General features: G+C 45.8%; 2 protein-coding genes across 2 annotated transcripts; both read left to right on the top strand.

Moving 5' to 3' along the window:
- The first annotated feature begins 11,941 nt into the window (after nt 1-11,941).
- HMGB3 (high mobility group box 3) lies at nt 11,942-18,209 on the top strand. Its single transcript, XM_082289670.1, has 5 exons — nt 11,942-12,032; nt 14,748-14,904; nt 15,432-15,571; nt 16,064-16,238; nt 16,733-18,209. Exons 2-5 carry the CDS (start codon nt 14,755-14,757, stop codon nt 16,874-16,876), a joined length of 609 nt encoding a protein of 202 aa, XP_082145796.1. The 5' UTR covers nt 11,942-12,032; nt 14,748-14,754; the 3' UTR covers nt 16,877-18,209.
- A 23,633-nt stretch (nt 18,210-41,842) lies between these two features.
- On the top strand, nt 41,843-81,168 carry GPR50 (G protein-coupled receptor 50; the record flags this gene model as incomplete). Its single annotated transcript, XM_082289527.1, has 2 exons — nt 41,843-42,017; nt 79,875-81,168. 2 exons carry the CDS (start codon nt 41,843-41,845, stop codon nt 80,741-80,743), a joined length of 1,044 nt encoding a protein of 347 aa, XP_082145653.1. The 3' UTR covers nt 80,744-81,168.
- Nucleotides 81,169-143,164: the final 61,996 nt, after the last annotated feature.

Here is a 143,164-nt window from a genome sequence, read left to right on the forward strand (position 1 = left end):
GCTGTACCACAAAGCTGTGGTGTGGGGTCTGGTGGTGAGGGCAGAGGGGGACCTCCAGGCTGCCAGGGTGGCCTCAGACAGAAGGAGCACGGAGGAGCAGGTACCTTGGTGTTTTCACATCGGAGTGATGTATTTTGCAGCAGGATAGGGTTGAGTATCCCCGAGATAGTTGGCTTTGTGTAGCAGAATCACACCTTTCTTCCAATTAACTTGCACGGGATCTTGTGCAAGTTAATTGTAAGAGTCAGGGTCAGACCCAAATTGCGTTTTCTAAAGGTACTAGTGCAGGTACTGAAATTAAATTCTCATGAGTGAAGATCTGTTTTCCTTGCAGTCTTAACTCAGAACAACAGAGGAGCCTGTAGTCTCTGGAGAAGGTATAAAAACCTCCTCCAGGTCTGTGTTCCTCGTAAAAAAAAAAATTTAGACAGCGCTTGCCACATCGGACAGTTGCCAGCCCTTGTTCAGTGTGATCAGGGCACTGTGTACTGAATTAATCAGGGATTTGACTCCATTCTGCCTCGTACCTGGGAAACGGTGCATCACTAAACCCTGGAAAGATGCTGGGGTGTCTGCAGGACAACACAGGTGATTTCTGCCTTAGTCCTCCCAGCCTGGGCTTGCAGAGAAGGTTTTCTTGGGACCAGCAGTCTGACTTCCTCAGGCTTTTGCTGCAGCCACACTGCTGGCGGAGCAGAGCCGTTTATCACCCGGCATTTTATGTGTGCCTAGGAGAGGGAGCCTGAATCCCCTTCCTGCACAGAGAGCTGCCAGGCTGGAGGCCAACACACAAACCTCGGCATTTTTTTTATTTACTATAAACCTCTTAAATGAAGGCTGGGGGATGTTTTTCATTTACCATGTTACTGTATGGAACCAATCACTATAAATTTAAATGGAGAGCTGGTGGGAGCACACTTACCTTTTATATCATAATTGTGCGAGTGCCGCTGCCTAACAGCTATTAGGATTATTCAGAGCTTCTCAGATTTCGTTGTAAAACATTAGGCTGTGAGAGGTACTGTAAGGGTGTGATTATCCAAAGAGGGTAAGTAGTAGTGAGGGTTGTTGGCCAGAATTACTACAAGAGGGAAGAAATGCTGAGTAGCTGGAAGTAGAGGAACTTGAGGAGCACAATCTGCCATTCAGAAATACAGTGCTCCGTGCATGGAGAAATCCCACCTGATTTCTATCTGGATCTACACCAGCTTGACAAGTTTGATTTGAATTGTCACCAGGCATGACTCAAATCATTGGCTGAGCATGGGTGTCAGCCCCGTGCTCCCCTGCAGAAACCCTGACCCAGCGCACGAGTCCCCCTGGCACTCGGGATGTGCTGCAGAATCCCACCTGTGTGGCCACGCTGGCTTGGGGCATCTGGAAGTCACCTCTTCCCTTGATGGGGTGGACAGGTAAGGCCCTGTCACAGGTTCTGGCCGTGCTGGCAGAGCTCTGCTCTGAGCTGGTGCTGGAAGGGGCTGTCAGCTTGGGGGAAGGGGTGACCTGTCCCGCTTGCTGCCCCTGCTGTGGGCACAACCTCCCCTCCTGAGCAGCACCAGGAGCTGGGAGGCAAGCAGAGGGTCAGATGCGACATAGCTTGGCTAGAGAGGAGCAGGACCCAGGCTGGGGGGAACTCAGGGCACTGGAGCTGACTGGTGACTGGGAAGTCACTGTTCTGAGCAGAGCCAAGGAAGGACACAGTGCTGGGAGGGTGCTTCGCTTCACTTGGGCATTGAACACCTCCCAGCATCACCCCTGCAGGGATAAGGCATTGCCAACTTTTTCTAGGAGGCAGGGAGAAAAGAGCAGTTCTGTGTATACACTCCTCTGCTGCCTTGATTCTTCACCTGTGATTGAGATTTTAATTTTGCATCCCATATGATTTTCCTGTTGTAACACACGCCTCTGGGCTGTCACTGTAACAATGCCTTTTCTTGGCAGGGAAGGCAAATCTGAAAGGAAGCCCTTGAGCACTCTAGTGTGCGAGTTTCTCAAATGATGGCTGTGTTTCTCCCCCTCGTTCCACCCATTTTCAAATAATTTTCATGCTGGGAATAAATCTGAGTGCAAAACAATCTTGTTCAGCATATGATAACCAGAGACAATTGTTAGTACACAAGCAGCCACATGGAAAACAAATGAGCTGATGGAAGGACAGAAAGAGCACAAGACAACCCAGAGACCACAGTTACTATGTTCACAGTAACATCAAATAATTCTGCCATTTATATGTAATTACATTTTTTTTCCCCTCAGGAAAATGGGATTCTGGAAAACATTTTTAGTTACTAAATTTTTATCTTCCCAGTTTGTGCAGTGGTGGGAAAAAACCATCTCCCAACAACAAATGTACTCTGGGCCAATTAAAATTAAGCAACTCAAAGTTGAATTCTGTCCTGAACTTCATCTGTGAAATTCTAGTGAATGCAGTGGGGTTTTGTAACTGGAGGTCAGGATTTGGACACTAGTTTATAAATCAAAGAACAGCAGGGGCTGTGCAGGGTCTAAGAAATTTGGATATTCTTAAATGCCACACTACGCTGCTGCTGCTATCCTGAAAGTGTTGTCACTGATGATACTGGGAAGGAAGTTTGGCAGATTTTTTTATTTTTATTTTGCTTTAATATTTTCAGTATGTTTGTCTTTCTTCTGTCATTGAAGCTGTTCTTCTTTGAAAAGCATCTACTTTTAGTTGGGGAAAAGCATAAAGCTGAGACATTTGGAGGAATTTTATCAAACACTTGTCTTGACATGAGACGTTGTATAATAAAAAAGTTAATTACAGATATACAACACACCCCCCAATCTCAATAGACACGGTCTTTTAAATCTGAAATGGGTTAACAAACCTAAAAAAAAATTTTAATAGCACAATTTTGGGGGGAAGTTCATCTTCCTTTAAAGCAATTCTTAACGTATCTCATATACTTATGTATGTGTCTATAAAGATTATGCATAGATGAAACAATTTAAAAATCATTTTCACTGAAAATGTATTTTCTATTCATTCATTGTAATATTCCTACAACACAGGAGTTAAATATGTTAACAAAACATGATGTCCAATGAATGTAAAGCAAGAAGAATTCAGGAGCACTTGGCAGAAACTTACACCCTTTATTATTAAATATCTTCTCAAAACAATTGTTCCTTCAACATAATCAAGGATCAATGTAAGCACTTGTTGGTAGCAACCTGAGTTAGATACCTTGTCACAGTTTATGACTCTCCTGTGCTTTTCAGTGATGTAAAGATATTAGTGTAAGTCCCAACTGTGCATTGCAAAACTTCCCTTCCTCTGCTTCATTGCTTCATTGTCCTGTTGACCTCTTTATCTTCCTGCTGGTCTGCCAAAACACCTGCATGGTCCAGTATCAAGTTTGAGCCTTATGTTCTTTGGTTTTTGCTCTGGTGTCTTAGCTCAGATCCATCCTCACTGCTGGGCACTGCTTGGGAGGCACCTGGACTTTTGATCTTTCACAGAATCCCACCCCCAGGCTCTGGTACCTCAGGCCTTGGTGGCAGTTTGGCCCGTGCCAGCACAGAGGTGAACTCAGGGGAACTGCCCAGGATGGACCCAGCTGCCCTTGGGGGGTTTGTGGCCCATGTCTGTGTCCAGGACTCAAGGCAGTCGCTCTAAAATCAGCCTGGTGTGCTGAGGGAGCTGCTGTCATTACAGCGTAGCTGGATACCAGTGCAGTACTGAAAATATTCCTGCTTTATTGATAGTTTAATTGGTGGCATTTAGTTAATTGTGTATGTTCTCTTTCAGTGGAAATAAACCTAGAATTATATAACTATCATTTTTCCAGAAGCAGGGAGTCACTCAAGGCTGCCGCAGCAGGCGAGCCTACCTGAGTAAGCCAACAACTTCCAGTTGTTCAAGCTGCTGTTTTGCTGTCTGTTGCTATGGTGAAGTGATGGCACAAAACTGATACCAAAAAGGAAACAATGTTTTCTGAACAGATTTATAAGAAGAAAAATAATGTATAGGGGACAGAGAGGTCATGGGGAAGAGTGGGGGAAGCTTAAGGGGCTTTGAGCGCTTTCCTGAGCCAGTTTTTCTCCTTCCTTTTCTAACTGAAGGTCCACTCTGCTCTTTGAAGGCAATCCAGGAATCATCCTGTGCAGTGTCACCCCAAAGTTTTTTTACAACCAGTTAAATATTCCCCTAAAGTGTAAATACTTATAACTTCAATTCACTTTTTTTCCTTTGCTTTTCCTGCATCTAAATGCATATGGGCAATGTATTCATTTCCCAGTTTTACAGTCAGTTTTGGAGATCTTAAGTCCCAGCAGTGTAGTGCAGGTCATAGATCAAGAATAGCTGGTTTACTCTCCACCTTTGCAACACCTGTGCTGTTTATGTCATTTCTGACAGTTAGATTTTTAACCCCTCCTAAAGCCCTGTTGTGCTAGCAGTGTGTTTCCTCACCCAGCTGGAATCACCCAGTGTTCTCTGTGTTTTCCTACACCCAGACCTTCAGCCTACTTTAGATGCCAGCTGGAGCAGCTGGGCTGTGCAAAGCCACCCTGCAGCTGATTGCCCAGCAGCCTGACCAGTCAGGGAAGAGACCAAGCACTCAGTTCACAGTTCCTGTGGAGGGAACTCATCTTTCCTTCTCTCTAGCCAAGGATTTTGCACGTCACTCCCTGTATCGATGTGACACCGGAGACAGGCAGCCTATCTTGGTAAGTTACAAACTGCAGCCGGACTCAAAGCTTCATTCAGACACGTGCTGTGAGATAGAGGAGCACCCAGATTATGCTTATTGCAGAACATTCCCCTCTTTCATTCATCTGAATGTGAGTGGTTTTAGTGCATCATCTCTGTATGCTGTGTGCTGCCATGGTCCTGTTTAAGTGTGGACAGTGGCAGGATGGCCAAAGAGGAAAGGATGCACACTGCAGTTCAGATACTGCTGAGTACAGGGGCTGGGTGTGGGGAGAGGGTAGGTATTCATGGCTTTGGGAACAGTTGTTTGGTGATCTGAAAGCAACTCTCCTTCTAGCAATGTTTCAGGACTGTGAAATAAGTATCCAGTGCAGCTTTCTTGTTCCAGTGCCAGGCGTTCTGATTGCTTCGTTTAGTGTCACATCAGTGGTGTCTGAACTACACCTTAGCTGTATCATCACCGACTTCTTTCTAATGTGGGGTCATGCCTCCCTTTATATCCAGCCCTTTGCTGGACTGCTGTTGGGTTGTAATTGCATTGGATTCTTAATAGAGTTTCTTGGTCTGCTGTCACAGCGTGATTGCAAGAACTTGTGTTGCATTGAATGTGGTCTTGATTACTTGCCAATTACAGTGCAAGGGAAACACTTGCAATCTTCTCCTTTAAAATTGCACCTAGATTCCACCTCCTCTGAAGGCTATGGGAAACTTGCAGAGGTTGTTTCCAATTGTCCTATCTTCCCACTTTTAGTCTTTGACTTGGTGGGGTAGGTAGATAAATGTGCTTTTTTTTAATCATTATTTCTTGCATTCATTAAATGCCTTTTTTTTTTGTGTGTGTAGTTCTGTGCATGTGAAGCAGATGCAGAAAGGCCCTCCGGAAGCTGAGTGTTGCTCTTCACTCTCATGCCAGGTTGCTTGGGGTTTACAAGGTTTGGGATAGTGCATCTTTAAAAAGAAGATACATGAAAGCAGATGGCCCTGTGGTAGCTGAGCATGGAAGGAGACGCCTGAAGAAAGTGTGTTGTGGCAGGAGGGATGTGTTAGATGAGGGAGCAGAGACGAGCCAGGAATGTAAGGAGGCAGTATGCAGGGGGCACGCAATTTCCAGGAGTCTGGAAGCGTGGGAGGTGCTGTACTGCAGTGGCAAATCTCATGGAGCAGGTGTGCAGGGGCAAATTGCCTGCCTGCCACCCCCTGGGCATCCTGGCAGCATGTGCTGGGAAAGAGCCAGGGCCGAGGTGTGAAGAGAAGCAAAAACAGGGAGAGGAGAAAGAAAAGGAAAGAAAAAGCCCCAAGAGGAATGTGGACAATATGACAAGACACAGGGGGGAGCCCACCTGTGAAGGTAACTGTTTATCTTGCCTGTGGTTATACTGCAAGAAGGTTTTGAACTGCTGCCTGGTATGACTGTCAATTATTTTAACTTGTATTTCTCACCTCAGTCCCCATGAAGTGCATTTGACAATAATTAATTTTGTGTGTGCAACTGAGAGTGTATCCTACTCCTGCAGAGGTGTCAGCTTAATGGGATATGGCTACAGGGGATAATAGGCTGTGCCACCCCATTAGGGAATTTGGGGGGTCACCTGTTCATTTAGACTAATATTTTAATTGTTGGAGCATCAGGTTTTTCATAGCTGAATTTGGAACAGATTAACCTCTGTCTCTCTGAACTTGCATGCTGCCAAGCTCCTTAAACACCATTGATAATTTTATTTTCTACTTTCAGCATGTATTTAAGATCACTCTTTTTGTTTCATAGGTTAAAGAGGAAATATTCTAACTGGCTGAGATCCCAGTTAGCAATTACAAATATTTTATTAGTTACGGGACTTGGAATTCAGGCATCAGAAAATCCATGTGTGGAAATCCCAAGTGTTGTAAGACAGGGGGGGGGTTGTATGAAGGGATTCCTTCTCATTTTACTAAAGTTAAACTCTTGATTTAAAAATAAAATAAAAAACTTGGACTTGTAAATGAAACCTTTGCAATCAGCTTTTGACTATACCAGTTAGAGAAGGGTTAATTGAGCCTCTTAGTCTCCGTTGCATGTTAACACAGAAGGTCAGTGGTGGGAGAAGCCAGGTCCACACTGAAGGCTTTTCAAACAGCCCCCTAACTAGCCTAATGAATATGCTGGTGAGATGAACAGGTCATTTAACGCTTTTCATGTAGCTATTGTCCATCCAACCTTAAATGTCAACTCTGTCACTCTGATAGGCTGGTTCTGCTTAAAAAGGTTTCCTGGCTTTGTTAGATTCCTAGGAGGGATTTCCCCCCATCCTTACTCCTAATTGCTGGCAGAACCCTACGGATGTATTTATATCAGCCTTTTCATTCGGGTCAAGTCTTCACTAGAGAATTTTACCAGTGGGTACGGGTTGTGAAGAGAAGCAACGCAGATAGAAGTGGAAGCGCCAAATGCAGTTATAATTATCCTGCTGGAACTGCAGCTCAGTGACCACAATGGAATGACTGGCTGAGGGCACGATGGTTTGATACCTCTGATGATGTGCTGGGATTGCTGTGCCCATGCTGGGACCGTTTCACAGGGCTGCTGAGAGGGAGCTCAGCTGTCTGTGAACCATCCAAGTCCGCTGTGGTCCCAGCCTTGGGAAGGGCTGTGAGTGGGGCTGGTGGAGGGTGCCTGTGCTGGCACCTGCCTTGTAGCTAAACCCTCATGACAGAGAGGATGTCCCTGCTCTGGTGTTTCTGCCAGGGCTGTAAGCACATCTTTAGTGTGATGTTGGATGTCCAGGTTGCTTGAAGCAACATCTCATGGGAACCAAGTTGCATACCTGAGAGAGATTAATATTTTTCACAAATGTTTTCCAGAACTTCCTCGCCCTGTGAACTGCAAGCATGTTTCTTCTTGGGAGACTTCTATTTTTTTTGTGACCTATGGCATTCTGTAGCCTAGGAGGCCTCGGAAAATTACTTCTTATCTCAGGAGGACTGCAGAAAGCTTTCCTGTGAGATTTCTTGAAGGCACCTCTACTCCTTGCCTTGAATAAGCTCCGCAGTGCCATGGTCAGGAGCACAACAGCATGGGTGCTTCTGATTTAATGCCACAGTCATGGGCTCAACATATTCCGAAGGTGGGCAAAGAGCAAATGGACTGATGCTGTATTGGTATCCAATTACAGCTATTTGCCCCTGCAGACTTTCTTGGCTTTCTAGTACTTGCATCAGCTGATAGATAAAAAAGGTGGAAATTCAGGTATCAGCATTGAAAAATGAAGGCTGATGGGGTGAAATAGCACATATCCAAGCACGTCTGCCACAGACCAGAGGAGCTTATGTGGCTATTCCCAGTAATGCTGCCAAATCTAAGTCCAAGAAACCCCTCAGTAAGGGAACTGCTTTGACAATGCACTGTATATTTGAACTGCCCCTCCAAAATAGGAACCAGGTAAATTTTATTCCTTCTGGAAATTATGGTGTATGTTTGGGAAGCTTTTCAGCACAATGGCTCATTTTGGGGATATCACTGTATCAAAGGCCCAAGTAATTTTTCTGTGACCGGTGTACTTCCAATTCGCTGAGACGCTTTACAATTTCAGTGTGTGAGTTCACACCAGCCTCTTCCTAGCTGCTAGCAGGCAGTGCTGCCCATGATGAAGATACCCAACACAACAAGCACAACATGTTCTGACCAATATCACACAAACCCAGTAAGGACATCATATCACTTCAACTCTTCGGCTGAAATCATCCCAGGTGCTGAGCAGTGTAAGCAGCAAAAGCTTGAGCAGAAGTTAATGTCAGGCTAACTTCCTAATCAAGACAATCTGGATTCATACTGGGATGGTATTGTGGACTGATCTTTGACACACAGTCGTTGTCCTCCATGATCCTTCCAAGGCATTCGTGGTCTCACCGGTGGGAATGAGATGGTGGAGGAACATTGTGAGAATGGCCACATGAGCTGTGGAGCTGATGAGTAGTGATCAGTGTTCCACAACGCTCAGTTATGGCTCTGGTCCTTTTCAGCCCTTTATTTCTGAACCACTTAAGTATGCAGTGGGCCTTAATTTGCTGGCCCTCTGGCACAAGAGGAGAAGGACAGAGCCGTCAGAAGGCCAGTCCCACCAAGCTGTCACTTGCTCAGATGAGATGCAGCTGTTGGGTGAAGAATATGTGAACTTACTCTAGACTTCAGGCAATTACTTCAGGGAGCAGAAGAAGGCAATTTCATTTGTGGATGACTTTCCTGAATTTAAAGTATATTTATGTAGTCCATTGATTTGTTGGAGAAGTCCTCAGTGACTCCATATTTTTTCACAGCCACCTCCCTGTTCCATCATGTCCAGTGGAAGAGAAGATACTATTCCATCTTGGCAGGTAACAGCATGGGCTCAGCTGTTTGTATCTCTGCTGTTTCTTGGACAGCACCAACATCATGTCCATGGGCCAGAAGCCTTCAGTGTTTGGTGACTCCGCCTGGGAAAGGTCTTTGCCATCCATCTTCTCAGCAACAAGCTACTGCAAGTACTGGGAGCTGTCTGCTTCCTATGGGACCATGGCCAACATTTTAAGCCTCAGTCCTTATATTCAAGATACTGCCTGACCTGGGTCCCTGCTGTAGGATGTAGGGTATGGCTGACAGTTGCTTAAAAATGTGGCATGTGTTGTCAAAATAAATCCTGCCTGGTGGGGATCAGGTCAGGACTTTCTGAAGGGAAGGTACAGAACTATGTATTGAGCTCCCCTAGCATCAGTGCAAACATTGCTGCCTGCTGTGCCAAAAGCCAGGCATCCTAATGTTTCTTCTAGTTGTGGTTTTCTTCTCATGCTTCCTATAGCTAAATATGTGGTAATATGTAATATTAAAAAAAAACCCCAACCCTAAACCTCCCAAAATTTACCAAACCCACACTTGGGAGTGTTCCTGCTCCTGGCTGTATCCTTCTGCACACTCCTTTCTTTGCCTTGGCTCTGGTACTCACCTGACTCCTTGGTACACCGGTTCAGTCCACTAATCCAGCAGAAAACTAACCCAGCATAAAAGGAGGTAGAATTTTGGGCTTTGTTTACTTTTTGTTGGGTCAGTGAGCTGCCTTGTCTCCAAGAGGGGCCAGGAGAGGACAGGTGTGCTGCATGAGGAAGGGGGACTGCAGGGCCTGGAAGAGGTTGCAGCAAAGGATTAGATTTGCTCCGCCAACTTTCTGGGTTGCTTTCTTGGTGCATGGCAGGAAAGGGCCCAGACTCAGGGGCCAGGTGCAATGTGTGGGGCTGAGGGCACTGCAGGAGAATTGCAGCAGTGGCAGTTCTGGGGGTGAGTAGAAGCTTTCCCTCTGGGGGTTATGTTCACCCATTTGCTACTCAGCCCTCCTCTGCTTTCAAAAGCATGCTGCGAGTGCTAGGATAAAACCTCCAACCCAGCTGTCTCTCAGCTACCAAAATATCTCCTTTGCCCCTTGGCCAGCTGTCAAAACTTTCCTGGCCTTCCTAGAACAAGTGTCTTAGGGAATGTTTCCCTTGGCTGATGAGAAATCGGGGGGATGCTCTGGAGATGACTACAGGACTGCGTGTTCGATGCCAACTGCCACTCCTAAGCCAGCTCCCGAACAGCCTGTCCATCCCCTTAGTAATGGTCTCTGCTTGGTGTGCTCTGGAGGGTGACATTGTGGTTTGAGGAAGAAAGTGCTCCAGAATAAAAAATTGTGCAACTCAGGAGCCAAGAAAAAAAAGCCTTAATTATTCAACTAGTTTGGAACACTTGAAAGTATCCCTAAAAATAGGTGAGAGGGATGTTTGTCAGCTACAAAGAGATTATCCTGCAGTAATATTGCTTGTCTTATTTTATGATGATGCTACAGAATACAGTCCCTCAGGTAACCTCATTAATGTTTATGAATGAACCCCTTGTTTTATACTTTTGGTTTTAGAAGGTAGAAATAGGGCAAGAGGCTAGTAAGACTGATTTTATCATATATGCTTTGAAAAGCTCAGGGACACAGCTGTAAGATCTCTATAAGCATATGGATAACAATTGGATTTGGGTGCTTGCTAGACTGCCTGAGATGTACCCTAAGGGAGAAATCCAGGCAGGACTTTGGCTAAAATCCTGGGTGAAATTCTGCATGCTTCCCAGTGGATCTGTCAGCAGGAGGTTGGCACTCTTCTGTGTCTCATCAGTCGTTTTGTTTTGATCTCTTCCGGCAAAGGCAACCTGTGACCATATGTTGTTATAGCCATAAGCGTTTCCACAGGGCAGTATCTGGTAAACCCTGCTGCCTGACAGCGGCTCAGCCCAGGGTGGAGGCTTCTTTTCACTATCTGTTCCTTGAAGAGGGCAACTGTTTCTTCTGGCTATCATGGTAGGATGGCAGTTACGACCAGCCCATAACAGTGTGGGGTGGTTTCTGAGTCTTACCGCTCCATCCTTAAAAATAACAGCTCTTTTTTCCAAGCCAACCAGCAATTGTGGGCAGCCACGAATACCAGTTTAACCATTTGGCAGCTGCCCTATAGGAAACAGCTCTTTCCAGAGAGCCAAAGGAGCCTGTGGCCCTAGAGCCACACTGGTCTGGTTTCAGTCAGCAGAGCACACTTACAGATTTCCTTGTACACAACCAGCCTTTTAATAACAAGCAAATCCTGGAAAACTTAATACCAAACAAATTGTAGAAGTGTGTTAGAACTAGTTATTTTTTGATGAACGAGTGAGTAAAACTCTGTTCCTTCCCCCACAAACACGCAGTTTCTTGCTCTGTAGTTCCTTCTCCACCCGTCGTGTGTTGGGACTGTCAGCAGAGTTTATTTTGGGCTCGGTTCCACTACGCGCAGTAGTAGCCGGCTCCGCAAACAGTGCGCTGCAACTGGAACCGCCCCTTACGGCTTTAGGGCAGAAAGCAGCAATAACGGGCTATTGTCGGCCGGGGGATCCCGCCCGGCCCCCGGGATGCTGCCGGGGCTGCCCCTCGCCCCCGTGGCTCGGCGGAGCTGGCGGCGGGGCGGGTGGTGCCGAAGCCCCCCGGTCCCCGCTCGGTGCCGGAGCCCCGCGGTCCCCGCTCGGTGCCGGGGGTCCCCCGGGGGTCCCGCGACCCCCGCGCGCCAACTTTCCCCTCGCCCCCCGCCTCCCGGCGCGCGCTCGCCGCGCTCCCCGGTCCCCCCGGCGGGCGCTCTTTTTGAATGAATGACCTCACCCGCGCCGGCCAACCGCCGCGCGGCCGCGCTTAATATTCATGAGGCGCCGCGCCAATGAGCGGGCGAGGAGGTTGTTTTAAACGGCAGAGCCCCGCAGCCAATCAGGCCGCTCTCGTAGGCAGCCAACGCGAGGCTGAGCCGCGCCGAGCCCCGCGTCGTGCCCTGCGCTCCGCTCCTGTCCACACTACCGCGAACAATACAGGTACGTGCAGCCCCGCCGCAACTTTTCGGGGGGCGGCTGCCCCCTGCCCGCCCCGCCCTGCCCCCGCGCCTTCGCCCCTCTGTCCTGCCTGCCCTAGCGTGCTTTTTTTTTTTTCTCCCTTTTTTTTTGTAATCTTGCGTTCCGTTTCTTCCTTTCTCCGAGTTTTTAATTTTTTTTTTTTTTAATTAGAAAAAAATCGGGAAATTCACCCAAAACTTTGTTTCCCTCCTCTCGCGGGGATCGGTGGTGCTGGGGCAGATGCTGCGCGCAGCTGGCGGGGCGGTGGGCAGCGGGCGAGGCGCAGCATTTGCCCCCCGTCCTCCTGCCCTGCCCCGCCGGGAGCTCCCCCCGCCGCCGAGGGGCCACCTGCCCCCGGTGCAGCCCCGCAGCTCCGCGCTGGGCTCCCGTGCCGCTGAGAGTAATATGGCTGGTGCAGCAACTACACCGGGACTAACTCCTCTTCTCCCCCGCATGGGCAGGGATTTTTCTCTGCCGCCTCCTAATGTTGCACGGCAAAACGCGCGGCGCCTTCGGCTTTTATGTGCCCCCTTCCCTGAGTGGGCTCGGTGGGGCTGGCGGTGGTGGGAAAGTTGTCGGCCGTGCGCAGTGCCGTGCCCGCTGTTTATTCTGCATTAATATGGCTGTCGCTTTAGCATCTGACAGGGATAAACCCTGCGCGCTGCGCCCGGCGGTCCCGGCCAAGCAGTTTTTTTCTCGCCGCCGCCGCCTCCAAACTCCCCCGATCCCTTCGCTTCTGCCTCCGCTGCTCTTCCCCTGCCCGGGAAGGTGTCTCTGGTGGGGCTGCGCCCGCGGCGGGGCCCCGCATCGCCTTTTCCCCGCGCCGCGCTGCCCGTGCTGTGGGCATTAATATGGCTGGCGCTGGAGAGCCCCGGCGAAGGGAAGAAAGACGTGTGAGCGGCACAGGGATGGGGAGGGGGGTCGCGGCGAGGAAAATCTCCTTCCCGGCGCCCCGCCGGGGGCTCAAACCTTTCGCTTTCGCCCCGGTTCCTCTCCCCCCACCTTCCCGTGCCCTCGGACGGGCGCCGGGGGGCCGCCCCGGGGCTCCCCGCACTCTTTTTCTGGCAGCGCGGAGGAGCGTAGCGGCGGCGGTAATGGCTGCACGGGAGCCTTTGTTAGAGAGCGCTGCGCTAGGCAGGGGCCGGGGGGGGGGGCTCCCGCCCGCGCCCCGGCCCCGCCGCCCCCGCCACCCGCCGGGGGGCCAGCGGGGAGCCCCTTCGCGGCGGGGGCGGCGTTTTGGCGGGGCCGGCGGCCGGGGGCGGCGGGCGTGGGGGGCCGAGCGCGGCGGAGAGGGAGCGCGGCTTTGTTCGGCGGCGCGGCGGCGGCGGCGCCGGGAGAAGCCATCTTAGCGAGCGGGGCCGGCCCTGGGCGCGGAGCGCGGTCGCCGCCGCTCCCGTTGCCGCTCGCCCCGGCCGCCCGGGGCCGGCCCGGCGCCCCGCGCCCCCGGCCGCCGCCCGGCCCCCCGGCGCCCCCCGCCCGCCGCCCCGCCGCATTTCAGGGGCACTTTCTTTCATCAGGAGGCGTTTCACAAAATGGAAGATGAATTATTGGCGTCTGGCGGAGCCGCCGCTGCCCCCGCCGGCCCCGGCCCCGCCGCAGGTGCCCGCGCCCCGCGCCGCGGAGAGCGGCCGCCGCCGTGACCTTGGGGGGGCGCAGGTGCGGGAGGGGCGCGCAGCGGGGCCGGGCTGGGCCGGACCGGCCGCCGCGGGCCGCTCGCCCCCAACTTCGGAGCGGGGCCGGCTCCGCGCCCCGGCCCCTGGTACCGCGGGTTTTTCGCCCCCGCGGAGGCAGCGGCGTCCCGGCAGCGGCCGGGCCGGGCAGGGCGGCTCACGGCCACTTCTGCTGCACCTGGCGCGTTAATGGGCGCAATTAAATATTAACGTTGTGCTAATAAAAATTAAATTTTCAGGCGACTGAGACTCTGTAAATAGAAAATACTGTTGTGGGCTTATGTGTTTTGATTTTTTTTTTTTTTAATTAAGCGGGGAAAATTTAATGAGGAAGCAGGAAAAGAAATAGAGCCCAAAAGTTAGCACCATCCTTTCGGTGACTTGCTGATTGCATCTTTGCACTGACCACTATGCCTCAAACATGTGTCACTTGGTGGAGCAAGAGCAAGCACAACTCACCTCGTAGGGCTCCACGGGTCCTATTGTGGTTAAAGTCAGCCTTTATTTGTGCCCTTTTTATATATAAAAGGTTATTGCAGTTTTTTGAGGCAACTAATTTGTCTTGCCTTCTTACCTGGGCAGCAGCTGCTAACATGTGAGCTCCAGCTCCTGAAGGGATAAGTCACTCCCTGGCAGTCTGCATGCCACTCCAGCTCCAGTGTGGTAGCCAACTAAAATAGATATTTTATATTAGTTCATGTATAATTCTTAATAGACAGAAGTATGTATATTTAATGGGCTGTCTCCAGTCTTTGGACATTATGTAAACATATATTAATGTAACACTTAAATCCAGTGACTGGTTTCTCTTGGCTTGTCTGCAACCCAAGTATCAAGGGAGAATAAGTCTCTATTGGGGATGGTAAGAGCTGTTGAGGGAAAGAAGGGGATGTGTTACTGATGGGACATCTCGTCAGAAGATGGTGAGGTGTGTATATAAATATATGCACACCATATATGTGTACATCCATAGGTGTATACATTCATCTATATCATTCACTCGTTATTTTTTCCCCCTTCCCTACAGAGGCAACATGGCTAAAGGTGATCCGAAGAAGCCCAAGGGCAAGATGTCTGCCTATGCCTTCTTTGTGCAGACGTGCCGTGAGGAACATAAGAAAAAGAACCCAGAGGTTCCAGTCAACTTTGCAGAGTTTTCCAAGAAGTGCTCAGAGAGGTGGAAGGTACCTTAATTTGTGACTTCCTGAAGGGATAACTTCTTATAGTATCTGCTAGGATGGTGTCTGTGTGTGTGTGTGTGTCTGAACATGAAGGGAGCCAGTGCTGTTTTGGGGTGTGTGCTGTTCTTGGCAAGCTGTCCTAGCCATTGGTGAGGTGCTGCTGAAGCCTGTAGCAATACTGAATGTTTTAGCCTTGCATATCTGCCCATTTAGGTGCTTCCACTATAGTCTGGCCTTTTTTACTGTTCCCAGGCAATGCCCCTCAGCAGCTACTTTCTTCCAGGTGTATGTCCTGGGGAGGACTCTGGCTGTGCTTGTCTCATTGCTGTTGTTTCCCTGTTGCTGAGTATGCCAGTGCTGGCTGTGATTTCCCGTACAGGACCTTCGTCCCCAAGGTGGTCCAGTTAGAAAACAAACAAAAACTGAAACTCCCATATCAAGTTGATGTGTTGGCTTGTTTACATAAAGTTTGTCAGCTATTGAACAGTTGGGTAATCACAAGTTTGGTGTCTCATGTTTTGATTTTTTAGACCATGTCAAGCAAGGAAAAGGCTAAATTTGATGAAATGGCAAAGGCTGATAAGGTACGATATGATAGAGAAATGAAGGACTATGGACCAGCTAAGGGTGGCAAGAAGAAGAAGGACCCCAATGCCCCAAAACGACCACCGTAAGTGACTCCGAGGCATTAAATGCACAAGTGTTTTGGTTCATATTCATACCCTGTATGTAACAGGGGTTTCCAGGAAAGAGGTGGATGGGGGACACAGTGTTCGTATAGCAGGATTGGTAGTGATACTGTCTTGTAAACCTCCTAGGCAGCTTGCACTGACATGAATTGTCAATACTTGGTACCCTTAAACTCGTAATGTTGGAAGACACTGAAGTGACTGAGTCACAGTGAGACTTGTGTGTCTAAGATGAAATTGGGTGAAGGGATAGAGAGCACTTAATTTAAAAAGCATTGAGTGAAGGCTGCAGGTCTGGGCCTCAGTAAAATCAAAACACATTTAAATTTGTGCTTGATTTTAGAAGTTAAAAAAATAGTTTCTACTCTGCGTGCTCATGCATGTGGGAATGTTGTGGGTGAGGAATGGAGGAAGGGGTGCTCCCTGGGTGTGCTGCTGCAAATGCTGACTGTCTTCTGGTCTTTCTCCCCAAGGTCTGGCTTCTTCCTGTTCTGTTCAGAGTTTCGCCCCAAGATCAAGTCCACAAACCCTGGCATATCCATTGGGGATGTAGCGAAGAAACTGGGTGAAATGTGGAACAACCTCAGTGATGGTGAAAAGCAGCCTTACAATAATAAGGCAGCTAAACTGAAGGAGAAGTACGAGAAGGTAAGGAGAGTTGTCGCTTGTGCCTCCTCTGTACCAGCTCTTGCGTTGATGTATTTTTGTAACATAGGCCCAGCTCAGGTGGCCCCAGCATAGTTACAGCCGAGCTTTGCACAGGTTGGGGCAGAGCAGGATAGAGATCCACAGGCAGATTCCAGTGAGGAGGGAGAGCTTTCCCCAGTGATGTGCAGCAAGGCTGCTGGTGTTGCTTCACAAAGGGTTTGCTGTGCTGTTACAGGAGCTTTGTCCCATTATCAGGAAACTTTGAGAGGCTGGGTTCTCTTCTCCTCCTCAAAGAAATAGCCATGAATGCAGGGTTCAAGGCCTCCATGATCATGCTCAGGTGTCTGCATACCTGTGTTCTCCTGTGCTGGCTGTGTCTCCTTGGGGGGTGCAGCCAGGCAAGGCCAGTCCCTTTACCTTAATGCCCGCTGCTGTACAAATGCTGTGTGTGTTTGCTGCTTAGAGCAAATTAAGACATCCCCTTGACTTTGCAGGATGTTGCAGACTACAAGTCTAAAGGAAAGTTTGATGGCGCAAAGGGAGCAGCAACCAAAGCTGCTCGGAAAAAGGTAGAGGAAGAAGACGAAGAGGAGGAGGAGGATGAAGAAGAGGAGGATGAAGATGATGATGATGAATAAAACTGTACAATACTTGTCTCCATGTGAATACCATAGAGTAGGGGAAACACCATAAATGAAGCACCTCTTATTTGAGATGGTGTCTCTTGCCCTTATTAGGCTTAATTAAAAAAAATTGGATTCCGATCGCGTTGTAGTTTCTAAAAGTGCTCTAGAAATTGTAACTGGTTTACATGAAGTGGCCATGGGTGTAGTGAGCACCCTGAAACTGTATCAAAGTTGTACATATTTCCAAACATTTTTAAAATGAAAAGGCGCTCTAGTGTTCTCCTAACTCTGTGCACTTTGCTGTTGGTGTAACAAAGCATTTAAAAATGTTTCAAGCATTTTTTTAATTTGTAAGGTGGTGTTACTATATGGTTATTGGCTAGAAAATCCTGGGTTATAAACTGTACATATCTATAGTTTGTAAAAACTAGACAGATTCTTGTGGTACATGCTTAGAGTTATGATGCCTTAGAGGAGCAGTGATTACTTGGAAAGGCTGTACGTTCCCCGGGGTGCCATGGCCCAAAGCATGCACTGTGAGGGTAGATCTATTTACACTACAGTGGGCGTCCATTTAGCTTAAAGTTGTCTTTCTGTATATAGTGAAATAGCATTCTGCTGCCATTCTTAGTTGTGGAAGGGGGTTCAGCTGGCATGAGAAGTGTATGGATTTTTTTAGTTAAGTGCGGTAGTTTTTAAACTGAAACTGTAGACATCTCTTCATCGTCAACTAAGTGAAGAGCCAGTGCAGCAACTGAAGTTCAAAAACACTCTGTACTTAAACGAATTTGCAACGTTCTGTTTTTTTTGTATGTTTAGAATGCTGAAATGTTTTTGAAGCAAAATAAACAGTATTACATTTTTAAAACTGTTCTTGACAACACTCTAAATTTCTGGTTTAAGAGGATCTTAACAACAGCAAGAGGTTCATTTTGAAGTCTGTGGCATCCCTCAGGGCTGGTGACTTAGGAAACATTCTGACTCAAGGATTAAAAAAAAAAAAAAAAATTAAAAAAATGGTGGCCAGCCAAAACTGGCTGAATTGAAAGAGATGGCTGCTCCAGCTAATATGCAATCGTAACTGTTTATGGCTGAGTGGCATAAGATGCTATGCAAGTTTGAACTTTATTACTTGAACTTGGGAGCCTAAATGAACATTCATGACGTAATTGTTTGTTTGTGTGTGTATATAGCAGCATTCAGAGATGCAGAGAAAGGTAGGTGGCTAGGAATGAGGCTGACACCATGGAATAAGTATAAAAGCATAGTTTGGATTTTTTTCAGTTGTGTTGGGTGAATTTATAGCCCAAATGCATTGCTGTACATATTAAAATGTGCCTTTTTTGTCCTGTGTTAAACTGTTTGAGACTTGTGGTTTTTTCTAGCCTCTTGTTTCATGGCAGGAGCCAGGCGCCTAAGTCTAACTCCCTGCTGAAGTAGGAGCGTGGCGCAGGTACTTGGTCTTTGTCCTTTCTCCAATGACACAAGTTTCAGTAGGAATTGGGGGCTGTGAGCTGGGGTGGGGGGAGCGACAGGTCTCTTTCCCCTCTGGTCACCACCTGGCTGTGTCGAAGTCTTGCCTTCTTTCCAAATCCAAGCTGGGGATGTTTTGTGGCACTTGAAAGAGAAAGATAATACCTGGTCTCTAACTGGTGGCTATCACCTTGTTTTTTTCTTAGCATGGAAACAGCATTAACTGGGAAAACTATAGCACTCCCTTGCTATCCCTGAATTCCTTCCTTATGCTGGCTCTAGCAGTTGATGTTTGCTTGGTGGAGAGGAGATGGGGGTGTGAGGATCCTTGCATTAATAGCAAGTCAAAGCTGTGGGCTGTTGTGTTCAGCTTGTTTCAGAAGACACAGTAACACAGGTGCAAACACTGGGTATGGGCTGCTGCCACCTCTGCTTTTGAGCTAAGTTTGAGATTAATGGGGTCCAGGCTTACAGGCAGTAACTTTAGAATGTGGTAAAAACTACTTAGTTGCCTAATGGGGTAGCAATTCTGGTTTCTTCTATCTTCTCAACAACCATGACAACTTCTCACCAACAGCAGCTTGACAAAACAGTCTGATTTAGGGTTGAGATGGACAAAAACCTGAAAGCAAAATTCTTCAGAATGGAGCAAGCTAAAAAACTTTCATGAAACAGCAACGTGTAGCAATTTTTGTTTTTAAGGCTGAGTGGCAGTTGGATCACTCAGAAATACTTTTATAGTTGCGTAATTCTGGTAATTTTTAGTATCTTTAATGCACAAAAAAAAGTGTGATAGTTGCCCCTATTTTATGGGCAGTTGCATTTTAAAAGCCTCAATAAAGCTGCATCTGGAAAAGAAATAGGTACTTCTGTAGTTGCTACCCTTTCCACATGTCTTCTGATGCAAGGGAGAAGGCAACTGGAGATTCCTCCTTGTGGAGATTTGATGGGGAAGTGGTGGAGCAGAAAAAAAAGTGATGGCATCAGTTCAGGAGCTCTAAGACTGTTTCTATTGTCTAGTTGGCAAAATCTCCCCTTAGCCACATATGGGACTTAGTGTAGATCACTGCGATGCAAATCGAGCTTGGCTTTGAATTAACTGCTAGTGAGCTGAGCCTCTATTGATAGTATCAGCAAATGAGGACTAGAGCTGACACCTCTTTGTCTTCATTATATTGGAAATCTATTTAAGTTGCAGAACTTGATTAAGGTCTTGGACCTTACAGTGCACTACCTCTTGCTGCTCTGCACACACCTAAAATATGGCATTCCTTGGGGATGCTGTTCAATACAGCACTAGTGCAGGACTCCAGGGACTCAGATTTGGATACTGCAGATGTAGTGATGATGTTTCTTCCCTGAATACTCTGCTGTTGATAAATGCCATAGTGTGAATGCATATAAATAACATATAATTTTTCCCCGCACTGTTTTGTGTTCTGAGATGTCATCTCAAGTATTGGGAACTGCTTAATTTCACCCAGCTCCATTATTTTCATAGAACACCTTCCAGATGCTCTTTTTCTCTGTTTTGGAATGCTTGTGGTGTTTCAGAGAAGCTATTTCTGCTTTGCACTGCTGCACAACTCAAACTTCTAGTTCAACTTTATTCCCAAGCCAGGCAAAGTAAATATGTCTCTTATTAACTCCATGATATGTAGAGAAGGGTAAGGATAAAATAGACTAGGGAGAGGGAGGGGAGGGATGAAGAGACTCTTCCTTGCATGAATTTGATTTGACAGAGCTGACTGTGAGACTGCTTATGTTTCCAACATGTAATGTGTTAATGCCTCTGTCCCTGCTCAAGTCAGGCTGAGGGACCAGGGCTCAGCTAAGAATAAGGGATGGTGCTGGCTCTGCAGCTGTTAAAACCCAGTTGCTGCTGGGGGGAGGCAGAGGATGGCTTGGCTGGGTGGGATGGTCCCTCTGGATGCCTAAAAGGGTGTCAGAGTGCGAGAACCTTTGCTCAAGAGAAAGTATCTGACAGTGATGTGGGGCAGAGACAGCCCTGGCCCACGTCATGTAGTTTTATGCTGTTTGATTTGCACTCAGGATTGTCCATACTCTTGAGAACACAGTTGCTACCAAAATGCATCACATCCCTCTGAAATCAAATCATGTGGGGGGTAAAGGCATGAACAAGGCTGCTGAGCTGCTCTGTGTAGAGCAGCATCTGCCTCTGCTGAAAATGAGCCTGGGAGTCTTAGCATGAGCCAGAGAGTCAGAGGCTACAGCCCCGCTGCTCTGTAGCCTGTATATTCCAAAATTCAGTTGGGATATGGTAAATATTTGGTGTGAGCCAAATCTGAGCACTTAGACTGGGGGGAAGGGGCTGCAGCAGGAGAGTCCCACCGTGGGTATGGCGGGGGTTACTCCTCACTAGCAGTCACAAGGAAAACTATGTTGCAGGATTGTTTCCTACTGCTGTGTCAGGAACCTAACACAGCTGTGGGGAAGGAGCATGTTAATTTTTCTATAATAAAATTAATTTAAAATCCTAGTACAAATGCATATTAAATCAATTAGCAGCAAAGTGCTGCAGCTCTAATGGAGGTCCATAGGACAGGGAGAGTCTGCTTTGGGGCTGGGACTGAGGATACAAGCACAGTCAAAGCACCTCTCATACCTTCTCCCTTTGAACAGCTGATTTTTAGGTAGTTTTACTCACTCCTAATAAACCCTGCAGGAGCAGCAGCAAGGTGCAAGGGCTGCTGTTGGTTCTGGCTCAGTGGTGGCAGGTGAATGGCTTTTTATTTCCAGCCTCCAGCACAATTCTGGCAGCCACCTTGAGTTTTTGTTTTCCCTCGGCTCACTCAGGCTGTTGTTCCACAAGCAGAGGAACATCTCTCAAGCAAGCCCTCTTCTGCTGCAGGCTTTGGGGAGCTTGGACGAGGAGATGGGATGTTTCCAGTGGGGTGAGAGCAGGATGCTGCGTTTCTGGCCATGCTTTCTGACAAGCCCCAGACTCCCCTCTAGGAATGTTCACCCAAGCTTGCTTTCCTCTAAAAGATAACGGGAGGAACTGTGACAAGTGGCATGTTTATTTCTTTCTGCTAGGGCTGCACCACATTTTAATGCAATAAGCTGAATTGCAAATCACAGCAGGGCTGCAAACAAAGTGTGCTGGGGACCCTGTTACCAAGCAGTTGCTCTCTAAATGTGTCAGCTTGCAGTGGGGAAGGGGCTGAATTACCAGCATGCCTGACAGGGGCTTTCGTGCCCTACAAGGTGTCTTCATCCCCTTTTGGCAGGCTGGGGTCTGGTGTGTGCCTGCCCCTGCTTGGACAGCATTTGGTAACCTGTGTTTAAAGCACTCTGGAAACATTTCATCCTTCCAGTAGGTCTGATCTGTACATGCTAAAGCAGTATGTGAGTGGGGGGGATGTCTCCTAGCCTGTGCTAATGCTCTTGATTGGAGTTGTCTGCTGCTAAGAGCTCTTCCCTGAGTGCCCTCCTGCACCTGGATCCCTAAATTAGGCAGGAGGAAGCAGCACAGCCATAGTGGAGCTGGCAGCTCTGTATCCTGGGTGGTAACTCCTCCTCTTATTCCTGGATGTGGCATGGCCTCACAGAAACACCTGTGAAGTGGCTAAGCCAGGGCTTTATGTTAAGCTAGAGTAGGGGTGGCAGGTGGCCTCCCCAGGAGTGGGGAGCCTGAATGTTGTGTGGAGCAGCAAACTGGAGCTGTGGTGGGGCTGAGACCTTCAGAGGCTGGGATGCACAAAAGCAAACATTTGTCTTGCTGAGATGAAAATGCATTAACCGTGGTAAAGAGATGCGTGTCCTGTAACTGTCCCCTGACACAATTGACTTCATGTCTCTGGGTAACTCAGCAGCCAGGCAAACCACAGCAGGGGACCCAGCCTTGATGTGGGGCTGGGTGTTTTGATGGTGCTTGTGGTTGACTTTTGAGCCTGTGAGTGAGAGTGCTGCTGCTCTGCCTCCATACCTGCCACCTCATCCGGCTCAGTGCTCCCCGTGGGACACCCGGCGAGCCAGAGCAGCCTCTCTGCATGAGTGTCACACACCACTGTAGCCAAACCTGTGTGAGGAGAGGGGCAGGTAGGATGCTGTGAGTGATAGAGTTGCTTTTTCTTCCCAGCCCTTCCACTTGTAAAACTCTGTCAGGTATTTCAAGTCAGAAAAATGCTCTTTTTAAAAATATTAATTGAACGTGGCCTGGCTTTGTTGTTGTAAGAGCTTATAGCTTGTAAGTGTTTTTAACTGCTTCTTTGTGAAGCTTAAAATTTGCTTTATTTAGTTTAGAAAATTAATACCTCTAGCAGGATGAAGTGGTTTGAGGGATTGCTTGAGACAAATGCCTCTTGTCTGCTGCTAATGACTGTGTGATTGCTCTTTACTGTGTGTTACCTGACTGTGCCAGCAGTAATACACGGTCCTGTACAAGAAGCTTGAGAAATGTGTAAGCAGGGTCAATTTGGTTTCCAGTTTTCTTGCAAAAGATGTTGGTTGAGTTTTGTTCTCTTTAGCTTTAGAGCTCAGATGGGGGATCTTCCTTGGGCTTAGCTTCTGCAGTTTTGTAAGGCATTACTACCTGTAGGTCCTGGCCAAGATTTCTCCCCAGTAGCAGGGAGAGCAGAAGGAAACATGCTGGGTCTTCCGTTGCTTTATTTTGTTGCTTCATATAATAACTTAAGTTTTGCAAGCTGCTGGGAGGTTTTTGAAACCAAGCTCAAAGATCAAAATGTCAGTAAAACTCTTTTTAAAGAGAGCCCTTTCTTCAAAGGAGTTGTCTGAAAGTGGAATAAAACCTGACCAAATAGAATCACAGAATCTTTGAATTGTTTGGGTAGGAAGGGAGCATAAAGATCATCTCATTCAAACCCCCCTGCCACAGGTAGGGGCACCTTCCACTAGATGAGGTTAGTGTTAGACTAATTACTCACTGTCACTCGTGTTCCATGTGTGGGTGATTCCCACCAGAGCTGTCTGAAAAAATCCACTAGACCAGGTATTTTGAACCTTGAGGGTGACTTGAAAAATGCTGTCAGTGGTTTTGAACAGAGAAGGATTTGGCCTTGTTTGTTTTCTACTCTTCCCTATGCATCTCTGCTAAGAGGAGACAGATGTGCCTGTCCCCTTTTAGTGCTCTGCTTGGGGAGAACGTAAAGCTCAGCCCTTTGACTTTTCCATTACCCAGACCTAAAGGGGGCTTATGGAATAGAGGGAGAGGGACATTTTACATGGGCAGGTAGTGATAGGACAAGGAAGAAATGGTTTTAAACTAAAGAGAGTAGATTTAGATTAGAAGTTAGGAAGAAGCGGTGAGGCACTGGCTGCCCATGAGAAACTGTGAATGCCCCACCCTCTCCTCCTGGTCCCTCTTGCTCTCTCTCAGTCCAGCACAGCAGCTGTGGTCGGCACACCAAAGGCTTGCTTGAGGTGCTGTGATTTGCACTTAAGTTTTGGGAGCAGCCTGGACTGTGTTTTCCCAGTAGTTGGGTGCTTTAGGGAAGACCTTCAGCTCTCATGGGCTGTTGCTCTGTGCCAGCTCAGACACTCACTGGTGCTATTCCCCTGAGATTTTTGTGCTCACAGCAGCATCAGGGTGAGGGTGGAGGTTATGGGGATACAGGAGCTGCTGGTGACTGGGAGCGTGCTCTCCCAGCCAGCCCATGTGGGGCCGAACAGTTGTGCTGGAGGTGGGAAACAGGAGCTAGGAGGCAGCTGAGGGATGCGGGTCTCCAGGTCCTGAGCAGACGGCATCCAGCCCACAGGGTCTCTCCCCGTGCCGGGGACCATATGGTGTTGTATTTCACAGCCGGCCCTGTGCGATGAGGTTCGGCAGCGGCTGTGGATGAAAGGGAAGGGGTGGTCTCAGAAATGTTTGCTGCTGTTTGTGCTCGGGTCTCTCACGGAGGTGGTTATTGTCAGTGAAACACGTAGGGCTGTGCTGGGCACACTTCTCGTGGCAGGGACAGGAATAGGCTGCTATGGGGGGAGGTAAGGTGTTGGTGAACATCTAGGTGGGAAGCACTTTCGTATGTATTCTCGTCCTGCCAAACAAGAGGTTCCTGCCCAGTGGAGGTGCTCTGGTAGGGTCTCTTTTCCATTTACCCCCCTCCAGGCAGTGCTTGGTTGGTGGGGCTGTGCCAGGGCAGGTGGCAGAGTCCTGTAGCGAGAGCCTCTCCCAGAGCAGAGCTGCAGATCCCTGTGATCTGGAGCAGGATTGCCTGCAGCCCCACAGCCCCAGGGGAGCAAGAGCCTCTTGCCATGGTGCTTGGGCAGCTCACCCTGACAAGGGCTTAGGGTGCCCATGGTGGGAGAGGGGATCCTGCTGGAGGAACTGTTGGTTTGCTAGAAGCCTTCTCCTAAATATGGACGTGATTATTTTTATTTTTTTATTTGCTTGCTCTGGAATCCTTTGCATTTTTCTCTTAATCCTGGAGAAGAATCAGCGGTGCCCTGTGTGCATGTGACATGGCTGCGCACAAACTCCCTTTGTGACTTCTTTCTTTCACGGGAGAGAAACACATTCAGGAAAAGCAGGGCCCTGACAACAGGAATCAAGTGTTTCTAAATATGGACATCCCTTTTTGGACTAAAAAGTCTTTTTGTACCATGCATATTTCCCCTGTTAATCATTTCCTTTTGTTCCTTGCAAACTTGGGTCCTCCAATGTTATAGAAGGAATTATAGCCGCTCTGTTTGTAAACTTTTCTTTATGATCCATGAACTGCCTTGTATGTTGGACACATTTGCTGGCTTTTCTTTTTAACGTGGTTGGAAAGGCCAGCACTTTGGTTTACTCACCCTAGGCTTTCCCCTTTTTTAAAAAAACCAGTCATATTTGGCCTCAGCCCATCTCGAAATATTGGGGATTTTACAGGCCATTGAGCTTTGCCTGGTCCTATTCAGTGCTTTTGTGCTGCACTAATTGGCTTGATAAAGAAGGGCCTGGGCTCTGTGGAGTGCTTCTCCTCCAAGGTGAAATGTGAGATGGATGGGGAAATATTCAGATGTTCACTAGCAGTTATGCTCGCTGGATAATCTGAATGCATCAGAAATGAGCTAGAGCTCAGACAAAGTAGGGGATTAGGAGTCTGAGATGGGCGAGCGGGTGGACATCTGGAAGCCTGCTGTTTAGCTCGTCTGCTGGGGTGGGTTGTGTCTTCATAATGTGGGTTATAGGCGCCGAAAACGAACGGCACGCTGGGATCACGGTGGCTCTCTGTGGATATATTCCAAAATAACAATTACTGTTGTTATTTGCGGAGGACCCCACCCTCCCCAGCAGAGCTCTGTGCATTCAAGCTCCCCCTCTGACGCTGGAGGGACACGCTCTGGTCTGATGGCACTGTTTGTGTGCCCCACCTCTGCCTGCTGCTCCGAAGTTTTGGGGGGAAACCTCACGCATCCCCATGGCTGGTGATACACAGCAGATGCTCAGGCCCCTGCTTGCACAGTGCCCCCGGTGATTCTGGTCAGGGGCAGCTCTGCAGAGCCCAACAGAAAAGCAAATGCATGGGAGAGGGGGAGAAAACTCAGCTCGGGGCTTCTGAGCCCTTCCCATATGCAGAGCCCAGTTCTCCCGAAGTTGAGCCCATTGTTACTGTGCAGGGCTGCTTCTGCCACCAGCAGCATCTGCTCTGGAGCACTGTCTGCCCAGGGCCGGCTCCACTCGCCCCACCCCTCCGTCAGCTCCCAGCCCCTCACCCTCATCCCTGCAGGCACGAGGTTCGTGGCTCGGTCCTCAGAGTGGGGTGGAGCAGAGTCCTTTCCTTTGATGATGAAATAGGAGTTGAAAAATCCTTCTGCTTTTTCGAAGACACGGTGTTGGAGAAGGAATTACAAATATGTTGTGAACAGAAACAGCTGAATAGTGGTTTGGTTTGTTTTTTCCCAAGAAGTAATTTCATTCCCAGCCTCTCCCTATGCGCTGCCTTTCTGCTCCTCCATCTCCAGCACTTTGCTCATGCTTCCATCCTTTTCTTGGATACCCTGCCTTGGCAGCTTCAGTTTTGGCCACAGCTGTAAGGTACCCAGACGTGGCTGGCCACAGCTGGAGCCCCGCTGCTGCTGGAGCAGCGTTCCGCCCGCCGCAGGTGGGAGGCATCGCCCTGAGCCAGCCGGGAGGGTCCTGGGGAGCTGGGAGGTTCCTCGTTCGGGGGAGCAGTGTAATTCCCACCCTACTCTGTTTCTGGCAAAGCCGTCGCTGCTGGACACGGTGTCCCAGGGAATCAAAGCAGGGCTGAGGAGCGAGCCCGATGCAGCCGCGCGGCAGCGTCGCCGAAAGTGCTGACTCAGCAATATGTGGCCAGGTTGCGTGAAGGACCTGCAAAATTCGGAATTTGTGGGGGATGTTCTTGTTTTACCCGTCAGCTAGGCACACACTAATCTGACCATGGGGCTCTGGGTACAGCACCAATGGCCAGTGGCTCCTGCTGTGCTGCCTTGTTTTCTTGTCTTTTTCTGGCAAAACTGCTTTTTGTTTTGTTTTGTTTTGTTTGGGGGAGCAGAGCTGAGTCCCAGTAGGCGATGGCAGCGTTTTTACTTTTTGTGTACTTCTGTGTCCTACGTGGGCTGAAACGTTGTTGTATGTTTTCTCTGGGTAGAAGCTTAGGGAGCTGCTACTGAGGGCGATTTCTTGGCACTGGGTGGAGTGTGGGCACACAGGTAAACCAGCTCCTTTGCTAGGGCCAGTGTGCCAGGGATCCTGCCTCTTCGTCTGTGCCAGCAGCACCTTTTGGTAGGGGAAATAGAAGTCTGGAGAAGTGGAACAACACTGCTGTGGTCACCCATGGGCACCCTGGAAGCCAAACCTCTGGAAAGCTGGATTCAAAATACTTCTTTTTGTCCCAGGGTGGGAGGAGGCATGTATTTCGCCTGAAAAGCAGGGCCAGAAAGGATTTTTGTGTGCTGGAGGGGGGGGGGGGCGGGGAGGAGGCGAGCAGGGGCTCTAAGTTAGGAGACCTGCCTGATTTTACACAGGCTAAAAGCAGTTAAGCACCACAGTCCCGATTCTTCCTCCACTTTAATGTAACTTTTCAGATGCGCTGGCAGCACAAAGCATTTAAACTGCTCCATACCAGGGGCAGAGCCTAAGGGGGCTGCCCAGGGGCTTTGGGAGCCCCCAGGGCAGGGACAGGACACCCTGCAGCTCCCTGATACTTTTCTGGGCTCTCAAAGCCTTTGCTGTGAGGTGGAGTTCAGGTTTGGGGGAGGCAGCCCCGCGCCCCGTGTCAGTTCCCCGGGTTCAGTGGGGGATGCTCCTGCAAACGAGTGCTGAGAGTTTGCATTCCCCTCGGCCTCAGCCCTGAAGGAAGCCTAAAGCCTCGGTCAATAATAAGCTTATAAGACAGTAAATCTTGGTAATGAGAAAAACAGAAGACGGCATCTGCTCAACACAATGGCGCTGTGTATGGTCTGGTAAACAGCTATTGAAAGGAGATGCCTGTTATTGGAGGGGTTACAGCTGAACAGCCCAATTTCCATGTAGGGTTGGTGGGTTTCACTGCCCCCAGCCCTTCAGAGTGGCTGCTGGAATCCTGTTGGGGCCAGGCATGGGCAGAGGTGACCTGTTGCCCATGAGGCTGGGTGCTTGCCACAGGTGCAGCAGCCCCTGCCACAAAACCAGAGCCAAGCTACCATTGTCCTGCATGTGTGGAACTGGAGATGGGCATGAGATGGGACTGCCACTGTGGTTGTCTTCTCCTCCCATGCCCACTCCAACTCCTCCTTGCAATGGCTGCACTGGGAGATGTACGTACTTCAGAGGGTACTCTGCTGCAAACAGGTTGGGGTAAAAATGGGAAACAGCTTCTTCTCTTGTCTTTGGAGGTGCCAAAATGAGAGGAGCTGATGGGTAACAGGTGCCTGGGGATGAATGAGTCGTGCAGGGGCAGCAGGAAAAGGAAGAGGCTGAGTCTTCACCTGACACCCACTTCACCTGATGAACCTAGTGCCCGAGAGGTGGGAGATGGCAGTGGTCCTGCTCCTGCCCCAGCTGTGTGAAGCCAGGTCTACAAAATGGGGAGGAGGAGAAGGGGAGAGTTAAGGGGAAGGAATCTGCATATGGTGTGTAATGCGTTTATGAATTGGGTCTTTAATAATTTACATTACCAGTTTAATACTTTGAATACAAATTATCTTGCCCATATGCTGTGCTGACAAACATAAAAATGGAGTAATCAAAGCTGTAATAGCACTACAGCAAAAAGACATAAAATGCCACTAGAAGGCTTAGGATAAATTATTGCATGCACACACCAGCTCTATGGCTCCCTGGTGCCAAAGGATGCATTGCAATTTCTTCCTCAGACTTTGCATTTGGGCTGGAGGACTGATGCAGTACCAGGAGTACTGCTCAAAATTCTGCAAGATGGGCAGCATTTAACAAAGAAGAGGAAAGAAAAAAAGGCTCAGACTTGTTTGATAAACACCGCAATTTAAATTCTGCTCTGGCATTACATGGGCTGCCAAGGAAATATAGCCCTCTTATTTGTAGGGAGCCCCCTTCTTCCTCCAGCAGGGTTATTTGCATGTATTATAAACTGCAGTGCTGGCTTGCCATCTTCAGGCAGCTGCCACACACTGCACAGCATCCCTGTGCATCCTTGTCCATCCCTGTGCTGCTTGGAGGTGGTGGGTCCAGCCTGGTTCCACAAGGGCTACCCAGGGGAGGATGCACCACGTGACCCAGGCAAAGGGCAGCATCAGTCCAGGCAAAACACAAGTTTCGCCTCATCTCTCTTCACACCTGAACTTGTTCCCCTCTAATGCCTGAGCTCTGAGGGGCTGGAGGAGGTGGGAGAGGATGAAACAGCCCTAGGCCCTTGGTGCTGCCTCTTGGCCACTCTTGGGCTGCAATTTAGGTATAAGGGAACAGTATGGATGGCCTTGGGAGCTTGTGGATGCTGCAAGATCACTTAGTGGTTTGTTTTTAGCAGTCTTTTGGTGCACATGTGCGTGTGTACCGGTATCCTGAAGGGCACAGGGTTCTGCAGCAAAAGGAGCAGGTTTGCAGAGCAGAGATGCAAATTCTGCTCACAGGGAGCAGCTGCATTTGTAGGTTTCAGTAGACCTTGTGTTGTACGTTGTGGCAGAGCCCCTGCTTTTAAATACCAGCCCATTCATCGGTGCCACATCTCCAGCGCATCCCAGCTACAGGCAATCTTTCACAGAAAGAGCTGTTTAAGTCTCACATTTGCATACACTGAATTTCTCAGCTATCAGGGTTACTCCACGCTGTAATCCATTCTGTGCTTCTAATATGATCAGTGAAAAATGAGGCTTCTTCCCAAATAAATCATCACCAATGAAGGAAATGGTGGTTTTTCTGCAAGGCCTGAGGCTCCTGCAGTAGCAATGTCTTTTTCCAAAAGGCAGAGGACTCTGGGCAGGCTTATTCTGTGCTGTATGAGCTCACTGCCAGTCTCCCCAAGATCTAAACCCTTTGCATATGAATGAGTTTTTCCTGCCTTTGCCTCTCCCAGGATCTGCTGCTCTCTGTCTCCCTGGGATGCGGTGCCAGCAGCTCAGGAACAGTGCACCCATAGGCTGGGGTTGCCCCTCTTTGTCTCATCCATTATTCCATGCATTGATGCACACACACCTCCCTCTCACATGCTACGGGAAGAGGAGTGGATGCCAGTGTTTGGCATCCTGTGTCCTGGCAAGGTGGATGCTCAGGGCTGCAAGAAACGAGAGAGAGAGCAAGAGAGAGAGCACCCTCCTCCTGCCTAGCCTGCCTGTTCCTGTGTTCCTCCAAAGCCTGGTTTTGGAGGAGCCCCACTCTGTCCCCTGGCCCTGGGGAGCAACCACATGACAGACCAGACCTGTTATTGCAGCCAAAACCCCTCAGTGCAAAGAGGCAACTGGAGCCTCTCCTGCCAGGGGCAATGGGACCTGTCTGGGTGGGGAAAGGTACCCGTGTGAGTCAGCATGGGGAGAAACAGGTGGGCATCCACCCCCACTGGAAGAACTTTTCCCATTGCCAGATCTTCTGGAGAATAAGGCCCTCACTGATCCTTTTGATCCACAAATAAATTGGATGGATCAAGATCACAATGAGAAATATCCCCATTCTCATCCAGAAGGGATTTTCAGCATAAAAAGGCTTTATGTGACTCATAAACTTTAACATTTATTTCCGCACGCGAGGTAAATATTTCCCCCTCTGAACGTCTAAGCAATGCAATTTTGTTTGAAGTCTCCATTTGTTTAAGTCTGGAGGTGACAATAATTCACCTGTTTTCCCTTCCTGTATTTCCCCAAGCAATGGCGTAAGCCAAAATAGAGCGAACTCAGCTCTGGCCGTTTGTCACTTGTCAGCTCTGTCCCTCAAGTACACCCAGATGAGCTTTGTCCTGGAGTTTACATTTGGGCACCTTCTGATCTCTAGCTGCTGGTAAATGGCCCTGTGTTCTCCTGTTTAGAGGAAGAAATACAGCATACCTGTATGCAGCCACTGCCAGAACAGGCAGGAAAGAAAGACATAACTTAATCTAACTCCAGATAAATCATGATTTCACAGCGATCTGCCTGCCACAGGCAGTTGAGAGTCCCATCTCCTTGGCACTGTAACAACACTTGTCACTCAACGTCCCAAAGAGACCCGCTCACGGCCAGAGATCACAGATGACTGAGAAGATGCCTGGAGTTGTAAACACCATCAATCTGGAGAAAACAAACACTCCCGGGAGCTGATGTCAGATGGGGATGTTGGAAGTCAGTGCTTGTCTCTGCAGAGCACAGGATGTGCCCGTGGGCTGCATGGATCCCCATCCTTACACCTCCCCAGGTCTGGTATCGCCTGAAGCTCCAGCAAATCCAGGGAGGCTAAGTGCTGTCTGACCTCTTCCCCAGGAGGGCTTGGGCCCCCAGATTTTGGAGGCTGTAGCCCCCTGTGCAGCCTCCAGCACCTCACAGAAAGGGACCAAGGTAGGGGTTAGCTTCTGTGGGGCAGAGGCATTGGGGGGTGGCCTTGAGGGTGGCAATGTGGCTGTGTGCAGCTGCTGGGGGTGCAGCCCCATTCCTACTGAGTGCCCCTTGCCACCCTCCAACCCACAGGGCTCCTACCAGAGAAGGAGGCTGGTTTGGGAGAGGTGTTTGAGTTTTGTTTTAGTTCCCCACTTACAGGCAGAGACCCTCAGTGTGGGCAGAGAGCCCCTGTCCCATGCTGACACACCAGTTTTTGGAGAAGCTCCCCAACTCGTCACGAGCAGTGTGTTTGCAGCACAGGTACCTCACTTTGTTTTCTATCCTTTTTGGTACCCCTTTGGTGCCTTTCCTGGCTTTGGTGGAGTCACTTCTGATTTACAGCTGGTGTCACATGAAGTCTGAAGCAGGTGTTCTCCTCGTGCCCCACTCCCACCCAGGACTCCCCTGTTACCCCTGCAGCTCCCAGTGTGGCTCCCTGGGTCCCTGCCTGTCCTCAAGGACATGTCCATGTCCAAGCTAAATTCAAATCTAACATGCACAGGCTGTTTCTTTATCTGTCAGCCTCTGTTTCTTCTTTCCCCTACTTTTTAAAGGAAACTGAATCCAAGGCTGCCATGTAATGATGATGACATTATTGTTAGTAGTTATTTCTATTTCCATAGTTCCAAGAGGTAGAGAACAGAGTCCCACTGGGTTAAATGCAGCACATGCTATAACAAAAAGACAGTCTGAGTGCCAAACAACTTGCAGTCTTCTTTTTAATGTAAGGAATGTAAAATTAAGATTACTATAGCAACATCTTGCCCACGTTGAACACAGATAGGATTTGCTGGTCTTTATAAATACATATGCGTGTGTGTATGTGTATATATATGTAGTGTACATATACAAATCCTAAATATCTCTGGCAACTTTTTCTGTAGTTGAATTTATATTTAATTTCAAGCTCTCTGTATCACAGATCTTACTTGCATCCAGCTTTCCTTCAGCAGCCTTACCTTTTCCTTCAGGCTCTTTTGTGCACACTGCATGCCAGGCTCAAGTGCCCTCTGCCTGGGGAGAGCACTTAGTCCCTGGTTGGGAGCAGGGACAAACCCTGACTGGGAGAGGTAATCCCCTCTACTGGGGGTTTCATTTTAAGTGCATACAACCCTGTTAAATCTTATAACTGATTAAACATCTCCAAATTTGCTTCCTTCAATCAGATTTTAGGAAAGTGGGGTGAACTTGAGACATGCAAATCCTTCATTTTTCTTCCCATCTCTCTTCTCTCAAGTTATTAGTTGAACTTTTAATGAAATTTCCTGTGAGGTATGAACCGCAGTTGTCATTTCTTCTCCATGACAGAATAAAACCTGGGCCCAGAAATGCCTGCGGGAAGGGCAGAGCACAACCAGGAGTGGGGAGCTGAGGGAAAGGCAGCAGGAGGATGGATGCTCCTACAGCTCAGTGTCACTTAAATTCTCTAGGAAAGCAGCAGAAATTCAAGCACTGTTTTCACCTTGTGGCACAGGTAAGTGGAGTTACTGATAAAGAAGAGTTTTAACATCACCAGATCTGAAGAGAGCTGTCTTTGCTTATGAGCCTACAATCACGGAGGAGGGGAAAACCAGGCACCAAACTGTGCTAAGGAGATCTGAAGGGTACCGCTCTCTGCCAAAGAAAGACGAACTGGAGGGATAACCTCTTATCTCGAGGAGCAGGAGGAATTAACAGCTCGTTTGTAGCAGCTTTAAGGCTGTGGAGTTGAACGTGCGCAGTTGGAGGGCTGGTGGATCCGCTGTTTTGAGACCAGACTGTAATGGAGATCTGAGAACCAAAACTGAAAACGTCTGCTGGCAGGTCTGGATGGAGAAGCTGGAAAGCAGCCTGGAGTTGCCAGCTGCAGATTTCTGGTGCCTATGACTTAGCAGAATCAAATACAACGAAATAAATCACAGGCAGCTCTGCCTGCAGGGTCTAGAAGGAAAGAAAAGGGGCCGGGATGAGGCAGGTGAGCAACCCCAGTGGGTCTGTGCGGATGGCAGGAGTGGAAAGGTGAAGAACGGCTCTTCAGGGCACAGAGAGGCCCACTTTCAAAGCCCACCCAGGCAAATGCAATAGCTTTTCTTCAGTCAGAACTGGTCTATGAGCAGGAATCAATACCCTCCTGCAGAGCCTGTGAAAACACTGACGGGTATAAGTGAGCAGAGCTGATGCCCAGAGGAGATTTCTGGATGGAGCTATTGAAGAGATGGACAGGACAGACCAAACACAAGTGATACTTCACACTTACATTGGGTGTTGGTGTGGACCTTACAGTGGCAGACTGAAGGTACAGAGGCAGCTGAAGATCAGACCAGGCAATGGGGAGTGGGTTGAAGACCAGTGGAAGTTCATGAGCAATGATGTATTCTAGGGCAGAGCAAAGTGACCTTTGTAAGACGGGCACTCAGCTCTTTGCTGCAGGCAGGTTGTTCCTTTGCTGAATTGTCCCTGACCCTGGGCCGACCCATAGGCAGAGGAGACTTTGCCACCTCTTTGCCCAAAGGGAGGAGTAAAGGAAGGCTCCCGGGGGTCCAGCAGGGCAGCAGGGCAGCAGGGCAGCAGGGCAGCAGGGCAGCAGGGCTGGGAAGCAGGCCCAGGAGCAGTCAGCAAGGTCTGTAGGGTTGAACAAGCCATCTCCAAGGCCGCTGGTTAAAATACACACACACACTTTCTCATCCTCTTCTCTGGAATGGGCACCCAGCAGGACATGAGTCTGTTTATGATGGAAGGTAACCCTGGGCTTCCTCAGGTAAGAGCAGCTGCTGTGGGCAGTGTGAGCACCAGTACTGTGCACTGGGTAAAGGTTTACATGGAACCTCAGCCCAGAGACCTGGTTGCTTGCCCCTTGGAAATGCTGCAGAGCTTTGCAGATGTGCTGGAGTGTCCAGTGAAATCGGAGCTTTTGGTGGGGGTACAGCAAGAGAAGGGAATCATTTCTGTTTCCCCAAAGGATATGGAGTTTCCCATCTGTGGACTGCACATTGCTGATACGTACCAAAGTGATAGCCTGAGGAAAGGGAATCTTTTCACTGGGGAAAAAACTTTGATTTGGAGTCAACTGACTGCAGCCCCTCTGTTAATTCCTGCCACACTGCCCCTGTGGATGGCTGCACTTCTGCAGGGGCAGGTAGGTACCACACGTCCCCCTTGGCTCCACAGCACTGCTGTACAAGCCACCATCACCATCACCTCTCTGCTTTTTATTACTCTCGACCTCCCTGTTCCCATCAGGTGTTTTAAGCAAGCCTGCCACCGAGGCTGTAATCGGTTCTCATGTCCTCCTATTTATGCTCTCACCCAGCAATTTGCACAGGGCTGTCGAGCTCTCCACTGGTAATTGACAGGGGAAGGCAATCTACTTCACGAGAGGAAACATCTCCACGGCTGCTGGATCCGAGCAGGCTATTTCCCATAATGAGGATGAAGTAAAACAGGATCTCGCTAACAGCCGTGGATGTGGCTGAGCCCTCATTACTGCAGGCGCAGAGGTGCTGCTTGGGACATAATTAAGAGCTCAATATTTGGAGTTCAATGTGTCACACTGTCCTTCCTATGCCGCTGCCTCATAGCAAGGTGCTTAGTGCCGAGTGCTCCTGAAGTTTGCGCAAGTCAAAATCCAGGCTGCAGGAGGGGCTGCTCAGGGAAAAGGAAAAGCTCCTTGTCTTCTTTCTTAAGACAGCTGTTTCTCTCCTTGCACAGGACAACCATGGGAATTTCAGCCTTATCGTTGAAAAGCAACTGCCAGTGGCAATAGCTTGTACCAGCCCTGGCTGGAAAAGCAGCTTGGACGTGGTGTGGGCAGAATGTTTGCAGGTGGGGGTGCATCCGAATCCAAATGGGGGCTGGGGAGGCACGGAATGTGGAGAGGAGAGTCCCCAGAGCATCTCAGCAGTTTCCATCTCACACTGTGCCTCCTGCACAGTCAGAGAATAAACTTAGGTCCCTTCTCCACATAGAGGTGGTGGTGAATTGGGTAATACCTCGACATTTCCAAAAGTTTGGCCTGATTCCTCCAGCTGATCTCTATCTGAGATGAACCCCAGGCTGGAGGAGGGGAAAGTAAGGGGAGAGAAAGTGAGGTGAGAGAGGCTGCGAGAGCTGCACTGGGAAAACTGAGAGCAACCCAGCCAGCATCCCTGCAGGTGCTGATGTGGGAAACTGTGACAACAGTGAGATTTTTGTGTGCACAGCACGTTGGGGCAAAAGGGATGGGCTGAAAAGGGAATGGTGAAAGGAGACCTGTAAGGAGCAGGAATGGGTTTGGTTTTGGTTTCTACTGGTAGAAGAAGGGACTGGGTGAGGAATCTCAGTGAGAAAAATATAAAGTGCTCCTTTTTTCCCCCCCTCTTCCTCTCCTGCCATCCCAAGAGGTCTCTGTGGAAGGGAAAAGCCTGCCCCAGCCTCCCAGGAGCACACGCATCGTGGGGATGGTGTGAGGAGGATGAGTGGTCCTTCTTCTGCTTGAGTCAAAGGCAGATCTTGACCACAAATGGGGTGGGGGTACTGGTCTGTCATGAACCAGCTTTCCTCTCTTTGCATTGCTTTTATTTGCAGAAGTATCTTACTTGGATACTAAACCACTTAATTCTTCAGGTTTTGTTAGCTATTAAATACATAAATTCTTCCCTGAGGGTTTTTTTCCCACAACAAACCCCACCAGCTGGATCATTTCCATACCTTTCCTTCAGCCATGATTGTCACCTGGGCAGAGTCCCATGCTACCCCTCAATTGTCATCTGAACATCCTCTCTGAGCAGCCTGCACAGCAACCAGGCTGTCTTTGCTGGGAGCAGGCCCTCTAATTTGGCTTTTGCTTTGGGTGGGATTCAGTTAAGTCACTGAAAAATTTCACATTCTATCCTAGCACCTTGAGACCTGCAGCAAGACTGGTTCCAGCCTGGCCCACCATGGGATGCTGCCTGATGTAGCTGGTGGTGAGAGCTACCACAAAACCCAGCACATGTCCCCAGGGAGGCAGAGCTGGGTTCGAGGCACTGATGATGCTGCAGGGAAGAGCCTGAGTTTCTTCACACGTATTGGAAGGGCTGGAGTTATTTGCAAGCAGAGACTGTGCAAATCCCATGCATAATTCAGCCGCTGCCATACAAATCATCCCACCAGTAAAAGCCTTTTCAGAAAGTGTGATTTGATCGCAACAAACTTTGACCTAAATGTGCTGCAGCCGACAGCCCTGTATGACAGGTTTTAAACTTTTGCCATCACTTCCTTCTGAGAGGCAGAGTGAATCTAGGTCAGCCCCCTCCCCTTGCTTGTTTGTAATGAGGCTAATTCTGATTTCATTCATGTTGCATCCTCGAGTTTGAGATGGGGGGAAAAAATGGGAGATTTGAAAAGGCAAGTCAGCCTCAAAGTCATTCTTCTTAAATCCCATCTTGGAGCAAAGGAAGTGGTTTGATGTTGCATCCCAAGGCAACATTGATGGTGTCATTTAATATTCAGGGTGCGAAAGGAATACAAAGTTTTCCTTCTTTCCCTTTTTATTTGGCTTGCAGCATTAAGCAGTTGGGCTGAATGAACAGGCCTGTGTCGGCGGCTTTCGCAGCGATTAACAAAAAGGCCCATTCTGGGCGAGCGGGCTGCGCGCTGCGTCAGGCTGCTGCTCCGGGGACAAAGGGGGAAGTGGCTGAACACGAGGTTAGTAGTTTGTCTGGAGCTTCTAGGCAAGCATGACGGCATAAATAGAGCCGCTTGTTTGTTGATCTCCTCTGCGATGGCAGCTCAGGGCAAGCTGCTGCATTCATCTGTTTATTGCTGAAGCAGCCAGTGCTGTTTTTCCCAGGACTGGGATTCTCTGATGCTGTGCACAGTACAGCTGTGCTGCTTCTGCATAAATAGCTGCACAGTCCAAATGGACGAGAGAAAAGTTTGGGAAAGAGTAACTACTGCTCTGTGTGTTTGGCTAGAGAACTGCAGGTGAATAACAGTGATTCCCCCTTTGGTAATGGTTTGGAAATAACTGCCTCCTGGCCACATGCTGGATTTAAGGGCAGAATTGAGATAAGGGGAGGGGAAAAGGTGTTTGCCCTTATGTTTATGCTAATAGTCATGATGCATGGCAGGACTAAATGACTTATTTTAACAGTGTTTGTCAGCTCAGTGAGTCTTAGACTGTGCCAAGGAATGAACCTCCACTATCTGGGGTCTAGATCAGAATCTTAAACAAATAAAACAGACTGTGCTGGAAAGGCACATGCTGAAGCTCTCCACTGGCTGAGCAGTGCATCCTTGTGGCATTCAACGCCTGTAGGCTGCTGGTATCAATATGGGAGGCAGCAGAGACCTCTATACCCTCACCCAGTCTGTTCAGGGGTGGAGGAAACCTGCTCTGCCCATCACCAGGAGCAGCCATGCAGAGGCTAAAGAGTCTGGAAGTAGCCCATGTGGCAAAGGATTTATCAGCCTCATTTCTGCTTCTGCTTATGTGTGTCTCCCAAAGGCCATTGCTAGAGTCAAAATGCCCATGTGTTGAGAAATTGTAACTTTTGTCTTCTGTTGTTCTTGCTGGAAATAAACATGAGTACTTGGCTAGGTTGGTGTGGTGGGAGAAGAGGGGTTCAGCTCCATTCAGCATCTTTGCCCTGCGTGTGTGGATCTGGGGAACAGAGCAGGTGTTTGGTGGGACATGGGCAAGGGAGAAAACTGAGTGTTACTGCTTGGGGACCTCTGTGTCAGGAATGACTATAAAATTGCCTTTGCAGCTCACTAGGAATTATTTTCAGGGAGGAAACCACTAACCTGTCCCATGGTCCTGGTGGTCCCTGTGGTCCTGGTGCCTGCTTTTGCAAGGAGGGAGTTACAGATCAAAGATGGCTTGCCTGCACCCTGTCTGCAACTGAGACAGGCAGCATGGAAGCTGGTACCTCTCTCCTCTCTTTTCATGTCTCCTCCCTCCTTCGAAGTGGGACACCAAGACACCTTCAAATGAGCTCATGTTGGAATTCTGAAATTTCCAACATGGTATTCCTGATCCAGTGCTAACCTACCTGTTCCAGGGGGTGCCCAAGGGGCCACTAATTATTTTGGTAAGCATGAGGAGTTCCCCAGGTCTGACTAAAGGGAATGGGCATATCACTGTCACCAAGCATGCTCAGTCAAAACAGCAAGAAAAATTGGCCTTAAATACACCAAATTAAGTATAGTAGTATTTGTAGAGAACAGCCATTATCTTTGTATATTTGACAAAAGTTAATTGTCTCCGTGACAAAATCAGTGTAGTAGTCAGCCTGTCCCTGTATAGGAGGGGAAAAAATTCTTCATTTATAAGCGATTCATTAAGTAGCATTAAAGCTGTCTCTGAAGACAAAATAATCTTTTTAAAGAGGACTCAAGGTAGCGAGAAGGAAGATTAATGCCTCAGCTATTTTTCAATTATGTAAGCCTCCATTTTTTACAGTATACCTGGATTAACTCTTACTGAGCTGTGTGCCCTGGTAGGTAGGGTTGGGAAACGGGTGTTTTGTGCCACTGGACACGCTCAGCAAGGGATGAGGGATGCTCTGCACGGGGCTGCTGTGACGGGCACGGCAGGAGGGTGCCAGGCACTGCCCCTCTCAGCCTTGCTGTTAGCAAAGCTATGACATTTTTGCACAAGGAGTGTGTGTTTATGGTGCTTGAATATTTTGCACTGATTACATTCTGCTTGGTCTTCCTGTTTGCATACATGTATGTACTCTCCCTGGTGTAGTTCAGGTACTGAAGTGTTCTTGTTTCTGACCCTAATTTAGGTGCCTTCTCCTGCGATCACGTTCATGATCCTCGCACAATCAAATGAGCCTAAATTCTTCTAACACACCGGGGATACTCTTATTTCAATGGGATTTATGTCAGCAGTTCTGGTAAAGTGTAATTAAAAAGGTCTCATTGATACCTCTACCTTCATTTTTTTCCCTTGCCACGGCTTCCTAGAGTGCTCTCCTTGTCTTAATTGAAGCAGTGAAGAGTCCATTTAGCAGGAAGGTGGGAGGAAGCAGCCTGAATATCATTCATCTAAATCACTCCACTGATGAAAACAGTTGCTCACTACATCTATCATAATTTCTTCTAAGTTTCTTACAGGAGATTAGTTGCTGCAACTATGCAGATGCACACATGCCTGGTAGAGCTCTGCAGACCTTCCCATCTAGGGCAGTCACTCCAGGCTGTGGAAAAAGACTGCTTTTTGCAGGTATAAACTATCCACAAAAAAAAACGGAGAGAGAAAAAGCCATTTTTATGTTTCTCCAGTTGCATTAGTTTCATGAAACATTACACCCCCTTTACCTCACACTGCTGTGTGAGCAAGGCTTTTTTAAGTGTGAGGCCAAAATCTTTTTTGGGCAGCTTCGGTGCTCTTGCCAAGACATTTGTATGTAAGGTTCAGTCCTTTGAAGTCACATTCCGGTTCTCCACAGCTGAAACACACCTGAGAGCATCTTAAAAATAGTGCAAAAGCTTCCAGAGAAGAGCAGAGTGAAGGTGAAAGGTGCTGAAAGGATATATCCGTGAAAGCTGACCTCGCTCCTGTCTGCAGGTAGGTCCTGAACACAGAGCAGCTGGAAGTCCGTGAACAAAATTATTTGGTTTACACAGAGAAAATATTTGCAAAACTATGCAGAATTCAGTGCAGAGTGTCAAAAGGAGGCCAAAAGAAGCGACATATTAAGCCAAAATGCTGTCTTTAACAATTCAAGAATGCAGGATTTTGATAATTTTCTTTAAAACCCTCTCTTTTTTTTTTTTTCAAAATTGAGTGCTCTCCAGTCATGGGGGAAAGGTAAAAAGACATTTAAAGCAGGTTGGCTCAGCAAGGCTCTGAATGCAGATAAAGGGCTGGCTCTTACCCTGGGCCACCAGGCCAGGGCAAACCCTGATGGCTGCTGATCTCAGCTGTGCCTTGCTGCTGCTTGTACTCCACTGGCAGGGAATGAGCCATCAAAGCCTTTGCGTTTAGCTTTGTTATTGACTCACTTGACCAGGCAGTTGTAAAACCCCCATGAGGGATTGTGACACAACCTTAATGTTTGCTTGGGCACTTTGACCTGCACACAGAGGGGTGGCTTTGGGCAGAAGCCAGAGGAGGTGGTGCTGGATAGCCTCAGCATGCCCCTGCCCTCTGTCCTGCCCATGGATGGTGCTGACCACCTGTGCTGTGAACACAGGCTGAGAGAGCTGGGGTTGTTCGCCCTGGAGAAGAGAAAGTTCCAGGGACACCTTAAAGCACCTTCCAGTCCCCAAAGGGGCTACAAGAGAGCTGGAGAGGGACTTTAGACAAGCGCATGGAGTGATAGAACCAAGAGGGAATGGCTTTAAACTGACAGAGGGCAGGTTTAGATTAGACATAAGGAAGAAATTTTTGGCTGTTGAGGATGGTGAGGCCCTGGCACAGGTTGCCCAGAGCAGCTGTGGATGCCCCATCACTTGAAATGTTCCAGGCCAGGTTGGATGGGGCTCTGAGCAACCTGGTGTTCCTGAAGGTGTCCCTGCCCACGGCACGGGGAATTGGAACTGAGTGATCTTTACAGTCCTCTCCAGCACAAACCATTCTACGGTTCTACAGTATCCCTATTTTCTCTTTTCTGATTTTGTTTTCTAAACAAAGCTGAGAGCTCATGTGGTTGTGGTATTGCAGCCACAGTCTGACCACAGTACTTTGGTCTCTTCTTGCTCGTGCTGGTGTGGAATAAAGCACGGAAGCCCCAGCCACGGGGCTGGGCTGCAGGACGTGTGTATCCCGACTCAGTGAGCTGGGTATCCCGACTCAGTGAGCTGGGTATCCCGGCTGAGGGAGCTGGGTATCCCGGCTGAGGGAGCTGGGTATCCCGACTCAGTGAGCTGTGTATCCCGACTCAGTGAGCTGTGTATCCCGACTCAGTGAGCTGCGTATCCCGACTCAGTGAGCTGGGTATTCCGGCCGAGCGCTGTTTTCCTGCGGCTGAGAAGCGTGCGAGGGGGCTGCTGAAGCTTACATTACTGCTGGGGCTTCTGCAGCGCACACGTTAAAATCGGTTAAAAGTATTAAACCGAAAGTGAATGGTCTTATTCTGCCGTAATTGGTTGAAAAAGTCCCTGTGGGGATGGGTTTGCCTGAGTGGTGGCTGGCTGGGAGCGGAGCCGCGGGGCAGTGGGAAGCAACGGCACCGGGAAAGGCTTCAGCGACTCGAGGTGCGAAACTTCACCTCGAAATCGCTACCTGCCGGCACCTCTGCCCGAGGGCGGGAGCCGGGCGAGGGTCCGGCGGCAGCGGAGGCCGGAGGGGCGCAGGGGCTGCGGGGCGATGGCCCCGAGCGGGGACCCCCGCCCGCCCCCGCCCGCGCTGCCCGGCGCCGCCGCGCGGTGGCGCCATCGGCCCGGAGAGCGCCTCAGTGCCCCCGCCGCGCACCGGGCACCCCCGCCCGGCCCCCCCGCTCCGCCCCGGGCAGGGCGGCGGCACCGCCGGGGAGGGGGCGGCGGGCTCGCCCCGGGACGGGCCGGGACGGGGCCCGGGGCGCGCTCCTCCCCGCGGCGGCCCGGGGGTGAGAGCTGCCGTCGGGGCGGGAGGAGGAGGAGGGGCCCCGGCGGCGGCGGGCAGAGGCGCGTATGGAGCGGCCGGGGAGCAACGGGAGCTGCCCGGGCTGCCGGCTGGAGGGGGGCCCGGCGGCGGGAGCCGCCACCGGCCTGGCGGCCGTGCTTATCTTCACCATCGTGGTGGACGTGCTGGGCAACGCGCTGGTCATCCTCTCCGTACTGCGGAACAAGAAGCTCCGCAACGCCGGTGAGCGCGAGGCGGGCGCGGGGCGGGCGCGAGGGGCGGGCGGAGCGGCCCCGCACCGCGCCCCGGGCTCCGCCGCCCCGGCCCCGCATGGCCCCGCTCGTGGCGGGGCGGGAGCCCGCGGGGGGCGGCGGGGGCACAACCGCAGCCCCGCACCGGGGCGGTGAGGGCATCTCCGCTGGGGAGCCCCGGGTGCGATCTGCCCCGGCCAAGGGCTCCGAGCTGCCGCTGAGCCGGAGCAGTGCCCGCCCGTCGCTTCTCTCGGTGACCGGGCTGCCGCCGGGTTCCCGGCTCACTTTCTGCCCGTCCCGTCCTGTCCCGTCCCGCTGCTGCTGCTGTCCTCCGACTTTTCGAAACTTTTGTCCCCCAGAGGCAGCTGCAAACGGAGGAGCCAGCTCAGGTAAAACCCACGTCCCTTCAGCCGACCCGCGCTGGGAGGAGCGGGGCAGAGGCGCAGGTGAGGACGACTCCGAGTGCCGCGTCAGGTGCTGAGCGAGAGCGCTCGGGTTTTTAAGTCGAGTCCATTACAACGCTGTACAGTAGCTTTTGTGTTCCAGCCTTTCAGTGTTTCAGTATTTTCATCGTAAAGCTGCTATGCTGAAAGCAGAGTGAAGAATTTGCATGTTTTTTCCCCGGGTAATTTGGAAGTCTGCTTTGTAGCCTTATGTACTGACCTCTCAAATGAATTTATCTAGGAAAATTTTTAAGCTGATATTATTAAATATTTTTAAGAAGGATATGTATTATTTGAGGGTGTAAATTTCTTTCCTTCAAAGTCTTGTTATTTTAGCAAAGGAATAGTACTGGACATCAGTCTTAACAGAGAAGTAATACTGGATATAAGTTGCTCTGTAAGGAGTTTCAAGTAGTCTCTGCAGTGCTGCTTAAATTGTACCATAGAGTATGAGGACTATATCACTGTCTGCTTTTATAGAGAGACATAAAATGACCTTCAGTTTTATAGCTTGTAAAAAGGCTTTAATTAAATATCTCTAGTGTTTATGATGTGCAAGTTACAAGTATTTTGGGATGCTGATTTGTCACTGTCTCTCTCTCAGTCTCCTGTAAATATGCAGTAACTCAACAGAGTTCAGTAAAAGTACCTGATAGATAAGGCTGACGGGACAATTTCACTCCAGTGCCTCTAACATTTGATTGATTTATTAATGATAGAAAGCAGAGAAATGGCCATTGGCTTGGGCAGGCACTGGATGCAGTGACCTCAAATAGTGAGTTGCTTTTTAACTGGTACATAAAATGCTGCCCGTAGCACCCACAGTACACAGACAGGCTGTACTGGGTTTATGAGAACTGCAGTATAGCTGGAAAAGGTATTTGCTGTTCTCTTCAGCTTTGCTTTAAAATGTGGGTGCTGTGAGCTTGTAATCAGTGGTTCTGGGGAAGAAAAAGAAGCGCCCTACCCTTGTCCCCAAGATAACTAGCTGTTTATCTGGCTGCAAGCAGATTTGAAGCTATTAACTGCTTTTATTACCTTTCAAGTCGTTGATCACTTGAATGCATTTCATGTTTTAAGGCTGCCTCCACTGTGAGTTGAGTTAAATCTCCCGTGAAAGTGAAAAAGAACAGCTTTGTGTTAAAGTGATTATGGAGATATTTTCCAGATCTTAGTCCCTGTCAGTAGCCTGTTGTCTGCTCTCTGTACAAGCTGTTGGCATGTAAGAATAAAGTGAACACAAGTGCAAATAGTGCTAACCTTCCTGATTTGAGGGGATATGGCTCTTGTTGCACACAGAACTTGAGTGCAACTAGTGGGGAATTCAGTGTGGCAGACTTTGAAGCAGTGGTAGGTCCCAAGACCCATCCTGCTTTGTTCACCTGAGCACTGTTCTTCCTTCAGTCACAGCCTAAACTGGGAATGCCTGTGCTAAATCAAGGGGTTCAGCAGCAGGAGGGTGAGGCGGTCAGGCCAGTGGTGGTGCTCTGAAGTTCAGTAAAGTAAAAGTCTAACCTGCATCTAAGTGTTGTCCTCTTGTTTTGCTGAAAAGATCATACGTGCTTAGGGTGTTCAGACAGTACTGCATCTCTCGTGTTGGGAAGTAAGCAGTCTGTCAGGCTCCCTGGACGCAGGACAAAAAGTCGGGGATCTCAGCTCAGTTCATGCTCCTCCTGACATGTGAGCAGCCACGTGAATGAGAGGGGCTCATGTGGAGCCCAGCAGCCAGATTAAAGTCCTTTGGACAAAGAGTTTATCTGCTCATGTGCAAATATACCCTAAGCCAGTTCAATAAATGAAAAGGGCACCTGTGATGGCTGTGTCAGCTCTTGCCAAATCCTGGAAGCACCAAGCTCTCCGTTTCTGGAGCAAGCTCACACCAGCTCATCCAGCTGGAGCTAAAACTTTATTGTCAGGTTAAGCTGCATTCAGGCTGGGATGGGTAACTGGCACTGCTTCAGTAGCTGTGGTGGGTGATCGCTCTTGTGAGGGTGTGGCTTTTGGTCCATTCCCCTGGACCTTCCTGAAGTACTTGTCACTTCAGCACTGCCCACAGCTACAATGGCACATGCCTACAAGAGTGTGACTGCTGGCCAGGATCTCACATCACTATTTGCCTGGAACTGAACAAGGGGAAGGAGGTGGGTGGTGCCTGTGGGCAGAGGAAACTGGGATTCACTGAAAGCCCCAGGTGTCCTTTGTGGTAGACAGTTCACATCCAGAGCTGACTGTTCAGCCAGTCATGCTGGAGAACTTCTGGTGTTAGGCTTTCCTACATCCAGCTGCCTGGACAGTTGGAGATATCTGTATGGTCAGAGAGGTTCAAACAAAGCTCCAGGCTTTGGTCTGTGTGTCCACGGTGCGGGGCAATTACATGATTGAGGGTGAAGGGTGTGAGGAATAACCCTGCTTCTCTCACAGGAGAGAAGTCTGTATATCTTTATGGGAGGGATGAAATTTTTTGGCAGCTGAAAACTTTAACAAACCTGACCATCCTGCTATTGCCCTGGGCATTCGGGGAGTTGGGAAGAACAAGAAGTTGCCTCTAAAACTTTCCAAGAGAAAAGTTTTCTACTTTTCTTACTTTACACTACTTCTCTTTCCATCTGGGAAGGTATAATGTATGTAGATGTGTCCACTGTTGTTACTGGAAGGTGCTCAGAGTGCTGAGCACAGATCAGGACCCAAGTAAGAAACAATGATATTGAGCCGTTTGTAAAGTGGCACGTGCGGGATCAGGACCAGCCAAAGGCTGCTGGCATGGCTGAGTTTACAGCTTTCCATCCTGGCTCTGGCCAGCTTTACAAGTGTGAAAATCAGCTCTAAAACCAGCCAATATTTTTCAATGAGTTAGCCTGCTCCCTAGGCAGAGGCTCTGGCAATACCCTTCTCTAGTTCTTCTGAACTCGCTGCAAACTCAGGCACACAGCCCAAACATGCATTCCCCGTGGAAACCCACGCCTCCCAGCAGTGCTGCCTGGAGCTTTGTGTGCAGAGAGCAATTTCTGCTGCCTCACAGGCCCTTTTTCTTCTTGGGAACATCATCTCTGGGGATCCAAAACCTCTGTAGGGGCAGGCAGTGCAGGTACAACTCCAATGAGGTCACTGGGCTCAACCAGCTTTTAATCCTCTGGATATACACTACGCGGCTGTTTGCATAGCGTGGGGGATTTTGTTCTTGAACTGTCACCCCAGCCAAAGCTGGGCGTCACACAGAAGTCTGTATGTGTTATGTCAACACAGTTACTTTTGTCAGCCAAATGCAAACTCTCAGAAGAAATACTGGATCTGTTTGACAAGCCCTCCAGCCATAAAACTGTGTTGACTAACGGGAGTTGTGTTTCCATCCCTGAGCACTGGCCGCTCCCTGCCCTGCCGGGAGCACGGGCAGGGTGACCAGCCTGCACTTCCCGGGTCAGCCGTTTGCCCTCTGGTAATACTGGCACCGTGCTAAGTTTTTGTTTGCTTGAGCAGGGTTTTTTATTTATTATTCCAAGACCTCTGGAACTTCCTGGCTGGCCTGGGACATGCTTCTGATTTGATTTTTTTTTTTAAGTCAACGTTAGAAATTTGGGTGAGCTCCTTTACAGGCTCTGAGTGCAGGTTTTCTTACAGATGTGAAGCATGGTTAGCAGATGGTGTTGGGGATCTTCCTAACTCACTTCTCAGAGAATTTGGCTATAGCTGAGATTTAAGTCATCCTTATTTGCAAAGATAAAAAGTAATGCTTATACTTTCTACATCCTCTATATCAGGGTACTTTCACTGTCCTTTTTTAGCATCAAGCCTAATGTATTGATAGATTGTTGCTTTTTTCCTGATATACCTATTGCCTCTAGGTTTTTAAAATATCTTTTAGCTTTATTTATAAAATGTGTTGATTTCTAGCTCTAATTTTGTAGTGGATTTTTGATTTGTTGCATACTTAATTTTTTAAAAATTTGGCTCTTAAAAAATTCCTATTTTAAACCACATAATTTTTTAAAAATATACTGTTGCTTTTCTTGGTGGGAAGGAGGGTTCTACTAAGGCATCTTTAAACATCCTCCAATAAGCATTGTCACACTTACTTATATTTAGGTGTTTTCTCTCAGTTATTTTTGTGTCTGGTTCTTTCTAGTTTTGTGAGATTGACCTTTAGGAGATGTTGTTTTGGACCATGTTCTGTTTCCTTACCTCAAATGTAGTTGAGAACTGTGATTGGTTTTCTTCCAGCTACTGCAGGATTTCCTTGTCCTAGAAAGCTATCTAGTGTATGTAGGTGTTGAGATTTTTTTTTTTTTAAATTTTTTTTAGGACCACAAACCCTCCAGCATCTGCCACAAGACTGAAATTACATCTCTTCTTGCTGTACTTTGTGGGTAGATGCTTCAGGAGCTGCTCATCTGTTCCACTGATTCACTTGTCTACAGCAAACTCCCACCAGTGCTGCTGATGTACCCAGCCCATGGCCCTCTGAAATTAGGGGGGCCCTGCTGCAGGTGGCTGGGCTTTCGGGGGGGCTCTGCTGAGGGAAACAGGCTGTGTGTTGGTTAACAGTAGGAGGTTGCTGGCACTACAGGGTCTCCCCTTCCCCACCTGCTGGGTGCTCTGATGTGGAAGGGTGGCACCCAGCCCCCCCTTGCCCTTCAGCAGGGATGGGCACCTTGACATCACAGGGGTGAGCTGCTGACAAATGTCTCTGCTCTTGAGGGGGGATAATCCATGCCAGTGGTTACTTTTAGCTTTGTTACTGACTCACCAACTAGCTGGTGATGAGTTTGCAATATCAAGCTGACTGCCAGTGCTCCTCCCTGTGGCACCAGCCATGGGAATGGTACCTGCAGCATTAGGGCTGCTCTGGAGAATCCTGGCTGGGGCTGGGGCTCAGCACAGTGAGGGCATGGGCTGTAGGGCTGGTGCAGAGAAGTTGTTGGAAGTGGTCTCTTGTGGGGGTGTACCTGAGTGCAGCTGGTGGGCTCTGGGAGCAGCAGAGCAGGAGTGCAGGTGGGGATGGATCTGTCCCTCTGCTGCAGCCCCCTGCTCCTGTGGCTCTTGCAGGGGGGTGCTGGAGTGGGGTCGCTGGCTGTGGGAGGTGGGAGAAGCGGGAGTGACAGGGGATGAAACTTTTGAGAAAATCAGTTTGGATTAAGGTGAGTGTGAACTTTAAGTGTAATAGGAGTGTAAAGTGGAGAACAGTCTTGACCTATCTTTTCCTAGAAGATGTCTTGCACTGTGAGACACGGAGACATGGCATTTGTTTGGGCTCTGTTGGAGCCACAGGCACAGCCCCATGGCCAAGCTGATTTGGAGAGGTCTCTGATGGCATCACCTTCACCTGCTCCTGCTTTGGTGAGGGTTCAGGTTGGATTCCCATCCAGGCCCTGGCATATCCCACCTTCCAGCAGTGCTGCTCTGGGCTCCTCCTGGGCTGTGTCCGGAGTGCCAAGGAGGAGGCTCAGCCACTGTCTTGCTCTGAGTGGCGTTTGTGGCCCCATGCTGTGCTGCTCCCATGCTGTGCTCCCAGAGCGCCGGAGGAAGCGGCAGCTCACTCAGGCATGAGCAGCTCCTAAGTTGTAGCGCAGTAGCTTCAGAAATATTTCTAAATTGGTCCTTCATGCAGCTCTGTTTGGGTTCCCAAGGGGATTCCATCCCATCAACTCTGTGAGGTCAAAGCTACTGGTATTTGGGTTTGCTTTTTTTCCTTTTCTATTTTTTTTGGGGGGGGGGGGGGGAATAAACTCTTTATGTAGATGAGAGTATTTTTAGGAGTGCTGGATCTCAGGAGCCCCTTTGTGAAACTCTGTAACTCCCAGCAGAAATTTTTGCTCCTCCCACTCCCAAACCCCAGTTTGGAGTAGGACTTAAACACAGCACTGTAAGTCATGGATGTGTGGTTAGGGAATGGAGTTGCACTGTTAGTCACTCAGTAAGTCAGCAGTGCTCAGCATGCACTTCAGGTGTACCAGTAGTTTGGGAGCCAGATGGTATGTGGTCAAGTGATAAATACATGATTTGAGAGGAATGAATCAGGTTTCCACTAGAAACAGTAATTTTGGCATTTCTGAACTGAAGAATATTTGTCTTTGCAGTGTTTGACAAAAGTTCTGTTACACACGTAGGTCTCTATAAAGTTACCCACAAATTAGTTGAAACAAAAATACTGTTATTAGGCAGATTTATGTCTTGTATCACGTAAAGTAACACCCTGCGTCCCCAGAGGGCCACCCTATGGACCTTGCAACAAGAGAGAAAGCCATGTTCAGCACAGTGCTGAGCTCCTGTTCTCCCTTTCTTAATCCCTCCAAGCCCTTTGCCCTTCCCTGTCTCTAGCAAAGGCTTTTCTTCTTTTCAGCCCCAAAGAACATTGCTGCCCCAGGACTTGATGTTCCTGAAAGATTTGGAGAGCCAAGTACTGGCATAGATAATGGTAAATAATTAATTACCTTGCAGACTGTCCTTCAACACAAGCTGGAACATGTTTCAGGAAGAGGGAAGGTGGGCATACATGCTCAAAGTAACTGTTCCCTGTGATTAATTAAAAGGCTTAGAAAGACAACTGTCATGTCATGGTCTATAAATAAAATGGAAATTAATTCAGAGATGGGTTTTCTATGCTCTTCCTTTTTTTTTTTTATTTTGTTTGCATTTTGTTGTTTGCATTTTGTTTGCTTTTCTCTCTCTGTGCAGGATGTTTAATTCCTTCCAAGTCTGTCCCACAGCAGAGAGTAGGGGTGGAGGAGAACAGGACAGTTCTTTGGGTTGGTTGTCAAGGAGAAGGCTGTGCCACAGTCCCGGGACAGTCATATCCCCAGCAGCCCCAGTCTGATGGGACTGCTTTTTCTGGAAGATGTGAAAGGAAGCCTGTGGTGTAGCTTTCTCATGTTAACTCTCCTCATTCCTGAAAGCTGGAATGAGGACCAGTGAGTCCCTGTCTTCTGAGACTGTCCCCTTGATGCCTTGTGTTGAGAGACCTCAGATCTTGCTTTGTTGAACAATGCCCAGCATCACCTTCAGGTGTGATGTTTACAAATGCTGCAGTGATTGTAGGGGACTGAGGTCCAGCAGCCCAGAGTCCCAGCTGCCCTGAATCCCTGCTTGTCCTTTGACATGGATGCAATGCTTGTGGGCCTGGGGCAGGAGGATGCACAGAGGGTAAGGGAGGAGGGGGATAAGTGGGAGTGCTAATGGAGTGGTGATGGGATGTACCAAGCACAGCAAAAGCAACCAAGGGCAGGCAGTGGGATGCTCAGACTGACCGAGCTGCACCTCTTCCCCATCCCGAGGGGAAAGGTGGGGAGAGCTGGAAGCTCTGTCTGTTGCAGACATTCATGTTTTGCAGAAAGGGTAGATGGGCTCAAGAGACCCTGGTGTTTTCTGGGAGTGAACCCCAGCCCTGTAGTGCTGAGCAGGTACACAACCTGCCCCGTGGGCTTTATGAGCCATAACTTAAATGGAGTTTAATATAGTTCATCTTACTCTTGGTCTGTTGTCTGGCCTTCAGATCTCAACTGTGAGTTTTATTTCTGCAGATATTGCAATAGAAAATACATCAAATTGAATCTTAATGGGATGGGTGAAATCCACAGGAGAGTTACATTTGGATGCATTAGGAAATGGAGCCCTAGCCTGTGCTGCCCCAGGGAATGCTGCCTGACTGCCAGGTGGGAAGGAGCAGCCCCCACAGTGTGCCCACAGCTGCCTGCATGAGCCGGGATGGGGGTACAGGGCTCCTCTGGTGGCTTTAGCTCTGTCCTACTTGTGAGGAGATTCAGAAGGAGCGATTTAGGAAAAGGAGATGTTCTCCAGGCCGTCCAGGATTTTCCAGTGATTTGTGCAGAGTAACTAACTTTCTCTTCTGTGTGCTGCAGGGTGAGGAGACCTGTGACCAGTGAGATGGTCACTGCAGCTTAAGCTATCCCTGGACTTGCATACAAACATGGCATAGGAGGGTTTGTGCAGTGAACAGCAGGTAGAGAAAATAAGAGGGAGTAGAAGATTGGAGTCCTGGTCCCTGGCAATGGATTTGGGCTCTGCTTTTAGGGTAGAACTACTGGAGACTGGGAGATGATGATCTGTGCTCAGGGCTGGCTCTTCTGCACCCACCCAATCCATCTACTTGTCGCCTGCTTGCATCTGCTGGCCAGTTTCAATGGCAAGAGCCATCAAGATCTCACTGTCCCACTTCTTTGTCCCTCAGTCCCATCTGCTGGCTGCTGAAACGCCCCTGCCCAGCTGTTTTAGTGGTTTACATTGGCCCTCCCAATGCATTTGTCAGCACTTGGCTCTGGGGCTTCTGTGGGCTGATGGAGGGTCCCTGGCTCATAGGAGAGCAGGGTCAGGATCAGCAGGAAGGATCCAGGCTTGCCTGTGTGCTGGTGGGGGAAGAGCTGATGGGAGCTGTGTTTTTAAGGCACAGTGATGGAGGAGGGAAGGTTTGGGGATGTCAGGGGAGGCGTGTGAGGCTCCTGCTCGTGACCCTGAGGGAACAGTGAGACAGGGATGGCAGCGTGGTGGTACTTCCCTTGTGCTGCTGTCGGTTTTTCTTGGCTGGTTTCTAGGAAAATGGATTATACCACATTTAAAATATTCACTACTGGACTTAATAATATTTCAAAAATAACTTAAATGTATTTCTTTCAGAAATAGTATTCCATGGAAATCCTTTCTGTTTATCTGCTGGCGTTGCCAAGCACATCCTCCGAAGCCAACATCCACGCAAATCATTGCTTTTTTAAACAGAATGGGAGAACAATAGCCTGTGTCATTAGCCTGGCCCCGTGCTGTCTGAAGACAAGGGCTGTGTGTGGTGTCATTCCCTACCTGCAGCTTTTCCCTGAAGTTGTCTGGGCCATATCTCTGTGTTGGCACTGCCAGAGGCGCCTTGGGGAGCAGAGCCAGGGCTGAATGGCTGGGCAATCTTCCTCTGCTACTGCACATTTGCCAGCTGAGTTTGTTCTTCAGCCTCTGTACCTATAGAGACAGTTCTTCAATCTCCCCATGTCAAGATCCTCCCTCCTCTGGAACTTGCTGAACATTGTCTCAATTGTGGAGTACTGGGAAGGTGGTGGAGATCTCTCAGCACTGGCCTGATGTCTTCTCTGCAGAGCTGACGTGAGCCAGCCCAAATAACAGTAAACCCCAGCCCCTGTGACTGATCGCCCAGGCAAGTGAAGTAGCCCAGCCTTACAGCACCCCCAGGACAGGCCTGTGGCTTCTCTGTGTGTTCAGGGAGGAGGTCAGAGCTGAAATTCAGGAAGAGTTTGGCCAACGGCACCATGAAGATGTGGGCATAATGGTGCATAAGCTTTACCTCAAGTGCAGGAAACACCCTTTCCAGTTCCTGGTACAGAGATTGAAAGCAAGGCATGACAACATGGAATATTTCTGGAAGAGGCTTCCAGTAGCATTTGGAGTAGTCTGGAGTTGCCAAAGTTAGTATTTCTGCTTTTCTCTCAAGCTCCCCTCTTACCTCCACTCTTCTGACTCCTGGTGGAAGGCAGATCATGCTCACACTAGCAGTATCTGTTAACATCTGACTGAAAAGATCTGTCTTTTCTGAGTTTGGCACTATTAGCTTATTTACAAATGGTCAGTATGGTCTCAGCACCTCAATAAACAGCAGCAGCAAAGATCATAAAATCACAGAATGGTTTAGATTGGAAGGGACGTTTAAAGGTCATCTGGTCCAACCCTCCTTCACAGAGCAGGGACATCTACAACTAGATCAGGTCACTCAGAGCCCTGACCGATCTGGCCTTGAGTGTTGCAGGAATGGGGCACCTACCACCTCTGGGCAACCATGCCAGTAGCTCACCATCCTCATTGTAAAAAACTTTTTCCTAATATTTAATCTGAATCTGCTGTCTTTTAGTTTCAAACCATTACCCCTTGGTCCTAGTGCAACAGCCCTTGCTAAGAAGTCTGTCCCCATCTTTCTTACAGACCTCTTTAGTGCTGTAAGGTCTCCCTGGAACCTTCTCCAGACTGAACATGCCCAACTTTCTCAGCCTTTCCTCCATAGGAGAGGCGTCCCAAAATGAAGATGACTTGAAGAGTTAGCTGTCCTCTGCTTTCCATAGCTGGTTCTGCCTCTTTTCTTTCTGGCCTTTCCAAAAATATTGGCAGCATCTCTGTAGTTTTAGTGCTTTGCTTTGCATGGAGAAATTAAGCTAGAATGAAGTGTACTGGTGCCTTTAATGTAGAAGTACATGTTGTCAATGCAGAGATTGTATCTTGGCTTTTTCAAGGGAAGACTAAAAATGAAAAAAATACTTTCTTTTGTACCTAAGATGTGAGCATTAAGTCAGTGGTGAGCTCTGCCTTTATGGCTTGTGTCTTAAACTGATTAGTCAAAATTAATTGGACTAAGTGGAAAGCTTGCTGACAAAACACTTTAAGAGTAGGTGTAGCTGATAGGCACCAAAATGGTCAGACATTTACAGTATGGATTGCAAACTTTGCCTCTGCCGTGCTCATCTGTGGGAGTTTCTGTAGGGAAGACAGAAGTGTGGTGCAAGGACTTGCAGAAAAACACAGGTGTGATGGGAGAAGGAGGAGCATGTGTGATGGAAACAGGGTGGATACGTCTGGTGGGAGGCTGTTGAGCAAATCCCTGCCTTGGAACAGTTCTCTGCTGAGAGAGCAGTCAGAGCAAGGAGGAGCAGCAGGAGTCACAGCTCTGCTGTCCTCGACAAGGTACAAGTTTGCAGCTCCTGCAGATGAACCACTTGCACTCCTTGCTGAGATATATTGCGGCCCAGAGCAGTTTGACAAACCCAGCCTGCTGGAAGGTGCCCGACTTCCAGTCTCTTCTCACCTAGGTTAGGAGGATTGAACATCTTGGCAACATGTACTGGTCTTTTGGTCCTTCAGCGATAGAATTAGAGAATGGTTTGTTTTGGAAGGGATTTTAAAGATCATCTCATTCCAACCCCACTGGCACTGGCGTTATCCTCATAGGAAAACAGAGAATTTGTAAGGCAGTGCACTCTTGTTCCTGACAGATGCTGATGAGCCAGTTCCTAATGACCCAAGACCTTGCTGGGGACTCCAGAGGGCCCAGTTTTCAGGAGAATAGCTGCAGTGAACACAGCATTCCCTGCCTGGTCTAGACTTGCATGGAAAGGTGACGCAATGCTGTCTGCCACCACCTTGCTCCAAGTCCTTTCAAAAAGCAAGTCAGGACAGAGAACCTGGGAACTGACTTGAGGGAAAACCTAGGTGGGAAAACCAGGGTTTCCATGCAAGGCAGTGAGGAAGTAAAACTGACTTGCCTAATTAAGACAATAGACTAATTAGCTAATGAGAGAAGTCTTTTCAGTGTGGATGTACCATTGGAAGCCATTAATTAAGAGTCTTGCTAAATCCCAGACTAGGCAAAGCCTTTGATAATAGTGTGCAAGAGCAAGAAATACCCAGCACTGTGGCCCTTAGCACACACACAGCCTTCTCTGCCTTCTCCATGGAGTCTTTAAAATAATAAATTTGCTTTGGAATAAATTATACAGATATGGAAACAGCAGTGGGGAAGCAACAAACAGGGCTTACAAGGAGCTAGACTGTTTCAGTCTTGCTGTGGCAGCATCTGTTCTTCCTTACTGGTATTTTGACTCCAGTTCTCTCATTTGTTATTTCCTTTTTGAGACAAATTTCTCCCAGGAGAGGCTGGTTTTCTTCTGATTGATCATTAGTGTTGCAAAACCAGTTGCTGCTGCTGGGCTGTTCCCATTGCTTTGATTGGACCAGTCTTTAACAGTTTCCTCTTACATTTAAAAGTGATTCTTTTAATTATCTGTAACAAATGTGTAAAGATACCAATTTTTCCTCCCATGTGGAATGAAGACAAATGATCAAACTCTGACACCTTTTTCCTGGAACGTGATCCTGGTTTGTAATCAACTCTTCTATTTTTCTCTGCCCTGTTTTTAAATGAGTTTCAGTTCCTGGTTATCAATAAAACTGTCTATGGCCTGGTCTGCAAGAGAACTTGAGAGGAACTTTTTACAGAGGGTGTAGGGACGGGACAAGGGGGAAGGGCTTCATGCTGACAGAAGGCTGGTTTAGATGAGATACTACGAAGAAATTCTTCTCTATGAGGGTGATGAGGCACTGGCACAGGTTGCCCAAAGAAGCTGTGGATGCCCCATCCCTGGAACTGTTCAAGGCCAGTTTGGACTTGGCTTGGAGCAGCCTGGTCTAGTGGAAGATGTCCTTGCCTGGGGAGTTGTTGTGTCGAGCCCTTGGCCACAAGCTTTCCTTATCTGGGCTAAAATTCTCCTAAAACTGGAATGGGAGGATACAGCATGTCAAAGAAGAGGAAGTGCTGAGCAGCCCTTTGTTGAGTTTAGATTTCTGCCCTGGAAATGTAAGACAAATTCATTCTAAAATAGAAAGCCAAATGGTTATTCTGCACCATGTCGTGCTAGAAAAGCACTTCTTTTTCTAAAGACGAAGAGACAGAGAAGCCAATTCCTGCAAAGCATTCATTTTATGTTTGTCCTTTCACATACCCTTGCTTCTCTGATTCTGCTGAGACTGATCTTTCACCAGGGAAGTGAGGAAGGTTAGGGAAAGGTGTAGTGTGTGGGGCATCTAAATGCACTTGGTTGCAGACTGCAGGACGAGGATGCCAGCACAGGCAGGCACCTGGCAGTGTGTTGCACTTCTTCAGAAACCAGTGACCCTCTTTTGTTCTGAGGGATCTGTTTTAACTCCTGGACTTCCTGAAAGCAGGGTTCTCAGTGTGTGCTGAACCCTTTTAAAATCCTTTTTAAACTGGGTTGGATTCGAATTGGCAGCCCTCTAAATACTGTCAGTAGCTGTATTTGTAGTGGCATCCTGGCTGCAGTGCCATAGCTCTGAGCTGCCACACCAACAGGGACTGCAGGGCTTGGCACCTCCCTGTTGGGAACAAAGGCATTGAACACAGCATATGTTGTGTCTGTGTGTAGGGTATTGAGCCCCTGTCCTGTTCTCCCACTGTGCTGAGTGTTCCTTGGGGGCAGGAGAGTGGCAGAAAACAGAGTGAATTCAGGAGAGAGAATGACTCCAGGCACCGTAGAGCTCAAAGTAGAATTGGAAAAGACCTCCAAGATCACTGAGTCCAACCATTAACTGAACACTGCCAGGTCCACCATTAATCCTGTCCCTAAGTGTTACATCTACACATTTTTTTAACATTTCCACCTGTTTCACTGCCCTTCTTTGGATGCAAATCACCTGAACATTACTTGAACAAATGCTTGAACGGCTCTGCTCTAATAGGAAGATAGGTATTTTGCAATCATGCTAAAACAATACTGTATAAAAGTCTTCTAATTTTGGACCTTTTGTCCTGACTGGTGCCAGCTTTAAAGAAGGTGAGGTCTCTGCTGAAGTGGCCTTGAAGTGGCACAGGAATAGAACAGGGGAAGCTGTTGTGGAAGTTCCCTGCAGTGTTGGTAAAAGGACAGTGAAGTGTCCTTCAGTGGCAAAAGAGATGAAAGCAGCTTTGGCTTGGATACAGCCCCTTTCTTATGCCCCTGCCTGTGATCTCTGTGGCTGTGTAGGTGTCAAAAATGGTTTCCAGTTTTCTGTTGTGGAGGGTGTGAGTGGTTAGAAAGCTCTTGTGCTGGCTTTCTGGGCAGCTGTGAACAAACCCCAATGCTATTGATATCCCTGCCACAAAACTGGGCCTGGTAATGTTTATTCTTGTCTTCCTTGTGAAAGGAAGACGGAAGATGTGATTTCTTTAGGATGATGACGAGCTGGGGTCTTTAACAAGAGCCTCCTTCCCAGGGGACTGCTGCCATACCAATACACTTCAGACAGACTATGTGCTGCTTTCTCTGTCCTAGACAAGGAGATTTTTAGAGCTGTGCTACCTGGAAGAAGCTGTGTTTGTGTCCATCTGTCCTGGTTTCAGCTAGGATGGAGTTAATTTTCTTCCTAGTAGCTGGTACCATGCTGAGCTTTGGATTTAGGATGAGAATAGTGTTGATAACACACTGATGTTTTAGTTGTTGCTAAGCTTGAGTTAGTGTTTACACTAACTCAAGGACTTTTCAGCTTCTCAATGCTGCCCTGCCAGCAAGGGGGGCATAAGAAGCTGGAAGGGGACACAGCCAGGACAGCTGACCCCAACTGACCAAAGGGATATTCCAAACTATATGGTATCATGCTCAGTCTATAAACTATGGGGAAAGCTGGCCAGGGACCACTGCTCATGGACTGGCTGGGTATATGTTGTCAGGTGGTGAGCAATTGCATTGTGAATCACTTGTTTTGCATATTCTAATTCTATTATTATTATTACTTCCCTTCCATTTTTGTGGTATTAAACTGTCTTTTTCTCAACACACAAATTTTACCTTTCCCTCTGCCCTTCACTCTCCCCTTCCACTGGAGGGAGAAGGAAATTAGTGAGCTGCTGTGTGGTGTTTAGTTACTTGCTGAGGTATAAACCATGACACCATCCCATCATCTGGTTTACTTTATTTCTGTCGGAAGTGCCCAGTTTGCATTTTAAGAGCTATATCAGGGATAATGCTTCTTCCTTGTGAGTAGTGCTGGTGGTAGGATGTGAAGGCTATAGATCACCCGCCTGTGGAGCTATAGTTTCCCCTCACATCATATTAGTTTCTTTGTCTCATTCCTTCTCCCTTCATCTAAAATTATTTTAGCTTTTAAGTGCATTTCCAAGCTGTGTAAAGCTACTGGCATTCAGAAACTTTCAACCTCCACCACCAAGAGCACAATTCTTCTGCATTTTCTATCAAAAAGTTTATTATAACTCATAATTCCAGTAACACCTAAGTTTCCAAATGTTTATCGGTTGTTTAAATATATTAAAGTCTATGAATTCAGAGGGTAGATGTCTGCTAATGCATCAGACCTGTTTCTTATGCCTCTTGTACTTCCCTGCCTTCCTCACAATCCTGCTGTATTAATTTCTTCAGGGACTAACAGTGTCTGCCTGTAATTGTGTTGGGAGTATCTTGAGAAGTAAGAAGCCAGATAAAATTCAAAGCAGGACAAGGCAATCTACATATGGATTTTGAAAGTGCTGTAAGATTATGCATTAAAGAGATCAAGCACCTCTGCTTTTACCCTTTCCCTTCTGTCTGAGTAGTAAATGACCTGCATTAAAACAGCAGAGCAACGAAACACAGGTAGTTGTAAGCAACAATAAGAGGAGTCCAAAATTAGTTTGTGAAGCAGCTTGGTGCCTTCTCACTTAAGATCTGTTTCTGAATCATTGTGCAGAGACATAACCCTTTGCCCATGTGAATGGATTTATATAGGGTTTAAAGCTAAAGGGTGAGATCAAGACTGGTGTTTGGGTTTGCCTGCCATGAGTCTTCATCACACTGCCCCCTCTCCTGTGACACTCCCATGGAAGTGGGCCGAGACAGTTTCACTCTGGGAAGCAATGTAAAGCCAATGAGCTGGATTTCACTGCATGGAAAATATTTACTCTCTTCTGCCAGTCTTCTCCTTCCTTAATCTCTGAATATCTCCATGCATAATCTCATCTGTAATTACAGCTGCACTGGAACCTGAGAGTGTGATACCTATTAATCAATTACTTAATATTTATTTATTCATATAACTTTCATTGTCTTTCATCTATGTTGAAAACCAGATTTTTATTTTCAGTTGTTCAAAGTCAAGTATTTACAAAACACACACACAAAACCAACCCTGTTGGCACAGGCACTCATACACCAACATGAGTGAATCGTGTGCCTTTGTCATCTTACCAAAAGTTGCAACTTCTAAAGAAAGGTAAATTGTTTTATCAGTGATTCTGGCAGCTCAGGCAGGGATTTGTATGAACAGCTGTCTTAAAGGCAAAGGGACCAAACAGGGGTGCGTGTTTCAGTGTTGTTCTGAGACAACGCAGACACAGCCAGCCAAGTTGTTTGAGCTGAACAATGGACTTTTTGCATACTAATTGATAGCCTGGTGTTTTCTTGAAATGTGCTGGTTAACAAAAATAATTATTGCATCACTAAGATACCAATACATCAGAGAATCATAGAATTGTTTAAGTTGGAAAAGACCTTCAAGATCCAACCATTAACCCAGCACTGCCGTGTTCACCACAAAACCATGACCCTAAATACCACATCTATGCGTCTTTTAAATCTCTGCCAGGATAATGAGATGAAGAGACTGACCCCCACCTGGCTACACCCTCCTTTCAGGCAGTTGTACAGAGTGATAAGGTCCCCCTTGAGCCTCTTTTTCTCCAGTATAAACACCCCCAGCTCCCTCAGCTGCTCCTCATCAGACTTGTGCTCCAGATCCTTCCTCAGCTCTGTTCCCTTCTCTGGACACACTGCAGCCCCTCAGTGTCCTTCTTGTGAGGGGCCCAAAACTGAACTCAGGATTCGAGGTGTGGCCTGACCAGTGCCCAGCACACAGGGACAATCACTGCCTCATTGTTCTAGCTTATGGCTTTAGCTAATTCAATGTTTGATTTCGATTCTAATTTTTCACACCATTCAGATAAAAAGGTTGTAAATCAGGCAATGCCTCTTAACATACATGTGGCTTCATCTCCTGCTCTGAGTAGAGGAAAGGAGTATTATAGGGAGCAGGTGTTGCTCCTCCCAGCTTTATACATACTTGACTGTGATGCTTCTTTTAGGAATGTTTCCTTCTCCAAAGAGCCAAGTAAGAACTGTCATCCTGAAAACGATGACCACTTAAGAAACTGCAACATGGAAATTTCAGGAGAGGGAACAGCATATGACTCTCATAAAGCACTGTGGAGAACAAACAACTATATTTGGTTCCTGGCAATATCTTTAAAAATTCAAATGTGAAGTAGTCCAAGAGGAGCTGGTTGTAGAGCTCTGTACATCATCAGTGATGTACTCTGGTTTTTCTCCAACATCTTCAAGCCAGAACTTTGGAAGAATTTCAGTAGGAAAAGTACACTGTAATTTCACAGTGGTTAAAAAGGTATAATGTCTTGGCAGAAGTGTATCTGGCCAAATTGAAAGACTTTTTTCTCTTCTTCCATGGTGACTTTTGATTAAGACCTGCTTTGCAACAATGCCAGTAAATCCAAAGCTTTTTTACTTCAGAACATGGAGAAAGGTACTGCAGATTTATTGGTGAGGCTAGATGTATTTTATTAACACCACCATGGGGAAGTCTGATTCTGATTTATTTGCAGAAATTCCACAATTTGGCAGTGCTGTCTGGCAGACTTCCTCTTGATTTTCAGTTGACTGAATATTAGGATTGGCCTGAGTAGAAAGCTTTGTTTGAATGGGAACTTCAGCTAGAGATTTACCTGTGGACATTTTTGAGAACTTAAGGCACACAGGTAAATGTTAAACAGTTTAGAAGAAACCAGTAGTTCCTGATCAATGCACTGTGTTCTAATTCAGATATCTGTTAGAAATAGAACTTTTCCAAAAGCTTCTGTCTAAATTTAAATGGACTGTTTATAGTAACCAGCCAGTAATACAATATACTGAGCAAAATGTGCTGAGCATGTGAAGCAAACAGGGCTATTAAGCCATGAATAAATCATTGGTTCAAATCAACTTGCACTAACGATGGTGCCCATTTAAAGGAAATGTACCACGTAATTCAAAGTGTTTCAAAATTTATAATAATAATTACAGTCTTAATCACCAGGAGACAATGTTTCTTTCCCTTGTCGGCAGAGGAAACCTTAGTAATTTAGGACTTCTCTAGATGTAAGACTCTAATTTCCCCATGGCAATCATATCAGACATATGCAATTGTATGGGATTATTCCCTTCTGCTGAATGGGGAAAGGCAAAAAAGATTACTAATTTGGCCTTGTATATTGTTTTAGGAAGAGAATGTCTTTGACTCTTAATTTCTGTACTATGGGGAATTGCCATGTCCAGATTTGGGTTTTGGTGTTTAAAATTGGAACAAAAAGTCAAAAATCACTGCAGACTGGAGGTTGATTGCAGCTTGTCAAAACACTCTATTACTGCTGAAAAATGTAAATGTTCATATAAGGTAAAATGGAACTTCTCCATGAGGCAGCTCCTTCTGGCAGTGGTGGCATGGGGCATGGGACCCGATGACCCTCAGGTCTGCTTTGATGTGGCTGTTCTCAGGCTCAGAATGCTCGTCAACCCTTTGGTCTCCACGAGGTATGAGAAAACACTACCTTAACAGACCTCTGTGGATTAATTCGATGTGGCAAATGCTGATCTTTTTTACCTGGCTTTCTGAAAACTTTTTGCTTCTAGTGGCACTCAGAAAGTCCAAGTCATTTTTTATTGAGAGAGCTGGAAATGCAGGGTACTGAACCAAAAGGAGAACAAACAAAATGTAAGCTTTCTACAGCTCCATGTATCACAAGCCCTTGCATTAGTGCTCTATATGACTCCTGGGGAAGCCTGTTATTTATTGTATTGGACGTAACTATTTGAATTCATACACTTTAGATGTATAAAAGTATGTTCCCAATCAAGAGGAAGAATTTAAAGTTACTTAATGAGTGGGTGCTTTCTGCAGTTTTTATTTTTCATGGTGCTTGATGCTCTTTATCCTCCTCAAACTTGAAAACAGGACATTTAATGCTGTGGGATGGGATGAGATGGAGTTTGAAGAGTAGAAAAGCACCAGAAACAACTTCTTAACTTATAAGGTTACCTATAATCCCCTGCTAAATCCATCCTTCAAAAACATCTTTAAAGAGATGGTGCTGATGTTTTTGCCACAGAAGCAGTGTGAGTGTTCACGCTTGCTCCAGTACACCAGGATCAGCCCTGTTGGGAATGTCCCAAGCAGCAAAAAAACGGGAAGGAGGGAATTTACCCTCGAGACTTGTCAGTACTGAGAAGGGAAGTACCAAGTGGGTTAGTTTTCCTACACCATCAGGTTTCCCACTGCACTCGCTTTTCCTTGTCCTTTGCTGAAAAATAGAAGAAAGCACCAAGGGGGTGGGATAGAAATGAGAAAGAGAGGAATGGTAAGGATTCCCTTGTCTGTGGGATGTGGATTTATGAGTCTCATAAAATGCTTTTCTGCTTTTCCTAGTGAGAAATAGTCATCCAATTGTGTTATCTTTAAGAGAATGATGATTTATGCTCTCAGAATGAGTGCTATTTCCAGTTTTCCACATCTTTTCAGTGCCTCAGCAACATCTTGTGGAGATTTCTTTTTGCCAAGAAAGGTTGGACCAGATGATCCTTGGAGTCCCTTTCCAGCCTGGTTTTCTGATAAATCACATTATGTGGTCACATTTTATGATAAAATATGTTGGGTTTTCGTTATTTTTTTCCATATGTAGTTGCATGGTGTTCTCCATTAAGGCCTCTGTAATTGTGCCTCTGGGAAATGTGTGTAGATAGGTAATCATTCACATGATACTCTGTGCCAGAGTCAAAATCTGTGTAATTATCTAAATGACTGCACACCCTAAGTGCTATAGAATTGAAGAAATTTGTAGCTTCTAACCTGGGCTTTGTCAAATACCTAGTTTTGTGTTTCATATTATGTGAGTAATTCACATTATGTCATTCAAGTTTGCAAAATACATCTACAGAGTATTGGTTCTTGGATTATTAGTAATGAACATTAATCACAATTAAAGGCATGTCGTTATTTCAACTTTGGAATTTGTGTCCTTTCAATGTTTATGTTATGTTGCAGCAGCTGCAAACGTTGTTGTAAACACATTACCACATCCATGGAAAGAAATCTGTAAATGATCAGAAGACGACTGAAAGTAGGGTTTTCCTTTCCTAGACTTTAAATGGTGTCAGCAGCACTGTTACCTTCCCAGTTCCTTCCTAATTTAGAGAAGAGCCAGCTTTGCCTTCCTTTCCAAACCCCTGTACATGGATAACAATCCAAATTAATCCTGATACCATCTTTATATACCATTTACACATCGCAGGAGAATGCATAAGTGAGGGAGGGTGAATCTTTAGAGAAGAAGGTACTGTCATAGCCTGTAGCTAGTGCGTGTGTGATGTGGACATGTCATCCCGAAACATGCCATAGGATGCACCGTGGTGAGGTAAGGCACAAAGCATCTTTCTCATCATCTGCCCAAAGAGAGTGGACCCAACACTTCCAAGAACCAGCAGAGTTTGGTTTGTTTTCAGAGGGCTTGTTCCCACGCAGTCTCCAGCACCGTGGCCTGGGTCGGGCTGCGTGTTGCGGACAGAGCATTTCAATTTCCAGCTCTGTCTGTAGGGAAATGAAGGAGCATGTGCTTTAAGACCTACTGCTTCTTCTTGCAGAGGTCACACTAGTTCAGTGAGAACTGGGTTCGGCTTCCCATCACACAGCAATCTGAGGGGAAAAATGTGAATCCTGGCTTAAATGGATAATGTGAAATGCAGATGTGTCATTCTGCCTTGCCCTGCTGTCTGCAAGGGCAGGGCTGAGCCTTGTGCTGCTGCTGACAGGGGTCTTGCATGGTTCCCTGAAAGTGTCAAAAGTTGAAGACAAGCTGTACTTTTTGGGTCTCTAGAGAGAGAGTGCAGTGCCCCCACTCCCTTGAGTTCCCCAGCATTCCATCCATCCTGGTTCCTTTCCTCCCTCACAACCTGTCTCCTGGGTTTTGTCTTCCCTCAGCCCAATCCTATATGAAAACAATAGAATTGGGAGGGGCTGTCATTTTCCTTCTGCCATCACATCCATCCCAGAACGAATCTGAGGGTGGCTTCTGAGTTTAAAGTGAACCAGCAGCAGTTTTAAGCATTGTCCTGCACATTCTACTCTTACTCCTGATTTTTCTCTATTCATTGAATGCAACCTCACTTTAGAGAGGGAATTGTCCTGCTGACTCTGCAGCAAGCAGGCAGTACAGAAGGAGAAGACACTTTACTCATCAGTTCCCATTGCTTTCATTTGTGATGCCAGGCCTTGTAGTTATATCTGTGAGTTTTGCAGGAGGGTGGGAATCCCAGTCAGTTGGATTGATGTAGGCACATAGTGCAACCTATGTGTTTTCCTCAGCCTTTTTCTCACTTAAAACCCTTTCGTCTTTTGGTTATTCTTGAGCATGTTTCCTCCTGCCCTACTTCATGTCCCAAGTTAAAAATCACCATTAAAGGTTTTACGGGTAACTGCTTATTTCTATTGTATCCTGCGGGCAGAGCTGAAAGGTTGAGAGGAAAGATGTGCCAAACTGGGATTCTGCCTGAGAGGATTTCCTTTGTGATGGAGCATTCTGGCTCCAGACAATTCTTTAGCCAAATTTTCTTTGTCAGCCTTCATTTCAAAATGTGACCAGTTAATACTAGAAGAAAATATGGCCTTTAATTCTTACTCTTAGGTTTTTCCCTGTTGGTTTTCAAGCCAGTGAGTGTCTGAAATGTTGAGATGCAGATGCATTTATGTGTTTTCTTCCAGGGAGTGAGCAATGGCAGCACTGCAGATCCTCAAATGAGAGCAAGATGATAATGTTTTACAGAGGAAACTTTGTTGGTGAAAATGAAGTAATCAATTTCCCAGGTTCTTTTTGCAGAAAAAAAAATTTTTTTTGTATTGTGAGGAAGAACAAAATACTGGTTTTGACATATTCAGAAATTAAGGTTTTCATGTAAAACTTTATTGGAAAAAAACTACAACCCAACATTTCAGTGTTATAATGAAAGTAAAAGAGCTTGAAGTCACAGTGAAATATTCTGCTCCCAGATTTCTTCTTGTTTGATGCACTGGAAATTACATTTGCTGAGGTAATGAAGAACAAATTGTGTTGTAGCAGGAGCCGAACAGTCTTGTTCCAAACAAAAGGTTGTTTGTACAACCTGTGTGCTGGAGTGTGCCAGGAAGTATGTGAGGAAGGAGCAGTGACACTCCAGATGCCACACTTCACCAATCCATCCATTTTCAGGTTTTTTAAATTACAAAGTTTATCTTGTGTTTTGGATGGAATAATACAGATCCAGATCAAAACAAGCAGTCTGTCTTCAGTGGCCTGATAAATTGCTCTTAATTTTCTGGAATAGGTTATTTTCATTTAGGTAAGGAAAGGCAAAAAAGCAGGCTTTTCAGAGCGCTGCCAAACAGAAGATTAAGTCAGCATCAAATCCATTAGTCAACCGATTTATCTGTTGGCTAACACCACTTCAGCCTCTTCATCTTAACTTTTTTTTTTCCCTTGGGTGACAATTGAACCCACAATTTCACTGCTGTATTGCAGTATTACATGGTGGTTGCTCTGCTTAAAACTAAGTTTACTGCCCTCTTAAAATTTTTTAAAGCAGATTTTATTTAGTTTTATTTTTTCATGGCAACTTTTTCTTCTTCTGTGAATGTACCATTTCTTTGAAAACTCATTTCTGGGAATGCAGTCCTAATCGTTGTTGTAGGCTACTGCAGAACATGCCTGTAGTAGAAGTCGCCTCTATTAATTGCACATATTTATGTGTCCATCATTATTCAGTGCCAGCTTTGAGTTTCCTTTCAGGACACCTGTTCCAGACTCCATGGTGTGCTTGCTTGGGGCTGTCTTGGCAGTCTTTGTTTTCCTCAGTTTCATATGACAGAGGATTGCAGATTCGTCATGGACAGAGGTTCTGGTGTCAGTTGAAGTCTAACCACTGATGGAGACTTTTTTTACCTTCGAGATATTTCTAACATGTCCATCTTTTGTAGATTCTTTGCTAATTCCCTGGTGTTATATTTTTCAAATTCTTCCAAGAAACATATATGGCAACATCTATCCCTGCCTTTGCTGGTGTTGCTGAAGCAGCTAGGGATTTGGGGAAAAGTATTGGTTTAGAGGAGACTTCTGCTAATAACTTCTTGGCCATAAAGAGTTTTCATCTTCTAACCTGAGACATTGAAGGTGAGTTAGTTTCACTTGAAGTTAGCAGCAACCTCTCAGCAGCAAATGTTCCTCTGGTACCATGGAGGGGGCCTGACTCCATAGAGTTGGTGGGAAGAGCCTATGGAATTTAAAGTTGCATGTGCTACCATTCAGCATTTCTCATTTAAACTCCTCCCGATGTGGGGGATTGTGAGGAACTCCAGGACCGGTACACAGGGATGTGCATCTCCCAGTTTTATCCCACTTCTTTTGGTTGTTTTTGCATATCACAGGCTCCTGAGCCTGCTCTGCACAGGGCTGCATGGAGTGAAGTGTTCAGTGCGGGAGAACTGTCCAAGAGCCAGAAGGTGAGCACGTCGGAAATACTTAAATTTCTGTTCTGCCTTCCAGTGAATGACATCCTCATACTTGTAGATATCAGTGAATCCAAGGGAGGCAGGTCTTTTGCTGGCAGAGCAGGAGGCTGAAACACGCAGAGGCAGCAGTTTGCTCATGCTACATGGCAATTAACTGGAAAAATCCTTACTCTAAACAAGAATGTGTCTCTCGTTTGTCCTTACATTCAGTTCTTCAATATAAGACTAGCTCTTACTAATTAAATGCAGAATTACACAGTGCAATCACCTCCTGCCCTCTAAAGAAATAGAGAACAAAACCTGTCAGCACTGCACTCCCCCGCTGTGGGATAATCTGGAACTGGCTGGCTGGTTATGTACTTAATTTGCTTGGTTTGTCAGTGTTTATTTGGGGCCTGACTGACGCAAAATCATCCTCTCCCCTCTGGAAATCAGCATCCTTCTGGCAAAATGTACAGCTTGGCTTGCAGGATACTTTTTAGCCACGAGTATTTTCCTATGGTTGCTGTGGTACCTCTACAAAATCAACTCCAGGTGTGACTTGTGTAGGCCTTGTGCAGTCCTGTTTCCCCCTGGCAATCCCAGCTGCTTTCATGGTGTAGTCACCAGTCACATGTCACCAGTGCCTGGTGGCATAAAGAATTTGGCAGGGCAGATAACTTGGTGACAGGTGTGGCCTTGACCTCTCTGGGAACAAGGAAACGTGTGGTCTGTTCCAGGATGGCATCACTGTTGCTGCTAAAGGCCCATCAGCATCCTCCATGTTGAATACTTGCATATTACAAAGGAATATTCTAACACCAAGTGAACAGCAGTAAAATTCAGTCTGGTAAGATTTATTACTTTAATATTGGAGGATTTAAGCTGATACCAGATTAACATATTCATAGGGTTTTAGGGACTGCTTGGGTGTTAACTTTTACCTTTTAATCTGAAAACTGCAAGGGTCTCGCGTCTCTTCTGCACTAACGACTCAGTCTGTCTTTGTAAGAGGTTGAATTTCTTTACACGGTGTTTTGTGACTAGATATGAAAGAGGGAAAATGGCCCTTAATTTTAACAAGTTCCCATTTGGTTTAACAGCTGCTGTGAGATCTCTCTTGTCTTTTCGGCTGTGTTTGCCACTTTGGCAGTGTGTTTCTGGTTGTCAGAGTCATACAGAGTTCTAATGAAGTGCAACACTTTTTTCCCTACAGCTGTTATTTGTCATTTGATATAAGTCTGCCTTGTGAGAGTTTTATTCCTGAATAAATGATAAAAGGACAGCTAGTATCAGAAGGCAGTGCTGGCATGAGTTTCTGCTTTGTTGCTAACATAGAAGAAGCCATCGCTCTCCTTTTAAAGGATGTGTTATGTGGCTGAATTTGGGAAAGCCTTTCAACTCCTGAGGGAGCCAAAGCCAGCCTCTTCCCCTGTTCTACCCTTTGCTGTTGCCCTGTCCTAATTAGCAGTTAAACTCCCCGCCCTGTGCTCCCAGTGCCAAGCCACTGGCTTCTGGCGATCACTCAGGGTTTGTTTTTCGTTGCAGTGCAATAAGCACTGTGTGTTTCTCCACTGTGCTCCTAGACGAGGGCTGTGAGACCTGCTGAGTCAGCAGACATCGCCCATGCTCCTTGGGGTTCATCTTCCTCCCCTCCTGGAGCCGGGGAGATGTGGCAGCCAGAGCTGGGTGACGTGATAGCCCGGGCACAGTGTGACCCTGGGGAGGCTCATGAGTGGTTCAGACTGGAGAGTTTGCTGCAAGAGCTGGGCTCTGTTAGTTTGTGTAAATCTGTTATTGAAGCTGCAAATCCTGGTTCCTGCTAGCTCTGACGTTACAAATAACCCCCTGATTCCTTAGAGTACGTAGAGAACTCGGCTGAGCTATTTGAGTGTTAGACATTTCACGGTTGTTGTACAAGGGAGTCCTGCCAGGTTGAAGGTGACTCCCATACTCTCAAGATGTTTCTTGAACTGCCTAAATGAATGTGCAACCAACACTGGTGTGCTCCCATGCCTGACAGAGAAATACATATCGTATCACCCCATGCTGCCAGCTCTGGTTGGGAAGCAGAGACTATTTGCCGAACTCCACTCATTAACATGCAAAGGTCTCATCCATTGCCAGCAACGTGCCAAGAAAATTTTTTGACAGAATTTCTGCAAAGATCTTTGTAAGGCACACTTAACCTTGACTTATGTCTTCCTGTCCTCTCAGTGTTTCTAAAAACTTGCTTTTGGGGTTCCCTGTGAAGGAGGAGGTGGGCAACATGCTGTGAGTTTTTGTTCCCTACCTGGATACATCTGTGTTACACTTCTGCTGAGGACTATAAACCCTCATTCTTTCTAACCCTGCCAAACCAATCCCCTCTTAGAAAAGTATCTTTAATGATACGTGATATTCCAACTACCCTGAACATTTCATGATGAATGTATGGCATCGATATTTGTTACAAATACTTCTCCCTAGAAGACTCTGTATTAAGCCCATGCTTCATTTCATCCTTAAGACTTCTCTTACTCTGGAGTTAGTTGATAAACAAAATTACTTTATTGGGGACAGATAACAACATGGGGTTTCAGCAATTAAATGAAAAGTAGCAGGGAATCCTAAGGAGAGGAAATGGAGGGTCACAAATGGCTCTGAAGAGACTTGAAGGCAGGAATTAATATCTTATGCTTAATGAATGACAGCTCTTTAAAGAAAGCTGTTAGATAAAGCAATATAGGAGTGGAGAAGAGCGCTTTTCAGAAATTGCATAGAGTGAGAGAGGTTTTTCATTTAGAAATTTAGCAGTCTTGACCATTTCTCTTGTCTTTGGAGAGGGTGGCAAGTGAAAGCATGACCTCTAAAACTGATAGAAATTCCAGCACTTCAGGAGCAAAAGGCAGTGTGAAAAGTATAGCTCTTCCTCTGTTTTGCCCCTGCCAGAGGAGAGATCTCACACTGAAGGTGCTATTGAGTTATTCCTTTGTTTCTGTGCTCACTCAACCAGCACATGCCTAAAGCTTTTTTCTTTTCTTTTTTATGGTAGCAAGCAGGGTGGAAGGTAGCTTAGATTTGAGTAAGGGCAATGGAGTTATAGAAATCATAGAATCATAGATTCATTAAGATTGGAAAAGATGTCTAAGATTATCAAGTCCAACCATTAGCCCAGCACTGCCATGTTCACCACTAAGCTGTATCCCCCCAGTGCCACATCCACACTTTTTTGGAACACTTGAAGCAATAGTGATTCCACCATTTCCCTAGGCAGCCTGTTCCAAGTGAAGAAAGGCTCCTCCTTGTCAGCAGCTTTTAAGAGGTGTGGCTGAGGGGGCTGATCAATCGACCTCCCAGGGTCCCTTCAGCTCTGTTGTCGCTGGTGGGTTTTGTAGTCACTCCCTTGGCTATACAAACATGGAGGTGGGGAGCAGAGTCTCCTTTACCAACCACCAACTGGCTTGAAAGGTCTACTCAGGGTTAGCATTAAAGGGTTGCATGCAGCCCTCACCTCCCGGGCTCCTGATGGGAATCATGAGGCTCGAGTGAACATGTTACCACTTTGAAGTATGGAGGTGTGGATGTTAAGTAGTTTCAGAGAGAAGAAATGTCTGTGATTTATTTCTTGCTGAGAAAAGTTCATTAGGGAGAAAAAGGGAGAGGAGGGGAAAAGTTTTAAGGGGACACTGAAAGCACCATCAATTGATGGTGGTTATACAACTCTAAAAGTACGCCTGCACTGCAGATTAGAAAGTAGGACTCGGGGGTATTCCAGGATTAGGCAATTGTACTAAGTACGTCAGAGTTTCTTTGGCTTATGTGGATGGCCTTTTTTTCAGCATTTTTTATTCTTTCTGGAGCTTTTTTTTCCCCTCCTTTTTGCTGAGGGCAAAACGTAGTTTGTATAAGAGCAGAATCCAGCAATGCTGTTCTACTGGAAGCTGTTGATAGTGGAAGTGTCTGCCAGCCTCATCAAATATTATCCACAAGTGTGAGATCTACCCTTGAAAGTGTGTATTGCTGCCTATAAGTCTGACTACTTACTTCATTAAGTTCCTCCAGTAATTGAGGTGTCACAGTCCCGTGGAGTCTTACTTGCCTTCAAGCCACCTGGGTATTATCCACCACTAGATTCCCATTGAGATCAGTGTTAGAGCACACCCACTTGAACCATTTGGTCACACAGGCTCACATTGGAACACATTTATTCTGGACTTTACTGCAGAAACATCTTTTCTCCTTTTATAGACCCATACATAGCACTTCAAAGATGATTAAGTTTCATAAATCATTAGGAAAAGAACAGAAGCAGATGCCATCCAGCAATACATTTGGGACTCCCTAGTCCAAGTTTCTCATATTATCGATCGTTTCTTGTTCATCCTGTACCCAGGCTTGACATGAGTTCTGTAAACCCTGTGGAATATCTGGAGTGAAACTTTTGCTGATGTTCTGGGAAACACTGTTTTTTGGACTCCTTTCTGGGAAAATGAGGACATGAGAATTTTTTTATTTTCCAGTATCATTATATTCTTACTGAACCAATTTTAACTGTTTGCATTGGACTTCTGCCGATGTAATTGTATCAGAGTCCCTAAAGTGTTTGCAGGTGAAAGTAACTCTCTATTTCCAATGGGATTAGTAAATAGTTATGAATGAACCAGGAGGTCCAGAACAGATTTTCTTTTACTTTCTTTTCTTGTACTTGCATGCACTATGTCTCTCACGGTTCACATAGTCTTGATGAAGCCATCACATCTTGGTGGTCTTTCTTTGCCCATCTGTTTTGTAAGGAATATTACTCCTCTTCCTAGGAGATTGTGAAGGTTGGATGAACAGTAATTCAGGTATATCAACCTTTTTCATTGCCATGGGGCTGGATGCTGGGTTTGGAGGACTGACTATGGACAGCTGCCCTCAGTCGTGCTGCTTTCCTGTCCCTCATGGCACCATTTCTCTTCCAGCCTCATCGCCACTGTGTGTACATACTGTAGCTGTACCTGCTTCATTGCTAGGTTCAGTGTGAGGCCACAAGAGAAAAAAACATGGGCTCTAAGGAATTCTATGATCTACCCCATGGGTATTTTTGTTCGAAAAAATATGTTAAGGTCTTCTGAAGAAAAGCCAATCAATTGCAGCACAGGACTCACTGTAAGGCATACCAGGACTGTGCTGCAGCCTACAACTAGGCTATCACCTTGGAAATAATTTGGATCCAAATTATGTTTCTTTTTCCTAACTCTAGTGTCAAATGCTGTGCAGAAGCACAGGTGATTATCACCCAGCTACTGCTCTAACACCCAAGCCTTCATTTAGGTAACCTCGAATTGGTTCAGAATGAGTTAAATGCTAAATGGCCTTCATCAATGGAAACATTTCTGTGTGGTGACTATTTTTTTAGTAGCTTCATCATTTCCATATGCAATTCAAAAGAATTGTAAAGAAAAAAAACACCTCCCATTCTCACCAACTAAGTAGGAAGAGCTGAGACTGGAGAGAGATTCATCCCTGGGATGTCAAGGCTGGGAGGTCAAGACAAGCTGTTAATTGTGGCAGGGTAGCATCTGCTCCTTTGCAGTGGATATCCGTGGGTGTAGTGACTGGTGCTGGCACTAAGGTTTAGTCAACAAACTGTGCTGGTGAGGCACAGGGAGGAGCAGGAGCAGCTCCTGGGCTCAGCTGTGGTGGTTCAGCAGGGCTCTCCAGGGCAGTCAGACAAGATTTTTATCACTAAAATGAGCTGTGTGTTCTTATCTGACTGTATGCTCTGCCTGACAGCTGCCTAGGAATAGGTCGCTTGCATACAGCTCCTTTCCAGGAACACACTTTGACCAACACCAGTAGCAAAAGAGCATTATTAAGTTGATTAAGCCTGAGTTGACTTTTTTTTTTTTTTTTCCTACAATAGTAACAGATGGCAAATGGTGGCGGTACAGCTGCTGGGACTGGGAGAGGATGGATGTTGGTTTGTCATTTCAATGGCTGCTGGAAATAATTAATATTTATGTTTATACAGCGTCTTCCGTCTTTCAGAGCGCTTTACAAACCAGGTGATAAATAATGGGCCTGGAGTTCATGCGTGCTGGTAGAGCTCATCCCTGTGCCCATGTGGCCAGTGTGGGAGGGTAAACATAAGGGCACTGGCCTGTGCTTCCTACACAGCCTGAATGTGGATAGTGCCATTCAGCAGGGATTTCAGGTAGAAAAGGCAGGTAAACAGCTGGAATTCAGGGGGTGACACTGGTATCCAGGGTGTCAGGTGCTAGTTTGGGTACCTGGACTCGCCTCTGGCTGCATAGGGTTTTGTGTAGACTCCTCCCAAAGACGTCTGTGTCCACAAGAAGGTGCCTTAGGGAGTAGGTAGCCACCAGCCATGCTGTCCTTGTACAGTCAGATGCAGCAGCTGGGGCTCTGCAGGTCACCTGACACTAGCAGAGGTGCTGAGGCTTCCTCTCACTCTGGGCAGGTTCGAGGGTGGCCCCAAGGGCCTCCTGACTCTGACACTTGCTCTCCATCAGTCTTGCTGGGATGTGCTGTGAAGGCAGTGTTTCCAGGTCCATCTTTAGTCCAAGAATTTGGAACTGATACAGAGAGGAATCAAGACTTTGTGTGGATTGGCTCACTATCTCACAGTGTTACTGCAGGTGATGGGTTTGGTGGATATAACAGTGAAATGACAGAAATCTGGGGCACATAATGAGAAAGGACACTTTTTAGCACTTCTTTTGTATTTATTAGGAGCTGGATCAAGACCACCATTTACTCCTCCTCCATTACTGGCAGATTCAGTTGCCATAATTGCATCCAGGAAAAACATCACACTAGCAAGAGCTAAGTTTAGAAATCCATAAGAATTACAGCACTGTGGTTTTCCCTCATGTGAAGGGTCAGAACTTCCAGGAAAACACAGGAAGAAGTCATTACAAGGCACTTTAATGAACATTGAATTGTATTTTAGAAACTTGAAAAATGTTGAAGGCAGGTAAAATGTCAGCTTTATGTAATTTCCCCTTTCTCTATACTATATTCAGATCACCTTTTCAGGAAGGAGTGCCCAAGGTGAGCAGGATGTGTTAGGATTAACAGGTAATAACAGGGGAACTTGCCAAACACTGTTTCCCTGGGATGGTGTTAAAATGTCTTTTTTCTTTAGAAAGTATTTGAATTTCTGAAGATGGGGAAGTTGCTCTGCATTGGTACCAAAAGAGGGCTGACCACTTTTTAAGGGTTCAGAAGAAGACATAATTAAAATAATTTTTATTCATTTGAGAGTGAATGTCCAGCTACCATCTGTGTAACAGCAAGAGAAAAATCCTCCCCTTTACATTGTTTCTGGTGTAATGGTAAGTGATATAAGGAAAGATACAAAATTGTGCAAACAGGGCTGTTCTGTATTTTCCAGCCCATTTCCAAGACTTCTGGGCTCAGCTAAGGCTGTGAATCTGGCTGGTCTTAGCCAAATGAAAATTATGAATCTCTGGAGTGTGAACACTGCCAACTATTGCCCTTTGCTGCATTCAGTTAGAGTGGCTGAAGGCATGGCTCAAGTATGGTTCTGGCAGCAAGACAATTAAAAGGTCATGACTTAAAAGTCTAAAATCCAGTAATCTAGTCCTTCACCTGACAATGTAAGCAATTCTTTAGCCATCAGCCAAGGTAATATATGGTGCATAACAAATGTAATTGAAGCTCTAGGGGGCTGGTCCTTTCTTCTACAGTAAATACTGTGAGGTTTTTCTCCTCCTCCCACAAGCAAGTCTTTCTCAAAGGTCCAGAGGGAAAGGCAGCTTTCCCAGCTGTAGTGATGTACTGATGAGAAGGCTCATGGAGCTGGTGATGCCAAAGCAATGCATAAGTGCCTGGCCACAGGAAGGCAGAGGAGGAGGAGGAGAGTTTGCTTTGGGGACTGCCTTGGCCTTGCTCTGTGCATCTGCAGGGCTGCCACGAGGAAGGGAGCAGCTCCAAGTGCCCACAGTTTTCCCACAGGAATGATGCCAGCAAACCAGATAACAGTTGGTAGCCCATAGCATACTGCTGTTCTGTGGCTTCGTGGTTGTGCTGAGAGATAGATCTCAAAGGACTGTTTTTAGGAGTTAAATTCTTCTGGAGTTTCATGCATTTTTTAGGACTTTCATAATGTCCTTAAATTGGATATTTCCACATTGTCTAATATTGTATCCTAAGGATGCTGTGGGTTGGCAATACCTCCTGCCCTTTTTGTTATTATGCTCTGTATAATTTTATGCAGCACAGTCAGGATTTGAGAGCAGCTGACAGCCCAACTGCACTGTCTGTTTAACTGCAGGAAACCACACTTTATCCCCCTCTGAATCCTAATGGAGTAATGATAACAGATAATTAATTGAATGCCTTTTCCTTTCTTTTGTTTATTCTCTCTTTGAACATATTCCCTAAATACACAAATAAAATCCTCAATTAAAATTTATGGATTAGTGGATTGAACAACAAATCTTTTTCTTTCTTCTTTTTTTTTTCCTTTTGCCTGGATCTCAGTGAGAATTTTGCTGATTTTCACTTGTGCTCCCCTCCCTGTCAAACATTTTCAGTTGTCAAAATGGGTAAGTATACACTGGGCTGTCGTGTGGGCACATCAGATGTATCAGTGCTTATCAGAATGGTGGAAAGAGATGACAACAGTCTGGCATTCCTCCTGTGCCACTGTGTGTGGTGTTCACACTGCCCTGGAAGCCAGGAGCTTGTAAGGAGAAGTGCAATGGGTCAGCTCCCCTACAGAAGGATGGTTCTTAATGCACTTTGATGGGGTAAATATTGTCTCCCCCAGGAATGACCCTTTAGAATTTGTGACATAAGAAATGCTTGTCAGAGAGAGGGCTGCAGGCTCAGCATCCCCCAACACCACAGCATTGTCATCCACTTAATTACAGCAGTACATGATCAATATGATTGCACATACTCAATGGTATCTTTACGTCATAAAAAGAAGAAAATTGATCTGAAAGTGTTTTCTATGAACTGCCACTTAGTTTGTAGAACCGAGCACACTTCACATCTGCAGGCTGGAGGTTAGTGACATACAAGCAATCACACAGTAAGTGGCAGGTAAAAACAAACAAGAAAAAGAGGCTATCACAGCTAATAAAGTCTTGTTGCATGCTGAATAAAGCTTTTTATGAGTTTATTTTTTTGCTTGGAGCAAACAGTACATTTTGTTTCTGTTTTGCAGTGAGCATAAGCTTTGGAAGGTTAAACAGAGAGTATTAGATTATGGTAAGTGGTCGTCGGAGGCTTGCTTTACAGTCATGGCCTGTTAAATTGTTTACTGAACCTCAATATATATATATCTCTGAGGTTGATGTGTGTCTTAATTCCTGTTTATCTGGAAGATCTGAGTCTGTTGATTTTTTTATAAAACCTGAATGAACAAACATAAAGTTTAAGATTCTCTTTATTATAAGCTGTGGTTTATAGTATAGTTATAGTAGTAAGAAGTCACAGCAAACATACCAGTTGCATAAATAAACTTTCAGCATTTTGTTATTGTGTATCAGCACATTTTTATCAGTACAGGTTTTTAGACCTGCTTTTCTACAGCTTTCAGTTAATCTGGCAGCAGCTGGACAGACACCAGGGTCTGATCTCACTCCTGGGAAGAGGTTGGAACAGCAAGGTGACTGCTCGTGCAGTGAGCCAGCCCCATGGCGCTCAGCCATTGTGCTCATGGGTCAGCTTCTCACTTGCTGCCTTTGAGCCTGTTGTATGTGGGTTTGTTTGCCTCAAAATGCTGTGCTGGGCACTGTCTATTTGGGAGCAACTCGAATCCCTGCACAGAGGGTGGGAGGAAGGGGCAGCCTGGACAGCAGGCTCAGTTGGAGCTGGACTGTTCCAGGTGAGCAGAAGCTGATCTGCACAGCTGTGTCTCTGCTTTGGTGCAAATCCTGTCACTCAGGAGGACAATTCAGTTTCAGCACTGGGTGTACAGGTAAGAGTGCTAACTTCAGGTTGCATTGAGCATCTCTTGTTCACCTGAAGGAAAGAGTTCTGTAGTTCTGTAATACTTCTGCGAGGAATGTAAAATAACTTCATATGGATAACAAAGGAACAAGAGGTTTGGGTGTTTGTTTTGGACATTTTGAGATGTGCAAAAAGTGACCACTTTCAGAAAAATATTTTATCTCCTTCTCCCCCCCTCACCTTTTAACCCTGGTTCTAGGTTCAGGATACATAAGCCACAGTCTGTAAAGGACAGCCCACAGCTGCTGTGTGGGAAAAGTAGGGAGAGGCTGGATCTATGCAACTGGAGCTTGGACACCAGGGGATTTCCAATAGCCTCTTGAGGCAGGCAGTGCCAATGACCCTGGTGTTTGTACAGTGATGCTCAGTTAATCTCTGTTGAACAATACCTGTTTGGATGAAAGTCAGGTGCTGTTGGGGCAGCCTGCCAGTGAAGACTTTTACGTATGTGGATTATTGATTTGCAGAATTCATTGAGGTATTTTCACATTTCCTAGAACCAGGGCTTGACAATAAGTCCTCAGATAACCTGTGTTGTTGGATAATCCGTGTTGTTGGATAATCCAGGCAGAATGAGAGGTAGGGCCAGGGAACTGCTGGAGTACAGGAGCAGACTGCTGGAGTGGGCAGAAATAGATTTATGGGAGCAGAGGGGGAACTCAAAGATAGAAGTGCTAGGGCAGGAGATGTTCTGGGATAAATTCCCTTTTGCATAATTTGCACGTGCCTATAATCTGCTCTGCAGATGGGCTTCAGATTGTTTGGAGTTAGGTTTTTCTTCCCTAAACAATTGTGGATTATACTGTGAACAGTATATTGTACCTCTATAATCTGTAGCTTTGTGTTGGACTTCTGTAATGTACAAGGATTTATAAATTCTCTGAGAATGTGGACAAGTTTGTATTACCAGTATCCTTGTGTCACACTTGCTTTTCTCCACCATTCCTGCCTCTTCATGTATGATTCTATAACTGGGGAATGGAGCACAGTGGCACATGAGCCAGTTTATACTAAGTAGAAGTTAAAAAAGGGACGGAAAATGTGAAAGCTAATAAGGAAATATAGTCACATGCCAACAAAGAGAAAAAGATACATCTGAAAATAGTGTTGCAGAATCAGATAAATTTCAACTGGAGATGAAGTCCTGCTGGCATTATTTATGGGCCAGACTCCTTTGCTTTATAGTGGGAAATGTAAAAAAACACAATAATGAAGATTGTTGGCAGGAGACTGCTCTTCACCTTCCCTAAAAGCCACATATTAGATGGCTTCCCATTCTACAGTGTCTTTGGGAAGGATGGTCCAACCTCATCCTACAAAGGGAAGGACACAAGCTGTTGGTGCAGGGCTCAGCACGTGGTGGTCTCATAGCAAACCAGGGACTGAAAGGCTAAAGCAGTGTTTAACTCAAGTTACTCCTATTTTAATAATTAGCCAATAGCCAGTTCCCACACTTTGAAGGGCACGTTCTGCTTTGGTGGCATGCAATGAGCCCCGTCTTTACAGTACTCAGTCATTAAAAATGCACTGATTTCCAGGACTGACCTTCATCTCACCAGAAGAAAAGGATGGAGTTGAGCACATTCCCACATAAACTGGAAGATGGGTTTATTTCTGTGAAATAGTACTGAATGAACCTTTCTGGCTGTATTTTCAGGCACCCAGCACCCTGCCTGGGCCATGTCTGCTGGTGGATAGGGGAGGTGAGACTGTACTGTTGAAGGCGCAGAGCAGAGGAGGGCAGCTTTGCTCCCCGAGTGGAGGAGATTATTCTTTTCGTGATAAAACCGTCTCATTTTCTCCCTGCTGGAGCAACATGCAATGAAGTGGTGTCAAAATAATACACACAATACTGTGCTCTTGGACTGTATCCCAACTACAATGTCCGTCCTGTGAATATTATTTCTATAGATTTTTTTTTCCTTATATTTTTACTTCCTCCCAACTATTCAAGTTGGTGAAGAAAGACCAGCAGAGACGGCTTATTTCTTCCAGCAGCTGGCAGTGAAGTGAGACTAGTAATTTTCCCTATGGTTTTTCTATGCTTTGGATTAAATCCACAAATGTGGTGTTTTAAGTAGGGAATATTCAGCTTTGTTCTGCTTTGCCTGGTTCGGAACTGGATGTTGAATGTGTCTCTTTCATGCCCAGCAAAGGCAGAGACTTGCTTTCTGGCTGGCTGTGTATAAGTGTGTATCCAAGTAGGACAGGTCTGGTGAAGAGGGAGAGTTACAGTCCATTTAGTGGAGCCTGTTTCCAGCATGCTCTGGAAGTCTCCTAAATTGGATTGCTGATACCTCTCTGTCTGTGTTTTGTTCTGTTGAAAATTATTTTAGAAAAGCTTTCCAAAAGGAAGTTCTGGTGCTGGGGTCACATTTTCTTTGTGTTGAAGTGCATATTTTTGATCGAGTGAATAAAAGTTTTGCTGCAGAAGAGCATTCCCTCTCTGGGGTGCCTGCAGCATCACTAAGTCTGACCACAGTTGGTTCTGTCCTTGACAATGGGCATAAATGGAGTTAATTATATGGGGACCAGGTTCAGTAGCTGCATTTTAAAAGGCTCTCAGTAAGTTATTAAATCAGCAGGAAAGCAGCACTGAGGCCCAGCAGACGCAGAAGCTGTGTGCTGTGGTAAACCTGTGTATGTAAAATTTCTTTCTAAAAAGATTTCAGCACTTCACATGACCTCTGCTAATACTTATTTTTAAGTGACACTTTGTGTCAGCTGCCTCAGCTCCACACTGCCGAGGGCTATTCTCCAGTCTGGACTGCTTTCCGGTCAGCATGAAGTGGCCTGATATGAACTGTTGACTTGTCCTGATAGTTTTTGTTGGCACAAACATAGCCATGACCCAACTGCAACAGCAATGCAGCCCTGCTTTCCGACAGCCCTTGGGTGTATTTTCCAAGTGCTAAAGCCTGTGACCTGGTTGAATTGAGATGTAAGAGAGTCCCTTCAGGGATACCATAGAAAAATACCTCTTATAAGTATTTTTTAAAATATATATCTACTCTACTAGACAGCAGGATATGAGGGTTTGAAGAGAACATGCAGGTGTGATCAGTTGGATGGGATGTTGCCTGTATCACATAGGGGCACAGGTGTTGACACCTTAAATGTGTTACACATAACTCTATTCTCTATATATACTCTCTCTGTGTGTATATATATATCTGCTGTCTAGCAATATTTTCCTTCCCACCACTATAGATACACATGAAAGTTGCAGAGTTAGGAGAACCAACCACTTTTTCTAGTGTGCTGTCCTCGAACTGAAGTGTTGAGCTCCTGCTGAAGTGACACTGAGGTCATCAAAATGCTGCGTATTGACAGATGTCCTTTTCAACATTATAGCTGGTCCTGTAGTTACACCAGTTCCCACAAGACCTCGAGGTCCTTTTCTTCATGCAGTCCTCTATGCTGACTGGCAAACTGAACAGAAAGGCTTTTTGCCTCCCTAAAAATACACCAGACTCATGAAATGAGCAGTAAGTGCTGTTAGGAGGTCACTGGTCACCCAGGTCATTGGAGGCTGCTCCACACAGTGGAGCTGGAAGGTGTTATCCCACACAGTGCAGCATTTTCCATCCAACAAGGCTTAAATTATTTTATACTTGCAGAGACTCTCAACTCTCTTTGTTGTACAGCCTAAATGAACAACCTGCAGCACATACTCTGCAGAGATGGCTGACTGCAGCTTATTAACCACATTCTCTGCCCAGGACCAGACAGTGAAGGAGTGACTGACCTTCCATATTGCACTGGACAACTTTAAAAGAACAGGAAAATAGACCAAATAAGATAAGCACATCAAGGCGGGTTGCACCATGCTTCCTTGAAGAACATACAATCCTTAACATGAACAGTGCAGAAATTCTGATGAATGCATACCTGCTTACATGCAAAAGAACAAAAGAGACTTTTCCTGTGCAACTGCTGTCAGTGAAATGAATAAACCACTGAGAACAAAACCTGCCTATCATAGGCCTTTGGCCCATGATGGTCAGAGACAGTGAGGCTGGCTGATTAACAAGGAGAGCAAAATCCTTCTCTCCTACATAACTTAAAGGACCACAGGTACCTGACCCCCAGCTATAGCCAAGTTAAGGGTAACACTTTCAGTTTAGAATATTCCCAAGGAGGAACATGCAGGTCAATCATGCCTGGTTACTCTCCACTGCTGTCACTAGTAGAGCACAGTCTTGTTTCCTAGGGTTTCAAATTCTGTGTAGAGAGTAGAGTGAAGCCCATGAGAAGACTTAGGCCTAAAGAGGAGTTCTGAGTTGCAAGTTGTCCATCTGGACCTACACTAATCTCTCATGGTCTCTTCTTTTTTGTAGGCAACATCTTTGTCGTCAGCTTGTCTGTCGCAGACCTCGTGGTTGCGGTTTATCCGTACCCTCTGATCTTGAGTGCCATCTTCCACAATGGATGGACCATGGGAAATGTTCACTGCCAGATAAGTGGGTTCCTGATGGGCTTAAGTGTCATCGGGTCCATTTTCAACATCACAGCGATCGCAATCAACCGCTACTGCTACATCTGCCACAGCCTTCGGTACGATAAGCTCTTCAACCTGAAGAACACCTGCTGCTATCTCTGCCTGACCTGGATACTCACGGTGGTGGCAATTGTGCCAAACTTCTTTGTTGGCTCCTTGCAGTATGACCCCCGGATTTACTCCTGCACCTTTGCCCAGACGGTGAGCACATCGTACACCATCACAGTGGTGGTGGTTCACTTCATTGTCCCGCTCTCTGTCGTGACATTTTGCTACCTACGGATCTGGATTTTGGTGATTCAAGTCAAACACCGGGTGAGACAAGACTGCAAGCAGAAGCTCAGGGCAGCTGACATCCGAAACTTCTTGACTATGTTTGTGGTTTTCGTCCTTTTTGCTGTGTGCTGGGGACCATTAAACTTTATTGGCCTAGCTGTTTCGATTAATCCTTCCAAAGTGCAGCCACACATTCCAGAATGGCTTTTTGTCCTGAGCTATTTTATGGCCTATTTTAACAGCTGCCTCAATGCTGTGATCTATGGGCTTCTTAACCAGAATTTTCGGAAGGAATACAAAAGGATATTGCTGACGCTGTGGACTCCCAGGCTGCTGTTCATTGATGTCTCCAAGGGCGGGACAGAAGGGATGAAAAGCAAGCATTCTCCAGCCATAACAACCAACAACAACCACGCTGAAATACACCTATGAGTCAGGACAGTACTATTTATTCTGGATTACAGTTGTATATATAATATATAAGAGCCTTTCTAGCTGTGTGCACTGCACAGCTGGTGTTGCCCTCATGCAAGGAAGGAGTCTGCAACCTTTCATGCTTAGCTTATTGCTGTGACATCAAGGCTTTGAGTAAGGATTTGGAGAATGGAAATGACTAATCTTTTTTTTTTTCATATGTCATCTTTCACTGTGTGCCTAATTAATTGGTTTGGTTGCTTTTGCCACAAGCATGCCAATACCCGAAAAGGGAAGCGTTTGGAGTGCATGGAGAAATGCAGTTATGCTTGAAATGCAACCTTCAAGAGACAGCAAAATTGCCATTTATTACACACAAACCTTTCTCCCCTCCTTCTGAATTCTATTTTTCTAGCATTAACTTAACCCAAACTGTATCAAACAAAGTGTAAACTGCATGGCTTTTTACATTTTAGATAGGTAACCTTATTAGCCAGCAGGCGTATGTATGGGCATGATGTGTGTTTTCCTTTTTCTTTCCTCTTAACGTTTAGGAGCTAGCCTGGGCTAGATGTGAGGCAGGCAGAAGCCAGATCACTGTGTGTCCGACGCACTCATTTTAATTGAATATCTACAGATATTAAGTATCCTTGCATTCTCCTTCCCAGGCCATGAGTAAGAATATGGCATATGACATAATCTAATTGCAGGAAGATACTTGGAGCCTGATTCTAATTTAGGCAGTATCCTGTCATGGCCAGCAGTAATTCCAAACATCTTTCAAAAGTCACTGCTACGTGAACATCACAAAAAAAGAGATGAACATAGCAGAGTCCTATCTGTGTAATGCAGATTGCAGATTTAAGTTCCAGTAACATTGACACTGGCAGACAAAGGGAGAAGGGGAAGGCAGTGTTTGTTCCAAAAACCCCTCCTTTTGCCCATCACAGAACATGAATTTGCTGATGGGAGAAAAAGTGGAGATTTTTTTCCTATTTTATTCACGTACAGAACTGTAATTAACTCATGGAGCTGGGAGACGAAAGCTACTTAAGCCTAATTATGCATCAGTTCTGTTAAAGCCTGAACTGTGCTATCTGTATCATTGGAAACAATGTCATGAAGTGCTGGAGTATCACATTAGACACAAACACATGGGCAAAGATAAGGCTGTTTCTTTAATGGAGTATGAAAGGGGTGTGTGTGTGTGACAGCAGCTGTCTGTAAATATGATGACTTCTTTGTTTCCTTAGCTTCATTGTGAATTCATCTCTTTATACCTTTAAATATGTGGATTCCTGCTTTGAAACAATCCCATTAATCAACAGGTAGGACTCCCCTGGTGCAACTCTACCTTCAGGTTAGCACACCTGCCTTGATGCCAGTGTGCTGGGTGGCACAACAGGGAGAAGGGCAGGTCTGAACCCTGGGGGTCTAACAAGGACAGTAGGCAGCCCTGCCCCTGGTGAAGGACTGCAGTCTTCTCTCTTTGGTTCTAGTCAAAGCAGAACTAGTTCCCAGTGCTGAGCCCTGAAACACCGAGACCAGACTTTGTAGGCGGCTGGAGATGGAGGTACGTAGGATTTCCCCAGAGCCTGAGCAGCCTGTGTGCCTAATCCTTAGTGAAGATAGTAGGCCGTTTGTGCACTGCTTTCTGAACCCAACTTGCTGCTGAATATCCCTTCTGCTGATTTTTGGGGGGAAGAGGAATTGAGAGAAATTAAGGCTCTTTCTGAAGTGGGCCAAGGAACTTTGCGTGGTGCGTTGCCTCCATAAGGACTGAGTGTCTCTGCTGCTGCTGCCATGTGGTGAAGGTCACTACAGTACCAGGGGGGCCCTGCATTTATAGGGTGCCCTGGCACTTAGGAAGTTTCAAACTTGAACATCTCAGCCACTTCAGATGATTGTTGTTTTAAAATGCACTGCAGCCAGCCTCCCATAATAGGAATCAAACTGAGTTCTGTTTTGGCCTCTTAATCTGCCTCAGCATGGCCAAATAAAGGTATTTTGACCCTCAGAAATAACTGTTGTCTGTTCGCCTTCCAGAAAAACCACCCTGGATGAATTCACACCATTCCATGCAAGCAAAATCATTTTGAGTTAAACTTGGATAAGAAAAGCACTGAGGAATCCATAACTGCAGAGAGTGTTTGTCCCATCACACCAGGGAGATGTCCCGTGTTCCATGACTAGTCTTCAAAGTCATTTGCAATTAGCTACAACAGTGTTAGTTAGAATCACATTAGCAAATAATTTGAAGCATCTAGTGCCAAGTGAAATGTACTGCTTAAAGACAATTGTGAAGAATCTTGTGGAAGTTTGCCAAATATCTCAAATACCCCAAAACTGGGGTTTCGTCTTATGGATTCTTGTGTCTTTAACTGAATGTTCAGTGAAGGTAATGTGGTATGGTTTGGGGTTTTTTTATTCTTTAAGCTTGTATTTGCACTATTTCTTATTCAGGCTCCAAAGTTATCAGCCAGCAAGTATTTGAACCAAACCAAGTCCAAAGAGGTCCCAAACAGGCAAGCTGTGAGAGTCCCTGCTACACCTGGCAGGAATGGGAGCAGCAGGAGCACAGTAGAGCATCTCCCCAGGACTCACAGAGTCACCGCTCAACCAAACTATGCAAAATGATCTGCTTGTCTTCTGCTGCAGGGTCTGAGCCCAGCTCCTGCCCAGGTCTCTGCAGGGGACAGGCAAAGTACCTGCTGTGCTGGGGTGGGTGTGAGCAGCTCCCTGCAGTGCAGACCCTGCAGGCTGGCCATGGCTCTGCAGTGGGTGCAGGGTGGCTCTGGTAGCACAGGGAGCACAGCCCTGACACGACCTGTTTAGAAAGGGCTCTGCGTGTCCCAGGGAGGTGCCCAGGGCTGGGCTGATTCAGCCACCATGGTCGGAGGCTTGAGCTCAGTCCTTCTGGAGCTGAGGTTTGCAATATGAACCATGGAAAGCAGGGAATGTGGCCTCAAACAGGAAACACTGTGCCGTTTGTTAGCACTTTGGGAGAGGCAGCACTTAGGATAGGATAGAGTTTTATACTGACTTATTTTAAAACTACCTGAGCAGCTTCTTATTTTTATGTTAAGAAATGGTTAACAGGGTACAGAGAGTTTATTTTTGTTAGCATTTGTTTACAGAAAAAGGGAAGTGTGTTTTAGCTGAGAATTCTGAGAAGTGTCACAGCTTCCCTATGGGAATCTAGCTTTAATCCAAATTTGAGATTTCAATGAGATCCCACATCTTAAATCACACTCTGCCAGTTCCACCTGTTGCATATCTGGGCTTAAGTCTCATTGAGATCTCATATAAACTAGTTTCAAATCACTTGCTCTGGGTTTGATCTGGTGTGTCGAATACCTATTCTAGTCCCAAACTCTAAAATCGTTGTCGTGGAAACTTATGGAGAGGCAGTATTGCTGTGAAGGAAGATGAATCTCTTGCCACAAAGAAATATTTTTGGATGTTGCTAATGAATGTTGTTTAATCTATTTTAAAAGAATGTAACCAATATATTTATATATAAATGTGTATTGCACATGCTGTTTTCATTTTAATGTTTGATTGAGAATCCTTCAGTATACTTTCCTATTGCCATTTTTGTTCATAAAATAGATTAATTCCCTTTACCTGTCAAAAATGTAATAAATCTGCCATTGGACTACTTACTGATTTCTTTTTCTCCACTAGCAGTTACTTTTTAATAAATATTTGGAACATCAGCTTGGGTTTTGTTGGCTCCCAGAAGTCAGATTGAATTGACAAACATACTTGAGTTCAGACATATCTGAGCACCCCAGCTTAGACCTGGAGGTGAATGACCCAGGGCATCTGAGACGTCTCCTTGGATCCACATGTTTTCTTTCACCTGCCTGTGAGCCAGCTGCCTGATGCACTCTGGCCTTCCTCATCAGGGAAAAAACTTTCTCCATACAGCCATTGGTCTCCTCACTGTGTGTCCCTTCAAAGCCCTTTGTCTTTCTTGTGCCTCTCCATGCCTATCCATATGTCTATCCCTCAGGTGCTATGGAAGCAGAGTTTGCCATATCCATTTCTTTGCCCTTTCCTGGGGCGGACAGCACGGCCGAGCTGTGAACAGCAGGGTGTGGGAGCCGGGGTGGTCGCAAGTCAGGGCACAAGGTGGTGTTGGGCTGTAGGGAAGGGATGGGACAGAGAGGGTTACCCTGGGCTGGAGGCACAGTCAGGGCTGACACACATTTGGTCTCCATCACGGAGCTTTGCGAGGATGCTGTATCCACGGTGTTCTATTCGTGTTCTTTTCCCCACCTCTGTTTTGGGGCAGGTTTTGCTGTACTCATTCAGTCCTTCAGACAATGCGTTCTGTCCACAGGTTGCCCCGTTTATATTCCTGTGCTGGCTTGACTGGAGCTGTTCTGGGGGAGTCTCTGGGCTGGTGGTGAAGCAGGGAAGATGGGAGTATGGAGGGGTCCAATTGTAACTGCAACTTAGGCTCCTGTTTCCTAACCAGATGTCACATATAGCCATGGTGCTACGGTACTAGAGGCTGAGACTATCCAGTAAAACAAAGAATATCCATTAAACCAAAGAATTGCTGAAAAGCCACGGAGCAGACGTGTTGAATGAACAAGGACTATTTGTTCAATGACATCCCCAAGCAGTATTGTTACTTTTTTTTCCTAATCTTTTCCAACAGGAACTGGACTTCACCTGCTGCTTCTACAGTGAAGCCTGCAATGCTTGGTGATGTGACACACTGAAAGCATTGTTTATGATAGTGGCAAATCTCAAAATGTCTTTCTGAGCAGAGCTGCTGGAAAATCCTATCATGTAGTCATACCTGCTGTTTCTAATTCTGAATGAATTGAACTGTCAGAAGTGAGGCAGCGTTATTTATTTACTTACTTGTCACAAAGTATAGTAACTGGGAGATAAGACAGAGATATAAAAGACAAGAGGTGTGATAATTTATTACCACAATCATCATTACTCATGGTGACTATTTAGAAATCAATGTTTGTCCTAATGTATTTACCTCCAAGCTTATAATTTATGACATGAAACCAGTCAGTAAAGAGCTACTGCATATGTATTTAGAATTTTATTGGAAAAATGAAAATCACTGAACCTAATGCAATATTTCTTACCACAAAAACCCTGAGATAAGAAATGCAGAATAGGTTCTTATAAGAACTCTGTGATGGGATATGCAAATTTTTTTCATTGGTGATAAGAACCATAAAATTCATATCACTCACGAACTACACTTGTGAATGGAGGTTCCATAATGTTGTCAATTGAATTTTCATTTTCTAGTGCTTGTTTATAATATCCATTATTCATGGACTGTAAGTACTGTACACCAGAGATAGAATTTACAGTACAGGGTCAGTTTCCAGAGCAAACAAGGTGGGTCTGAACCATTAACTGAAATATGTTTCTATGTTTTCTTCCAAGCATGGTCTCCTGATAAGGTTTTTAACTCAAATGATTGCTTTTAAGAGGTCAGGGAAACTTTAATATCTTTTCGATGAGGGGCAATGTCTGTACAGTCACAGCTTGCTTAGATTACCTTTTAAAGAGACTTGAGGCATCAAACCGTTTTAGAAGTCTATCCAGTTGAAGCACATAATTAATTTTGTATGTAGAATATTTTGTACATAGCACATTTAATAAACTGTTAAGTCCTTCCTTCATCATTGTGCTCCTCCTGCAAGCAAAATTTCTGAATTTCCCTGGAAATAGGGTGCAAAATTGTTTTCTCAACTGTAAGCAGGTTGCTTTGCCTCGAGGTAGGTTTCCACTGGTTTTGGTAAGTGTGTAGGATAGAGGTATTAATGTGGCATCAAAATACAACCATCTCCTGGGTGACAGCTGTTTTGCAATTTAAAAAAAAGGGCATGGAAAAAGCTCCAAAACAATTTGCAGGAAATAATTGTAATAGCCATTTCTGGTTGAAATAAGAGAGGAATATTTGAAGGGATTGTATTTAAACTGGGACCTGGCCAGGACAATGAAGTTAAGAAACCCCTTAATATAAAAAATGACCCAAGGATTTTTATGGCACAGGGACATGCAGGTGGCAGGGAACGGGTGTCTGGCTGCAGAGAAATAGGCAATACAGTAAGGAAAACTAAAGAAACCTAGAGAAAACCAGAGCACACTTCAGAAACTATTAAATGAACACATGTATTGGTAATTTAGTAAGCTTTTGCCTTTTGGTCTTTTTTTTCTTTCCCTCCCGAGCTATGATTTAGTTGTAAATAAAATGAAGTGATTACTGCCAAGTGCTCCCAAAGGACAATTTTCTTTAGGTTTGAGTTAGTTCTGGGGAGCCCCAAGATATAGGAATGGTAATCTGGACACAGCATGGCCAGACAGGGATAGGATGGGGCTGATGAGCTGCCCCTGGGGGGGAGGGGAGTCACACCCACCCCCAAGGGCTTAAATCCCCCTGGGGAGACGCTGTGCTTTCCCAGGCAGTGCATGGCTGGAAGAGGAGGGTGCTGTTGTGCTGTGGCTGCTGTGCCAGTCCCAGGGGTCCTCCAGGGCTCCAGTGCCCAGAGGTTGTGCAAAACTGAGACCACATCCAGTTGCAGCGGGGACTGGTGAGCCTAAACCAGGACAGACACCTCACTGAGGTAGGAGGGGGCAGTTCTGCCCCAGAAGCGGGGTGCTGAGGGAGGGAGGGAGGATTGCTTCCTTGGCACAATACTCTTTATGGAAAGTCAGAACATGTTCTAGAAAGCAGATGTCTCCTGTGGAAAACAGAGCTCTCTGTCCTGGTAGCTCGTGGCTTTCCCTGCCCTGCTGGTGGTGATGGAGGAATTAGAGTGGTGACAAGGGGTGTTTTCCACACAGAGGACCTGTACCTCTTGCTGCCCTGCACTGGCTGTGCCCCTCCCAGCCCACCTGTCCCCACAGAGCTGCTGTGCTCCTGACTGAGCTGATGACACCAAGCCCCAGCACACCCAGCTCAGCCTAGGGGGGTGTGAGAAATGTTAAATAATTAGGCAATGACACAGGCTAAACCCTACTTGGGTTAGTCATAACCAAGCCATGTATGAAAGTGGTAGCAGGGCCTTTGTCTGCAAACCTTGAGGGCAGTTGCTTCCACATGACTCTCCTGATGTCTCCTAAAGCAGAAATTACCCTCCTTCCCAGGGCTCATCCCTTGCCTGCAGGCCACCACTGAAAGAGAGGAATACACAGGTGATGGAAAAAGAGCTGCACTTTGACTTGAAGCTCTTTGGATTCTAGAGTAGATCTTATACTGCTTTCCTCATAGTATAGAAATGTGTGTATGTATAAATACTTATTTATTGATACAGCCTGGGTTTTCCTGAAGGAATCAAGACCAGTCGTACATTTCAAATAATTTGCTGCATTAAAGTTCTTGGTTTTTTGCTCCTGGGTACTTCAGAGCAGATGGAAAACGCAGCAGGTGCTGCTAATGTTTTTCTACCCTTGGGAAAACTTGTCACAGTTACCTGTTTATCTTGTTTATTTTGACATTTTGCTGCCTGAAACGGCTCTGTAACATAAAAGCACATGCAGGGTGGTTAGAGGTGAAGTCTTACAGGTTCACTTGCACTTGAACAACTGAAAATCAATAACCTACAAGCAACAAAGAAAAATATGGGGGTTTGTGCATGTGGAAGAAGGCTGGTATTTTTATTTTTACTGAGGAAATGCAATGGAATTATTTGGGTGGGCAGGGACAATAAAGCTCATTCAATCCCAAATCCCTGCCATGGGCAGGGACATATTCCACTGGACCAGGTTACTCAACGCCCCATCCAGCTTTGAAGACTTCCAGGAATGGGGCAACCACAACCTACCTCTCTGAGTAACCTGTGCCAGGGCCTCAGCATCCTCAAAGGGAAGAATTTCTTCCTTATATCTGATATGTGCCTGTCTTCTGTCAGTTTGAAGCCATTATTCCTTGTCCTGTCATTCTACGCCCTTGTAAAAATCCCTCTCCAGCTCTCTTCTGGCTCCTTTAGGTACTGGAAGGTGCTATAAGGTCTCCCTGGAGGCCCTGTATTTCCATCAGGGAATGCAGGGGTTTGTACTTTGTGTATCAGTGACTGGAAAGTGTAAAATGAGCTTTGTTTTAGTTGCCATGCACAAGCTTTTCCTTTGATTTTTCAGTGGGCAATTGAAGCCTCAGTTTATTTTTGCCATATTCTTAGGACTGCGCAGAAAAATAATTAAGAGGTTGGTAATACAGACACTGAAGGGTTTCTGTGCTCAGCATGTTTCAAAAGTGAAGTTTGTAGATGAAAAGCAAGGCCAGTCCTGCTGGCTGGTTTGCATGAGTCCTGCTCTGCAGTGGGAATCGGCGCCACTCAGTGCCTTTGTAAGAGCACAAAAGTGGGGATGCTTCTCCCCTGCTGATCCCATCTGAGGGCTGGAGAGATTTGGCCAGGCTTTATTCCAAGAAGGAAATAAAGACTTTGTTTTTAACTGTGGGTCCTCGGGCTGACAGAATGTGTCATTTCAGATGCCAGACCTTTCCCTCATTCTGTTTTCTGATGCTGAAATTTTGGAAAACAATGAATAGTCTTTGCTGCTCCCACCCCAAGAGGCAGTATCTTGTGAGTGCTTGTAGCTGGTTGCTTGCCTTGGAGCATGTTTGTGGGTATTGCTGTTTGAGGAATTGCTGTTACATATAAGTGACATCTTTGAAGGGGCACGGAGCTGGGCTGGAACAGCACAGCTGGTGATAATAGCTGGGATGGAAATTGCACAATCTCTCCATCTTCATGCTTTGTGGAGTATGGTAATTGGGCTTTTGGGTAAGGAACAAATTGCTACTCTTCTAACTGCACTGTCCTCTGGGGCTGCAGCAGAGAGTATTTACTACAGCCTGGGATGGATATGGGATGGCCACCTTGGATGGAGCAATTTCTGTCGGTCTTCTTAGTTCTGAATGTTGGTCTCTTCATCTGCTCATAGCTCAGACTTCTTAGTTGTGCACTTGCATCTGAAATTTACTTTTGAGCCTTTGAAGTAAAATGAATCCTGAACAACTCTCTGAATTCAGAGCTTTCAGCTGAGAGTTATCTGTTGAACAGAAATTAATACTAGCCATTAAACATCTCAGCTGCTAATTAAATGGACTATTTCTATGTTATGTGTAAATCCATCCATATCTTCACTTTGCAGCCAAATAGAATTTCATTAAGGCACTTCAGTAACTGTAAAGGGACAGAAACAGCATTTTGGGGTATTTTGGGTTTAGTGAATTATGTCACTGTCTTGTAGTGATTACTAAATACCTTAATGATATGTCTGGTAGAATTTATCCTAGTTTTGGCAGGGCCATTAGGATGATAAACAGCTCAGCAAGGAAGAGTAAATTACAGCTGAGTTCAGAAGTGGTGCTTGAATCTTTAAGTCCATAGTTGCTGTAAGTTATTACAATGATGTGTAAAAAGATCTAGATAACTTTGTGTACAAGTCTATTTGTCAGACATACTGCACATCAAACACTGACTTAAGCTGCAGTTCCTTTATATGATCAATGTGGAAAGGCTCCTTTTCCAGCCTCTGTTCTCATGTTTTTAGTTAGCAGCTAGCATTGACTCTGGTTCCTTGGGTTTTGTGTCAACTTGAAGAGTGGATGCTACCTAATGGTTGAAGCAGGGGACTGAGTGGAGGTGACAAGTCAGGACATCTTGCCTCTGTTCTTGCCTCTTTCTGCTTGTTTTGTGACCTTGAACTGAAGCATGTTCTACCTTTGGTTCTGAGATATAGTTAATTACACTGCAAAACAGTGAGGATGAGACAATTAAGTTATCTAAGGGAATTGCACAATGATTAAACCTTAATTTGCTGTCATAGGTTAGCACCACTACATTTGCTTTGTGATTTCTTTGTTTCTCATTAAACCCTGCTGAAGCAGGACCTTTGAAGTGAAAATCAAAGGTGAATATTGTTTTTAGAAGTGTAGAGGATTGAATAAGTCAGCTGTGACAAGGCTTTGCAGAGCCCATGGTTTTATATCGGCCTGGGGCAAAACCCAGGGCCTGGGTCCTGGATAACAGGTTGTCACACTGCTGTAGTCCCCTGATTTTTTTTTTTTTCTGTAACAGAGCAACTGTTGTGAGAACAGTCAAAAGTAGTGGGGAAAAGATCAGATCTGAAAGCCATGTTTAATTTGCTTAGATGTGCAATTATCTGTAACACATTAGAGTCCAGTCAAGCTCATTTATAATTTCCCTCGTGGTGTTTGTGGAGTTGTTTCAATGCAGACATAGGACTGATTTTATTTTGATTTGTTTGGTGTTCATACTAATGTCTACTGTCTAATTCTAGTGTCTGCAGGTGTTGTGATAACTGAAATGAGCCAGTTTTCTTGGTGAAAATGATTAGTGACAGTGAAACTTCAGATTTGCTGCCCTACTCTTTGGCCATACTGAGTAATTCTCCCTCCAGTGTTGGGTCATGCATATGTATTTGTGGACTAAACTCCTCCTGTAAGTGTATTAGGGAGGAAACAGTAGGACTGATTCTTCTTCTTTGTTTCCCAGCAAAGGGAACAAGACTAATTTCACTGAAAGCTGTGGTTATGCTAATGTAATACTAGTGTAGGAGGAGAACTGGGCCCAATCCAGTATGATTTGGTTTTATCAGTTAGAAATTAGGGCTGTTGGAGGTTTAAGTGGCAATAAAAAATGAAAGTGAGAAATGATTTAATGATAGAAGTAAAAATAGATATTTTTTAAAAATGGGAGATTGCTCCAGCAGTTCACGTGTAGGCAAAACTAACAATATCCCTGGTGTTTGCAAGGGGCGGAAAATGTACCATGTTCAGCTGACATGGGGCTAGGGATTTAGTGGGAGCTGGCAGGCAAAAGCAGCAGCCCTTTTAAGAAAGCAATGTAGGAGTTATAGTCTGTGAGGCTGGGGGTCACTCTGCCTCACTATGCCAATGCCTTCTGGTATTAAAAAATCACTTCTGTGCTCTACAAAACTACATCGTGTCTGTATTGAATATTTATAAAAACAATGGAAGAGTGTATTTGGAGAGAAATCAGCGATACTACGTTAATATGTATATGTACACACACACATATGAACATGCACAGGTAGTACTGTTATTGCTAGTGTCTCTCAATTTGAGGAAAACCAGCAGTGGCTGTGTGCACTAGTGAGAGATATATTCATGTAGAAAATGTATATTTTAAGCTACTGTGAAGGCCTGTCAAAACTGAGGCATAATAGCTTGTGTTCTCAACAAGAATATCTGATTGCTTAGATTAGAACCATTTAGCTTGGAAAAGACCTTTAAGAACAGCAAGTCCAACCAAGCTCTGCCAAGTCCAGCACTAATCCGTGTCCCCAGGTGCCACATCTGTGTGTCTTTTAAATCCCTTCAGGGATGGTGACTCCACTACTTCCCTGGGCAGCCTGTTCCAAAGCTCGACGGCCCTTCCAGTGAAGGAATTTCTCCTAATATCCAATCTAAACATCCCCTGGAGCAACTAGAGGCCATTTCCTCTACTGTTGCTTGTTACCTGGGAAAAGAGACCGACCCCCACCTGGCTACACCCTCCTTTCAGGCAGTTGTACAGAGTGATAAGGTCCCCCTTGAGCCTCTTTTTCTCCAGAATAAACACCCCCAGCTCCCTCAGCTGCTCCTCATCAGACTTGTGCTCCAGATCCTTCCTCAGCTCTGTTCCCTTCTCTGGACACACTGCAGCCCCTCAATGTCCTCCTTGTCATTAGGGGCTCAAAACTGAACACAGGACTTGAGGTGTGGCCTGACCAGCACAGGGGAACAGTCGCTGCCCTGGTCCTGCTGCCACACCATGGCTGGTACAGCCCAGGTGCCATTGGCCTTCTTGGCCATCTGGGCAGAGCTGGCTCCTGTTCAGCTACTCTCAACCAGCACCCTCAGGTCTTTTCCCTCAGGCACCTTCCAGCCCCTCTGCCCCGACCCTGGAGCACTGCAGGGGTCATTGTGTGTGCCCCTTTGCCGTGCTGAGCCTTACACAATTGGCCTTGGCCCATCAATCCATCCTGTCCAGATGCCTCTGCAGAGCCTTCCTGCCCTCCCAGCCACTTGGTGTCATATGCAAACTGACTGAGTATGCTCTTGATCCCCTCATCCAGATAATTGATAGAGATAATAAACAGGACTGGCCCAAACAGAATTTGTCACAATTAGCTGTAAAATTGCATTCACTGCTTCGGTTTGTCAGCTAGACTGAGTTTCTAGTGCTTCTAAGTCACTTGGGATGGATTTTATGTAGATGGGACGAGACATGTGAGGGGTAGATGTTTTGCAGACAATTTCACCGCTGCTGTGAAATTAGATATTCAGTTATATTATCTGCTGGGTTTCATTGTTCAGAAAGATACCTAGAGGTTTTGTAATCATCCTTTTCTAAATAATTTAACTGATTTTAGGACTGTTGTTGGTGCTGTGAAATTCCACCTAAGTGCTCATCCCTGGGCCAGCTTCAGGCAAGCAGCTTGTGCAGTGACATCGTGACTCTTTGCTAGTGCCTTAGGTACCTATTTCCTGCCCTGTCACTGGGGCATGGGTGATTTCAGTGCTCAAATACAGCCCTAAATTGATATATGGAGTTAGGCAGGAATCCTGAGAAATATGAGCCTGAATTAAGAGACCATTTCAGCACTGGACTAGGCTGGGTGTGGGGATCTTTGAGCACCTGCCTGGCTCCCGCTGGACTGCCTTTGGCTCTAGGTGAGCTATCAGAATATTATTATGTCAGTAAAGAATAATTACCCTGGTGGTATTTCTTTTTGTAAAGGGAAGTGCAATCACTTCTTCATTTGACATATTTCTAATAACAAGCTGGTTAAATCAGGTGAAATGAAGGCATTGTGTTTCAGGCCCCCTGTTCTGTTAACAGCATGGAGGGTATGAGTCAAATGGGAAAGTCTGCAAAGAGGATGGTACACAGTGATTGCTCTGAGGACTCCCTGGTCACAGGATTTATGTGCTCAGTCCGACCAGAGCTCTGCAGTCACTTGTGCTGGTAGCACTGTCACCCCTGGCTTGGCCTGTGGGGTGCCACAGAGTCCTTTGCAGTGCACAGCAGTGCTTGGGAAAGTCTGTGGAAGAGGCTTTGGTAGCCAGCCAAGCCCTGGTCAGCCCTCACTTGATGTTTATTTTTGGGTATTTTCTTGTTGGAATAAAATGTCCTTGGGAGTCTAGTGATAGGAAATGGGGACTAAGGAGTCTGAAGGAAAGACTGAAACAGCAGGATCACTGCTCCTGTCTTTCCTTGTTTCCACATCTGTCCCATTAGCTGTACCTGGCCACTTCCAGACTGAGGGGATGCTAGAGCATCCATGACCAGGTGGCTCACTGTTGTAGGACTCCAGCAAAGCTGAGTGCAGGAAAAGCTAAAAAATACCAAGCAGGTATTTGCAGTGATGAAGTGAAAAAATGCATTTATTGATTACTTTTTAAGGTGAATCAATCTTAAAAAGAAGAGCCAAAAAGACTTTTTATTATAACATTATTAAGACTTAACTTGGGCAAACTGCCATTATAGCAATTACTGTACTTCTTAAGGCTGCCTATGAGACAGGGTTAAGAGGTGAAACCATTTGTTATTTCCTCTACTATCCAAATATAATTTATATGTCCTGTAACATTTGATAAGACTAGACTTTTCACAGAAATCAGAAGCTCGATTTTTCATGTTCTGTATTAACATCAGTATTTCATGGTTAAGAGGCATTTATGTAAACCTGGTGAAATTTTTAAGCCTCCTTTATTTTGTGTTGTATTTAAGGAAAGACTTTAACTCTGGAAACAGACCGATGCATGGACTTAATTAATGTGAAGTTGTTCTGCTCAGCTGGAGCTTTAAAACAAGATGAGGGGGCCATGCTGTGCTTGATCCTCATCCTGGTGCAGATCCCTCTTGTGGCTATGGCATGGGACATGGAGCTCTTTAGAGATGATGGGAAGTCTTACTGTTGACTTGCAGGATGCTGGAGCAGGTCCCATCCTGGGTGATGTCAACTCAGCTCCTCAGTTTTGAGGATTTTGTGCACACAGCTACAAATTATGTAGGTGCCCAGAGGGAAGCTTCACTGAAATACAGGTCAGAGAGCCCAGCAGTCTTACTCAGGCCTGCCTTGTTCATCTTTGTGCTCTAACCTTGGAGAGTCGCAGGCTGTCACATTTGTTCCCATCTGACAAGTGAGATGGAGTTGGTTGCTCTGCCCATGTACAAAGAAGCTTGGACTCATCTTGGCTCTCCTATGTTTAAATTTATAACTCTGAACTTGAGTACCTACTGTGAGGAGAGATTTAAATACCTGGAGTAGCCTGAATTCCTCTGTGGGTGAGCACCATAATCAAATTTAGATAAAGGGAAAGAGCATTTTGGAAAACCCAGGGGGAATAAAACCTGGTGATTTCTACAGGGGCAAGGTTTGTGGAGGTAGGCAGAGAGCTTTCACTGCAGGACTTGTTTTGGTGTTTTAGCCCTGCAATGAGCATGTCTTCCCTCTGGCAAGCCCTGGTCCTACCACAGTGACATGTTGAGGGGAGAGTTTGTGACACAAGAGGGAGATGCACCAAAACAGTTGGTCTCTTCCACTGAAACATGCCAGCATTTCTATTAACACAAATATTTCCCTATTTTGAGTTACCTTTCTTGTCTGCACTCTTCTTCTTCCTGTTGTATTAAGGAAAAAAACCCACCAACTGCTTTTTTGCTAATCTGATTATGATCGGGTCACAGCCATTCAAAAAACAAAACAACAAACAACCAAACAAAATAAATCCTCTTTCTGAAATCTTCCCTTTGTGGCATGGTTCAGCTTTGATTTTGATGTTTTATTAAAGCAGCAGGGTTCACACGGTGGTAACGAGAGGCCAATTGCTACTTCAGTACAAAGCTTGATTCCCAAGAGTCTCATAACTTGCCTGTTCAACAAGTAAATAGTCCTGCAAAACTGAGGTATTGTCTTAAAAGTATTCATGCTTTCTCCTCCCTTTTCCTCTCTGTTCACCCCACCCCTTCCTACCACCAAGGCTTCCCCAATACTTTTGCTCAAATTCAAGCACACTTCAAGCAAGCCAACAGTTGATGTTGGCAGAAGGAATGTACAAGAGGTCACCCTGGTCACGGGTCCTGCCTGCGTTCCCACCACTCACAACTGCAGCCAGCTATGTCACACAAACCATCATAGGCAGAACAAAACTCTTATCTTAAAACCAGAAAGGCAACCCTAACCCTTTCCAGCTCCTCGAAGGCTGTTCTAGTGACTCTTAGTTTCCAGTGAAACTTGCCTGTATATGTCAGTGTTTGGGGATTTTTTTGCACTGTTCTTCATCTTACCTAGCTTTTCCCCTTCTTCAGTGTGCTTATCCTGCTGCTGTATTTCAACAAAGTTACTATGTCTATCCTTACTCATGCCTTGGTTAATGCTGGCAGGTTCTGCTTCCATGTCAAGTAATGCCAAAAGTATAAAACAGGAGAAATGAAGCTCTTGTGCTCTGCCTCCCTGTGCTGTGGGAAGCTTTGCTTGGAGGAGTGTCTTTTCCTGCCTTTGGGAACAGGTGAGGGAACAAAGGGGAATACACACAGCTGGAAATGTTTCTGCTGTTTCTGTTGTGTAGAGCTGTCCTGTGCACATTTCACTTGGTTTTAAAAGCATTGGTGGTATCTAAACAATTTATGGCAAGTGGAAAAACAATTCAAACTTGAATACTGTTCTAGGACTGAAGATGGCTCCCATCTTTTTGGGCCTCTCCCTGCTGAGAGAGCTGAACCCTCAAAGGGTTGGAGAAGAACCTTCCAGTGTGCTTTGACTGACTTTTCAGTGATGCTCCTCAATGCTCTGCATCATTCATGCTTTAACACTCTTCAGTGTCAGAAATGGCACTAAACATTAAACAGAATCATTGGAATGTGCGTACAAGTTTGCCCTGGCTGCACACTTCATACCTATAAGTTTGGTTAAATTAGATGCTTCAAAACAGGAAAAGATTTCTTCTGCCAGTCTGCTTCAGAGTCAATTGAAATGTCTAATAAGTCAAATAACTTTTTTTAAAAATTATGCTTATTTCTGCTGGTGTCCCTGGGGGTATATCTGTATGCAATACTGACTGACTACAGCCGTTCACTCTGGAGAATCTGCACTTTTTTGTCAATTTTCTATTCATTAGCTGCTGCTGCTGCTAACAACACTTTCTTCACATCTTTGTCTTGAGTCACTACATTCTATTATTTGAAATAGGGATTGATTCTTGATGTGTTCTTGCAGCAATATCCAGTATCATTAGGCTTGAACTTAGCTACAACTCTTGATCTGTGTTCCATTGCTAGCACTAATTGATGTCAGTTTTAATTTTGTGAATCCCTGACTACTTGGATGTGTTTGTATATATACAAATATAAAGAATGCCTGTCTAAAACATCATGTCACTGGTGTTTGTGGGAAGCGCTGGGATCTCCTGTGAAGCATCTTAATTAGTTTTGCCTTTCATGTTGACATCCTAAATTCTAGGCTTGAGTTATGTATCAGATTTTTTTCTCCCTTGTTTGTCAAAACAGAACAACTTCTTTAGAGCAGAACATAATGCAAATACTAATTAAAACTGACAAGTCAAATTGATGTCACCTATTTTTAAGCAGAAGAAAAAAACTGACTAAGAAAAATCTATTCTGCCCTTGTTGAAGTTGACTGAAACGTGATTACTGAAATCTATGAGCACAGAATGGAGCTCTGTTCTGCCTTTGCTGTTTCTTGAGGCAGGATCAGCCATCCATGACTTGAGAGAGCAGAGCTGTTGCCCATGGGGGCAGGACAGCAATCCCAGCTCCCAGCTTGCTCTCGAAGCTGCTGTGCTGCACTTGCCAAGAGCTGGCTTGGTGCTCTCTGCTGGCAGATGGGCTTTGGCCAGATGTGATCCCACAAGCTGATCTCTACAGCTGCAGATGTGAGTGTTGAGACTGGTACTCATCGGCCCTGTCTCTCCAAAGCGCTCTAGAGACCGCTGAGAATGAGCTCCTTGGTTTGAGCGTGGCAGTTTGTGTTGTGCAGGAGGGTGGCCCGTGCCAGCACAGGCAGAGTGGTGAAAGCAGCCTCGTTCAGCTGCTGTTAGGCAGCGGGAGAGGACAGGTGCTGCCCACAGAGAAGCGGCTGTTGTCACAGCTGACAGGAGCGTGGGAGCCCTCTTTGTGTAGCAGGGAGTTTGGATGGCTGATAATTACTTCTTTCCCTCCCTCCCTGGGAGGCAGAAGGTGTTACAGGCACCTAATTATCATGAAAACCTAAGGAGTTTTTTGGTTTAGATCTGGTTTTCTTCCAGCACAGAGCACTGCACCATTTCCAGTGCATCCTGGTGGTGTGCTGATGGTGTTCTGCTGCGGAATAGCCCAATAAGAAGTAAATACCCACACTTGTTTGGTGAGGTGCATTTTCTTGATGGTGAGACAGGTAGATGCTAAGGACAAAAATATTTCCTATGTGGATAGATATCTCATGTGCAGTGCAACCCTAGGATGGATAAACCTTTATAAAAATGGAGATGCATTAGATATATTCTCATCATGTCTTACAAGAACATTCGTGGTATGATGATCAGTGCCTTGCATTCCCCTTCAGTCTGTATGCATCTGCTAATGATAGCTGCTATTTATATGCTTTTTTTTCCCCCCCATGTCTTGTGAAGATTCTCCTACCACTCTGCAAAAGCCTGGTGTTCTTTCTCATGGCCTTACTCTTTTAACCACCCCTGGGACCCATCACTCTGATAGTGCAGCTTCAGTGCTCAGCAAGCTGCTGAGTGCTGGAGCTATCCTTAGGTCAGTGGGGTTTTTTTTTATTCTACTCCCATCCCTGTTTGCTTGGAAAGTAAAGGCTATTAGGAAAGAAAGCCATTGCCTTTTATTTCCTCCAAATCAAATCCTGTTTTTTCATTGACATGATGGAGTATTACCCAAGAAATACCCATTTTTAATGTTTGGCTTTTTTATGGTTTTAAAAAACCCACCACCCCTTCTTTCCTCCTGAACCCTTGTACCTTATTGTACTGGTTGAAATGGGTTGGCTGTCTGTAGCTTGAGTTATGAATTTCAGACAAATATCTGAGTATCTTTTTAACTAGAATTTGTACTCCCTGTCAAACTTTTAGACTAGAACTCCTGTAAACAAGCCTTCCAGAGCTGCACTTGCTGAGGGCTGGCTTGGTGCTGTCTGCTGGCAGATGGGCTTTGGCCAACAAAACACTTGAGAGAGGCTCCATGACTCTCCAGGAAAGCAGACTGGTGTCATCCATTTGCATGGATGACACTCAGAGGGCAATAAGGAGGCAATCTGCTGAAGGCAAATAATAGCTCCCTTTTTTTTTTTCTTTTCTTTTTTTTTTTTTTTTTTCTTTTTTTTTTTTTTATGTCTGGGCTTCTGTGGGGTGAATGGAGTGTTTGTGTTTTTAGGATGAGGAATGAAGGCCAGATGCAGGGCTGGGCTAGTGCCAGTTGCAGTTTCTAGAGTTAAGGTCTGGAACATGAAGTGAGCTGCAGTGAGGCGTGTGGAAAATCAGATGTCTCGAAAGGCAAAGTGGTGATCAGTAACCTGAGAAAAGTGAGACCACAGAAGATATTTGGGACACTGTGATCTGCAATCCTCTCTCTGTATAAGGCAGCCACCCACTCTGGAGCTGCAGGAGAAGCTCTCTGCCTGGGACATGAGGCCTGTCTGGTTGTGCAGCAGGCACCTCTGCTCAGACCTAGCAATCACTGCTGTTCCCACCACCTCAGCTACCTGAGTGGGACACTGTCAGGGCTGTAAAAAGCAGATGTGAAGTACCTGATGTCAGCCAGCATGAATCTACATCCTGCCTCTTGAGATGCAGCAGTGAAATTCAGGAAGAGCTGGGTAGGTGTTTAATGACGCCTCCTTTAGAGCATGGCCCTGGGGAGCAGGAGGAAGAGCAAATGGCTTTGAGATCTGGAACATACTTGAGCAGATTGATGGCTTTGTAAGGACTTTCCCAATGGTTTGTGTTCATAACAGACAAACTGTCCCAGCTGCAGGAGAATGGAATATTGAATAGAAAGCTAAGGAGAAAAAAACATCTGCTGCAAACGTAGTCTGTGACCCTTAGGGAGTTGATTCGTTCCCAAGTGAAGCCCCATGTGACTTGATCCCATCTCCAGGGAATCACTGCAGTACAAGTGTACCAGACTTTATGCCACTGATCACCAAAGGATTGGTGACATCACTGCCAATAACTGGTAAAGTTAAATCCTTGTTTACTGGAATAAGGTGACAGTGCAGCTGTGCTTCTTTACATTTTTGAAATAGGTGAGCACAGAGATGAGGGAGTTCTGGGCACTTCCAACTTCCCATCCCTATTTTCCATTTCAGCAATGGGAAATAAAAGCTTTTCATTGTAGCAGTTATGAGTGTGATGTGAGCCTGTGTTATTCTAACAATTAATATCACACTAAAACCAACAGGCAAGAAACCCGTTTAAAGTAAGAGTGAAATCTCAGGTGAGAGTTGTTGTGACAAAAACTTTGTCCTTTCAGCACCATCTGGATCTCCACACATAACACAGGGCTGCACTGTCTGGCCTGAGCAAGCGAGTGATGAGTGGAGCTGTTGGCAAGGACAGTGTCAGGATTGATGGAGGGAGACGCTGCTGTGTCAGAGGCTGGGCTCCAGCTGCTTTCCCTACAGCCTGGGTGTCCCTTCTCACTGCCTCCAGCCCAACCATGACCTATGGGGAGCCGAATGCTTTTGCACCACAAACATGTAATGGGAAGCCTGGATCACAGCAGTGGCTTGGCTGCTGCAGATTGCTGTGAGCCCACAGCTCTCCCCAGAGCTGTGGCATTTTCTGGAGAATAACTGGGTAAATCACTTGGCAGGGAGAGAGGAGGTCCAGTGCAAAGAGGGCAGAGCACAGGCTGCCATGGCCCAGGTGCTTTTAGCTCCCTGAGTGCTGAACCTAGTGCCTGTTTTATCCCAAAACAATTTTTTTTCCAGTCTCTTAGCCCATCGTGGTAGTGCAATCCAGCTGACAAGTCACACTGGGATGCAGATAGATATGTCTGAAGCTGCAGTTACTGAGTGCTTTATTCTGAATGAGTCCTGGCAAGCAGCCTATGTGCTGTAACTTGGCCAGCTAACAGCATGCTCAGTGTGTGTGAGCTGGCTAGTTTAAGCCTCAGCAAAAGCAACTGGAAGATGTTCCTAAGACATACATAGGAGAAACTGTCCTTTTCCCATGGAATTGCAACTAAGAGCATTATTCTTTGGCTCAGTTTCCTAAAATATTAAATTCTGAAATGTTGTCATTGCTATCTCAAGATCATCTGAGAGTGGCTCAGCCCAACTATTGTCAGCCCTCCATTTTTGCCAGAGTAGTAGCAGCACCTTGGTGAAGATCGTGGTTCGTGACTGGATGAAGCAGGGAATCCATTTACCAGATGCAGAAAAGATCTGTTCCAGCATCTATCCAGCATGCCAGTCCCACAAAGCAGATGGAAATCACATAGCTTATTTAACTGCACTGGGTAAAGGGCAGTTAAATTGCCAAAATATATGCCTGGCTTTGCACTTCATGCAATTTTTCAAGGTTAGTATTTCTGCTGCTGTTGTATTTGATTACTAGAGGTAGTGAAGCAAAGATTGTCAAATATTATTAAAACAGAAAATGTTGCAAGTTTAGATAATTTGCCAGTAATAATGGAAATATGAGACTACTGAAATGCTGCTGTTTAAAATTGTTGTTTCATAACCAGCTTTGCACATGTAGCCCTGCTAATAGCCAAGATACTAAAAATTTTGTATAGTGATGTCCTCTTAGAGGTGGGGGGTGTAGTTACACTGTGGGTTGGATGCTGTTATTTTCTAACTACTGTTCAATTACAAATTTTCTGATTCTCTCTTAACACTGGTTGTGGCTTTTCTTGCTCTCTGATGTTTTACCTGGCAGAAACCTCCAGCTTTCTTTCCTTAACAGCTCAAGTAATGTTCAAAGTAGAGTATTGTTAATAACGACACCAGGGATGTGCCTTTCTGAAGGCAAATACTGAAAATTCAAGACTAGAAGACCCAAGTAGAGACCAGCAATATTTGAACATAAGGTCTGGCATCAGTTTAGATTATGGCTTTATTGCTGACAATCTCTCAGCATTGTCAAATCGGGAGTCCCTGAGGGTAGTTTTTCTTTTACTCAAGATGAAGTAAGGGGCAGAATTGTCTGGAAATGGAGAGCTTAAATCTTTAACACTGGTTCATACATTGCTTTTTGAAGTGAGAGGTATTTAATGTCTTATTTTTGTTCATGTGTATGAGTGCTACACAGATGAAATCCAACTTTTGTCTGCTAAACTGAGAAAGCTTCTTTAGCAACCAGTGTTGGCAGCTGCTGAGGCCCTCAGTGAACTACAGCAGAAGCTGTTTAGTCTAAGAAACAGTACCTTGGAGCTGTTCAGCACCTGGGAGCTCCTTCTTGGGTTCTTGGGCCATCTGAGAAATCCTAATGACTTGACCTCAGTATGGTTTTTAAAAATTTCTGGATCAGGATCAAGGGTGGGTGTTGTTTTGCCCTCAAAATGCCTGAATTACGTCAATGACTTGTATTTAGTTGAAAACTTAGGAAGGAAATAGAGCAGTAGCAAGGGGGAAGGCAGCTGAAAAATAAAGATATGGTTCAGGGTCAGTGAGATGTAGAAATAATCAACATAATATTTTTTGAGATTACTATTAATGCTAGAAAGCTGTGTCTAAATGAAGACTACATTGACCCATAATACTTAACTCCTGAATCACTCAGTAAATCAGGACACTGTGTTTGCTGACGTGCTGCACAGCTAGGTCAGGGATACATGACTTGGAAGGGGTGGCTTAAAGGCTGCCTCGTGCTCAAGTTGGGCTCAGCAGAGAAGGATCATGTCCTAGTGATTCAAAAATGAGGTTAATGTAAATCAACAGTCAAATATTTTGTTGTTCTATTGTTTTGATTTTTTTCTCTTGGCTCTTCTATGAGGAATTTAAACATCAGGAAGTGGCTTGTTTTTTCTTAAGAAAATTCTCAGCACAGATAGACATTTCTATTTCAGGGGATATAATTGTCATTTCAGCCAGCTCTGCCTTTGAATGTGACAAACATGCAGAACCTTTCTTCACTGCCTGAAATTTACAGGATCTCTCTCTGCAGAGCACACATGACCTGTACCTCAGAGAGGATTTGTACAGACTAAACTCTTCTAAAGCAATAAAAGGAGCAGGACTTGCATTGTGAATGCCTTGTAGTATACATCCCCTGCATGTTTGCAGTTAAGGGTCAGACATGGAAGGAATTGTTTGACTGAGTTAATGAGGGTAAAATCATCTTTTAGTCAGAGTTCAAAATTCTGGACAAACTTTCTGCAGTTTAATTCTCTGCAGCTTCTCCACTACAAGGGGTTGGAAGCTCAGAGTGGCCTGGTCTGCCTGTCTGTTCCTTAAAAATTATCGAAGACATACAATCAAACCCTTGATTCAATTTCCTCCCATTTGGCTCTACTGGTTCTATCCCTGGGCTCAACCAGGGACCAGCAGTGATGGAGATGGAGATTAGTGGTGATCAATCTAATTTTCTGGTTGGTACATTTCCAGTGAACTCAAATGGACTATAGTTAATCTAGTTTTCAACTATGCTTGTGTTTTGAGTGCAAGTTAAAATTTGCTTTATATCCCTCTTACCAGATGGCCTTACAGCTAAAAGTATCAGAGTGGGAGGGAGGAGATCTGGCATTAGTTTGTAGCTTTTCTACAGCTTCTCTATCTCATCCTGGCATGACTCTGAGGAATTCTCCCCAACACAGTGACTTAAAGAGCGTCTTTCTGTCTGTCTTTCTGTCTGTCTTTCTGTCTGTCTTTCTGTCTGTCTTTCTGTCTGTCTTTCTGTCTGTCTTTCTGTCTGTCTTTCTGTCTGTCTTTCTGTCTGTCTTTCTGTCTGTCTTTCTGTCTGTCTTTCTGTCTGTCTTTCTGTCTGTCTTTCTGTCTGTCTTTCTGTCTGTCTTTCTGTCTGTCTTTCTGTCTGTCTTTCTGTCTGTCTTTCTGTCTGTCTTTCTGTCTTTTTCACATTTTTTTGAATAAGAGGAGCATACACAGTTACCACAGCTCAGCTTGCATGAAGTCATAGAGTCACAGAAGGGCTTGGGTTGGAAAGGATCTTAAAGATCATCTTGTTCCAACCCCCCTGCTGTGGGCAAGGATGCCTTGCCCTAGACCACATTGCTCAAAGCCTCCTCCAACCTGACCTGGAACACTTTCAGGAATGGGGCATCCACAACTTCTCTGGACAACCCGTGCCAGTGCCTCAACACCCTCACAGGGAAAAATTTCTTCCTAATACTTAATCTGAGACTGCTCTCTGTCAGCTTGAAGTAATTTCCCCCTGTACTGTCACTCTCTGCTCTTGTGCAAAGTCCCTCTCCAGCTCTCTTGTAGCCCCTTTAGGTACTGGAAGTTGCTCTGAGGTGTCCCTGGAGCCTTCTCTTCTGAGATGTGCGGCACCACTCCACGTGTGCAGCACAGGGTGTCCCTCTAGTTGTAAGGGGGAGTTTGCACTTTCTTTTGCACTTGATTCTGCATCAGATAAGTAATGCTAGTAGGTGATATTTTTTATTATTTTATTATTATTCCTATTTTTTTTCTAATTACCTATAGTCTCAGATAAACCTAGAATTAACCTAGATCTTCTCTGATGATCAGGATGCTACCAAGTTCTGTGCCTCACTGACTGTGTAATAGACCACACAAAACTGAGCAAGATGCAAACAGCAATGAAGGTTGCGCAGATGAGGAAATGCTGGTGTGTGTCACTAGTAAAGGCAGACATATGAGGATTTTCTTGCCCTTCTTTTTTCCTCTGCTGCTGCTTACTTGCTGTAATTCCAAAGGCAAACCACCAGAAATGAGGTACTGAAAGGATGTTTCACTTTTTTTTTTCTTCCCCCTCCAGCTTTCATGTGGATGTCCAGATTAAGTCTCTAGTATGTGTAAATTACATTTATAAAAAATTCTTCCCTGATGAAATGAGGCTAATTCAGATTCTTTGAGTTTTAGGACTCATTTGAATGCATAAACCCAGGTGTGTTCATTATTTTTTTAAGAACCCCTTTTAATCTTCAGAAGGAAGTATGTTCAGTAAATGTTGTTTGATGCAAAAATATCCGTACTTCTCCCTCATTAAAGCTTATCTTTCCCATTTGCAAAATTCCAGGGCTGTAAACCCCTCTCTCACTTGAACACATTATTTGTGGAATAAATGAGAGAGGAGAGGAGCATCCCAAGGTTGGTGGGCACACACAGGCTTGAGGTGGAGTGTGGTACAACGACACCCACAGGGTGTGCAGGTGAGCCCAGGGAATGGCGAAAGTGAGGAAAAGCAGCAAAACTGAAAATAGGCAAGATAGCAGGAGGCTGCCCAGACAGCTTCTGTGCATGTTCAGTGGCTTGGGCTGCAAGTCCCTTTCCCTTGTAGGTGCTGAGATGTTCAGGTTGCCCAGAGAGGTGATGGATGCCCCATCCCTACAAACATTCAAGGTTGGGTTGGACGAGGCTCTGAGCAACCTGATCTAGTTGAAGATGTCCCTGCTCATGGCAGTGAGATTGGACAAGATGACCTTTAAAGATCGCTTTCAATCCAAACCATTCTGTGATTCTGTGGTTCTGAGTTAGCTCTGTGGAGGGAGGACTAAATCCTAGAGACTCCAGTAAGGTCACCTCTGCAGCCAGTTCTTCCTGGGGCCTTGCAAAACTTGGCCTTTGTGTCTGGCTTTCCAAAACTGCCAGATGGGAATGAGCACCATGAGAGGCTCTTCATTCCCTTTGTTTAGCAAGCCCCCTGTTGAGCACTGGGATGAGTAAACCATTCCCATGCATTTATAAAGGTGTTAAAATGATGTGGGGCTTGACTCCATCTGGTAGGAGATGCCTGCATGCGTGTAAGTACTGTGGAAAGAATAATCTCCTTCTAATGCTGAAAATGGAACTCTGTTGGAAGAAAAAGTTGTCATGGAAGTTACTCTTCCTCACTGCAACTTCACTCATTCCTCTGCTGCGTGACTGAAGCAGTGAGTCATGCAGCTCCCCATGCAGTTTAAGCAGGAGAGCCTATGTGATGACATCTGATTATTGTTTTGTTTAAACTTTTTTGTCCTGCTGGTTTTCAGCAAGCAAAACAAAGGGTTTGTTTTGATGTGGGGAAGATGTGTCAAGCATGGGGGTGGGGGAGTGGGCTTGTTTGCCCTCTAACATTTCTCACAGTACAGAAAATACTGTCTTTTCCTGGGAGATGCTTCATGTCATCCTGAGTTTTTCTAAGAATCACTTGAGATCCACAGAACAATTGGCTTCAGCAATTTGTTTGGAAGGAAGTTCCAAACGGGCAGGAGAAATATGGATTTATGAGCTTCTTTTAGAGCCTGGTTATACTCAGAACCAACTGTGCTTAGTCCAGTAGCAATGCATGAATTGTTGTGTTGAAGTTAGTAAAAATCCTTATTCTGTCATACAGCAAGGCACGTAAAAATGAGAAGCAACAAAAGATTTGATCTTGGTTTCTCTTTTTCATAGAACCATAGAATAGGTGAAGTTGAAAATGACCTCTAAGGTCACCAAGTCCAACCATTAACCCAGTGCTGCTGTGTTCACCACTAAATCATGTTCTCAAGTGCCGTTTTTCAAACTGACTGCTTGCATAAATGAAAAACCCCAAACCCACAGTTTTTGTTGCTGGAGTACTGTGTAATACCCAACTACAATTTGCATTAAGTAGTTTATTGCAATTTAAGGTAGATCTTGTGGTAGAGTCTTGGTGTAAAGCTGTCCTGGTTTGCTTTAGCTCACACAGATGAAGCTGCAGAAGACAATTTTCAAGGCCTTCCAGCCCCATGTTTCAGGGCAGGAGGACAGAGGCTGCAGAGTGGGATGTCCTCAAGGAAGGAGCTGGCACAAGGGGAGTGCTTGCTGCCCATCCTTTCCAGGCTGCAGGATGTATTTGAAGGAAAGCCTCCACTTTTCCTCCGGGCTCTGATGAGGGCCTGTGGAGGATGGCCATGCTTCCAGGCATGGCTGTTGTGCTCATCCAAGAGCATCCTCTTGGGCAATGTGGGTGAAGGCTTTGGTACAGCCCACCCTCCATTTCTGACAATATTCTATTACCTTTCTCAAAGTAACTGTTCAAACAGTTGGTTATGGTACTGGGTGTCCACGTGGATTTTCCTCACCTAGATGACAATTTGCTTTCAGGTGTTTTGTACATTTTACCTTGTTCTTAATATTCACCTTAAGTAATCCATGGGTTACAAAGAAATACATAACACATTAATTATTCTGCTGGTTTGGGGGTTCAGAGCCAGGTAATGAAAAAGCTGAGAATTATGCAACTATAAATTCTATTAATCCATGATCAGTATTATTTTAAATATTTAAAAATAGAACTCCACCATATCATTCATATTTACTATATCTCATATGTCATGATTTGGTGCTCGTGTCTTCCTTCTCAGCAGCAAGTCATTACATTTTATTGTTTAGGTTAGAAGGGAGTAATAAAATAAAATCTCTTTTTTCATAAATAACTGGATTGTATCATAAGACTATCAGCCCTGACTTGTTTTATGGCTAACCTTACTGAAAGTCACTGTTTCAAATGGTGGCATGAATTACAGCAGCACAAAAAAAAAAATATGTCCTGAGAATAGCAAAAAAATGATGGCACGTAAAATGTTTCTTGGAATAATTTATTGACATTGTGTCATCTTTCAATAAAATGAAAATCATACATCTAATATAAAAATAATTAGGCAAGGCATGCAAATGATTATGAAATTCAAATCTTGTGTATTGATACTGATATATGGTTGAAAGGGTCTGGAAAGTTTAACAAAGGTAGTTGATAGTGATAAAGTCTCAACTTTTGCTGATATTTCCCATGTGAATTGTATGTGAATGAGAATTTACCACCTGAAAGAGATTTTTCACCTGAAAAATCACTTACATGTAACTTTTAGGGGGTTCTCTATGCTGAGAAGGCTTCTTCCAGGATTTTGTTTCTGCATGTAAAGTTTCTGAACTTCTTCATTAATGGAAATGGTATCAGTAACTCCAGCATCACCTTTCTTCCCTTTGAACCTCTCCCTCCCACTCAGTGCCCAGCACCCTGGGCAGGGCTTGTGTCCCTGGGTGAGCTGTGGTGCTCTCTGGGCTTCTCCCAAGGTCACAGTGAAAGACAGACTTGGGGATCTGAACCTGACTCTGATTTCTCCCCACAGGTTTAGTATCTCCAGCCTTCAGCTTGGGCACCTGGCTGCCCTGGGAGGGATTTCTCCATGCCACAGCACTGGTGGCTGGATGGGCTCTGCACCCTGCTCAGTCACCTGCTCTCCCTGGGGAGCACGAGCCCTTCAGGTCACGGCAAATGTTTCATGTGAACTCAGGTGTTTTCCTGCCTGTCTCTCCTCAGGGTCTGCAAATTACCTACCTCTGATGGATTACAACATGTTGTACCACATCCAGGCTGACATTTTGATTATGTATTATTCACACTGTTGAAGAAATTAACAATTGGAGCGGTTGAAGCTTTTCAGGATATTTTTCCCCAAATAACAATTTTGTATTTTGAGTGCCAGCCAGATTCTCCATATGGCTAAAATGTACTAGAACTGAAAGACGATTAGCATGGCTTAATAAACTTCATGCATGGTTTGCTATTGCAATATCAGAAAGAAAACAAATATAGCCACTAGTTCTCCTTGGAATAACTCTGTTAAATTTCTGTTGTTTGAAATGAGCTCTTTTATGGCTTATGGTTGATATAATTTGCATTGTGGTAGGTAAAGCAGCATTCTGTATGTTTGATGCCTTTTGATTTGACACTGGCCTGCTTGGGTCTTGCATAAATCTTGTTCCTGGTGGGAGGGGAAGGCAATAAATTGAGTTTTGGCACGGATCAGAAAGCAATGGATTTGGGGGACACTGGGGCTCTATTCCAACCTCTACCATGCAGCACAACTTTTGTTGATGGATTTTTAGCCTGTTTTCAGTCTTTTCTTTTTCTATTTACTTTTCTTGGTTAAATGTTCTATTTTGACAGCCAGACCTAGCTGGCCACACAGTCTGACTTGCCTCCTGTGTTTCACCAAATGGTGCAGTGCCCATAGTTACCTTTGTGCTGGGGCATTTGGTCTGTCAGCAGAGGATCCTGCTGAGCACGCTGCTGACTGCTCCTGGTTCAGCATCTGAGTCTGGTTATGTGTAGCACTGGGGGTAAAAAGGTAATCCCTATGTGTCTGAATTGTGTGCCTTAAAAAAACTTTGCACAGAGGAGTCTGGCACTCAAATGCTCACGAGAGCTTGTGTTTGGGTTTTAGGCATGCATGATTTAAAGACAGCTTTGTGTGTGTATGAGATTTGCAAGGCTCAGGGCGTTCTGCTGTATGCTATGGCCATGAAGGTACTGTGAGATTCAGGGATAAACTGTGCACTTGGGACATCACTGACCCCTGGACACAGCCTGCCTGTGGTGACAGTGTTCAAATCATGCTCTGGTAGGAAAACCTGCTCTGCTCACTACAGCTGACTCCTTGGATGATGCTGAGTGTCGGCTACACACAAGGAGCTTCTAGTGGTGAGTCTTGCAACAGAGCTGCTGCTGCTGGATCTTGTGCTCCCAAAGCACTGTTCAGCATCTGGCACTGGGGGAGGATGAGCTTGGGCTTTTTTCACCTCAAAGAATGGCAGATATCTCCTGCTACTGAAGCAGTCTGTCTTCTATGTTTTAATGAATGAGAGTACCTATGAAAAATGTTTATTTACAGGCCACTGGTTTGGAGGCACTTGATGTTTTAATTAACTTTGAGGGGCTACGGTCAGAACAGTTCACACAGCTATTCCCCAGCCTGATCTGAACCTCTCTGGATTCAGAGCACATCCACCCTAACGCCTTTGGAACATATGAGTGAGTTGGGATTACCGATGTGCAAAGGATGAATGTTTCTATTACCCCATCATCGTTCTCATCACCATTTTACTCCTTGCTAGCAAAGTGACAGTGTGGCTGTAATGAGTATTGATTGTGCAGGATGGCAGGAGTAATCGGGAAGGTGTTACATGAGAGGGGCAGGCTGTGGCTCCCTTACATTATTGCTGCTGGCAGTCTGTGAGTGCAGTGATATTTGCATTTTGTATATTAATAAAAAAAAAGGGGGGGGAGGAAAATGCTGCTAGAAAGCAATCTTCCCTGGGAGCATGTTTTTGTAGCACTCTGGGCTTAGGAGTTCACAGTTCAGCTCTGGCAGGATGTGAGTATCTGGGCTGTCACCCATGCCACGGGCTTAGGAGTATTTCTCTGCTGATTTCTGCTCTAGGAAGGAAAGTACTACAGGTAGGAAAATATCTCGGTCAATACAGCAAGAATGCGAGGTTTCTTACCTCACCATGGTGAAGGCCTCTCCCAGGCTGGTTTTCTTGGGCAGATCTGCACCATTTCCATGCTGTGCTTGCTCATATCCCTTGCCCCGTGAGGTGTCAGGTGGCTTTGCCCTGCAACACTTGTATCCTGCTGTTTCAGGATGCATTTGGTAGATTCACTCCTACTACCATTTTTCATTAAGAGAAGTAACAATAGCAAAATAATTTTTTTCCTGCAGCATACTGTAGCAAGCTGGCACCCCAAGTCTGTAAAGTCTTTACTTAACTGCTCGCCCCTTTGCAGCTAACACCACGCTCTTGAAAATACTGCTTTGGCACCAAAAAACCGGTGTGTTTGCTCCATGAACAAACCTGTAGAGAGAGTCAGACCTCTCCAGCTCTGTCTCTGGGCCTTGGCCTCAATGAGTCATTTAGAGATGTCGGGCGGTGGAGAACCTCTCTGGCTTCATGAAAAGCAAAGAGCAAGCAGAGCTGTGGGGAGGAGAGCCCAGCCAGTGAAGCTTGTAGAGGTCCTTGTGATAATGCTGGGCTGAAATCTGCCTTCACTGCCTTGGCATTGCTCAGCAGGAGCTGCAGGATGGAATCGGAGCTGGTACAAACCAGAGCAACGCGTGGCCGAGTGTGTGTCGGCTGCCTCTGCGAGCCACAAGCCTGCTCGACTGAGAGCAGCTGAGATGAATGGCATGTCTGAACATAGAGTGTAAATAATTGTATGGCAAGCTTAGTGCTCCCATGCCAGTGTGTATAAATATTCATATTATTCCATGAATCTGTCATTATGTGCAAGTGCTTCATCTTTCCAACTTTACTCCTGCCAAAAGTCCTCACTCATGGAAACACTCTCACTGGAGGCAATCAGATGATTGATGTGAGTAAAGGGCTGGGGGAGCTCTTCTAACAGCCTGATTTACAGCAGTATTTCCTTCCTAATTTCTGCACACTGGGAAACAAAACACAAACACAAACTCAGCTGTTTTTGAGAGACTTTCTTACTGTAGGGTTCTTACTTTGTGAGGACTGAATGAAACCATGGGGCTTTTCCCCAGTCACTAATTGTCTGCATCCGCTCATTATTATCGGTGATGCTGGTGAAGTAATTGTGGGGGGCTGAATTGTCTCCTGAGCTACTGCTTTCCATAGTCTCAGCCAGGCTTCTAGCATGGCTCACAGCCCAAAGGAGTGGCTCCCATGTTATGGGTTGTTATAGCTGTTAGTGAAGGGCTAAATAGCTGGAAGTGATGAAAGAGCAGAGCATGCTCTGAACTCTGATATCTCAGGAGCATTTATATGGTCATGAATCCTAAAGCTTCTATCACGGAAGTTTTAGTGTGGCTGTATGGGACCCAGTCAGTCCCTTGTAGGTAGATCTGAACAGAAGGGGGGGAAAGCTATGATTTTGGGGAGAAAAATCAACCTTGAAGGCTGCCCTTGAGGCCAGCTGAGCTGGGGAAGGCTGAAGCAGCTGCAGCCTGCACAGCGCTCCTGGCACGGTCCAGGACTGCCATTCCACAGAGCCAGGAGTTTAAGCCATGCACCGATCGCATCCAGCCCTGTTCCCCTCAGGAGCTGGCCAGGAGTGTGTGATGGTGCTTGGGACTGCCAGCTCAGGCTCCTGCCTTATCTCCCTGATACCAGCCTGTCTGGGGGCTCCTCTTCTGGAGTTTGGCGCTGCTGGAGCAGCTGCAGCTCCTGTTCTTGTCTTGGCTCCCCTGGTCACTGGTGGGATGTTGGTGTTTAGGAGCTGCCTTGGCTCAGCAGAGGGGCACAAGGAGCCACTGGAAGGAATAATTGCAATATCTGCATTTTGTGCTTGGTGCCCTTGCCCTTTGTATACAAGTTATTTGTGGCCAGCCAGCTTTTTCTTCTCTTTGAGCCCTGCTCGGTAGAAATACAGGCGACTCTGGGCATATCCTGTACTAAGCTCCTAATGCTCCCTAATGTTACCCACCACAGCAGGTTCAGAGCCCTAATGCTCACAGCAAGCCAGGGAAAATGAACAACAAAAAGTGATACCCATTCCAGCAAAATTATCATCTCCATAATATGAGTTTATACAGAAAGATGAATATTACTGAAGTTAATTTTGCCCATTTGGAGTGCTGATTCCTGCTTCAGTTGATCAGCCATGGATGGTAACTAATGAGGTGGTCTAAGTTGTTTTTAACAAGAGGAAGATAATTAAACATGACAAGCCCAAGTTCCCCTCAGAGTTGCCTATTAGACTCTCACCATGCAAAAATGGAATGATACAAAACTCTTCCTCCCGCCCCCTCCTACCACCCCGAGATTTCTTCTGAGTTGTTGTTAGCAGTGCTGAAATATGGCAAGTTGGGTCAGCCCTTGCTTGAGCTGCAGGAGCTCGCAGATTCTTAGGAGGCTGTGGAAGAAAGAAAGTGCTTGTATGAAAGCTGTTTGGAGGAAGATGAACCTCCTGCCTGTGCTCCTAGGGAAAAGCTGAGGCCTTTCCATTGCTGCAGGAGAGGAAAGTCCTGGGGCATCAGTCATCCATCCCATCAGTCATCATCCCAATGGTGGGACTGTTGTGTCCCTGCTCTGTGACAATGTGGTTGTATTTTTGTCTTTCTGGGGGGCCCCAGAAATATTTTTCGATCTTAATAACCCTTTTCTGGGTGTGTTCAACTCAGTCCTGGCTCATCTTTCTGGCATGTGGAGGAGAAACTACACAGTGCAATCAGTCTTCGCTTCGTGGGGCCTGAACCCAGTCAAGGGAGCCCCTTATGGTTGGGACTGTTGGGCCAGGCTACGGGGTGACCCCTCTGGGATCCACAGGCAGGACATGACCTGGCCAGGCCACCAGGCTGGCAGCCCTTCTTGCAGGACACATACCATGCCTAGGAGAGGGCAGAGAGGGTGCAAAATGCAGCCTGAGGAGGCACAGCCAAGCTTACAGAGCAGGTGGGAGAACCAGCTCATGGTGTCCTTTCCTTGCACCCAGCCTGACAAGGTGGGGAATCCAGAGGGAGAGCAAAAGTGTACTTAAAAAACTTCCACGTTTTTGTATCCAGCAGATTGTAATAGCTGTAATGCTTAAATATGCATTCACTCAAAATGTGTGTGAAATGTCATCTTCATTGCTCACTGGGCAAGCAGGACAGACAGTGCTTATGCTGCAGCTCTGTGTTTTCCTGCATTTTGTTCTTTTGGAAAACAACCAAATGTGTTGGACTGCAAGATGGGCTCTTTGCTTGCAAAATATCTTTTTGCTCTCAAAACTGATTTCAATATTGAACACAGTTGCCCACCACTATTGACAAGTTTGTTTTGTATTTCCATATTCCTCTACACAGTCTCTTCTTTGACAAGAACTTTGAAATAGCAAAGGTGGATGGTGCCTACAGCTCCTGCTCAGTTCAGAGCAGAGCAAAGGTTTGCATATTCCAGCAAGTGGCTTCTCTTTGTGGCTGAACCATAGAGGCTGTGGCGGATGCTGTCCCCCAGATCCATCCATGTCTAGTGGGGGGGCAAGGACCAGAATTTTTGTTCTTTTTCAGAGGATTGTTGCCTCTTGTTGACAGCAGTGCTTGAGTAGACATCTGCCTGCCATCCTGGGCATGGCATTTTGAACAGAACTTGGTCCAGCCATATTCCAGATGATGGCATGGGAGCATGAGCAGGTGTTACTGCCCATCAGCTGAGGTGCAGCATCTGTCTGTGCACTCCTGACTGACTGCTAATACCATCTTTGCTGAGTTTGTGTAAACCTTGAGTTGCAGCAGAGACACTGAAATAAATGCAGGCTGATACTAGAGAGAGAAGGGATCAGCACTTTCCCATATGGCTTTCATGGTCACATGCCTCATCTGTACCATTTCTACGCCTTCTCATGCTTAAATATCGATGTTGAGTGTAGAAGAGTGTGGATCAAAATGAACACAAATGCTGGTGCCAATTAAAACTCCCATTGGAGATAAAGGGTGCTGGCAGTTCTCCCAAAAGTATCCTTTTCTCTGTTTTCATGATTGTGTAGGGCTGCTAATTTCCCCGTGATGAGTCACTGAAAGAATTTATAGAGGTAAGAGGGATTTCATGCTCTAAATATAGCCTCAAGTCAGCCCACAAGGAGCAGCCACAGGAGCTGGCTGCTGAGCTAGTAAACACAACTCAGTGGTGCTCCCAGCTCCTCCTGACTGATGGGGTTTGAAGGGAGGGAATGGGGAGGTAGAGCAGGAAAAGAGTCAGCATGTGTGGGCTGGGGCCACAAGACCTGAGATTACAACGTGGTGAGATAAATCACAAATGTAGATAAAAGTGGGTGACAATGGGAGACCTTTTTTGACAGCCTGTTCCCAGCTCCTCCTTCAAGCAACAGTTTAGATTCCAGCTGGCCCCACCTTTCTTGGCAGTGGCTGTTACCTTCTGTAGTTTAGTTTGAAGAAAGGAATAAGGTGATTCCTTACCAGTTAACTCAGTACCTGCTTGGATCTTGGTCAGGCAATCCAAAACTTTAAAACTTTTCCCAAGTGTTTTATTCACAATGATTTCATTGCAGCCATTTGCTCACATCCCCTATGTCGGGATGGGGGAGAGAATTGGAAGGGTAAAAGTGAGAAAACTCGTGGATTGGGATAAAGGCAGTTTAACAGGTAAAGCAAACCAAGGGATTCATTCCTCACTTCCCAGGGCAGGCAGGTGTTCAGCATCCCCAGGACAGCAGGGCTCCATCACCTGTAATGGTGACTTGGGAAGACAAACACCATCACTCCAAATGTCCCCCCTTGCTCCTCCTCCCCAGCTTTATGTGCTGAGCGTGGTGCCATATGGTCTGGGATATCCCCTGGGTCAGTTGGGGTCAGCTGTCCTGGCTGTGTCCCCTCTCAGCTCCTTGTGCCCCCCAGCCTCTCTCTGGTGGGGTGGGTGGGGAGCAGGAAAGGCCTTGGCTCTGGGTAAGAACTGCTCAGCAACAACAAAAACATCTCTGTATTATCAACATCATTTTCAGCCCAACTCTACCCCAGCCCAAACCAGCACAACAAGACTACAGGTGATCTGAACACTTTTATTGCATTAGCTTTAATGGACTTCTCAAAGTTACCTTGAACTTAGAGCAGGAAAAAAATCGGCTGCTTGCTTTATACTATCTGAAATCCATGTGATGACTTCAACCAATTTAGAAATCGTTTAGGCAGAACTGGCTTTAAAACAAGCTAGAAATATTTCTGAGTTTAGACAGACCCTAAAAGTCAATTTATAGAAGCATTTCTCAAAGCAGAAATTATCTACTTGGCAACAACCCCCAAAAATGCACAAAACTTTCTTGCCAATAAGAAAAAAATGAAACTGTACATTAAAATAGTAATTTATTCTTCATTAATTCTGCTGCATTTTCATCCTTTCCTTGTGACTATTCCTCCAGGCCAGGGCTGGGCAGAGGCAGCTCCTCTCCCTCCACCTGCATAGCTGAGCTCACTTTCCCACGTAGGAGTGCTGCTGTGATCACGTGAAGTCTGTGAGCCAGAACAGACAATTACACAGGTATTTCCACACATCAGCTCCCTCCACATCGGTTTTGCTATGCAACCACGGGAGGGAGGGTGTTTTGAACTACTTAGTGAAGTACCTGATGTAGGGGACAAAGCCAAACAACTGCTTTTCCCCGTTCTCCTGTCCCTGGTGGTGTTAGCTGTGATGTGTGAGTTGTCTACCGCTTTCGTGGTACTTCCTTCGGTTTTCTTAAGCAATGTGCTTACCCTTTGGCTGCTCAGCCACGTCGGTCTCGGTGCTCTTCCGAAGAGGTTATCTCCGGACTGCTCTTTGTTTGCTCTTACAGGGCTCTGGGCTCCCGTGCCGTGTCCAGCGAGTGTTGGTAGTTGTCCCCAGCCTGTCCCCAGCCGGGGATGTCCGGGATGCAGGGTGTGCTACCGCAGCCCTTCCCCGTGCCAAGTACATCTGCTGGCAGCGCGCCCGGAGGGCGGCTCTGCTGATAACATTGTGGTGTCCATCAAACTAGTATGAATTAGAAGGCTCCTTTTGTAAGATTTTATCAATGCTCTTTGGCAGAGTTGGTGGCCAAGGCTAGCACATTTCTTTGTTTTCTCTGAGAGCTCAGATAAGACTCTTGATGCTGAAATGTCCTGAGCTGTGAGCTCTGGCAAGAAGAAGCACTTGCTCTGCTTTCACTGACCCCTTCCCGGAGATGTGCCTTGCTTCACACCCAAGGCCTGAGCCTGCTCCCTGCTTGCAGAGCAAATGAAACCGAGGATTCATTAATGTATTTATTTTCAGGTGAAGTAAAGCAGCTCAACTGGGAGAATCCAGCAAGCAGAGAACACAGGGGGCCGAGGGATGCTCCACCCCAATGGTGTAATGTGCTCACTCAGGTTAATGCCAGGAGACAAACTTGGTGTTGGACCTGTGTCCTGGGGCGCTTTGAGCCTCCAGACTTGCAGCTGAAATTATGTGTTGGAATTTTAAGCCTAATGCTGTGTTTTAGTTACCACTTTAGTTGAGGGTAACACCTGTGTCTTGGTTAGACAAAAGGTGGAGGGAAAAGCATTTTATTCATGAGTTTATTTTCTGGCAGTCTGCTGCTGGCACAATGATGGAAACATGGGCTGGGATGAAGGGTTAAGTCACCAGGGTTCCTGTTCCAGCAACGAGGGCAGCCAAGGTCAGCTGAAACCGATGTCAAAGCTCGAAGTGGGAAGGCTGCCAAGTCCTTTCCTCATCACCCATGCTGCTCATTCCTGTCCTGTGATGCCCGGGCTCCCCTAGCACTGGCAGAGGTGTTGGGAAGCTGTGCAGGGGCAGGACTGTGCTAAGAGCCTAATGAAAACCAGCCTGCAGTAAAAAACAGTTTTGATCTGAAGCAGCCCTTCGGTACTGCTTTTGTCAGAGTGCAGGAGGGAAGGACAGGAGCAGAAAGGAACCAGCTCTTTCCTTTAAGTGCTGCTTTATGTCAGCTCAGGCTGCTCATGAAACTACAGTGTAGGCAAATACACGTGGCTGTGTGTTGGAGCTGCCCTGCAGGCTGCCAGCACAGGACAGGGACCAAGGAAATGTGCAAGAAATGTCATCTTTGAGAGAATTAGGGAGGCCTGTGGCCTTTGTAGGTGTGCTGCTAGTGCTCCTGTGTGTGCATGGGCTGGAAATGTAACCTTTGACCCAGCATTAATGGATTCCCTTGCTGTGTACGTGATGTGGGCACACAGCAGCATGTAGAGTCCTCAAGCTGGAGGACTTGAGGGCTGGCCTGTAACTGCAGACCAGGAGCAGGGAGAGCTGTGGTCATACTTGGTGTTTATGGCTGAAAACACAAAAAAGAAGAGGAAATGCATCTCTCTAATTGCATCAAAAATGAACACAGCTTTTCATTACTCCCTTGTAATGTTAAACTGGGTATACAAATTTCTAGAGTCATGGTTTTATTTTAAGGACAATTTAGAGCAAGAGAAAGAAAAGGTTAAATCCCTTGAATTCAAGAAAACTGCCAGTTAACCTGCTTTGCTTTTAGCACATCCCAGCTTCAGTGTACTCGGGTTTTTGGTGTATGGTTTGGGGAGTATGATCAGAGTGTAGATCATAAAAGCATAGGTCATGGTTATCCTTCCGTGAGAGGACTCCTCCCACCCTCTGTGGGCTTTGCTGTGTTGCACAAATGCTGCATTAGGCTGTTTGCTCTCAGTGTGGAATTGTTACTTTATGGGAAATCAAAGAGCTGTTCGGCTGCCGTGACAGCACAGGACCTGACTGTGTGCAGGGTCAGTGCTCAGGAGCATGGCAGGTCCATGCAAGTCTTTCCAAACAGATTCTTTGCTTTTGTCATCCTGGTCTTGTGTGCTGTGGCTCCAGAAGGCCCATGCAACCTCCTGACAGCATTGTCCCAGTCTACCCATGCAGCATCATTGCATCCAGCACAGACTGGGCAGAAGCAGCTTTATACTCTACTTTTCCTTTAAAACACTCATTTAATTAACATATTTAATTGCCTCTTAATGCTTATCTCTTAGACTCGAACTGGCTGAAGTTTTGTGTTTGGGTTGGAAGAGGCTTGCTGTGTGCCTGTGGCTTTCACTGTCTTCCTCCCTTCTCTCCTCTGTGGGTCTCCTTGGCAGAGGTCTGGCTCTCCTGTCTCACCAGAACCGAGTGTCAGCGCTCGGGAAAGGGCATCCTGAGGGTCATGCAGGCGATGAGCAAAGCCTGACTGATTGCACAGCCTGCACTTGACTTCCAGCCGAAGCTCTGATTTGCTTTCTTAACCTTGCCCTCAGCAGCTCCCTCATCATTTCCTCGATTTGAGCAGGGCCAGAGGAGCTGTGATGCTGCTCTGACATGCTATTGCTTCCCCTGCCCTCCTGGGAGAGGAGGGAGAATAGGGACAAGGAGGGTCCATTAATTTTGCCCAAATGCTCAGTGACAGTCTTGTCACTGCTCCTACTTTCTTTCCTCTTACTTTAATTTTGTACCAACCTCCTGACATGTTTCCCTTGTATCAGATTCCCTTGGATCAGAGTGGAAGGCTGGATGTTCTCAGAAGGATATCGCAAATCAGTGTGGGGCACTGGTGCATCCCCATTAGGTTGTGCTAACCAATTCTCAGCATGTAACTTCTAAAAACTTAAAAAGTAAAATAATTGCAAATACTGCAAGTCAGTACTTAATTTCCTTTCAAGTTTTCCTCCCAGTTTTCCAAGTCCTGAATTAAGTCCTCTTTACTGGATTGTATCCAGATAGTGCTGTTATGGTGTTGTCATTTTTTCTCTTTAAATCAAATTACTTAAAAATGGTGGCCTGTTGCCTGAACACAAATATTTTGAAGTTAGTTTGGAAGATTTTTTTTTTTTTTTTTTTGCTTTTGGCAACAGCACTTCCCATAGATAATATTTTCTTTTCTCTTAAGTAAAGTCACTTTTATGGCCCACACAAAGTAACTGTAGCAAGCCAGAAAATAAATATTGTCTGTAGTCCAAAGTATAATCAACAAAAAAGCAATCGAGTGATGGCTGGAATATTTTTGTGCTGATGACTGTGATTTTTTTTGTTGTTGTTGTTATTCCTCCTGTTGTGTTTAGAAAGCTGCAACAGTGAGTTATACTGGAAATATTCAAGGTCAGGTTGGATCAGGCTCTGAGCTGTTCTAGTTGAAGATGTCCCTGCTCATTGCAGGGGGGTTGGACTGGGAGCTTTAAAGTTCCCTTCCAACCCAAACCACTCTGATTCTGTGCTCCACATTGAACTGGATAAAACACAGATGGTGCAAGTGGCAGTATTTACTTCAGAAATGGAACCAGACTGTTTTCCCAACACTGAAATTTAGGAACAGATCATTTCAATTTTTTTCCCCCTCTAGTTCTTTGGTAAATATATCATTGTGCTTTTTATTGACTTTATAGTCTGCTCTTTGGGGGGAGACAAAGTATTTAGCAGCAGATCTCAATTTTCATGTATGAGTGTCAATTCAGCTTAGAAGAATTCCCTTTTGCTAAATGAATCTGTGATGTTAATTGTCTCCTGAGAAATTAGCTCAAATAATTTCATTAGTAAAAAATTTCAGGGAGAGCCAAGCTCAGGAAAATAAATAAATAAATAAAAATTAAAAAGTGCTGCTGTCTTAATTTAGCATAGTTCGTGTGTCTATATTTTTAAGTCACATTTTCATGTCTGAGGTGAGTTTTCAAATTGGGGACTGAGTTTCCCAGGAGTGCCAAGCTAGTACATCCAGCTGCCCAAAATATGCTGGCATTAGGCAGGTCAGGTCTGGGACCCCAAATGGACTTGAGTGCCAGCCAAGCACCTACCTGCTTTTGGGTATCAGAGCAATATTTCACTAACCAGACAGGTCTTTAAATTGGGTGGGTTGGTTGTGCAGTAGGTCCCTAGTTCCTGGAAGCCTCTTGGAGAAGAAGAAAAGCCCTGAGCTCCTGGCTTGGCTCTCTGCAGGATCCCTGGAAGGAGCTGGAACCTTTTCAGTGGTGGCCCTTGGTTACTGGTGCAGTGTGTCACAGGCTGGGACCTGGCTCCCCTCAGCAGTAAAAGAGCTGTGCAAAAGTGGTCTGTCAGCAGTGGCAGCAGCATCTCTGGGGCTTGGGGGGCTGGGGAGGGTGCACCCCTCCCTGGGCTGAGGGACTTACGCTGTGCCACCTGTGGCTGGTCACATCAGCAAGGCAGGGACTGGGTAAGGAGCATGAAACAGAGGTGATAAGGTATCAATTGTCATTATTCAATGCAGAGTTAATTAAAAATGTGAAGGGGCTGCCCCTCCATCTTCCCTGCCGTGAGAAAGGTCTCACAACCTCTCTTCAATTCACCGTATTTAGTGGTGAATTAAAAATGGAAAGAATTTGCCGAGGCTCTCAAGAAGTTGAATGATTGTTTCATGTGTTAGCTCTCCTGTTTATTGCTATTTACTGCTGGAATAAGGTAGGTTAGGAAATCCCACAGCTGGGGGGAGACCTCAGGTGTGGTGTCAGGGCATGTGGATCCTGGGCAGCTGGCACAACTTTGGGCTTTTATGTATGCAGCTACAGAGCTGTTTCCTTCCCTCTTTTAATCTGGGTAATTTTCTCAGCTCTCCGTTCTCTGTATACAAAGATATTTTTGGAATTAAGCTCATGAAATGTTTTTTCCTTGGTGATTGATAGATAAATATCACGAGCTTCCGAGCAAATAAATTCCCCCCTCCTGCTTTCCCTGCTCAGCAGTCACCCAGAGGATTCATGCTGCTGCATTAATCTGTATGCAAGCAATCAGGTTGGTAATCTGTGCCAATAAAGGGATTTATGGTCTCTCAGAGCACAGAGGCTACAGTCAATCTTGCTGACAGCACTAGGGTATGCCCCATTTAGTTGTCGGAAGACAGCAGGGTGTTTTTTCCACGCTGACTTTAAAGTGATTTCTGTGACCTAAAGGACATGAGTATGAGAGGACTAAGGACTTTTAAAGACTTTCATACAGAGTCTGTTTTAGAGTGCAGAAGGTGTCTCTAACACCTGCATGAAACTAATAACAATAGTCCTTTATGTCCCCAAAGCTAATCTTAAATTGTGATCTGATGCCTGTACTTGCTGTGCTTGTCTATTCTCTTTTGATCTCTGCCTGTTATACCTTGCTCTCACGGTTGTCTCTGCCATTCCCAAACCAAACTCTGCATTAGCTGGTTCCCCATCCTGGTTTCAGTTATGTCCTTCAGCCTTTCAGCTCTTTCTTTTTTTTTTTTTTTTTTTTTAATTACAATTATTTATTTATTTATTTATTTTATTTCATTTCATGACTTGGTCACAAATCTACCAAGAGCCACAGACTGTTTCTGAAGGATGAATGGAAGGTAACTGAGCAAAGCAAGGCTCATGTCAGCTGTCCTACCCTTGTTGTGTGGAGGGGTCTGCACTGCTACAGCAAAAGCACTAGGCTGGAAGTATCCAAAGGGGAGCAGGATTTGAGGCAGAACCTTCTTAGCCTCTGCTTCAGCCACCTATGGTGACTCCTTTTTCAGCTTCGGGCTTAAATAATTCCCTCTATTTCACAGAGAAAGCTCCACTGCTCAGCCAGGATGTAAAGGGGTTCCTTTAGGCCCTGCAGTGTTTGCTGCTGACTTGGTTCTCCAAGGAGCCCAGACCCCATTTACGTTTGGGATATGAGCAAGGAACCTCTCCTCTTAATGCCATGTCCAAAGATGTGGTTTCTGCTCTTTTCACTGCCCTGGAAATATAATTTTACCTGAAGTACAAGCTTGTGCAGAAATTATTTTATTTCTCCACGCTTGTTAAACTGGTATTTAAGCTGTTGAAACTTTGCCTATAGCTATTTCAGGTTCTTCATTAGATCTGGGGTGTGACTTTCAGCTACCTGAAAGTGTTGTATTAAGTATTGACCTGCTGTGATTGTTGCACTAAGGCTGGGTTACACTGGTTTATTATCTGGAAGAAACTGGAAAAATTTCTTTATGCCCTTTGACAGATCCCAGGAGTAGATTGTAGGATGGTCAAGACTGATGAGATGTCCCAGCTCAGTGGGGTCAGGAGGACCATCTACATGACATGTGTGTCACTGGGGGCAGCTTCCATCAACAGTGGACTTACTACCATGTGGAGTGACATTGTGACCAAACTGGCTGGGGGTTGTGGGGGGGAAAGGCTGTGTCTGAGAAGGACAAGTCAAAGTAGAAAGGGAGGATGATGTTTTTTCATTTTCCTGTCAGCAGCAGGGATGTGGGAGTCCACCCCCATGGGACACTCTTGTAGAGATCTGTTATTCCATGCAATTTCACCTGTAACCATTTTGTCCAACTCATAAATCCTAACCTCCCCTTATACTCCATTACTGGAGTACCTGATCACAGACTCCTCAGTGTGAAAACACAACCAAACTGAGCAACAAGAATAAAACCTCTAGAATTTCCTTGACGTCATCCCTCCGTGCTTCACCCCATGCAGGATGCAGCTCCTGCGAGCTTTGCCTCCTCTTCAGCACACAATCACTCCTTTTCACTTTGACCTTTTAAAAAAACTACCAGGAAGTTCCAAGACTCTGGTTTGGATGGAGCCCTCCCATGTCTATAAACAGTTTAAGAAAAATGAAATGCAAAGGTTAGTAAGAGGCTTGCAGAGACTTTGTTAAACAGGTGGCCATGTCATGGTTTCTTATTAAATAAACAGAGCTAGTCTGGAAATCATCCAAGAGACAAAGAGGTGTTGACATTCTCATTTTCATTGCTGCAATTCAAGTTTTAACTGTTTCTTACCACTGAAAAATATGACTGTGTGCTTTTTGAGCATTAGTGACAGCAGAGTCACTAATGCAGATTTTCTGTCCCAGCACTTCCTGGGGTGGGTGTTCCTCCAGACCTGTGCCTTCCATGTAGGAGACAGCTGAGGGAAGAGATTCCCCATGAAGTGTTAATTTAACAGGAATGAAAGGTGAAGTTCTGGAACATGTCTGACAAAGCCAAGGATCTCAAAGCAGTTGAGCTTTCATGCCTGTAGGAAGAGGAATGAAAGTGGAACTTGCCAGTAGAGGCAGCATATAAACCCAGGGCAGACAGACTACCTGCGACAACGGCTTCATCTCTGGAGTGGGGATGTCTATTGAAAATAAAATAAGCTGCTCCAGAGAGGCAGAGGCATTGCTAATGGCCCAAAGCTAAGGCAGTGATTAACACAGCGTTCATTTTATTTGCATTTTATTCTATTCTTTTAAAGCTAAATTGGGAAGAAAAACTTCTAGGGTCAAAATGAGGTGCAGATTTTCAGTACCATGCTCAGTTGAATGGATGCATAAATCCCATTAGCAGTAATGGAAATCAGTTGTCTAACCCAAGTAATTGAAATTGTGTGCTGAATTTGCTTTCTTCCACAGTAGTAGGTCTGAATCCTGCCTCTTGGGTTGCTGTTGGTAAATAAAATGTGTTTTGTTGCTACCAGGACTATGCATAAAGAGAATGTCGTCCTCCAGATTTGAAGGTGTAGTGCAGGTCTGCAGCTGCAAAGTCATCAGGAATTTTTTGGAAAAGGTCATTTGCCTGAGGAACGTGGAGACAGGGGGATGCTGCCATAAGGGAGGTGCCAGGCTGTGTATGGACAGATGTGTGTGGAGGATCAGCTGGTGTCCAAGAGATTGTATTTACATGGCTCATCTTTGTTTCTTGCTGAGGTGGGATTACGTTTCCCTGTTTTCTAAAAAACTACCATTGTGCTGTCCTGCTGTGATTAAGGACACGAGCCTCCAGGCTCGGCATAAAATTGCTCCAGGCCAAGAACTGCTACTTTTTAAAATTTTAACTAGATCTAACAGGCCACCTTCTTCTTTTGGTAAAACTGGTTCTTCCTTGAGGGGTACTTGGAATTTGCTCTCAGCTTCCAGTAGGATTTTAATGTAGGCCAGGCTTACGTGGGTAAAGGAGGACAGCAGTCAGAGATCAGCAGAGCCTTTACTGGCCCCAGATATTTTCCCCTGGTGAGACTGAGTAGCAGAGGAGCCTCCCAGCAGGTGACAGGCTTTGAGGACCATCGAGTCATGCATTTTTGCTCAGTAATTTGCACGTGCATATCCTGGGATGCCAAGGGGAAGAATGCCCATCACTTCAGGAGGAATGCACTTAGCTGGAACGTGAGAGTCAGTGAAATACATGGTGTTGATGCCCCAGAACTGGGCAATGCTGATTTGTCACAACTTTTGCTGGATGAATAAATCATTAATGTGTTTTTTTTCTGAAAGCAGAAAGGATGGTGTGTCATGCAGCTCTGGCAGTCTAGAAGCATGTTCAGTTCTGTCCATCAGCCCTTCTGCAAATGAGAAGGAGCAGTGTTGATTAGGACAGGCTTATTATTCCTGCTGTGTTAACACTCACATGAATAGCAAATACAATCTAGTGGATCAAGAAATTACTGTGAAAGTTGCAGTTCAGACATTAGGGTATGGCTGGGAAATTTTTTACCACTTTTTTCCTACTTTATAAACCTGGAAATGAGACTCTAGTAGGAATACGTGCAGGACTTCACACCCCTTGTCAGATCATATTCTGCAGAAGCATGTAGGGCAAGATCATGTTTTTCAAGCTTGAAGGAAGTCAGTGATCCAGACATGAAACAACCACCCAGATGATAATGTTGGTTAGGTAAAGGTAGAGAAGAGTCTGTGCATTGAGTTTATCCTGAAAGAGTTTGCAGGATTCAGGCACAGTTTGACTGTGAGAACCCAGGAAGTGCATGAAGTGACATATTATGACCAATTAGAAGGGTGACTGGTCCCAATGGGCCTTTGTATCTTCAGGTAAAACAAAAGGAGTTATCCAAGCAGGCTTGTCAAGGAGAGAATCTATACAGGCCTTTCTCCAACACGTCTCTAGGAAGAGAAGCCAGGCAGGTAACACTCTACAGGAGTTCCTCAATTGGCAGCACAGTGGGGAGAGGCAGGTGAATGTCCTTTCTCTGCAGAAGGATTGGATCGAGTACCAGGCTTTGTAAACATGCTGTCTTCATTTCAGATCTAATGTGAAATTGGTTCTTTGGCCTGGAATTCACAGACCTAATGAGGCTACTGCTTCCTGACAGCTGTTGATGTCTCTTCTGTGTATCTCATTATTGCTGGGAAATCAAGAGTGACTTGCCTGAACTCACCTTGCAGTGTGACTGGGTTTATAATGTTACAACTGCTTCTTGTGATTTATCAGTTAATGGTCTTCCAATTAACTTTGATCTGCATTGATCTATCCATAGTGCTGACTTTGTACCATATTGTCCTGCAACACCAGCAGGCATAAAGTCACTCACTTGAGTAAAAAGCGTACAGAAGCATGTTGAACCAACCGGGTCATCTTTATCAGCTAGAGCTGAGAATTTCACAGCAGAGTTATCTTGATGGAACATTCAGTTATATTATAATCTTAATTCTTTTGGGTTTGCATAGCATATTAGCCTTTCTGTCATTTTACTTGGGTTCATGCAAGATTATAGTTTCATGTCCATCTGCTTATTTTGGCTTATTTTCTTATATTTGGCTTATTTTCTTTTATTTGCTTATTTTCTTCCAGTCCTCTGAAACACCCATAGCATTCCATTTGTCAGAAGTCAACACTGAATGATGCTAGTGGGTGTCAGGAAAAATGGAGTAAGAACTGTTTCCTGGTGGTTTCTCTCTTCAGCCACACTATTCTGCTGTGAGATCCAGAAATGGTCAGGCACAGTAAAAAGCACTGTTTGCAAAGTCTTATTTTACAGACCCTTGTGCAAAGAGAGATCCTCGGAGGCTCATGGACTTCACAGCTCTCCCTTGATTTGGGGCATTTGTGATCAATGCCAATGTCAACTTTCTCAAGGCAGTTTTTCTAAGCTTTTATTTTTCTGGCAACTCCAGCTTATCAACTTTATAAGGGTTCTTGTGTTCCAGTTTCAACACTTATTTTCCATGGATGAATGTTATTTCTTCACAGCAGCCTGTAGCTGAGTGTAGGAGATTTTTTAGATCATTAATTTCAGGGAAGACTTTGACTCAGGTGTGATAGTTGAGATGATTACTGTCATTTTGTTGCCCACAGATTTATTTAGGCTGAGATACTGGCATAAATTTGACCATAACTAGGTGTTAATAGGCCAGGAGTGAACTACCTCTCTTGTGTAAGGCCCTGGTAAAAAACAATAGCTGCCTTGGCTGTACTGGTCAAGCTCTTCAGCAGCCCCATGCTGGCCCTGCATGTACAGCTGTAAACAACAAAATAGCTGAGTGTGCCTAAGAGGCAATGAGTTATTGCTTGGCTCACCCCAAGTAGTCAAGACCTTCTGTGCCCTTAGCACTTGTGTTGTTTTGATATAACTGCATTGAGGGTAGAGAATGTGCAGCAATGGGGAATGGCTGAACCCAAAGGACTCTCTGTACCTTACTAAAAATAGTGTCATTTATTTAAAAAAACCTGTATTTTTGCAGTTCTGTTAGAGGAACAATAGGACAACTTGACCAAACATATTTAAAATGTGAGCTTTGGGGTGGCACTGGAGGACAGAAAGCACGTTGTTTCTGGTTGCAGTGGATCCAAACGAACACTTGGCATAAGTAATCATAGAACCACACAATGTCTTGTGTTTGAAGGGACCTTAAAGGTCATACAGTTCCACACTCCTTGCCATGGGGCAGGGACACCTTCCACCAGGGCAATCACACCCATCAAACCCATGTTTCTCCAATTTAGAAACAAGGATGTTGTGCAGGACAGTGTCAAACACTGCACAAGTCCAGGTAGATGTCAGCTGCTCTTCCTTTGTCCACCACTGCTGTAACCCCTTCATAGAAGGCCACCAAATTTGTCAGGCATGTTTTGCCTCTAGTGAAGCTGTGTTGGCTGTCACCAGCCACCTCCTTATTTTCCATGTGCCTTAGCATAGAAAGGAGCATCTACTGCATGATCTTGAGGCACGCCAAGGTGACACTGACTGTTCCTGTAGTTCCCTGTGTCTTTTTTTTTACCTTTTTAAAAATGGGGGTTATGTTTCCCCTTTTATAATGAGTGGGAACTTCAGTGTAGTGCCACGACTTCTCAAATATGATGTCTTAGTCACTCCTTCTGCCAGTTCCCTCAGAGTCTGTGGATACGTTCTCAGCTAAATGAATGTAGGAGACAGATTTTGCAATTACTTGTCTTTAGGAGGGACAGAATTGGAGAATGAGTATGATTTATAATATTGGAGGGGAGGATTATTTTGATATTAAAAGTTGAGAAATAAAACACCAAAATACAGAGCTAAGATCAAATTTAATTATTCTTTTCAGTACTTAGAACATCTTGAAGAGATTTGTCTTCATTTCTTTATTCATTTAATAATTTGCATAGCACAACATAAGCTCGAGGTGTTTATGGAACCCTCAGATATAGTAAATTAAAAGCCAGGGCCAATTTATCTTGATTAAATCGATCTGAAGTCTAGGTACACAAGATGAAACTGCTTCTGGCACTGTCCCTTAGTGTTCTGATTTGAATTGAAACATGTTGGCTGATAAAACAGACCTGAATATTTCGCAGGTCTGTAAAAGGGTGTTGTGCTCCAGTCGCATTTCTCCATGTGGCTTTCTATTTTAAACAAGGTTGATTTTTGGTGCAGGGTACTAAATATATGTGGTATCTCTGCACACTCAGGGAAATTGCCTCTATATTTTCTTATGCATTAAAGGAAGTTAATTGCATTGCCAGTTGCTTCCTTTGATCTTTTTAAAGGATAAACACAGTCCATTGTGGTTCATGCTACAGAGTGAATGTGAACAAGATACCTTAGTCACTTAAGAATGAAGGTTAGCATTTCTCAAACCCATTGAAGAATATGGGCGTTGTTTTCAAAGCTCAAAATTTAAAAGCTGCAATTAAAATATTGTCCTCTATGTAGTTTTTTTTTAATGTCACTTTCCACCCCTTCCTCAACTCTAAAAAGAATGAGAAAATAAAATAACAGAGCAGTAGTCCTTTCAGAGTGAACCCTTGTCCCTAATGCAGGCATGATTTAATGCTTGTTGTTTCTTATGCCAACTTAATTCTTCTAATTTCTGGCATGTCCACAGCGTGAAGTCCGTCCAGATTTCAAACGCTTTTTCATTTCCAAAAGGATGTGTGATTTATGTGTTCTGCAATGACTAGCAGAGCTGGGCTCAGGTGTGGGGAGAGGTAAAATAAGGATACACTCTGAGCAGATAGCTGTTGCTCTAAGGTGAGGTTACTGGTCCAAGTCAGGAGTTGACCTGAAGCTGCTTGGTGCTCTTAGTATAGGACAAAATTTTGGAGTGTTACTGAAATGACTGTGAGAAGTTTTAAGTTATGTGCAAGATTTCTGTTGTGTCTTCTAAGCAGTGTCCTAGGTAGCTGCACATATGAATTATTTTGACTTCACTTCTCCACAATCCTGCCTACACATTTAATTTGGTGCATTTCAAGTAGGTGCTAACAGCACCATGTGAGAAGCCTTTGCAGGAATGGCTTCTGAATGCTGCAGCTAAACAAAATGACCCAAATTAATATCATTATTATTTTTCTGTAGAGGAGAGGCATTGCAGCAAGCAAGTTTTTACGGATAACCTCCAGCTCTCTGCAGAGAGTCACTTTTGTGGGCGTTCTCATCTGAAGGTATTAAGTTCTGTTTGAGATTTGCTTTCTGCACAGAGTAAATCCCTTATTTTAATCAAATGCCAAAAATGACAAAATGTTTTGGGGAAAAAATAAATCGGAGTGTTTTTTAGTTAAGGCTAAACTTTTCATGAGTGCCTAAAGAAAGATGCTGTGGTTTTGATTTACAAAGGTGCTTAACTGGTTAAATTGTGGAAGGAGGGAGGGGAAGTGAGAGTTATGGAAATGCCAGGGTACCTCATTCTCCTGGCAGTCACACTTGCTAGGATTTTTGACTTTTTCCTGTCATTCTTACTAAGCACTGCTCTGAACCTTGAGGGAATGAAATACTTTTTGCATAAGCAGCCCAAAGCTACAAAGGCACGGTAACAAATTTAGCCAGATAGGCGGCTTCTCCTGAGAACAGCCTCCTACAGCTTGTCTCAGCAGTAGTATTTGCTGAGGGATGTCTCGGTGGGTGAAGTTCACAGGCATAGTCCTACACTTTGTGTAGCTTGGATTCTGCTCAGATGGCTTTCTCCTGGTTGCTGTTTCTTTGGAAGTGTGGCGGGTTTTGTTTTTCGCTCTGCAGACAACTCCATTTGCCGTGGGAAATCACTGTGTGAAGATGTTACTGCAAAGCCAAGTGCAATAGTTCCTACGGTTGTTTCTCACTTGAGTATTACTTTCACTGCCCTTAAAAGCATTGGTGTTCTAAGCAGATACTTTATATAGGTCCTGTATCATCTGGTGGGAGTTCATTTCACCCACTAGATAGTACTTCATGTTTAAAAGTGCTGATCTCTAGAACGCTGCCTACTAAGCAAGTGAGCAGGAGTGGAGAGCTGCTTGAGCTATAGCAAGGTATATCCATGCCATCTACAGGTAGAAGAATGAAGCTGGGAATGTGCAACTTTGGCACCTCCCGTGCTGTCTAGGTTTGCTCTCTTGGATCCTGCCACGGCGGCAATGAGCTCTGCCGTGCTCATGGGGAGAGGCAAGGGCAGCGCTCTGGGGACTGACCCCCATCCATCCTTCTCTGGCAGGGCTGGTAGTGGCAGTGAGGAACCAGCAATTTCATGGGATATAGCTGAGACTCCTGTGTAAGTGAGAGCAGCTGTGGCATTTGTGTCCCTCTGTCACCTTGGCAGGAGACATGAGTGGTGCCCAGTTGTGGGTGCTCCGTGGTACAGAAGAGCTTGAAGAAAGTCATCCCAAAACAGGCTGCTGAAAAAGGGTGCTCATAAAATCCCTGTGGTCAAGGGGACAATGTGAAGGTGTTTTACAAGTAGGGAAGGGGCAGGAGAAAGTCAGTGGAGCCCAACACTTTGTTAGGGAAGAGAGAACTTTTTAATTGATTGTCAAACCATAACCTTGGAAACTTAAGGAGAAGAGGCATCAGCATGTCTGTCAGCACAGATAGGCATCAATCTTCCCTGGCTAGACAGCAACATGATTACTTCTGGAACAATGTCAACAACTTGGAAGTGCAGTAAGTTGATTTGGCCTGTTTCAAACGAAGGGAGGAGGTGGGATGCACCTCCTCCCCTCATTCATTCAGGCTGTTTCATTTAAGCAGATTGTTTACAGCTATTTTTTAATTAGGAGCAATTTAAACTTGTACCTCTATTTTGAAAGATTTACTTTCATTTTGTTATGGCCTATTCCAAAATAAGGTCAAACTGAGGACAAATATCATCTTAACATTTTCTTCCCATATTTTCTAATGTTTTTGTGATTTCCTTAATCTTAGCATAAGAGATCCTAGCAAAAGGTATGGAGTGGTTGATAGGAAATACTACTAAATAGCTTAAATTTTATCAGCAAGAAACCAATTTTACGTTATTGGGAAAATTTTACTTAGGAACAGTTTATTATCTGCAAAACATTTGGAACCAGTCAGCAGTGCTGCACATCCCATGGTGGGAACCTCATCTCCTGACCAGCATTCAGTGCTACTGATGAAGCACCTGAGCTGGTCACCTGCCCCTCTTTGCAGGGAGTTGATGTGCCAGCCAGGGCCAGCAGTTTTGGTTGATCCACAGCTGTTTGGTTTAGCTTTGTTTTTTTGTCACCCTACTTGTCATGCTCCAGATAAACTACAGCAGCTCTTTTGAAGGGGGAATGCACTGAACTGTTGAAAAATTTGGACAGACAAGATTAGAGATGTAACGTACAGTGACTGTGTGACATGATGAGATTTCTGCTGTTGTCATTCTGCCTAGGAAAAAAGAGGGCTGGTTTCTGTTGCTGGAATGTGACTATTGATGAGTGTGGTCTCTGCTCTCTTCACTTTAGCTGTGCAATCTCTTCTTGGTTTTGGAGCACCCCTGTGTTTTCCTGTGTAATGGCAAGGGCCGTGAGAATGAGGTGCATTTTGTGAATGAGATTATGTCAAGACACTGTGATTTATGACCATAATATCACAGTCTTGTCTTGACTTCTTTGCACAACTTATCCTAATGGCATCTACTGTTATCTGGGAGGAGAAACTGAACCTTAGTTTACAGCTCAATTTATATTAATTGCATTTCCTTCTTGTGTGCCTGGACCAAACTTTTGATGGTTGTTTTGCAGGAGTTTAGGGAAGGCAATCAACAATACCATGGCCTGTTGTACAGCACATTTCAAACAATTAATATGACATTTTCTGAATTAAAAATAACTAGTAGCATAAATGATCAAAGTGGTTTGTCAAAGAGGAAACATCTGCGCTGACTGAAAAGCTTTGAAGGCACCAGCCCATTAACACCCATTAAATCGGTGATTTATGGGGCTGTGCTGGAGAACAGGCTTTGTGGGCGTTCTCCAAACACCTTGGGGTATGTAAATTTTATCTCCGAGGTGCTGACAATGAGTTAAAAAGCCCTTTGGTGTATCTTACCTTCTTTATCCCCACCTGTTCTGCTTTTGGAAGTGCAGCACTTTGGCTGGAGGCTCCTGAGTGTGCAGGTACTGTGTCCAGAGAGGATGTGCGTGTATGAGCATGGGCTGACTCTGACACTCTGAACTATGGGCTCTAACAGGCCACTTCTGGTTATTCAAGCACATCTTCAGTTGTCTTCCCAGCTGCTCATGGAAAGAGGAGGTGAATGGCTGGAGACAGCGACTGTCAGTGACAGAAGGATTTAGCAGAAGACCTCAGGTAGCCAGCAAATATCTGATGTAGAAAGCAATAGAAAAACAGAGCTTTAGCCCAAAAGCTCTAGGTATGTTGTGCCATTAAGACATTTTTATTCTATCTGCTCAGCTTTATCTCCACTGCATAAAAATTCCTACCAGCCCTTTTAAATTTAAGCAAATTAAGGGCACACACTGAACTACTTGTTATTAATATCTCAGCACTATTTTCTAATTCCCAATTCATACTTGAAATGGATTAAAACTGCTAATCCTTGACAAGGCAGCAAAATTTGATGCTAATTTACTGACGTGCTCTTTTAAGAAACTTTGGGTTTCTTGTCTATAAATTAAATTTAAACAGAGCATTCAAGGCCCTTTCCAAGTTAGTGAGTAGAGAGTGGAGCTCTGTGTGCTGACACACCACGTCCTTGAGCTTAGCGTGCAGTGTGGCTGGGGAGGGGCTGCCTTTGTTCCTAAAAGGATGCGTTTGTGCCTTGTTAGCTGTCTCTGTGGCTGACTCTGCCGATGGCTTCTGCAGTTCACGCCACTTGAGTGGCCTTGGCTCACCTTGAAGAGGGCTCCGACCTCTTCTCTTCATTTTGCTCCTGTCCATAGCTCAAGCTCTGCTCTGTGCCGTGGGTGTTTTTAATGAGCTGTCCCAGATGTGGGATGTCAGTGCTGAGTCTGGAAGAGGCTCTGTTGTTCTGCTGGGAATTGTTGTGAGTCCTTGCACACTTTTCATTACCTTGCAGCCCGATTTCAGTCTTACTTCTGTACATTTGTTAGTAACGTGCTCCTTTACCAAAGGAAGTGGATTATTTTCAGAATGTTGCAATTATGTGGCAATTGTCGCTTTCCTTGGTTGTTGTTCTCTTGTCTGGGAAGGAGTAAACCCCGTGGAAGCTGAGAAAAAGCCTGCCATAGGAATCTGTGCTCTGTGCCCTTCTTAAAACTGAGCCGAGCTGCCCTTTGCTGGAACCAGCCTTTTCCAAACACACGGGCGCTTTTACAGCTCTGGGAAAGGCAACAGGAGCAGCTTGTGCATCCATGCCAGACTCGAGAGCCCTGCTGGGTGCTGGGGTGGGCTGTCACAGGAGAAGGCACCTCGTTTGTGCTGCAGTGGCAGAGTCATTGGAACTCTAGGTAAAGCAGGTTTCCAACAACATCTTGACCATGGCTGATTTTACAGTGAACCCTGCATGGGCATTAAGGCATCATTATAGGATCCTTTGGGTGGTTTGATATCTTGTCCTACTAGTAATTTTGAGGGTTTGACATTTCTGCCTTGTGTAAGGTCAACAACATGAAATTTTTGAAGCCATTTCATGCCACCACTGCCTCCTTCATCCTGTCTGTTTTCCCAGATATTTTTGGTTTGAAAATGTAAAAAACCCTCATAATTTGACAAATAACTTCAAATGAAAGTTTTTCTGAAGAATATTTTAAAAATGGCAATTATCACCTCAGACATTTCTGGGAAACTGATAACAAGCTTTATCAACTCTAAATGACTTTGCAATTAAAAAAGGCAAATTGCTAATGAACCCAAACAAAAGTTTCTGACAAACTGACCACAGTAATGTTCTTGCCAACTCTGAAAAACGTCCATTAATTAAGACAACCTGTGATTCCAGGCATCCTGACAGGAAGCAGCTGTCTTGATGCAGATGTATTTTTCAAACCAAGAAAGGGATGCAGGTGGAAAAGGACAGGCATGGTGTATCAGAAGATGATGCAGTCAGTGCTGCCTCTCTCCAGCCAGTGCAGGGGGGACCAAAGCAGTGCAAGTTTAATATACACATTAATATAGCCAACAAACAGGGCAGCTCTCCTCTTGAGTCTTTAAAAGTCCCAAGTGCCAAGTTTTTCCTTAGGTATTTGCAGGAAAGCATTGATTTTCACAAATGCTGGGCCAGAGGCGTCACCTGCAGCCACTGCAACTCCCTCCCCATGTCCCTTTGCCTTGCAGGGCTCCTTCCCAGTCACTGTGGAGGGAACCACTGGCTCTCATTCTCCAGCATTGCTTGGCTGCACTCTGGATGCTGCTGCCTGGCCTCACCCTGAGCTCATTACAACAGGTATTTCCTGTGTGTTTTTGCACAGAAAGCAGTGTTTGGCCTGTTGGTTCATCTTTGCTGGGTCAGGATTATCAGAGTGCTTTAGGAAAAAGCGCACTCAGGTGTCTGTTTCCTTCTGTCTGTCCAAAGACATCCACAGAGAAAGGAGAATGCACATACGTGCCTGTGAACAAATACCTGCCCATGTTTCTGTCTCTTTATCACACTTTCTGCACCGTTGCTGTGAAGAACTTCATTGTCTGACTGTCCCTAAAGGGTTCTTAATTAGTCCAATAAAGTTTTGGAAATTCAGGGGAGAGTGAAACTCGTAACTCCCAATGCTGAGGCTGGGTTGATGGGGTTGGTAACTGGTGAAAGTAATGCTTGCCCAGGGCCCTTTTGGTGGTGGATGGGAGTCATTTTTCATCTTGAGTCCAAACACTTCCCCACCTGTATCGAACACAGAGTGAGCTCAGCTGAGTTTCCTGGAATGCATTGCCCTCTCCCCAGACAGCACCTTTTAAGTGGAAAAAGCAAATGGTGTCTGAGCCTGAATGTGGCAGGGGTGGGAGTGAGTGTTGAGAAGTGATTCCTAGCAGGGTCCTTAGCCTGGAAAGTTAAATGCACACTAAATTGCCTGAGTATAGTGTTTGTTTCACTGCTAAGAAAGCTGCACGCCAGAAAGAGGACAAGACTGGATCTGCCTGGCATTTGAGGCAGGTTTTCACAGCAGGCAGAGCTGGCTCCCATTTACACTGCTGAAAATTCTCTGACAAAAAGCCACTGGCTAAGACACGTAATGTTAATTACAGATAATGTCGAGTGAAATACCTGGAGGAGACAGGCAATAGCTGCAGTCTGTAGAATCCAAAGGGACTTGTTCTGAGTGGCATTAATTTTTAATGCTTTAATCAGGATAAAATCCCTCTACGAAGTCTGAAGGGGAGTAGGAGTAGTCTGTTTAATTTTTTGAATATGACGTGAAGGAGAAAGCAATAATTTTGGCAATTTCTAGTGATGACAAAGTTCTTAACTGGACAACAGGAAAAACAAACCACTCAGTTTTACCCAAGACATTTAAAATTCAGCTGAAGCCATATAGAGAGCATAAATTCCATTATCTTTAAAAGCCATTCTGTTAGATTTAAATCTCTTGCATGCTCTTTTTCTTTCTTTTTTTTTTTTTTTTTTTCTTTTTCTCAGTGAGACTTCATGCTGCCCAGATAGACACTTCCCTGCTGAAGCCAACAGGTTTTTGCTAGGAAGAGGCAGGTTTCTCCCCTTCCCTGCTGCTACATTTGTGTAGCCAGCTCTGGGGTGAGCTGTGTAGGGAGCACATGCACAGCATGGAAGGGGAGCAGTGGCAGGGGACTCTCTGCACCCCCAGCAGCTCCTCATCCCGTTCTGATAAAATCCTTTCTCTCCAGAACACAATGGTGCATTAATAACCTTTCAAAACCCGGAGCTGTGTTCTACAGGTGTGCAAGGCATATGGCTTCTCCCCTATTAGCAATGCAAATTTAATCAACTAGAATAATATTCAAAGGGTTGGCTCAGCACGAGCCAACAGCCAACAAGCAGTTGTCACTTTTCCCTGCTTTTGACAAACATAAGAAATATCTTTGATTAGAACTTCAATTCTCCTTAAACCGATATCCCTTTGAATGAAAGAAAGCGACATCCTCTAGAAGTTCTATTGTATTTCTACTGTCACTTCCTAAAAAAACTGCTTTTTATGTCCAGATTTCAGCAACATCAGAGAGAAAAATCTGTTACTTTCCAGTTGAAAAGCAATCCCTGTCACCAAACGTGCTGTAATTCAGCAAAGTGACAAAGTTCAGGTTGATCTGCATATTTTCCCATGTGAGACTTTTATCGCATTTCAATTTAATTTCATAGCACGACAATGTTTGTTGTTCCCTGGCTCTTGCTAACAGCCTCAATATGCTGGATGTCTTCTCCTCTGTCTGTCAAGCAGTGTCAGGTCATTGGGTTTACAGACTTCACTACAGAGCAGAAGTCTGAAGTGTTTCAGTGCCCCCCTGGCTGCAGCAGCACAGCCTTGATAGCCATGGTGGCACTCCTGGGAGGCAGCAGCGCAGCCACCTTTAATTTATGTCATATCACAGGTACCACAACCCAACAGAAGATTCCCTTCACTCACCCCTTCCCAGCTTAGCAGAGTGGCATGCTGCTGGAAGGGGATGTCCTTGTTCCTCTGGGTGTTTTGGAGGCTTTGCAGTGATTCTGGGCCAGTTTGGGCCCTCCTGCCAGCCAGGGGACTGGCACTGACCACATGTAACTAATCAACCTGGTCTTTTATTTCTGCTGACACCAGGTTTGGCCTGATGGCACTTCACTGGAGGTCATTGATGTTGGTGGAGACAAGATCTGGTCCTTGCCTACAAAATAGCTGTATCCACATCCTGTGGCAGGTAAAACTCTTTTGTATTTGCCTATACAATGCACGTGGTGCTGCACCCCAAGGTGGCCTCCTCTTATCATCTGTGCAGTCAGATGAAGCACTATAGTGTCACATAGTCAAATAACTGGGAGGGCTGGGAGATTTTCACTTAGAATCTCAGATAATTGTGGCCACTTTATTTTTCATTCACTTAATGAAAGAAAATGTAAAATTACCACAGCAGATAATTATGGTAGTAGTTTTCTTGTATTCTGGTTCATTAAATGCTGATTGGCAATGGTTTGCTAATGACTTTCCTATTTCAAATAATGCCATCATTTACAGGACTAGAAACAGCCTTTTTATTGAAAGCCACTTTATCTAGAAGGGCCCTGCTTGACACATCCATTTAATCATAAAAAGCATCCAAGTCCATCTGACTCTTGCAGAAACCTGAAATCTGCATTGTCTGAAGATGGAGAGGTAGATATTGGTGGACAATAGAGCAGGGCTTGTCCTGTTGTGTAGCCTTTCTGCTACAGCAGTGAGGATTTGCACCCATCTGCTGCTTCCCAGGACCGGCCTGAGGCGGTGGCTCGCAGTCTGCAGCAGTGGCTGAGGGTTGCATGGGGGATGTGAAGTTGTTAGGGATGTGGAAGCACTGTGGGGAGATGGGACGAGCCTTGGAGCTGCGTTTTCATGGGGGAAATAAGAACACGGCCAGCCTGAGGAAAATATACAGCTAAAACATGAATGCTGGACTTAGCAACCAGAGTCCATCTCTGCCAGGAGTGGAGGGTGGCAGGCAGGTCTCTGACATGCCTCCTCCTGCCATGCTGCTCCCAGGGCTGTGCTGCACCCACTGCTGCTGTCAGCATCCCTGCCTTGCCTAGGAGACAGCGTTTCACTGCCCTGTACTTTGTGGATGGGGTTCCTCACCCTGTCTGAGGCTCTGTGATTTATGCAGCAGCTTGTCTGCAGGCTGTTTGCAGAGTTGTCTGCTGCTGATAAGTTGGTGTGGTGGCCAGCATGTTTCTGGCCCCTGGCCAGGTACGGGCAGCACTTCCTGAGACACCATCTGCTCCTTACTTGTGTGTTTGGGTGCTGCCAATCAGCCCTTGAGTGCCATCACCTGCATGGCCTCCAACCTAACTCAAGTAGTTTATGGGAGCTCTGCAGGGAATTGTCCAAGTGCTCCCTGGGGCCTTCTGTGGGCAGGGTGGTCCTGCGGATATGCTGTTGGCTCTGCCATGCCCCTGGCTGGCCTGTGGGGATGATCAGAGGGTGTTGGAGAACGCAGTGGCACTGGAAGGCCAGGAGCAGGCCTCCACCACCACCTGGAGAGGACGGAAGGGCTGAGCAATAGCCCCAGCTCACAAGGGAGCTGCAAGAGGCAGCTGGAGCAGGGCTGCCTGGGGATGGAGGCAAACATCAGCCCTCAGAGAAGGAAGCAAAGCCCTGAGGCTCCTGATGCATCATCACATGGGACTGTGGGGAGCAGGGATGTGGTGGTGAGCACAAACGATGTTCCTGCTGCGCTCCACAGGGTGCAGGTCTTGAATGCGTCTCTCACAGAGCTTTTATTTTTGTTTTCCTGGGGAAAAGTACACTTCAGCATCTCTTCTTGCTATGTCACTTCTTCCTCTTGTAGCCAGACTGGGAAGCATGAGTGCTTGAACATCTGTTGTGATTCTGGGGTTGTGGCTTGGTTTGGTTTTTTGGTTTTAATAGAACTTGTTCAGCACTGACAAGCAGTGAGCAAAGACTCTTTGGGCACTTTGATTCCCTTGATTGCTGATTTTTGTTTACTTCAACCTCTTGAAAAGCAAAGCACTTCTTATCTCTTCACAGGAGATGAAGCCATTTCTTCAGCTGCAGCCTACTTTAAAAGGGTGTTTTTCTGATGCCTGTGTTTTCCCCTGAGAAAACATAAAACACAATGGAAGGAGTTTAAGCAAAAAGCCAAAGTCCTTGGACTCCAAAGGCATCAAAGCTGAGCTACTTTCCTTTGAAAATAGTCTTGGGTGGGCTGTGATTATTCCTAGGCATTTATAATGCCACCCATCACACAGGTTTTATCCTAGCTAATTTTGTCTTACATTTCTTGATGGTTTTGTCTATTATTTTTTACTTTTGATGCACTCAGCTAAATAAGCTCAAATTTGCTCCCAGGAGAAAATCCAGCTCTGGGAGGTGGTGCAGCTTAGAACCAGGCTGTGCAGGCAGCCCTCCTGGGGAGCCCAGTCTTCCCCAGCCCAGCAGAGTGGCTTCTGCATTGGTCGTGTGTACCAGCAGACCTGTGTGTCCCCTTGCTGCCACCACCCTGGGTGTCCCTTCTCCTCTGCGCTCTAAATCAACCCCTAAAAAGCTCTTGTAATAGACTTTGCCCTTGAGCTTGAATGGCTACAAACACAAGTGACCCTGGCTGCTCTCAACATGCTCTCATGAGCCTCCATCCGGCCAGCACAGTAAGGCAGTTTTGGTATTTTGTCTTCTGAGCAAAACGAATGGAGTCCTGCAAGCGAGACATCACCTGCTGATAGCACTGCCATGTGCTCAGTTCATTTGGATCTGGGAAGGAAACCTACGCTGCTGCAGTAGTGTTGCAGAAGGAAGGAGTAAAAGGTTAGCAGGGTCCCTCTGCAAGGAGCTGAGTGGCTGCTGTCTGTCAGTCTGTCTGGGGAAAGTGCTCTTCAGAAGCAGCTGCAGCATTAGCTGTGTCCTGTGGGGGGGTCTGAACTCTGCAAACCCAGCTGCTTTTTGGGGTGCATGTGGCATGCAGCAATGATACGGCATGAAAGGCCACAACCCTGTTCTTGAAGATGACCAGAATGGCTTGAGGCATTGATCCCACAAAGGGCTGTGCAGAGTGGCATGCTTTTAATGCAATTCAAACATGAATCCGGTCACAAGGAAAAACCATCTGTAAGTCAGTCTTGAGCTGAGCTGTGCTCAGCCAGCCCCTGCAGGTGGCATTGGGAAGCATCAAATGCTTCAAAAACACTTTGGGCAGGAGCAGGCATCAAAAACACCCTAGTATGCTGCAAGGCTGCAGGGAAGGGTGTGTGTCCCAGGCTGGGTGCCCTTCCATGCAATGCCTGGGGTAGTCCCATTCCTTCCATCACCTGGCTCTTAGTGACTTAGACTAGGCAAGAAACATTGAAGATTTGCTGCAGAAATTGTGTTCACAAAGTCAGATCTTGAGGTGTGGGTATTTTTCTTATGGGCCTCACTCATGCCAGGGGCAAAGTCCTCTAGTTCCAAAACCTGGCCTGTCCAATTGGCCTTTAAAAATATATCAGGCAAAAAGTTGTCCATTTTCCTACTGAAGTTACTAAAGCAGCTTTTCCTATTACTGCTTCTTTTCTTATTATTCTCTCTCCATTTCTGCTATCTATGCAATCTGCTTATTTGCATATAGTTACTTCATTAGACCTCTTTTGTTCAGATTGCTAGTTCTTAGTTTTGAGGGGTTTTTCTTAACATTAAATTTTAGCCTTGTAAATTGGCTGTTGTGTGATAGATGCAGACCAAGTGAAAGTAATGAGTTCCACAATAGAAATAATGAGATCAGGAGTAAAAAAGGTCCCAGCAAGAAAAACAATGGCAAAAACCCCATGAGGGTCAGATTTTATTTTTCTAACTCACTGCTGATCAGGAATTTATCCTGCAGGAAACTGCGCTGGTATCAATGGAGTGAGAATGGTGGGTGTAACCTGACCTACAGAAGAACATGCTTCCATTTTCATTGTTTGGAGTTCCTTGGCTTCCAGAAGCCTTTCTGAATATGGTGGTTCCCTCTGTCAGTATATCAGGAGTTGGAAGTCTCCAGAGCTACTCCCTGCGAGAGTGTTGTACTTCTGCCTGTGTGGGTGAGTGACATCCCTGCCTGTGCACATCAGTTCTTTCTCATTCCTCTGTAAATGGCAGGGTGCTCTCGTTGAGTTGCATCAACATGAATGTTTGCTCTCTCCACAAGGAGCATGGCCAGTGTTCTGGGACCTGAGAAAGCAGACAGATTCCAGGCAGCTGCTTTGAGGAGGATTCTTCCATCTGGATTTGCGCCTTTGTGCCCATGAAGCTCAGTGGAGGAGAGACATGATCCCAACAGGACCTTTCTGGAAAAGTCAGACTGGGCTGTGAGGTACCTATGGCTTGGCTCAAATATTTTGTGGTAAAATGAAGGAGCAGCACACCTTGGACAGCTGACTGTGATGTTTGATCCAGTGAGGGCATTAGTGAAAATGGGATTGGAAAAGAGAGCTTATAGGGAAGTTTAATCTGCAGCTGGGGGTGCAGTGGGTTTTATAGCTCCAAACAGAGGGAGCTTCTGATAGCTAAAACAATGAAGGGTGGAAAAACAGTCACTTTAGGAAGTATCCATGACTTTGTCACCCAGCCATCTGTGCCAAAAAGAAAGGAAAACAGGCAAACTGAAAAAAGAAGTGTCACACTGTTACTGCTGCTGAGTGACACAGATGCTAGATTTATTTTGAGTCTGGAACTAATAGCTGTGCTGAATGATACACAGCTGATTTGGGTGATGTATGAATACAACCCAAGTTCAAAAATTTCACAAGACAGTTTTCAAGGCAGAAATTGTTAAGAGGTGCCCTTTACACATCACCAGCTAAGTGGTGTGTGCTCACTGTTTCAGAGCTACTGTGCCAGTTGGACAACTGCCAGGCTTGTAATGCTGCTCTAAAAGGGATCACTTGCCATGCGGAGTTTTTGCTTTTTCTGTTATCCAAACAGACTCACTTGAATGTTAATTTGTTCCTGGCTGCCAAGGACCTATTTCTGCAAGAAGCTGAGCCCTGTGCCTGCTGGAGGGGTTGTTCTCATCCCTGCTCCGCTGGGCTGGGGCTGTAGCCACGTGTCGGGGACACTGGCTGGCTGCACTCAGGGAGCAATCTGTCATTGGGATATAAAACCTCCGGCCACAAAGGCATTTCCTTCTTTCAAAGTCCACTGCTGTGGCCTTGGCAATAAAGGGACAGCAGCTTTTTTCTCTCATGGGAGGTGACAACTGGAGAGGGCACAGGCGAGTGTTTGGAAAGGAAAAAGCCTCTTGGGTTTTTGGAGCTGGGCTACTGTGATGTGCTCTGGTCTTTGGCCAGAGCCTGCCAGGGGACAGCAGTGACATTGTGAATGTGGGCAGCTCAGCGTGGGTGATCCAGCCCTTGTGGGTTCAAAGCTAAAACCACCAGGATTCCTGTGCCATCAGCTCACTTCTCCCACAGTGTCTGGGCACCCTGGTCCTTCAGAGGCTGGTTGGGGATCCCTCTGGCTTGGAGGGGCCCTCAGAACTTACTTTCATCCTTCTTTTGCCTTGTTGTATTCAAGGTGGCAAAATAGCAGCCAGTGACCTTGGTGCGGCTTCCAACAGGACTGTTTGACATCTTTCTAGTTATTTTAAATGTTTTGCAGTATCTTTTGATGGGAATATATAGGTTTTCTAAGTTCCTGTGACAGAAGGGAAGACAAGCAGGGGATGTCCTGAACTGCTCAGGGGCTGCAGGTGGGAAGGGACTAAAATATTGATGGAGACTCAAGCAGGTGGGAGAGGGGAGCAATGCAAAAGGTTTGATGAGAGGCAAAGGGTCCCTGCTGGTGACATTTAATGCACAGACTGCATTTGGCACATCCCATTGTTAGCTTTATGCCAGGGCTATCAATTCTCTGGGCAAGGGCAATGAGAGGACTCCAGGTTGCAGTAGTGGTGCACACACACTGATGCTGGTGTGAGGCACTGGAGCCATGGGGATGCAAGGGAAAGAACCCCCCCCACTTGTAGGTGTGTAAACCACTGGAAAGTCAAAAGGCACAGGCAAATCTCTGTTGAGTGATGTGCTTGACAAGGGGCTGGGATCTGTGCTGAACCTTCACTGCTTTGATTAGAAGGCACCTAATAAATAGGTTCAAATTTACCTAAATCTTCCTCCTCGTGCTTAGTTTCTTTATCAATGTTTTTGGATGCTTAAAGAAAAATGCAAATTTTTTGTGTCTGTTTTTAGCCAAGGAAAAAAAAGAGAAGACTGTTCAAAATTTGATTAAATATTTAAAGCACAGCTTCTATTTAGAAACTGGCACTTTATCAAGTTAAACAGCCCATTAAGCTCGTAATCATGCTCCATCTTTTGGGGCACAATGCCTTTTGCATCTTTTGAAATCAGTATTTGTGTCATCACTCAGCACGCGCAGAGGGGAAATTAATCTTCCATTGCATTGTTTCATTTTACTGCTGACTGAAGTAATATTTTCAATATCTTTTTCATTGTTTATTTGCATTCTTTTTTTGACACATGACTTACAGAGGAAATTTGAAAACAAGTCACAAAATTGAGATCCCTGATAAGATTCTGAAACTCCTTAAATATTCAGCTTGAATATTCTACCATCAGTTGATTTGAGTAATTTCTTTTTCACTGCTAGCAGAGGCAGTCGTTCCAGCTTTGAGAATTGCTGTGGTCTTGAGGCCCTTTTGAGATTAGGTGATCAAATACTTAAAGGTGTGGCTTTTGCAAAAGAGTGGTGGTCAGTTCTGGGGGATGGAACCCAGAAAAAGCTCTGTGAAGGCCAGAAGGAGGAATTGAATCCTAGACTTCTGTACGGACTGGGGGTGTCAGAGCACCTCCCAAACGGTTGAGAGATGGGGGATCACTGGCAACCACAGCGCCTGTGGCAGTAGTGGCATCCCAGGCGTGACAACTGAGGCTCTTCCAGGTCCCAAGGACTGTCTTTGCAGGGTGGGAAGTGAGTCCTCTCCCATATTCCGTGTTGTAGCGGGTTGGGTTTGTAACCAGGCAGAAACACCAATTTAGTGTAGTGGTTTGGTCCAAAATACTCATTACTGTTTATCCTCTGTGAGATAAGAATTAGGAGAAATGCAAAGCAGGCAC

This window comes from Coloeus monedula (genome assembly GCF_965178545.1).
Source record: "Coloeus monedula genome assembly, chromosome: 12".
Taxonomy (NCBI): Eukaryota; Metazoa; Chordata; class Aves; order Passeriformes; family Corvidae; genus Coloeus; species Coloeus monedula.

Coding starts and splice junctions, on each gene's coding strand:
- HMGB3 (XM_082289670.1), top strand. CDS start 14,755: ATGGCTAAAGGTGATCCGAAGAAGCCCAAGGGCAAGATGTCTGCCTAT. Junction 14,905..15,431: donor AGTGCTCAGAGAGGTGGAAG/GTACCTTAATTT, acceptor TTGATTTTTTAG/ACCATGTCAAGCAAGGAAAA. Junction 15,572..16,063: donor AATGCCCCAAAACGACCACC/GTAAGTGACTCC, acceptor TTTCTCCCCAAG/GTCTGGCTTCTTCCTGTTCT.